Raw genomic sequence first — 121,896 nt, 5'->3', positions numbered from 1 at the left:
CAAGTGGTGAACCTGCAAGCGCTGCCCCAGGAGGAGGCAGACCCAGCCTTGGCGTTGCTGTGTCCGGTGCGTGCTCTTCGCATCTACTTGTACCGCACGCAAAGCTTAAGAAGCTCAGAGCAGCTCTTTGTTTGCTTCTGCGGACAGCGGAAGGAAAGCGCTGTCTCCAAACAGAGGATCGCCCACTGGGTCGTCGATGCCATCACAATGGCATACCATGCCCAGCACGTGCCGCCCCCTGCTGGCCTACGAGCCCATTCTACCAGGGGCGTTGCGGCTTCTTGGGCGTTGTCCCATGGCGTCTCTCTAGCAGACATATGTAGAGCCGCGGGTTGGGCAACACCTAACACCTTTGCGAGGTTCTATAACCTCAGGGTTGAGCCAGTTTCGTCCCTAGTGTTATCAGGTGACACAAACAGGTGAGTTCGGGTCAGCTGGCCGGGTGTATCACTTGTGCATAGCGCCTTTCCCCTCCCTTGAGGCGAAGACGTGTGCTCTTTCCCCAGTTGCGGTCGCAGGAAGTGTGAACCATGGACGTTCTTCTTCCCTAGCCTAGCGGCCGTCGAGTCTTCGGAGAGGCTCGCTGCCGCCCCGATACGGGTGTCACTAGGCCCCTGTACTGAGGTAAGTGCTCCACATGTGCTGGTTGTCCCCTTCGGCAACCTCGTGTGATGTATATCCCGCAAAATGTTTTTCCCACCGGTAAACCGCATCTTCCTTGGACAGAGGGCCCTCTGCCCTGGGTCGCCGTGTTTGTAGTAACTCCTCCCCTCTTGGGTAGGATCTACCACGACGCCGCCCCAGACGATGTGCTTCTGCTCCTAACCGGTAAGTCCATGTGTGTATTCCACTTAACCCACCCCCCCCTCTCGGGGCCGGGTGTGGTCTCCGCGGTGTCCTCCTCTTTGGAGGGATTCCCCCCAGCTAGATGTCTACCACGATTAAAATAATCACAAACAGTGTCCATTAATTTGTTCTCCGTGCACTTGTCGATGATACGAGATATTTGCCTTGGCACTCCTGGAAATGTCATGACGCAGATGTGTCTCCAGCATCGGATCTGTGCAGGCATGCCGTTAAGACCAATCTATAACAGTGCGAGTAATGCTTCACAAACAATAAATGGGCTTTTAAGGATGTATACCTTGTCCTCATGATTAACACAGGCTAACGATTAGGGTAAATTCTGTCACATGACACTACATTTTTGAATTAATGCCAATTTTCTCGACAAAAAGTGTTTCCAGACCAGTTTTTCGCGACATTTGAAGTATCAACATAGAGTTAATGCGCTAAACGGAAAAATATTATGTCGACAATTGTGAAATTTTAGCGATAATTTGCGTTTACATCAGCTATATCGGTAAACTTTTTGAAGCACTACACATTTTGTCACATAAAACCCTTGGATGGAAACATAGCAAGATTGTCTGTTTGGAATAATCAAATATAATTTTAACGAAATAAAGAAAAGAGAATGTGTCGTCTTCCCTTTTGACAATCCATGCAGATGGTCCATATAAGGAAATGTGCTTCTTTACAAGTCTCTGTTCTTTTTGATAAAAAAAAACACAACATTAACATATAATTCCTTCAGTGAAAAAAACAAAAGTAACAAGTTTTTAAACAATTATTTTGGCTCCTCCAAATTTAGAATGCAACCTTCACAGTCAAAGTGATTAATCACTTCTGGTCAAAGCTTAAATACAGAATTGCTGTGATTACAAATGTTTTAGCAGTTCTGCAGATACTGAAAAATATGATAAACTGTCATAGTCCATCAAATTCACAGTTACACTTTGATCTCGTTGATCCAATTTCCAGTATATATAACAGCTTAGTGTTATTATTTCTAATGTAGTCTGCAAGGTTGGCGGCTACTGGTAGACAGTCAAATGAAAGGTGCACTTCATTTATTTAAAATATGTCACCCGTTAGTCCATCTATGTCTATTAAACTGACTGTCATGTTATAAAATGGACTTTCAGCCACTGTCATAGTCATTCAATTGAAGAGTTTGTGAAATATTCCACAGAGCTTTCATTACAGAGTTATTTTATATTGATGTTCATGTGACTTTTGGCTTCTCCATGTGTTCTCCTGCATGTCCAGTGTAACGCTTCCTAAAGATGAGAATACAAATAGTATTTAGTCATCATAAATTATGCAGGAAATCTATTGTTTGCAGGGACTCACAAACAAAAATACTCATATGTCCATGCTAAGTTCCTCTTCTTATTAACCATCTTATGGCACCTCCCTTTGGTATTTGCGGTCATTTTTGACTGGAAGGTTTAGATCTGTAAACCTTTTTTGTGATGATACAATTTCTTAAACTATGCATTTCTTTTGGGATTTTATGCTATTTTGATATTATTTAAATGTATTTTTTTATTTTATTTTACCATGAATTTGCATAAAGAATAAAGCACATTTTTTAAAGAAAAAAAAAATCAGAACCTACACTTCAATAAGTTGAAACATGAAGAAAATATGAGAATGTGACATAAATTGGAGGCAGATTGCTGTCATCTGCTGGACAAAATATAAACATGAATTGAAAACCAAGTCATGCCAATAACAGCCAGTAGAAAGCTGCAGCAAACTACTGTGTAGTCTGATGGCTTGTTGTAACCTAAATAAGGTTAAAATGTAATATTTTAAATTCTAAGGTTAATAAGGTTAATTTTAAAATTGATCAGTTTTTGCAGTTAATGTCATTATGCTTGCAATCAAACCTGACCATGGTGTTACAATTAGAAGACAGAATAAGCATTTTTCTACCAGTAATTTATTTCAAACATATAAAATTCATAACTCAGTAAATGCAAAATAATGTCAAGCATATTAAGATCAAGAAACAGAAATGAACTGTAAAATTCTGAAATTCAATCATAGTATAAAACAGAAGAATCTGAGTAAACATTTAGCAATTTCAAGTACAAATTTATTTTGCAAACCTGTGTGTGTGTGTGTGTGTGTGTGTGTGTGTGTGTGTGTGTGTGTGTGTGTGTGTGTGTGTGTGTGTGTGTGGTGTGTGTGTGTGTGTGTGGGTGTGTATGTGTATGTGTGTGTGTGTGTCTGTGAGATATCAGCTGAAAATCAACAGATGACTTGTACATGTACAACATATGATGAAAAGATGTCTGTAGAGCTCCACTTACTGATGACCTGTTCTGTGTGTGTTCTGCATTGTGAGTGTGTTATCGTCTCACACCTTCTTTTCTGAATGTGTGTGTGATTAGCATTGTGATGGATTTATTTGTGATTGTTTATTTTTTTTTTTTACAAATGTCCAACAATTTTTGAATCAAGTCCAATTTATTTTGTATGTTCAGATGGCAAATGGAGGAAAAGTCACCAAGTCTTGTACTGCTCAGATAAAGGAAACCATTTGTATTAAATGAAGAAAATGTATTTAGTTTAAAAATGACCAAATACCACGTGAGCGATAAGTGAGGACAGCCACAAAGGAATAAGGGGGTCATTCTCAGCAAATGGTGCCATTTGAGTCAGATATTTTTTAATTTATCTTTCGTTTGAAAATGTTACTGCTGAACTTTCAAGAAATCGTATTTTCCCACCTCAGGTTAAAAAGTGCCAGTGCCGTAACTAATCATGTCATTTTGGAACCCTGCATTTAGATTTTCAATGACAGATTCTAAATTATTACATCCAACCATATATTTATGTGTGGTAACAGCCCTGTAAGGTAACAAAAGTTGATACTTGTTCTAGCCTTGAGCCTACCCTAATAGTTTCAACCCATTACAGGAAATTTGGAATTCATATACTTATTATTTGAATAGATATTGGAGTATATTTTGGCAGTATCAGTCAGTTCTGGTGTGCTTTGTAATATATATATATATATAATTAATGGTCATTCTATGAAATCTGTGCCTTTTGTGTCCCTCATTAACATGTGTGTAAACAATAACTTTTAAAATGAATAGCTAAGGCCAACTTTAAAGATGTGTTGTCATTATAGGCCATTTTCGGAATATCAGGAACAATAAAAAAGCAGAGGCTTTTCGCACCAAGTGTAAATAGCAACAAAAGGCATCTTCTTTGAACCATAGTGCAAATAGTGTTGGATGCTTTTCGCACTCCTAATTAAATACTAACATAAAGAATCACTGCAGTGTGTTTATTTAAAGTACCACAGACATGCTACATCAGCCTCTATCTCTAAACCTAACCCTAATCTTACTTAACAAAGATTTACCATGCTTTTACTACATTATGCCATAGTATCACCATGGTATTTTGTAGTAAAATCATAGTAACCACAAAATTAAACATGGTGATTACATTATCACCATATTACTGTAGTAACACCATGATTAACCGCATTAAAACTGTGGCTTCATTGTTACTCTAATATTACTATAGTAAAATCATGGTTCATTGTTCCCAGATCAAACCTTTCTCTCAACTCCCCAACCTTCACCGTGACCTAATCATTGCAGGAAATCAACCTTTATATCCATTTTTATGTATTATTATAAGTAGTATTAAAGAAAACATTATGAGTGGAGACAGGAAACAGGAGGAAAAGAAGTGGGACAAAAAGGGGGATTCGAACCCGGGTTCGATAAAAAAACACATCCACACTGTCTTTACACACTTCAACATTGCAACAGTTTGTCTTTAATTTCTGTTTCCACCAGACTATTTTTGGCAGGTGCAATTTAAACCTAATGCAAATAATACATTTTAATATAATTAAAATCCCGGCAACTATTTTATTTTAACTGGTTTTCTATCGTCTTTCTTCATGGGGATGCCTTCTGATGTGTCAACAACCTTGTGTTTCCAACTTTTCCTTGGGTATTACATGTATTATTATCAAATATGCATAATTTATATATATATACAAAACAAACAAAAAAATATTTTTATATTTATAGACTTATATTTGTGTCCTGAAGTTATTTGTTAAACCTTACTAAAATAATGAACAATTTCATAAATAATAATAATACAAATGTATTAATTTTTAAAGAAATTGTCTGATATAATGTTTAAAATCTTACAGAAAATAACTTTTAAAATCACATTTGAAAAGGAAAAAGCACCAAATTTGACCTTCATTAACCCTCATGTTGTGTTTCCATGTTTTATGGGGACTTTCCATAGACATAATGGTTTTTATAATGTACAAACTTTATATTCTATCCCCTAAACCTAACCCTACCCCTAAACCTAACCCTCACAGAAAACTTTCTGCATTTTTACATTTTCAAAAAACATAATTTATTATGATTTATAAGCTGTTTTTCTCATGGGGACCAACAAAATGTCCCTGCAAAGTCAAAAATGTCAGGTTTTACAATCCTTATGGGGACATTTGGTCCCCACAAAGTGATAAATACATGCTCACACACACACACACACACACACACACACACACACACACACACACACACACACACACACACACACACACACACACACACACAGACAGACAGCATCAACAAAAACAACAACAGCAAAGATCTGATCAAATATAAAAGTACTAATTCATGGGGACAAATGTAGCACAAATGGCACCATTTCCTGAGAAGGCCTCAAGAATCAGAAATATGGTTTGGTTGAGGTTTGATGGATTCAAGTCTGAGTGAAAACAATGCCTTTCAAATGTTTAATTAAATGAGATCCTTCAATTGGCTTTGCTCATTACATATGATGTTTGAGATCCAAAAGTAATCAGTGTTTGAGGTTGTTGGATGCACGGCGTCTCAGCCCAGAAATATAATGGAGACTTTGAGTTAGTGTGCACACACACAAATCACACACAGTGTGAGACAGCAGGGGTCTGTTTACTGATGCACCATCTGCACACACTGTACATGCACATTAACTGTGAGGAAACGGCAATTAAGAACAATAGCAAACAGTTCTTAACAGAAATGTAATTGTTCAAGAGGTTTTAATTAATGACTCCAGTGTTAAGGCCTATTCACACCCAGATGAATATTTAGTGGAAATGTGAATGACAATTTGAATAGAAGCAATGGATTCCTCAAGATCTATTCACACCGGATGATATATTTTTATTTTTATGGAGAGAAGTCTGATTTATATGTATTTGGACTGCAAAGGAAATGGACTGACCACTGATCAATGTGTGTTGGTAGCACTAATTAACCTGCAAAATAACTTCTATCTATTATTGATCTCACGCAGAAAAACACTGAATTCAATGCAAATATGCAGCAGATAAATAATATAGAAGCTGTGAACACATTCTTTCTTTTTAGAATATTTACATAATGCGCTAATACCTCATATTTGTAACAATTGAAGGAAGTCAAGAGAGCTGGATCTAGTTGCAGCTAAGGATTTTTAATGAAATAATAAACAAGTACAAATAACGGGTAGACACGGGAGCAAATCAAACATCCACGAAGGGCACGGGCAAAACACGGTAGGTCTAAACACATTCAACAACTGACAACGAATGATCAAACAACAGGGCTTAATACACAAAGGATAATGACTAAATGAAACACAGGTGAGGACAATGAAGGACAGCTGGCAGAGATGAGAGCAGGGAATTATGGGAAGTGTAGTTCGGGAACAGATGACAGGGGAGAAACACAGGCCAGACAACAGTGAATCGTGACAATATTATTTAACCTCCTGGGCCCTGCGTAGACATTTTGGCTTCACTATATGCAAAGCAAAATGTTTAATTAATTTAAACAAACTGATCTCTGTTAAGAAAACTCTGTGTTGTCAGTAATGGGTTAGACTTTCGACATACGGAGTCACGTGATAAAACAACATGGTGCCGATCACAGCAGAGTTTGCCTTTGGGAGTAACGCCAACAAAACTACATAAAGAAAGAAACCTCATTAAGTTTTTAAATTAAAACATGTTTGAGCCAAAAGAGTCTCTAGTTTCATTACATTTTTTGCGATTTATCACAATGTATACTATTGTGTACTTTAGCTGACTTTTCCATTGAAATCCTACATTTACTGTGAATTATCACACTAAGAATCAATGGGTTCATCCAAAAGCTGAAAAATGTTGCTTTAAGAGGCATTATATGGGGATAGGATAAAAATAATGTGCATTTCAAACAGTTCTGAGATCAGTGTAGACAGCACAAGTCATTCACTAAATAGGGATCGAATGAGCATTTTATAGCTCTCTATGCAGCAGGTGCAAGGCCACATAAGGGCCACAGAGGCATTGGTCCACCTAGATTGTCGCTCACAAAATAGCTCACATGCAAGATAATCATCATATTCCTGTTATAAATATAATAAGAATTTTTTTTCAAATAAAAAGTTTTATATGATTATGGTGAACCGAAATGGGTTGCGGCACGCTTCTCACCGAGTTGCTTGAGTTCACTTCAGCTCTCTATATTCATGCCTGTAAACAGATCCGCTTACTGTGCTTAGCACCAAGTTAATGTATCCACTGATTTTCTGTATGTTTAGAGGTTTGTTGGCGCGTTGCCGCACACGTGCGCAGCGCAAGAGTGTCTCGCGGAATACGTGCATATATGCACGCAGTTCTCACTATTTCTTCCCTGTTCGTAATCTGAGAGGAATGTGCAGGAATACTATGAGATAACTGAATATGATCTCAGACCATTTCAGGATGCAAGGAGATTGGGACGACAGGTAAATTGTCATACGTGACATAATTCAGTAGCTTTAACCTCAGAAATGGTTCTTAAACTAGAAGTTTCTCTTCTGCGCTTGTCTACTCTTTAGCCTCCATTTGAATGTAACATTCCACAACTCTGTAGGACAGCTGACTCGCATTTTTCACCAGACCTCTTATTTTACATAGACTACTTAAAAAAATAAATATTTTGGGAAATTGCAGCATCTCAACGAAGCCTAGAATGTAAGCCAAAGGAGAGTTGTCAGACGTTAAAGATTCCATCTTTGGGGAAATAGCCAACGCTGTGTTTCCCGATATGTTGCAACTTAAATTACTACGATCATCTTAACGATCTTTGTTTGTTATTTTACGATGGAGTAATGCCTGTTTCCCAAACCAGCATGTACACTCACCTAAAGGATTATTAGGAACACCTGTTCAATTTCTCATTAATGCAATTATCTAATCAACCAATCACATGGCAGTTGCTTCAATGCATTTAGGGGTGTGGTCCTGGTCAAGACAATCTCCTGAACTCCAAACTGAATGTCAGAATGGGAAAGAAAGGTGATTTAAGCAATTTTGAGGCCGGTCTGAGTATTTCACAATCTGCTCAGTTACTGGGATTTTCACGCACAACCATTTCTAGGGTTTACAAAGAATGGTGTGAAAAGTGAAAAACATCCAGTATGCAGCAGTCCTGTGGGCAAAAATGCCTTGTTGATGCTAGAGGTCAGAGGAGAATGGGCCGACTGATTCAAGCTGATAGAAGAGCAACTTTGCCTGAAATAACCACTCGTTACAACCGAGGTATGCAGCAAAGCATTTGTGAAGCCACAACACGCACAACCTTGAGGCGGATGGGCTACAACAGCAGAAGACCCCACCGGGTACCACTCATCTCCACTACAAATAGGAAAAAGAGGCTACAATTTGCAAGAGCTCACTAAAATTGGACAGTTGAAGACTGGAAAAATGTTGCCTGGTCTGATGAGTCTCGATTTCTGTTGAGACATTCAGATGGTAGAGTCAGAATTTGGCGTAAACAGAATGAGAACATGGATCCATCATGCCTTGTTACCACTGTGCAGGCTGGTGGTGGTGGTGTAATGGTGTGCGGATGTTTTCTTGGCACACTTTAGGCCCCTTAGTGCCAATTGGGCATCGTTTAAATGCCACGGCCTACCTGAGCATTGTTTCTGACCATGTCCATCCCTTTATGGCCACCATGTACCCATCCTCTGATGGCTACTTCCAGCAGGATAATGCACCATGTCACAAAGCTCGAATCATTTCAAATTGGTTTCTTGAACATGACAATGAGTTCACTGTACTAAAATGGCCCCCACAGTCACCAGATCTCAACCCAATAGAGCATCTTTGGGATGTGGTGGAACGGGAGCTTCGTGGCCTGGATGTGCATCCCACAAATCTCCATCAACTGCAAGATGCTATCCTATCAATATGGGCCAACATTTCTAAAGAATGCTTTCAGCACCTTGTTGAATCAATGCCACATAGAATTAAGACAGTTCTGAAGGCGAAAGGGGGTCAAACACAGTATTAGTATGGTGTTCCTAATAATCCTTTAGGTGAGTGTAGATAGCTCATTATAAAGTAGAACTTAAGAACTTAAGAACTGTTTGCTGTCTGCATATCGCGGTGCCATTTTGTGGTCCGTTCTGCATAACGCAAAGGCTCATTTATGCTTATCGCAGACATTCTGCCCCTTTGGCGGCCGACCCACAGGACCCCTCGGTTCTCCCAATGGCCAGTCTTCCCCTGATCAGCCCCAAAGTGTGTCGGCCCACCGGGAAAATGCCCGGTATGCCAGATTAATAGCCCAGCCCTGAATGTACCCGATGAGCATCACATCACAATAAGGGGATCTCAAAAACTGAACAGATGCACATCAGTACTGAACTACTTATAGACCCTTTCAAACTGAATGAAGGGAATCTCTCATTGCACACTCACTCTAACCTCCTTTTGATAAACTTATTTTATTTATTTATTTAGGCCTATTTATTTAAGTTTAAACTGCAGGGTCACTTTACTCATATATCTATGAATAAGAAATCTGTTTAATAAGATAATCTTTCTATTGCTATAATAGTTATGATTGTCAAATAAGGCCAATAAAATGTTATACCTCATTGTGTGTTATGTAAATTTTGATTTATTTGTAGACCTAATTTAGACCTATCACGTTGCATGTGCAGACCGCGTAGACAGCCAATTGATTTCAATATGGGTTTTTTTCATAATTATTTATCTTCTTAAACAGTGTACATTGGCTTCCAATGATCAAAATATATTAAGATATTTTATTCAATGTCCCTTTGTCTCTGATAAACTGAGAAAGATACGAGAAAGATATGTTTATGTTGCACTTAATGGACTTAAGATTGGTTCAAATAGTCTCTGGTTACTTAACTGTAACCCCTGTTCCCTGATAAAAGCCGAACGAGATGCTGCGCTGATTTAGAACTTTGGGAACAACTTTAGGAGTGACCAGCTGTGAATATGTGTGCATCATGTCAATGAAATTTACCAGAATTTATAGCCTCTGCTGGTGACATCATTGGCTGTACCTGTAGCTGGGCTATAAATAGATTCGTCACAGGTGCATCGTCAGGTATTTTGTCTGAAGAGCAGTCTTGGGGCATCCCAGTGCGGCAATGAAGCGCAGCATCTCGTTCCGCTTTTATCAGGGAACAGGGGTTACAGTTAAGTAACCCGAGACGTTCCCTGTCAAAAAGCTACACTTTGATGCTGCGCTGATTTAGCGCTTTGGGAACGAGAATACCCATGCCACGGCACTGTGGATGTCCGGACCCTTTACGGTTGTGTAGCTGTGCTCACAAGAGCGCGAGAGGTCTCAGACATGAGCTTGTGATGTTGACTCAAGGACATAAGAGCCCGGAGTGGCATGAACATCCAAACTATAAAATATTATGAATGTGTACAGAGAGGACTAGAGGTCGACTGATATTGGTTTTTTCAGGCCGATGCCGATGCCGATCTTTTGAAATCCGGGTCGGCCGATGGCCGATTAATGCTGCCGATTTATTTTGGCCGATATGTGCTTGTTTTTAACCTCTTATTTGAACCTTTTATTTGAAAGATAAAATGTAACACAAATAATTACTTAAGATAGACAACATTTCTCAACAAATACATTTATTGAACACTTGACCAATCTGCACTTGTACACTTAAAATTAAAAATGTATAATGTAAAAACATATTGTATAAATAATGTATAACAAATATATTAAATAAACAAAGCAGGTGTTACGAACTGCTCCGAGACACGAAGGTTGAGATCCAAATGCAGCTTTAATTAAGGGGCAATCCAGACACGTAATCCAATATTCAGAGCATCCAAAAGAAGCACAGGCATAACTAGGGATGGGTATCGTTAAGGTTTTAATGGTATTACAATCTTACTGATACCGTTTATCGATCCGGTACTTTAACCGTATTCTTAACGGTTCTTTTTGTTATATTTTTTTTTTTTTTTTTTTTTTTTTACACAAATATAAACGTTATATAGGCACAGTGATTTAATTTCAGGAAGGTCTACTAACATTACTGTTCAGGTGTGGTCTAAAAAGAAATCTAATAAAGTAATCAATTGTAAAATAACACTGCATAGTTTATCATAGATAGATTAATGCTTATTAATGCAGAAGTTATTCATTCAAGAGCTGTAAGTGATTTTCTCTTTGCCTTTTGTTGTTTGATTCGCAGTAATGGCTCAATCGTCAACATGTTTAATTAGACAGCTTCCCTTTAAGACCGAAGTTCAGATCTAATAGACTCCTGATGCAGCATATTTTCTCCCCAACTATTTCCATAACTACGTCCATTTAAGACATAAACTGTGTTTAAGTGAATCTCCAAGCCGGTCGTTTTGACATATTTTTGTGTATAGTTGATCGCTTAGACGCATGAAACCCAAAGTAGCCTATAGTTTGCTTGTCTCTTTGTGGTGTGTTTCGGAGCGCACGCCGCCTTGGGAACGGTATCTCTTGCGCTCTTTTTATTATTAAACGCGTCCTGCAATTTAGCAACAGTAGCATTTTACAACAATCACCGATCGTGCTGATTCTGACGCTAAGTTTGAGTTTTAGGGAGAAATGTCAGTGCACCCCAGTGAAGGGAAGGAAGTTGTGCTAGACAGAATGTGGCTTATGTATAAATATTCTTTTTATAATCTTTGGAAGGCGAAATCTAAAATAAAATCAGACTAATAATCACAGATCTAAACCAGGCTATGTCTGAATGTTTAGTTCTGTCACTCATTAAGCAGGGCTCGTTTTGTGCTCGCTGTGGCACCGCGTGAGCGAGTTCACTCTCTCTCTCTCTGACTGCGAATAGCTAAATTGCATCACAGACAAATGGTTTCATATTATTATACATAGAAATGGCTGGCGAGATAAAATAACTTTCTCTTTATAGCAATAAAGAATGTATTTTCTTAATTTCTCCAGTACCGACAGCAGAACCGATAACGTCCAAGCTTACCAAAGCCAGTCCTTCACTAGCCTATAGTGCGCTGGTATCTTTTTTATTACTTATTTCTCTGCATTGAGTGACAACCCTCTCAAATATAAGACACACAAACAGAACAAATAAAAGTCTCAGATTCACTGTCTGTAATTGAAAAATTCTTGCTTACTTATTGTGACATGATAGCAACCCTTCTGCTGTGATAATGCAACTTCAACTACGCCATCAATATCCAAAGTAGCCGAACGTCATGTCAACTATCGCGTTTGTCACGTTTTTTCTTGAAGTTGGCAGTAACATATCAAAAGTTTTTAATTAAATCTAAAGAAGTTATACAAATTTAACCCTTACTGTTTTCTCCAAGGAACTTAGCTCCTTCCTTAGGCACTGGATGAGGTCTGCTCACTCTGCTGGAAAATGACTCTAGGGGCAGTGTGCGTCGAACACGTGTTCCACAACAACACTAGGCTGCCCACAGATGCACCTGCCTAATAATCGGCTTGATATGCGTGGATATTGGCCGATGCCGATTATGTAAAAAATGCAAAAAAAATCGCCCGATTAATCGGCCGGCCGATTAATCGGTCTACCTCTAGAGAGGACCAGCCTGCCACATCACAAACATGCTGCAGAAGGACACCTCTAGCCAAGGCTTTAGAGGAGGCGACCTCTCTGGTAGAGTGAGCCCTGATACCTACTGGTGAAGCTTGACTGCGCACCTCGTAGGCCAGGGCAATAGCGTCCCTCGCCCAATGCGACATAGTCTACTTGGTGGCGGTCGCCCCCCTGTTCCGGCCCCCATGGCAAACAAATAGTTGCCCTGACTTACGCCACTGGCTAGTGCGGTGGACATAAATCTGAAGGGTAGGGACTGGACAAAGTCTGTGAAGTCTTTCCTGCTCCAGCGTTGAAAACGCCAGGGAGCAGAAGGCTTCGAGAGTGACCGGATGTACAGTTGAGAAAGGAACCTTAGGCAGGTAGTCAGGATGAGTGTGCAAAATTGCTTTAGCGATTCCTGGGGCAAAATCTAATCAGGCTGGCAAGACAGACAGAGCCTGTAGATCCCCAATTCTTTTTAGAGAAGAAATTGCCATAAGAAAAACCATCTTGAGAGTCAGAAGTTTATCAGTCGCTGACTCTAGAGGTTCGAAGGGGGTCTCAGCCAGACCCTCAAGTCCTATGAAGGGATCCTGGTCCTAGCAGGAGATTTCAGTCGCATGGCTCCACGAACAAAGCGAGTAAGCAGAGGATGTCTCCCCAACGGCACCCCGTCAATCAAGGTGTGGCAAGCCGATAGAGCGGCCACATAAACCCTGAGAGTGGTGGGGCATGTGCCTGCTGACAATCTTTCCTGCAGAAAGTCCAGAACTTAAACAATCTGGCAGTTAACTGGATCTGCATTATGTGCACTGCACCATCTTATTTATTGGCATAACTTCTTCTAGTAGTCTCAGATCCAGAGAAACCAGATGAGCTAAGATGATATCCCTGTGCTGAACTGCCACTTCTTGAGACTGTGCTAGTATCAGCCAGTCGTCTATATAATTCAGAATGCGGATGCCCCGGAGTCACAAAGGAGCCAGTGCTGCATCCATGCATTTTGTGAATGTGCGGGGTGATAGGGCTAGGCCAAATGGAAGAACCCTATATTGGAAGGCTTCGCCCCTGAAAGCGAACCTCAAGAACTTCCTGTGTTGTGGCAGAATTTCTATACCAACCAATGCAATATCTAAGATCTAAGCCTCGAAGATCTAAGATCAGACGCAACCCCCCACCATTCTTGGGAACCAGAAAGTATCTGCTGTAATAACCTGACTCTTTCTCTGGAAGGGGAACATGTTCTATGGCCCCTTTGACCAGATCAGCCTGGTACGCCTGTAACACTGCCATAGTGTGCAGGGTAGCACCAGCCTGACCTGCTGCCTGAGAAGCCTTCCCCACAAGCATGAAGGTGGTCCTGCACGGCTTTCTGGGGAGAGTGGGTCTTTTTAACGATGATGCTGAGCCAGGCGAGAGATAACCTGCAAGTGTCTCTTCAACCAGCAGCATCACCGAATACCCCCACACCTCAGCACCCACGACACGTACATTTCTAATAATAAACTTAACAATTGTTAAAAATATATTATTCTTATTGTACCTGTAATTATGCAACTAAGTATTAGTGTAAACTAGCGAATATTGACTCAAAAGGCTGAGGAAAGGGGCAATTACATTCAAGATTAAATTATGCACAGAATAGAGGTCCACCCTCTTTCACCAAGGTCCACTCATTTGGAGATTTCTGGCCTCGCCCCTGCTGTGCAGTCAAGTGTATTCACTCCTAAAATCCAGTTAAAATTTCAGATTCAGGCTGCAGATGATGTTTGGACCACTAAACATGTTTGTCAGACATGGGACAATGATCATTTATAATGTATAATTTTATTTTAACATGGTTGGCAGTGATTGGATAATGCTGGCCAATATTTTGAATCAGAATTCATTATGCTAATTTCAGCTGTAATGTCTGTAACATCTCAAAAACTTGAATATCCAACACTCCTGGAAACATAATAAACAACTTGATTTAAAAAAAAAAACAGACTTTCTATAGCTTGGTATTATTTAAATAATTAAAAATTATTTTGTAATTTTTAGGAAAACTATTTTGTCTAGAATTCTTTTTTTTTTTTTTTTTTGCATGTTTATTAGGTGTTATTAGATACAAATAAAAAAGGGAGATAGAAAATGCACACATCAGTCATGCTCGGGTCTCAGGAGGATAATATATTTTACCTAGTGTTTTGTCTTAATGTAGCCTACATTAAGGGGGCCTAGGAAGCATTGACGCTGACAACCACCCTTGGAGATACGAGTTCGAATACAGGGCTTGCTGAGTGACTCCAGCCAGGTCTCCCAAGGAATCAAATTGGTTGCTAGGGAGGGTAGAGTCACATGGGGTAACCTCCTTGTGGTTGCGATTAATGGTTCTCGCTCTCAACAGGGTGCGTGGTGAGTTGTTCATGGATCACGGAGAACAGCATGAGCTTCCACATGCTGGGAGTCTCCGCGGTGTCATGCACAGTGAGCCACATGATAAAATGCATGGATTGACTATCTCAGAAACTGAGGCAACTGAGACTTTTCCTCCCCCACCCGGATTGAGGTGAGTAACCATGCCACCAAATGGACCTACTAAGTAGTGGGAATTGGGCATTCCAAATTGGGAGAAAGGGGGATAAAAAACAATAAAAAAATAAAATGATCCTACATTATTTAATATGTATACCACTGCACTTGCTATATTATCCTTACCTGACTTTAAAAGCAGTCCTGACTTTTGGGAATTTGTTTGCTTTATACTAAAAACATGTCTGATTTGACTTGAAAACAAATGGAGACTTTTGCTCAAGTCTCCTGGGTCTCAGATTTGTCTCCAGCGAGATAAACAGTAAACAGTAACCACTGTCAATAGCAGATGTATCATCATTTGGGTTAATGTAGGAAGTGATGAATCAGCGATAACCCACCCAGAAGTAATCTCTCTTCAGACATCCAGCTGTGAAGAGTCTGCATCTACTGGCATCAAATCAGAGCTGAGAGTTTGAGAACAGACCTCCTGTAAGACAAACACACCACTATAAGAAACTCAAACAGACATTTGAAATATATTAGAATCACAGAAATAATAAACATGAAGTCATAAATATAAAAAATGTATAAGTATCACAAAACATTCATAACTTTTAAAGAAGATAGAATGGCAACATGCTTCTTAACAATATATATACACTCACCTAAAGGATTATTAGGAACACCTGTTCAATTTCTCATTAATGCAATTATCTAATCAACCAATCACATGGCAGTTGCTTCAATGCATTTAGGGGTGTGGTCCTGGTCAAGACAATCTCTTGAACTCCAAACTGAATGTCAGAATGGGAAAGAAAGGTGATTTAAGCTATTTTGAGCGTGGCATGGTTGTTGGTGCCAGACTGGCCGGTCTGAGTATTTCACAATCTGCTCAGTTACTGGGATTTTCACGCACAACCATTTCTAGGGTTTACAAAGAATGGTGTGAAAAGGGAAAAACATCCAGTATGCGGCAGTCCTGTGGGCTGAAAATGCCTTGTTGATGCTAGAGGTCAGAGGAGAATGGGCCGACTGATTCAAGCTGATAGAAGAGCAACTTTGCCTGAAATAACCACTCGCTACAACCGAGGTATGCAGCAAAGCATTTGTGAAGCCACAACACGCACAACCTTGAGGCGGATGGGCTACAACAGCAGAAGACCCCACCGGGTACCACTCATCTCCACTACAAATAGGAAAAAGAGGCTACAATTTGCAAGAGCTCACCAAAATTGGACAGTTGAAGACTGGAAAAATGTTGCCTGGTCTGATGAGTCTCGATTTCTGCTGAGACATTCAGATGGTAGAGTCAGAATTTGGCGTAAACAGAATGAGAACATGGATCCATCATGCCTTGTTACCACTGTGCAGGCTGGTGGTGGTGGTGTAATGGTGTGGGGGATGTTTTCTTGGCACACTTTAGGCCCCTTAGTGCCAATTGGGCATCGCTTAAATGCCACGGCCTACCTGAGCATTGTTTCTGACCATGTCCATCCCTTTATGGCCACCATGTACCCATCCTCTGATGGCTACTTCCAGCAGGATAATGCACCATGTCACAAAGCTTGAATCATTTCAAATTGGTTTCTTGAACATGACAATGAGTTCACTGTACTAAAATGGCCCCCACAGTCACCAGATCTCAACCCAATAGAGCATCTTTGGGATGTGGTGGAACGGGAGCTTCGTGCCTTGGATGTGCATCCCACAAATCTCCATCAACTGCAAGATGCTATCCTATCAATATGGGCCAACATTTCTAAAGAATGCTTTCAGCACCTTGTTGAATCAATGCCACGTAGAATTAAGGCAGTTCTGAAGGCGAAAGGGGGTCAAACACAGTATTAGTATGGTGTTCCTAATAATCCTTTAGGTGAGTGTATATGTGCTATAAAAATCCATGGTGCTAAAATTCAGTAAAACTGAAATAGGTAGAACTGAATTTTTTCTTTGTACAAGTTGATGTTTTATTTTCAAGGCATTTTGTACATTACATTTTTGTTTCAAAAAGGAAAAGTGTTGTCACGCCGTTTGGCAAATTCATGAAGGTGTTTCTGGAGAACTGTGTCAAACACCAAAACTCCATTCAGTGATTTTTGGGTAGTTGTGGGGTAAACTGATTAGAAATATATTCAATTAAAAACAAAGCAATCTCTCATAAAACAAACATACATTAACTATTACCAATCCTTCTGTCAAATGGCCTGAGTTGTCTCTTGCCTCAAGCAGTGATGGCTCTATTGAGGGGGTTGCTGCTTGGGATGTGGTTTCCTGTTCATTACCTGGAGTAGCACCTATATAAGGAAAATCAAATGAGTGGCTAAGGATACAAACGTATATAGCATTATACAACATTCCGTTCCGGTTCTAGAATCTGACTGGATGAGTAATGTTCCAAGAAATACAGTCCTACAGCACAGGGATGCTACTTGTATCTGTCCCCTTCTCCATGTTCATAACTTTCCAATTAGTGGTGGGGATGTTCATTTTTATTTCTTTCCCTCATTCGTTGAGTGAGTATTTCTGGATATTGCATATTTATGCCAGTCGGTGGTGACAAATAAACTACTTTCATATTATGAGTTATCCAATCATTGAATCAACTGATTTGCTAAAGTTTTTCAACATCAAAACAATGGAAGTGAATGAGAACGATTCGCTCGAAAGGCAAATTCACTAAGAATGAAATGCAGCAAATAAAAGCAAAGTTTTTTGCATGCACTGTCTGCGCTAGTTTGGAGCCAGATTCACAAATGGAAATCTGCAGATGCAACGGCGCAAACGCACTAAAAAAAAATCGCAGCTGAATGCAATTTGCAAGCACAAATTCTGATCTTACGTGCCTATATAGTGGAGGATGCCACAATGTCCAGTGAAAATATTAGCACGATGCATCAGCAACCCCTTTTATTGTTCCCACAAGTGTACAGTGTGATGCCATGCATTGATAACAGCGCTTCACTGCCACGGAGGTTTAAACTTTCCCAAAGCTTGCAAAGTCCTAATCCGAAGACTGTCCCGCACACTAACAGCAGCCTGTGTTATTCCCATCTTGCTTGCTCTCAGTGAAGATTCTCACTTCAGAATTGCATATAAACCTTGCGTTTCCATCTACTGGAGTGAAGGACACCAGGCTTATGTGAACCTCAAGATGTTGAGAATCACTGAACACATTTGACTTTGGCAGCAATGCACTTTTATGTCATAAAAATAAAGAGCCAAGGAAATAAGCCAAGAGAAATTATATTATATAATCAAATGATTTGTTATTTTAATATTTATTTATACACTGAAAGATATGTGGGAAATTGCTGTTTAGTTTAGTGTTGCCACATTGTTCAATCATTATTCCATGACGGACATTTTTCTTTCTTTTTCGAACGTTTATCGTTCAGTTGACTTGAATGTGCCATAAATTAGCATGTATCACAATATTATGCATAGTCCATCATGTTTACATTGCAAAATAAACACCGAAATGAGATGACTGGATTTTTTCCAATTTGCCTGGCAAACTTTTTCATTGCCTTGGTCAAATGTTGGTCGGCACCAAAAGTTCTTAGCAGAAACTCTGGACTGACTGTAAATAATGCATTTCTGCAATAGCATCAGTAACCTAGACCATTTGTGAGATGCGGCATCCATGATGCTAGGATTTAAAGGAACAAAAAATGAGTGTGCCTTTAATAAGAAATGTAATTTGTTTCTTATGTTCATTAGAAAATTAACGGAGTAAAAGTACAAGTATTCGGTTTCAATATTACTCAAGTAAAGTAGAAATTCCCCAAAATAACACTTTAGTACAGTAACTGTACTTCATTACTAAACATAAGAACTTTACACCCTTGCTATATGATCACTCTGGGTTCAAATAGGATCTCCAACAGTTACGCTCAACAATTATAAGTGTTTTGAGTGATTTGAACTCACAAGAGTCAGTCGTGAATGGTGATATCGATGACCCTGGAGTCAAACTCATCTGTGAAAGATCCAGTTCATCCACTTCCTGTTTCTCAGAAAGCTGTCCGGGGTCTGCTGCAGCTTCCAGTCGTCCAGTGTGCATGTGAACGGATATCGTCTCTTCTGGAGGATCCTCATTCAGGGTGTGTTTAGATCCACTACGCCGCAGGGTAGAGGCAACAAAGTGCTGAGGACTCGTAATGGTTGATGATGTTTCAGGGGGCTCACAGGAGTGGGGCCGCATGGTTGCTATGGGGACGAAACCATGAAGTACAGCTGTTGGAATTGGATGCGCTCCCATACCAACTGTCTGTGCTGGCACGAAAGCCCACTGCTGCTGGCCCGTGGCTGGAGAGTGGAAGAGGTTGGCCTGACCCCAAATCATAGGCTGGCCTCCAGGAAGCATCTGGGCCATCTGCAATGGTGCCTGAACCCCAAAGGCCATTGGAGCACCCTGGGTGGCAAAGGACTGTTGAGCCCAGTGAGCAGCCTGGATAGCACCCATGGTCATATACCCTGAGAAACAAGAATAATCATCATAACCTTCCTCCTGAGTACAAGTCATTGGCTACATACAGTAAACAATGGTTAATGTGATTCAGAGGTTGCATTTTTGCTCTAAAATTACATTAGGTTAAGGCAGTGGTTCTTGGGGAGTATGAAGGTATTATAAGGGGGAAGACTGCCCTGTTCTCAAGTCTTATTCACTTTCACACATTAAAAAAATGTGTGACAATACATGCAAGAACATGTAGGAAATGTCTTTTCCTCTGCCTTTTCTCATTAAAGCCTTGTTTTTACATTCGCCTGGCACTACAGCAAATCCTGTGTGCGAAGATCTGAAATGAGAACTGGGAAATGCCGGGTACACCAACCAATAACAGTGAACTGAAAGCAGTGATGTCTGTCATAAGTGCTTCACAGTCTGATGATAATGCTGAAGTTTCTGGTGGATTCAGAGCTTTAATCACATCATTGTTTTATTCTGACTTCAAACAGACTTCAAATCTGCATTCATTGAAGCAATAGCGTGGCTATGTAAGCAAAAAATAGATCAACCCTCTTTGTATATTTAGGCATTCAGAAATAAAGCTGACAAATTTCCAACTGTTATCAAACATATTTAAGATGAAATTATTGCTCATCAGGGTTGGAGAGTAATGGAATACATGTAATGGATTACATATTTAAAATACTAAATATAAGTAACTGTATTCCTCTACAGGTATAGTTTAAATCATTGGTATTTAGAATACAGTTACATTCAAAAAGTATTTGGTTTACTGAAGAGATTACTTTGCATTTTAGTCCTTTCAGATGAAAAACATTTACACATATAAATGATGTGATCCAAAGTGCATTTGAGAAGCAGTGAAACACTTTCTTGTTATGTGTTACATTCATATGAGCAGACAGAGAAGTACATTTGAAGTAAGTTTGGAGCAGAAGAAATCGAAATAAACCTTGTGTAAATTGTTAGCTTTACGCTAAGCTAAAATGCTATTTCTAGCCATTTTACATGCACGTGTTACCAGACACGATCATATTTTTTATCAAGAAAATTCACATTAGATCATAATTTATTTTCTTCTAGAAAGAGCTTTGATATTAGGGTAAAAATCATATTCTTCATAATCATTTTTGTATTGTTTTCCTGTAAAAATATCTAAAAATCCTTAAAACAAGATCAATTAGAATTATCTTGTTTTAGAAACAACACTGTATAAGATATTTCGGTTTTTCAGAGAATGTATTTTTAACATGTGTATTTTGAGTTTTTATAGTCAAAACAAGTGAAAAAATCTACCAGTAGAAGAAGTAATCCAAAGTATTTAGAATACATTACTGACCTTGAGTAATCTAACGGAATACATTACAAATTACATTTCACAGCATGTATTCTGTAATCTGTAGTGAATACATTTCAAAAGTAACCCTCTCAACAATGTTGCTCATGAACAGAAAAGAATAATAGACAATACACATTCACTTTACATATTACAAACAAGCCCCTAGAAAAGCAGCTTTTTAAGTATTGTGGGCGGGCAAAGCAGATTTCTTCCGCTCCAGTGGGATTCGATTGGGTAAATAGGTGAATTAACAATAAAATTTCAGTCTGTTCCTCACACCTTGGGGCGGCTGTGGCTCAGGTGGTAGAGTGGGTCGGGTGCCAATTGCAGGGTTGGTGGTTCAATTCCTGGCCCACGTGACTCCACATGCTGACGTGTCCTTGGGCAAGACACTGAATCCCAAGTTGCTCCCAATGGCAGGCTAGCGCCTTGCATGGCAGCTCTGCCGCCATTGTATGAGTATGAGTGTGTGTGATTGGGACACAGTGTAAAGTGCTTTGGTAACCTCTAAGGTTAAAAAAGTGCTATATAAGTGAAGACCATTTACAGCACTATAGCATGGTTTCAGAAGAATTTGAATATAGTTAACTATTAATATGGATTACTTTTACGGTGCTTTTACTGTATGTGTTTTGGAGCTTGACAGTCAAAATCAAGATCCCTCATTCTTGTGTTTCAGGGATAAAAAAAAAAAAAAGGAATTCTTAAAGCCACAAATGTTTTTCCTGTTTCAAAGGGGGGCGTGATATATTCCCCCAAAGGGGGACCAAAATAATGAATAAAAAAATAAAATCGGAACCACTGGGTTCAGGGTTGAGGCATTCCTTTTTACTGTATTGCAAATCATATACAAATAAAAATACAACTAGCTTTTGGCGTCACTCTGTGGACATTTCACCCATAAATGAAATCTCACACATGCCCATACGTTCAACAACACTGGGGGCAGTGGTTTGAATTTCAGTGAGCACAGACCGATTTCAGTAGCAACACTTTCAACCTCATGATGCTAAATTCACAGTGTGATCAGTCTGACATTGTTGTCACATGAGCTCACTACAATCAGTACCGCCACTCCCTATATACATATTACGCAGTCTGTGTAGGGCACAAACTCCCAAGGTGGGTACCTGAAACTCCCCCGGCTGCCCACTCTCACACTTTCACACCACGCATCGTGCACTCTGTTTTAGTGTCTTTGGGTTACTAATGATAAGAAATGGCACATGAAGGTTACCTGAGGGCACTGCTGGTGGACTGAAATGGGTGAAATGTTCTGGGGGTTGCTGACGTCGTCTCCTCCCAAGATCCAGTGTGTTAGCAGGTGACGATGGCATCTGTGATGACAATGCAGTAATTTTTGTTGTGTAATTTGTGTCCTCAAATTATTGTCAATATCGTACCATAATAAAATATGTATGGTTGACATATAAAAAAATACACTGAGATGACACTTTCACAATACACTGAATGAAAATATTCTGGGGATTTACAGAGTAACTGTTTGAACCCACATCCGAATAGCACTGGCCACACATTGCTGCTATTTTTAGAAAACTGTTGCATTGACAGTGGAATTTGAGGAGGTCACAATCATGTTAAAGTGCAAGTAAAATATGGACTCATAATTATATAAATAGCAGCAGTGTGCAAATAGAACAGAATACTGAACATACCTGAATGTAAACAGCACTGCATTATGTATATTCAGACTTATAATTATATATAGCTATATTTATATATGGGTGTTTATAGGAAAAGAGAAACACATGGAGAAAACAGAACATAGAGTGTCAGGATCCTGCAACAAAAGTAAAAAACAAGACTAGACTGATGACAGGAACCTGACAGCAACAAAGTTGCAGAAATGGCATATATTAGTTTAATATAAATTATAAAAGTTACTTTAACCTCCTGAGACCCTACGTCCACATGTGTGGATATTACGTTTTGTCTTCGCTATAAACTATGCATCATTTAATTTAAGCTGACTGATCTCAGTTCAGGAGACTCTAGGCTGTTATTAAAGGTTGAGGCACAGAGTCACATGACAAAACAACATGCCTCTGACCCCAGCTGAGTTGTCTTTGGGATAACAGGCAACAAAACTACATCTGGTACGAAACCCCATTATGTTTTTACATTAAAATCTGTTTGAGTAAAAAGAGTAGAGTATAGTTTCATCCGATATGCCATTTTAAAAACATCAAAATGACACACTGTTAAACACAATGACTGCATTTGTGGACTATAGGCCCATTTTCCTTAAAATATGCTTTATTTACTGTGCATTATCACATTGAGTATCAATGGATGCATTCAAAAGCTGGAAAATGTTGCTTTCAGAGGCGTTATATGGAGTTAGGATGAAAATAAGCTGCATTTCAAACTGTTCTGAGACCAGTCCAGACAGACAGCACACTGGAGGTTAAGTCATTCCCTAATTAGGGAGCTAAATCTGACTTTGGTATTATTTAAAATTTCCCAACTTAGTTCCACTGTCCACATATGTGGACATACATTGTTTGGTCTAAAAAAAGTTACTTTTTTGCATGTTTCTTAGGGGCTACTAGTTCAGGTGTATTAATATATTTTCAGTATTTGTAACTATACATTAAAATGTACAAATACATATTCTGATTTTATAAATATATTTTTTGCCCCCACATGCTAAATAATAATACAAAATATATATATATTTTAAAAAATCGTACACAACGTTCTTCATAAAAATGTTCTTTAGATTTAGATTTTTCTCATCTTGGTCTTTCCTGAAACAAAACACATGATTTGTTAATATTCTCCTCAGGTTGACTTACTGACAGGATGTCTGGAGGGGTGGCCATGTCACCAAAGAGATCAAACTGGTTTATATTCTGCAAGACAGCAGATAAAATAAGATTTAATACCATGCTGCAGGAGTATCTGCACAAAATCAATGAGCACTTCACAACAGGTCTTTGATTTAGTGTTTTAATAAATCATTGATTGCTATCAATTCAGTGGTGGATTAACAGGAAGTAATACTGTAAAATTGAAAATGCATATATAAAGACTGATAGAGTTGACAATGAATGACTGCATAACATCAACAACTGAAGGAAATCAGGCAACACATTTAAGCACAACACAAAGAGTATGAATTTGAGGTGGATGAGTACTTAAAAGTATGTGCGAACAGTCAGAACCCAATGTATGAGCAAGAGGAGAAAACGAAAAGCAACACATTGTTAATTTTATAAAGAAAACTAGATTAGCCCTCAAATCAAACTTAAGGCTTGAGTGTTCATAGATTGAGGCAGGATCAGTGTTTGGCAAACATTGTGGAAGGTAAACTGAGATTTATGTGAGGGCGGCTCCAAGCACTCGAAAGACTCCGACTGAATGAACAGACAAGCAATAACACTGCGAAATGGATTGATGGTAAAAGATTAATTCAGGTGAAAGCAAGCCTCTCTTGCGACTGATATAGATCCCTTTGGGATTTTGCAATGTATGCCTGGTTCTCCAATGTTCTTTTAGTAAATCTAATGATTATACATTTAACAAACTCTATACTATTTGTGAAAACTATGAAATTCTTATAAAAAAATTTTTTATCGTAAGTAGCTTTCATTTACTGTGGAATGCAAAAAATCCTTAACATTTTCCATATGATGAAGGGGAGGAACATTGAGAGGTTTGTTTGTGGAAGGAAGGGTTGGAAAGGTTGGAAGCACCTACAGTCATACAATGGCGTTTTGGAACATCATAGATTCCTTCTTTCTGCTGACTTGATGGGACCTACAAAATTATAATAAGTTATCAAAACAAGGCTTCTGCTGTGCTACAAAAATATTTCAATTTGGTTATTTGCTGATCCCTGCTGAAAAAAAAACCCCATCTTAAACCAACCTAAACTGGTCTGCTGGTCTTAGCTGGTCTTCCAGCCCGGTCAGGCTGGTCTGTTGGCTAGTTGTAGGGGTTTGGGGCACTTGTCAGCTGATCATCCCTGGTGACTGGGAGACTAGCTAATCCAGCTTAAATCAGCAACAACAGAAAAAACCCATCAAACTAGTTTACGCTGGTTTAAGCTGTGTTTTTAAGCAGGGGTTTTAAAGTGATAGTTCACCGAAAATGGAAAATAATTTCATAATATGCTCTTCCACATATTCCCGTATGACTTTCTTTCTTATGCAGAACACAAAAGGAAAGATATTTATCTTTTCAATACAATGGCAGTTATAGTGATTGACTTTTGATGATTTTAACATTAGATGTTAAATTTCTATTTTAAATTCACTATTGTTTTATATAGAATTGTTCTATAGTCATACAGTATTTAACACAATTACATCAGAAGTAACTGTAATTTAATTACTGAAAAATTTTGAGTAATCCCTAACTTTACTTTTTTTCAATGAAAAAGTAATTTAATTAGAGTAATGAATTACTTAGTAATGCAGTATTCCAAACACTGCTTAGCGCATGCATGCTTGCATGAAAATAACAAAACTTCATGGACATGCCCATTGACTTTGCGTGTATGACTTATGACATTGTGCTCTTAAAATAGTGCCCTTATAGTCATTATCAATTCTCATTGTATTGAAAAGATGGACTGGGAAATTCATTAAAAAATCTCCTTTAGTGCTCCACAAACGAAAATAATACTGGTTTAGAACCAATATAATGGTGAGTAAATCACAACAGAAGCAGAAGCGGAAGCGTTTTGGGTGAGCTATTACTTTAACTTAGTCTATACTGTAGACTTCTAAGGAAAAGCATGAGCAAATCATTTTTCAACTGACAAATTATTGCAAAAGTTATATTGTAAATATTTTATAGAAAATTACAATAAGACCACTTGTGACATTCAAATGGAAGGCAACCCTGCCCATTTCTTTGTGATAACTGTACAGGTGTGGGCAGAAAGGAGAGGGGCTTAACAAAGTACCTGGTAAACGCTCTCTTCTGATTGGTGGCCACGGAGAGGCTCACGTCCAGCTTCAAACACAATGTACTATGAGGAGTTGGGAGAGAAACGAGAGACACCCCATAGGGAACTAGTCAGATGGGACAACACTACCAACATTCAAATCTCACTGTCTATTCATTATATATATATACTGTATATATATATGTACACATATATACACACACAGATATTTACCGATCAGCCAAAACATCAAAACCACCTGCCTAATATTGTGTAGGTCCCCCTTGTGCAACCAAAACAGTACCAACCTGCATCTCAGAATAACATTCAGAATAACATTCTGAGATGATATTCTTCTCACCACAATTGTACAGAGTGGTTATCTGAGTTACTGTAGACTTTGTTAGTTCGAACCAGTCTGGTCATTTTCTGTTGACCTCACTCATCAACAAGGCATTTATGTCCACAGAACTGCCACTCACTGGATGTTTATAAAATCATGCAGATAAGAGTCAGGAGCTTCAGTTAATGTTCACATCAACCATCAGAATGGGGAAAAATGTGATCTCAGTGATTTCGACCGTGGCATGATTGTTGGTGCCAGATGGGCTGGTTTGAGTATTTCTGTAACTGCTGTTTTCCTGGGATTTTTTACGCACAACAGTCACTAGTTTTACTCAGAATGGTACCAAAATTAAAAAAAAAAACATCCAGTGAGCGGCAGTTCTGTGGACCTGTTTTATTGTGGTCCCAAAGTGTATAACTATATTACAAACTTCTGATTAATTTTGCTTGTAGAACATTAACAGTGTTTGGCCCACTTTGCATGCCCATTGTAACAAATCAATTCCTTCACACTAATGTCAAACAATTTGTTACAGTGCTACAGGGGTTTAGGAAGGTGTTCTTTCTGCCATCTAATGTTTTAGGAGAAATAACGTCTAGGTTATGTAGATGATGTAACCTCCGTTCCCTGATGGAGGGAACGAGACGTTGTGTCGGAGAAGCGACACTAGGGGTCTCTCTTGAGCGCTGAATATGCCTCTGATCCATTGAAAAAATGGCCAATGAGAAGTTGGCAGTCAGTATTTGCATACCCTGCCCCCGGACATACGGGTATAAAGGTGAGGCAAATACTAGAGTTCATTCAGGATTTTTCTGAGGAGCCGGAAATGGTTCTGGCCACTACAGCGGTTCGGCTCAGCGACGTGGCCGGGAAGACACATCGTCCCGTTCCCTCCATCAGGGAACGGAGGTTACATCCGTAACCTAGACGTTCCCCGTCTATCGCTCTCTCCACGTTGTGTCGGAGAAGCGACACTAGGGGTCCAATTTAAATCCGCCATGCGCTGAGCCGTGTACGTGTTCTGCTGACACAGGAGCGGGCAGGTATTTGTTACGTGCAATATGACCAGCTGTGTCAGACTGCAAGTACCCTTCCCCAATGCCCCAGAAAAGATGTCGGAATCCTTATGGTTACCCTAGGCAGGGGAACAAGGCGACGCTTTCCAACCTGGGAATGGGCCAAGCCTGGCTGGGCCTCTTTTCTCTCTATGTTTCTCGCATAGAGCAATACACAGCCGGGGCCCTTACACGCACTGAGGGAAGGGGGTCTTACCCAATTCCCATTTTTCCAGGGGGGAAAAGACCCTGCGGAGACCACCCCTGCCCAACTGGGGAGGTACGGTGTTGAATACATCACATGTGTTTTTAGGCGACACGTGGAAGTGGCGCAGTGGCAGATCCAGCCTCAGCGAGGGTGGAGTTGCTACACACAGCGACCGGGGGGCAGCCGAAACTTACCCAAGGAAAACGCGGGTCTGCTCGTAAGGGGACCGTATTGCGGAAAATACACACAGGGGGAGTCTGCGTAGGAGTCCCTACTCTGTGGAGCACCTATTCCAGTACAGGGTAGATCTGAGTACCCGCAGTGGATTGGGTCGGCAAGTTCCTCCGCCGAACTGCGAACCCATGAGGGCTAGGGAGGAATCGACCAGGGATTCGTGTTGAGTGGAGTCTCCTGGGAAAAAAGACGCACTGTTTTACCTCAAGCGAGGGAAAGGGCGTATATGCAAGCAATTCACCCAGCCAGCCCATCAGCGTGTTACCGAGTTCTACTGGCTCGGACCTGAGAAAGGGATGAAACTGACTCAACCCTGAGATTGTAGCATCTCGCAAAGGTGTTGGGTGTCACCCGACCCGCTGCTGTACAAATGTCTGCCAGGGAGATACCCTTGGCAAGTGCCCAAGAGGACGCAACACTCCTTGTCGAGTGAGCTCGGACCCGCAAGGGGGGGGCACGGCCTGGGTGTGATAAGTCAATGAAATGGCATCTACAACCCAGTGGGAAAGCCTCTGTTTGGAGACAGCGTTTCCTTTCCACTGTCCCCCAAAGCATACAAAGAGCTGCTCAGAGCGTCTAAAGCTCTGCGTGCGGTCCAGGTAGGTACGCAAAGCATGTACCGGACAAAGCAACGAAGGGGCTGGGTCTGCCTCCTCCCGGGGCAGCGCTTGCAGGTTCACTACCTAGTCTCTGAAGGGCATGGTAGGAACCTTGGGCACATAGCCCGGTCGCGGTCTTAGGATCACATGAGTGTCTGCCGGACCGAACTCCAGGCAAGTGTCGCTGACAGAGAACGCTTGCAGGTCCCCGACCCTCTTGATGGAGGCGAGCGCGATCAGCAGGGCAGTCTTAAGTGAGAGGGCCCTGAGTCCAACTGATTCTAGCGGCTCGAAGGGAGGTCTCTGGAGGCCGTGAGGACTACCGAGAGGTCCCAGGAGGGGAACAGGCTTGGCCGGGAGGGATTTAACCTCCGGGCGCCTCTTAGGAACCTGATGATTAAGTCGTGCTTACCAAGGGACTTGCAGTCTACTGCATTGTGGTGAGCCGCGATAGCAGCGACATACACCTTTAGGGTGGAAGGGGACAGCCTCCCCTCCAGCCTCTCTTGCAGGAATAAGAGCACTGACCTAACTGCGCACCTCTGTGGGTCTTCCGCCCTGGAAGAACACCAATCTGCGAACAAGCGCCACTTCTGGGCGTAAAGCTGCCTGGTAGAAGGGGCTCTGGCTTGGTTGATCGTGTCTACGACGGTAGGTGGTAGACCAGCTAGATCTTCCGCATCCCGTCCAGGGACCAGACCTGGAGTTTCCAAAGGTCTGGATGCGGATGCCAGAGCGTGCCCTGCCCCTGAGAAAGAAGGTCCTTCCTCAGGGGGATTCGCCAGGGAGGGGCTGTCGCGAGGAGCATGAGGTCCGAGAACCAGGCCCGGTTGGGCCAGTAGGGAGCCACTAATGTGACTTGTTCCTCGTCCTCCCTGACCTTGCACAGCACCTGTGCAAGAAGGCTCACTGGGGGAAATGCATACTTGCGTAGCCCCGCGGGCCAGCTGTGCGCCAGTGCATCTGTCCCAAGGGGAGCCTCTGTTCGGCCATACCAGAGCGGGCAGTGGGAGGTCTCTCGGGAGACAAGCAGGTCTACCTGGGCTCTGCCGAACCGTTCCCAAATCAGCTGGACCAACTGGGGGTGGAGCCTCCACTCTCCGCTGGGTAAGCTTTGTCGTGACAGTGCGTCCGCTACCACATTGAGCTTGCCAGGAATGTGAGTGGCACGCAGCGACCTGAGTTGCTGCTGGCTCCAAAGGAGGAGACGACGGGCGAGTCTTGACATGTGGCGGGAGCGTACGCCGCCTTGGCGATTTATGTACGCTACCGCGGTGGTGCTGTCTGACCTGATTAGGATGTGTTTGTCTCGAATTAACGGGAGAAACTGCCACAGGGCAAAGAAGACAGTCAACAACTCTAGGCAATTGATATGCCAGCGCAGCGGGGCCCCTCTCCAACGGCCCACGGCTGCGTGCCTTTGCACATGGTGCCCCAACCCAATCTGGAGGTGTTGGTAGTGACCAGGACGCGTCGGGACACCTGCTGCAGGGGCACTCCTGCCCGTAGAAAGCAGAGGTCTGTCCAGGGTTTTAGTATTTTTCGGCAGGCAGGGGTGATTGTCACACGGTGCGTGCCGTGGCGCCATGCTTGTCTCGGGACTCGAGTCTGAAGCAAGTGCTGAATCGGTCTCATATGCATCAACCCCAGCGGCGCGGTCGCGGCGGAGGATGCTATATGCCTCAGGAGCCTCTGGAAGAGTTTTAGAGGGACCGTCGTGCCTGGCCTGAATTTGGCAAGGCATTTCAGCACCGACTGCGCACGCTCGTTGGTGAGACGTGCGGACATTGAGACTGAGTCTAACTCCATGCCGAGAAAGGAGATGCTCTGGACCGGGGTGAGCTTGCTCTTTTCTCGGTTGACCTGAAGCCCCAAGCGGCTGAGGTGCCTGAGCATCTGGTCTCTGTGAGCGCAATAGTAACTCTCGGGAGTGGGCTAGTATGAGCCAGTCGTCGAGGTAATTGAGTATGCGGATGCCGGCTTCTCGGAGCGGGGCAAGAGCTGCCTCTGCGACTTTCGTGAAGACGCGAGGGGACAGAGACATGCCGGAGGGGAGGACTTTGTACTGAAATGCCTGGCCGTCGAACGCTAAGCATAGAAAGGGTCGGTGTCGCGGCAAAATTGAGACCGCTGCGAACCAATCTAGGTGCTGGACGCTTGTCAAGATACACTTGTGCGTGAGCATTTTGAACGGGAGTTTGAGCAGCGCTCGATTGAAAACTCGCAGGTCCAAGATTGGTCGTAAGCCGCCGTCTTTCTTGGGTACAATGAAGTAAGGGCTGTAGAAACCCTTCTTCATTTTGGTTGGAAGGACAGGCTCTATCGCGTCTTTGAGTAAAAGAATAGCGATCTCCGCACGCAGGAATTTGGCATGTTGGCCGTGCACTGCGGTAAAGCGGACACCCGTGAAAGGGGGCGGGGGCCTGGCAAACTGAATTGCGTAACCGAGTCGGATGGTCCGGGCCAGCCAGCGAGACGGGTTGGGAAGTGAAAGCCATGCATCCAATCTCCATGCTAGGGGCACCAAAGGGACGGTTATTTTTGATGTACCTGGCGGGGCTTCGCAACGGGGTGGAGCAGGTAGTACGCCGTCGGGAGGCGCGGACGCGTCCCGAGGCCTGGTGCTGAGAAAAGACTCAAAGCACTTACCTTGCTCCGAACATCCGGCAGGGGGCGGGTTGGTGACTGGCTGGCCGGGGAACAGTCGTGGGGCTGAAGGCTGTTCTGGGGCCGCGTCCAGCGTGCCGGGACTGTTGAGATCTGGGGCAGAGTGCCGTGAGAACGGCATTTGCGGGCCAGATGACCCAGAGACAAAGGAAATAGCTCTTTTATTCAGAATTTGGGTACCGCTGCCCCGGTTAAGGGGAGCGGCAAAAGAAAAGTTTTTAAAGGAAAATTCTCCTCCCGGCCCTCCACCGGGGGACGGAGTGGTCTTACCATCTCCGGAGCTAACGTCTTGGGCTCTGAGTCATCTGTCTCAGGAGCTCCTAGGAGCCTTCCGGGGGGCGTCTGCTTCCTGCGGAGCGCTCGATGCATGGGCTGAGAGCTGGGCCCAGGTTGAGGCGGAGCAGCTTGTCGTTTCCTCGCAGGGGGACGCCCTCGGTGAGCAGACGGGGCAGGGCCCGGGGCGGCAGGTTTGCGGCGGTGCAGGATATGTGATATCGCCTCCGTCTGTTTCTTCACCGCGGAGAACTGCTGGGTGAAGTCCTCGACGGTGTCGCCGAAGAGACCGAACTGGGAGACTGGGGCGTCGAGAAAGTGAAGCTTGTCGGTCTCACGCATCTCGACCAGGTTCAGCCATAGGTGTCGTTCCTGGACCACAAGGCTGGCCATCGCCTGCCCAAGTGACTGCGCCGTGACCTTCGTGGCTCTGAGGGCGAGGTCGGTCGCTGAGCGCAGTTCCTGCAGCACTTCGGGATCAGGGCTACCCACGTGCAGTTCTTTGAGCGCCTTGGCCTGGTGGACTTGCAGGAGGGCCATGGCGTGCAGGGCGGAAGTGGCAGTTCCGGCAAGGATGTTGTCATAGGTGGTAGGGTTTCCGGGGCATAGATGGAGCGCAACAGCCCTATCCACCGGGGGGATCGTCGCGTACCCGTGGGCCGCTCCGCCGTCGAGGGTAGCGAGATCAGATGAGCGTGTGGCTTTGTGATGTCGTGGGGTGAACGGTGCCGTCCACGGTGACGTCAGCTCATTGTGCACTTCCGGGAAAAACGGGACCGGGGGGGGGGCGGCTGTGAGTGGCGTTGGGACCCCAGGAACCAGTCATCCAACCGCGATGGCTGTGGGGAGGACGGGGGATTCCAGTCCAAGCCCACGCTGGCGGCGGCCCGGGAAAGCATGTCGGACATCTGAGCTTCAGCCTCGGCTTGGGCGTGCTGGCTCCGATGCAGCGGCGAGCTCATCCACCTCTAGCTCTAGAGGATAGGCAAGCTGGCTGTGAGGCGAGCTGCTGTTGCCTCGAGCACGGACGGGACTCAACGAGCGTGCCAGGGGACGGGTGGTCCGAGGGGGGTACCCGACGGTGCCGCACCCGCTGCCATCCCCGAATCGCTTCCAGCGCCACTCGCACCGTCCTCAATCCCGTGGGAAGAAGGAGCAATGCGAGAGGCGGCTGGAGTGGCTTGCTTATGGTTGTAAGCGAGCCGCGACCGCAACGTTGTCATGGTCATGTTCTCGCAGTGAGAACCACTCACAAACGCAGCCTCGGTGTGATCGCTGCCCAGACACACGAGACAACGCCTGTGGCCATCTGAAGCAGAGAGTACTCTACCGCATCCAGGAACTACACAGGGGTGGAAAGGCATCTTTACAAAGACGCGTCCTGAAAAGGACGTTCAACGCCGCTGTGTATTTGCTCTTTTAGAGAAAATTACTCTTTTAAAGAAAATCACTCTTTTAAAACTCGTCTGAGTTTTTTATACTGCGCTGTCGAAGCGTCCAGGGGCAATATGCACTGCCGTGCAAAACTGCATAACATCCAGAGTCAGAAGGTGAAATGCCACAACTGGTTCTTCCCATACAGGTCAAAACTGAACCGTTCAGGCAATGGAAGGAAAAATGTGTTTACTGAGATTAAGCGAGTACAATTCAACTGTTTATGCGATTTTAACTTGGCAGCCCCCATGTAGAATAAAACAGCTTTTATCAGGTTTCTGATATGATTAGAGCATTCATTTTAATATGAGTACTCGTGATTTCCTACATATATTGCAAAATTACAATTTATGACTTTAGGAGTTTTTTTTTATGAGAAAAAAATGTATGTTCTTATGGTCTTGACAAAGACACAAAAACGTTTGGTTTTAGTAACTAAATGCAGTATGTGTAACATATTCTTTACCTGTCCTGGGACAAAAATTACCCTAAGATAATATAGAGGGGCTAGAGTTTCAGAAGAGATCTCAATATGAACTCAAACATGTGTCTATTTTAATTTCTTCTAAGGAATCTTAGCATCTGAAACAAAGCATAAAATATCATACTAAGTAACTTTGTGCATTTAATTATCAATGGTGAAACAAACAAAACATTTTTGTAGTGAAATAATATTGAAAAACTAAGCTAAAGTGTACTTTTGAGGGCTTCCGTCTTAGCGTAAGAAAAAATGTGGATGTCAAAAAGATGGTTAAGGTTGTCTGTATTCAGTGTGAGCGAGACAGCACTGGATTCAAAAGATCACAGTACATCCAGTGGAGATGTATATGACCCTCCATATAAAACACATAAAACAACAAAATATGACAGCATATCCATACACTGGCAATGACAGGGGTTAAATAATTAACAGAAATTCATGTTTTGTGAGCCTGTACTAATAATAAATGAAATTGTAATGATTAAATTGAGCAGAATGTGTCCGTTATTCTTTACAAAATCAGGTTACATGCACATGTGAACATACATAAAATAATTATTGATAGAAATGTGAATTTTGCCCACCTGATACACTGGATCATCCATCTCATCCTCAAGAATGCTCTGTGTCAGCCATCGAGACAAACAGGCATAATTGGGAGCATATTGGTAGAGAAGACATTAGAGGTAAACCAACAGAAACAAGTAAAACATGAGAGATATTATGAATAAATGCTTACTTTATATTATTAATCTTTAAAGGTTTTGGTGCAATGTTATTGTCAACATCGCCTAATATTTTCTCTTCATACATATTCTTATAATAAAATACAAAAAATAATCAGAAAAGCTGTTAACTACTGGCATGAAGCATTCTGACACTGTGACCAGAAAGAGTTCAATTCAGGCTCATGTTGTTGTCATCTACCTGATAGACAGCTGGATCACAGTGTTTGTCCTTCTGAGTCTTTTTCTGTGACTCCTCCCTCTGTTTGATGTCATAGACCAGGGTAAACAGGTCACGCAGTTCCAGTATGACTGGCTCTGCCTACAGTAGGAAGACAACTGACGTTATGATGAACAAAGGCAGTTTTAACCATCAAGAGAACAAACTGAATGTTTTTGAATTTATGAAAGTTTAGACCAAAACCACAAACCGAATGGCTTGTTTTGATTGCCACAAATTTGTGGTTTCCTTTCTTTCCACACACGAAGCCGAAGGCGCGATGGTCCCTCGTATCTTTGGCAATATAGGAGACTTCATGCACAGAGTGTTGTTGTTGTAATACCTGTGGATTTATAATGTTATCACTTCATCATACTGATTGGTAATAGTTATTAAAACAAGTCCATATTTGTTACTTATATTTTCATTCATTAAGTGATCTGCATTTTTAAGCCATATTTTCAGATTTTTGCCTTGTATGTGTATATATATATATATATATATATATATATATATATATATATATATATTCCTTAAGTTTTCTTTAGTTGGTCTTATAAAGGTCTTAAAAAGTGAATTTAGCTTCATAAAACATGCATATATATATATATATGCATGTTTTATGAATCTAAATTCACTTTTTAAGACCTTTTATAAGACCAACTAAAGAAAATTTAAGGAATCAGTTGAAGGGAACAAAATACATCAATATATTCTCTAAATGTCTAGGGAGCATAATTTGTTTTTCTTTAGTACTGCCCTTTAGAAGCTATTTGACGTAACAGATCCTCACATATATTCCACAAGACAAAATAGTATCTGAATTTACACACATGATCCTGTTCAGAAGTTTATATTCTCTTGTTTTTTAATGGTGTGTTTCTATCTCGATAATCAATTACTATTGATTATTACAAAAGCCACAAACAATTACTGATGCTCAAGAAGGCAGCACAAGAAGATCAAAGGGGTGCAAACTTTTGAAAAGGATGATTTGTGTAAATCAGAGTACATTTTGTGTTATGGGGAGACATATATACAATGGGAACAGGCTGAAGCCTTTTCTCTCTTTTTTCCCACATAAAGTGAAAATCTTTATAAAAATCTACCAGCCGCACATGGAAGAAGCGCCGTGGTAGGTCCTACCCGGAGGGGAGGAACACTATTGCACGGCAACCGATGGCAGGGGAGGACCCTGCCAAAGGGAGACACGTATTTGCCCTCAGGGAAACCGTACCGTAGAAAATATGACACAAGGTGTTACCACAGGTAACCAGCACAATCTCACCTCGTGAGAGTACTCCGGCCGAATTCCAGGCAGGTGTTGCTGACAGGGAACGCCTGCAGGTCACGAACCATCTTTATGGATGTAAGCACAGTCAGGAGGGCAGTCTTCAATGAGACAGCCTTTAGTTTAACTTACTCCAGGGGCTCAAACAGGGCACTCCGCAGGCCCAGCAGGACCACGGAGAGATCCCATGAGGGAATGAGGAGGGAACTCACCAGGGTGGGCTGTCGCGAGGAGCGCGAGTTCCGAGAATGAAGTCAGGGTGGGCCAGTACAGCACCACGAGGTTGACCTCTTCCTCATTCTCCCTGACCTTGCACAAGGTCTGTGCAAGCAGGCTCACTAGGGTTAACGTATATTTGCTCAGCCACCGGGGCCAGTTGTGTGCCAGCGCATCTGTGCCGAGGGGAGCCTCGGTCAGAGAATACCAGAGAGGGAAGTGGGAGGATTCCCACGAAGCAAACAGGTCTACATTTGCTTTACAGAATTGACTACAAATCAGCTGGACCATCTGGGGGTGGAGTCTCCACTCTCCCCTGAGTGTCACCTACCATGAAAGCGCGTCTGCTGTAAAGTTGATGTCGCCCGGGATGTGAGTGTTCTGCAATGTCTTCAGTCGCTGCTGACTCCAGAGGAGGAGACAGTGGGCGAGATGCGACATGCAACGTGAGCTTAAGCCAACTTGGGAGTTTATATGCGCTACCATCACCATGTTGTCTGTCCGGACCAACATGTGCTTGCCCTGGATCAACAGCCGAAGCCTCCGCAGAGCCAGCAATACCTCCAGCAACTGAGACAGTTGATATACCAACGCAGTCGCGACCCTGTCCAGAAGCCTGCGGCTGTGTGCCTGTTGCACATGGCGCCCAGCCTAACTTGGAGGCAACTGTCATAACAACGACATGCTGGACACTTGCTGTAAGAGAACCCCTGCCCGCAAAAATGCAAGGTCTGTTCAAGGGCTGAACATGTGGCGGCATATCGGCATGATGGCCACACGATGTGAGCTGCAGCACCATGCCCATCTCGGGACTCGAGTCAGAAGCCAGTGCTGGAGCGGTCTCATATTCATCAACCCGAGAGGCGTGACCACCGCTGAGGACACCATATGCCCCAGGAGCCTCTGAAACTGTTTCAGTGGGGCCGCAGTTCTCCACCTGAATGACTTAAGGCAGCTCAGCACCAACTGCGTGTGCTCATCCGAGAGGCGCGCTATCATAGAGACCGAGTCTAACTCCATCCCGAAAAAAGAGATTCTCTGTACCGGGAAGAGCTTGCCCTTTTCGCAGTTGACTCGAAGCCCCAACTGGCTGAGGTGCCAGGTAAACTGAATCGCATAGCCAAGTTGGATCGTCCTGGCCAACCAGTGCGACGGACCAAAACAAAACAAAAGAGAACAAAGATTCTCCTCCCGGCCTCTTCCTCCCTAGGTCATCCGTCTCAGGAACGCTTGAGGCATTCCTGGGTCTCTTAGAGCCAGACCATGAGATGGGGGGCATCAGCCTCCAGCGGGGGGCTCCACGTCAGGGCCAAGTGGTTGTCTTGGGCTGTGGCAGAGCCACCTGGGTTGCAGCCACTGGGGGATGCCCTCGGTGGTGAGCAGACTGGGTGCGGGACCTTGAACCGCACCAGGGGAGGATGTGTTGGATGGCCTCCTTCTGCTTCTTCACTGCTGAAACTGCTGGGCAAAGTCCTCAAAGGTGTCGCCGAATAGGCCGATCTGGGAGATGGGAAGTGGACCTTGTTGGCATCCTTCATCTCAACCAGATTAAGCCATAGATGGTGCTCCTGGACCACCAAGGTGGACATCGCCTTCTCGGGTTCCCGCACCATGACCTCCGTTGCCCGGAGTGTGAGATCGGTTGCCTAGTGCAGCTCCTGCATCTCTTCGGAGTCAGAACTGCCTACGTGCAGCTCTTTCAGTGCCTTGGCCTGGTGTACTTGCAGGAGGGCTATGGCATACAGGGCAGAGGCAGCCTGTCCAGCTCCACTGTAAGCTTTGGCCGGCAGAGTCGACGTAGACTTAGAGGCCCTGGGCTATTCCACCAGGTGGCTGCGTTTTGCCAGCACAAGTGCACCGCAACCACCTTATCCACCTGAGGAATCTCTGTATACCCCCTGGCCACCCCACCATTGAGGGTAGTGAGAGCAGAAGAACCCAGAAGTCAGGTCTGGGCAGTAACAGGTGCCAGCCATGACTTTGTGAGTGCCTCGCGCACCTCCGGGAAGAATGGAACTGGGGCAGGGCATGACCGTGTCACCATCAAGCCACGAGGGCTCAGGGCAGAGTGGAGGGTTCCACTCTAGCCTGACATTCTTGGCAGCCCATGCAAGTGTGACGGTCAGTTCCAGTCGGCCTCAGACTGGGCGACCACACCTGAAGGTGGGAGCCTAGTCGAGTCCTCAGTATCTGACTGTGCCAACCCGATGCTGCGATCGAGAGCTCATACTTCTCTGAAAGAGACATTAAACTTGCTGCCTGTCTTATCCCAGAACTCAACCAGGGCAAACGAGCATACTGGGGAATGGGAGGTCCGTGGGGGATTACCCAGTTGAGCCACTCCCATTGAGGTCTCCAAATCGCCCCCAGCGCTAACCGACCCAGCCTTGTACCATAGGTAGAAGGACCAGGGTAGGGAGCGGCTGGGGTGGCTTTCCCCCGGAAGAAGGAAAGCTGTGATGGCAACATTGCCATGGTCATGTTCTTGCAGTGAGAACATGAACCATCCATGAACGCTGTCTCAACGTGACTATGATAATTAGAAAATAGTGATATGGATCTTAACCCCACTGAGCATTTGTGGGATCATTGCAAATTAGCAATTTAGCATGATTACTCAAGGATAAGGTGTTGGAGTGATGGCTGCTGATTTGTCTAGATTTGATCAAAAATGACTTTTTTCAAATAGCGATTGTGCTGTTTATTTACATCAGTAATGTCCTGACTATATTTTGTGATCAATAGAATGCTACTTTGGAGAATTAAAGTACCGATTTCCTTACAAAACAACAAAATAGGTACCTTATTCCAAACGTTTGGCCACCAGTGTATACATAACTGATTTTCTTGAAAATAGGCAATATCTTGGAATGGCGAGAAGTTGAAAGTAGATAGTTGAAGAAAATAACCATAATTGCTTGCTGGGCTGATTGTGTGTGTGTGTGTGTGTGTGTGTGTGTGTGTGTGTGTGTGTGTGTGTGTGTGTGTGTGTGTGTGTGTGTCTAATGAGTATAAAGCATGAAATAACAGCAGAGAGAGCACTAATGGTAACAGAGGATAATAATGATCATTATCTCTACAGTGCCATTGCCAAAAAAGCATTTGATATCAAATGTTTACAAGTCGCTTATTTACAAGTACTCCAGAAAGCTTTTTACAATGTGAAAGCTGCTGAAGACACGAAAGCTGCATCCACTACATTATGCAACATATTATTGCGCTTCAATAGTGGGGTTTCCCTTTACTTCAGACTTTGAGGTTCCCCTGACACACCTAGCAGATATGCATTCTTCAAAAACATATAAGAATGGCACTTATGCGTTAACATGGACACATAAACCATGCTCTCCCACAGAAGCTGTGTGTGTCAAAGCACTTTCCCTTAACAGCATTTAATCCCTATTAACAGTTGCATTCACATATACATTACATTTCAGAATGCTGCTTTCTGTAAAACCCCAGAATAAGCAGTTTACTAAAGTGCATGTAAACATGGTCAAAGTGTAGACAGAATTAAGGATATACTGTATATGGTATAAAAGATATAGAAGCTTCAGCAAGGTCAAATTATGTCCACAATGAACAGCAAACTAACAAGAAACCATGATTCTAACCACAGGTAAAGAGATTTAAGATGCAGTTTGGGAATGTTTATTGGAACTATGTTTTCAGGAAACACCAATCCGTTGAACTATGTTGGTAACAATGGAACTTGGGACCATAGTTGGTTAACAATGCTTTTGAGAAATGCACCCCTTGATGAGACAGCAAACCCCAAGTCCATGTGTGAGCACCCTCAAAAGCTGATTTACAGGTATCTGTGGTTGGCAAATGCAGTTGTAAAAGGGATTGCCATGCCATTTGAATTTTGATGAGATTGGAACGTGATGCTGAGGAGACTAAATCGCAAATGAAGACATTGCTATTACTATATTAATACAGTCTAACAGCGTCGTCACTTGTAAGATACTGGAAAAGTGAATTTTTGGTTTCCATTTGAAATTTGGCAGGCATTGCACATTCACGATAAATAAACACAAATACACGATTTGCGACTGCATTTAAAATGTCACAATATATGCATAAACATTTTTTTTTAAATGTTTTTTTTAATATAATTTGAAATTAATTTAGAAACTAGTCCTCGGTAAAACTTCCATAAGGAGTGTGGCTGAGCTGCTCCTCTCATTTCATATGTGAAGAGGTTAGACAATTAAAACAGAGGTCATTTGCATATAATGTCTGTTAATTCTTATAAAACATTTACATCAAGAAATCTTAAAGGTATAGTATCAGCCTTTACTGTAAATTGTTGGAAAATGGTTATGTGAATCTGCAGTGCAAGAAAACTTTGTGGACTCCAAATAAATAAAAAAATAAATGCCACATACAGGTGAAACTCGAAAAATTAGAATATCGTGCAAAAGTTCATTAATTTCAGTAATTCAACTTAAAAGGTGAAACTAATATATTATATAGACTCATTACAAGCAAAGTAAGATATTTCAAGCCTTTATTTGATATAATTTTTATGATTATGGCTTACAGCTTATGAAAACCCCAAATTCAGAATCTCAGAAAATTAGAATATTGTGAAAAGGTTCAGTATTGTAGGCTCAAAGTGTCACACTCTAATCAGCTAAACACCTGCAAAGGGTTCCTGAGCCTTTAAATGGTCTCTCAGTCTGGTTCAGTTGAATTCACAATCATGGGGAAGACTGCTGACCTGACAGTTGTGCAGAAAACCATCATTGACACCCTCCACAAGGAGGGAAAGCCTCAAAAGGTAATTGCAAAAGAAGTTGGATGTTCTCAAAGTGCTGTATCAAAGCACATTAATAGAAAGTTAAGTGGAAGGGAAAAGTGTGGAAGAAAAAGGTGCACAAGCAGCAGGGATGACCGTAGCCTAGAGAGGATTGTCAGGAAAAGGCCATTCAAATGTGTGGGGGAGCTTCACAAGGAGTGGACTGAGGCTGGAGTTACTGCATCAAGAGCCACTTGCACACAGACCGGTCCTGGACAATGGACTTCAAATGTCAGAAGCGTCTTACCTGAGCTAAAGAAAAAAAGAACTGGTCTGTTGCTCAGTGGTCCAAAGTCCTCTTTTCTGATGAGAGCAAATTTTGCATCTCATTTGGAAACCAAGGTCCCAGAGTCTGGAGGAAGAATGGAGAGGCACACAATCCAAGATGCTTGAAGTCCAGTGTGAAGTTTCCACAGTCTGTGTTGGTTTGGGGAGCCATGTCATCGGCTGGTGTTGGTCCACTGTGCTTTATTAAGTCCAGAGTCAACGCAGCCGTCTACCGGGACATTTTAGAGCACTTCATGCTTCCTTCAGCAGACAAGCTTTATGGAGATGCTGACTTCATTTTCCAGCAGGACTTGGCACCTGCCCACACTGCCAAAATTACCAAAACCTGGTTCAATGACCATGGTATTACTGTGCTTGATTGGCCAGCAAATTCGCTTGACCTGAACCCCATAGAGAATCTATGGGGCATTGCCAAGAGAAAGATGAGAGACATGAGACCAAACAATGCAGAAGAGCTGAAGGCCGCTATTGAAGCATCTTGGTCTTCCATAACACCTCAGCAGTGCCACAGGCTGATAGCATCCATGCCACGCAGCATTGAGGCAGTAATTAATGCAAAAGGGGCCCAAACCAAGTACTGAGTACATATGCATGATTACACTTTTCAGAGGGCCGACATTTCTGTATTTAAAATCCTTTTTGTTTATTGATTTCATGTAATATTCTAATTTTCTGAGATTCTGAATTTGGGGTTTTCATAAGCTGTAAGCCATAATCATCAAAATTATATCAAATAAAGACTTGAAATATCTTACTTTGCTTGTAATGAGTCTATATAATATATTAGTTTCACCTTTTAAGTTGAATTACTGAAATTAATGAACTTTTGCATGATATTCTAATTTTTCGAGTTTCACCTGTAGTATAACCTATTTAAAAGTGCACGTATATACCACTCAAATGAATTGCATCTTCCACTCACCCCTGATCTTTCATCATAAATCTTGATTCCTCCGAAGGACACAGTCAAGAAAATTCTCTGTTTGTGTTTCCCTTTTGACCGTGCAGAGGTAGCAATTCCCTGTAGCAGTAAAAAGAGAAAATAGGATGAGGAGAAATTCACCTTTTCTATATTTGTTTTGGGAAATCAGAAAAAAATGGTGGAATGGTGGATGAATGGATGGACTCATATTTTATAGGATATGTTAAAATTATTTCTTGTATCCCAGCTTAATTTGGAAAGACAAATAGAAAGCCATTTGTAGGTTGATTTCCCCAAAAAGTGTAATACTGTTGCACTTTTTAAACATTACTGTTTATTTGAGTGATCCATCACTGCAACATTGGCTTGACCAATGGTATGATTTTGTAGGACTATCTATATGTACAACCAAAGAGTTTTCTAGAATCTGTTTGAAAACAGTGATTATTTGTGCAGTTCCATTTGGTGACACCAGTAGCTCAGAAATTACACTTTTCAGATTCAATCAGAATCAGAATCAGAATCAGCTTTATTGCCAAGTATGCTTACACATACAAGGAATTTGTCTTGGTGACAGAAGCTTCCAGTGTACAACAATACAAACAATAGCAAAAACAGCAGAAAGACATAGGTAATTAAAAACAATGAAAGCATCTGCAGAAAAGGTAGTGAATTATGAAGAGGTTGATGTAGTTTGAATGGGGGAATGGTTGCAAATGTTACATAACTGACACCTTTTCTGTTCAACATCACTTTTTAGGGTCGCTTTTGTTCCTTTACATTTAGCACTACAAAAGACTCTGCAGAGCTGTGTCTAGATTGCTGACTGCTAATGTTCTTAGACTTTGATTGCAGAATAGAAATAGATCTTGCTGACAGAATCCTTTGAAGAAGAATTTTCATTGTCTTGGCTTTTTGTCAAATAATGAGAAGCAATTCTTAGCACGTTGCTTGGTCACTTGAAGTATGTTTGATCTCCTGACATCTTTCTTAAGTAAATGCTTAACAGCTTAACTATAATGCACACACACACACACACACACACACACACACACACACACACACACACACACACACACACACACACACACACACAGCTAGCAATGTCAGCAGCCTGTGTTCAACCTCAATGAGCTGTCAAATCCATTTGAGCACTGACTCGAGAATAAAGGGAGAAGCGATGCTGAGATGGACATTTCCTGAAGGCTGTGGATAAGTAGATTAATATTCCATGGCTTTGTGGGAATGCTATTGGAAATCCATTCTTCTTCATTCTAACCTGGTCGAGACCTGGTATTGTATTGAAGAACCTGAGATCTGAAACAAATTGCTCTGTCTAGAAAATTATAGGATTTGAAACTACTTTCTTGATACTATCAGAGGACACTGTATTAAATGACAAAGTCCTCTTTCTGGTAACAGATTCTTGCAAAAGGTTTTTACACAGATTAAAATATTACATTAATTCCTTATTTTACAAAATACCACTATTCACAACAAAACACATAAAGCCTAGTGTAGACTACAGAACTCCAGCTCGTCTTCTTTGATGTTTTGAGTCAGCAACTGGTCCATAACAAGAAGTCTCAGATCTCACGACCAATGGTCTTGTAGTGTGCGCACTCCAGAGACATGCCCCGACAAGTCACAGAAGCTTTCACAGATTTCAAACCAGCCTGATATCTAGAATTCTTGTCATTGTCACAAACTGCCCTTTGTTTTCCCTTTACTCATGGACTTCATTTCCCAGGATGCACCTTTGTTGATTACCCTCACCTACCCTCCATCTTCCACAGCTGTTTCCTGTTCCATCATCATCCTTCTGTGTATTTATACCCTCTGGTTTCCTTCCCTCATGGTCGGTTCTAGTTAGTTTGTCTGTTTGTTTGTTAACATGTTAATTTAAATGTTACATTCATATTTACCAGCAAACTGTTGTGATGTTTGATTTGACCTTTTCTCAAGTGTTTTATTTTCATCTTTATGTCTTCGTCATCTTCTGAGTTACATTAATAAATTAGTCTGCATTTAGATCCACACTCTCCCGTCTTGTCTCTCCCATCAACTTTACAGTTGTCAGAAATGCAAATTGCAAAAATGGGCCAGAACCATGCTTTAATGTTTGTTGACATGTGTAACAGTATAAAGATGGGCAAGAATGCGGCAGGAACTGGCTGAACAGTAAACGTAAAGTTTAAATTAGAAACTCAACATAAAACAAACATAAACATAAGGACACACATGCAACGTGGCTGCGTGCGTCTCTCTCCCGAACTGGCATCTGTCCTGGACTGGAGTACTACAACACTGGCTTCCGGTCAGCAGCCGTATGCGCATTCACGAGAGGCCATTGTTCACGCGGTCTCATGTGATGTAATCCAGTGGCGGCCCGTGCATTTTAAGTCTAGGCCTTCAGTGCGATTCATGCCATTAAGAAAACACAGTTTCACAATTACAGCTTTTCTCAATCGCTTTGTCCAATTTTTTGAAACGGGCTTAACATTCTCTAAACTGTAAGTGCAATTGTCACAACTGTTTTTTGGAACATCACCACTGTATTGCATGTCTGCAAAATGTAGTTCCCCTTTTGTCACTCACTTAACATTGTGTAGACCTTGTAGTGACAGTAGGGGTCGATCTTGACAGCCCGATCACCTCGGATCAATGTATAAAAGGGAGCTGGAATTCGGATTCATTCAAATTGTTTCTTCGGAGCTGAGCAGCGAGCTGAATACTACTGCTGTTCCATTCACCTCTCCAAAAGTTTATGACAATTGTACTTACACTTTTGCACATACTTACTCTTGGGCATAGGTGGAGCGCAACAGCCCTATCCACCTGGGGAATCGCAACAGCCCTATCTACCTGGGGGATCGCGTGTATCGTGGCGTGCTCTGCCGTCGAGGGTAGCGAGAGCGGATGAGCGAGTGGCGCTATGACGAATGGAGAAGGGTGCTCTCCACGATGATGCCAGCTCATCGTGCACTTCCAGGAAAAACGGAACCGGGGGGCTGTGAGCGGCGCCCGGACCCCAGGAACCAGTCATCCAGCCGTGATGGCTGTGGGGAGGATGCAGGGTTCCAATCCAGCCCCACGCTAGCAGCGGCCCGGGAAAGCATGTTGGTCATCTGCACGTCGGCCTCAGCCGGGGCGTGCTGGCCCGAAAGAGGCAGCCCAGGGGAGTCCTCAGCGTCAGATGCTGCACTCTCCGATGCAGCGGCGAGCTTATACGAGCTCATCTGCTTCGAGCTCGAGAGGATAGGCAGACTAGCTGTGAGGCGAGCCGCTGTTTCCTCGAGCACGGACGGGAGTCAACGACCGTGCCGGGGGGCCGGGTGGTCCGAGGGGGCGTACCTGGCGGAGCTGCACCCGCTGCCATCCCCGGATCGCTTCCAGCGCCAGCCGCATCGTCGTCAATCCCGTGGGAAGAAGGAGCAATTCGGGGGGGGTGGCTGGAAGCAAGTGTTGAAAGCAAGCCGCGACCACAACGTTGTCATGGTCATGCTCTCGCAGTGAGAGCATGAACCATCCACAAACGCAGCCTCGGTGTGAGCGCTGCCCAGACACACGAGACAACGCCTGTGGCTGTCTGAAGCGGAGAGCACTCTCGCTGCTCGGCTACCGCATCCAGGAACAACACAGGGGCGGAAAGACATCTTTATAAAGACGTGTCCTGAAAAGGACGTTAAACGCCGCTGTGTTTTGCTCTTTTAGAGGAATTTACTCTTTTAAATAAAATCACTCTTTTATATAGAACTCTTTCGAGTTGTCTGCACTGTCGAAGTGCCCAGGGGCAACAATGCACAGCCGTGCAAGAAAGGAGAAAGCCGATGTTATGCACCGTCAATCCAACAGCATGCAGAGCGTTAGAGGAATAAGCAGGAACTGGTGTGTGTGACTCGCAGCAGACTGCATGCACTACCATCGGCTCCGAAATTTTTTTCTGAATGAACTCCCTTATTTGCCCGCTTAAATACCCGTATGTCCGGGGGAGGGGTATGCAAATACTGTCTGCCAACTTCTCACTGGCCTTTTTTCATAATTCAGAGGCATATTTCGGCACTCAAGAGAGACCCCTAGTGTCGCTTCTCCGACACAACGTCGAGAGAGCGACAGAAGGGGAACAAAACAGATAAAATCAATTAAGCTTATGTACAGCATTCCTCCTACTTGGTTGTAAACAGTGCTGCTCTTCCTGGTGCATCTCCAGCTGACCGGAAGCGATGATTTATAGTTAAAAAGTACTTAATAAATGTATCTTTTCACAGCAAAAGTGACAGTTTTGCTTAAGAAGACATTCATTTAACCAGTGGAGTCATATGGATGATGTTTATGCTGTCTGTCTGTGAATTTTGGAGCTTTAAAGGTTGGATCACCATCCACTTGCATATTAAGGACCTACTAATCCAAGATATTTTTCTTAAAATGTGTTCTGATGAAGAAAGTCATTCACACCTGCGATGAAAGATGAGAGAATTTAAATTTTGGGGTTTAATATCCCTTTAAGTTCACACATGGTAATTATGTTTTGCACAATTGCTCAGTTGACCTGTTGAATTTATTTCATACAAATTAAAGCATTTCTTAGGCTTTATATCCTAACACAGCTTCTTTCCAGCAATCAAACCTCAAGCTCCTTTCTCCTCTATCAGAGATCTTTACCTTCAGTTTAATCATGGAGTCCTGGCACAGCTTGTCTCCACGCGCCGCTGTCACATCATCAATCCCGATCAGCTTGGCCTTGTAACTGACGCCATCCCCTCTGAAGCGCTGAATCAGGGCCTGCTCACTGCGATTCTGGCCTACACAGAGAGATAGAGAGTGTCTATAATCTATTCAAACTGATAAATCATGCACTCATTTAAACCCTTTTAGAGTGAGTGCTGGTGTCCTTGTGAGTATACAAGGAGATTATGAGTATGCCCACATCATTCTACAGTAGGTGTTGGAAACCATGCCTGAGCAATTCCACAGCGAAGAGAGCCATTAAATGGTCTTTTGGAAGAAATTGTCCTTAGTTCTGAACCCTTAATTCTTAGTATTAAACAATGATGCATAATTTATCTTGCACCCTTTGTGCTACAGATATAAATGCTATAGCTCAAATCATTTCTGCTTGTTGAGGAGAGGTGTGATATTACCTTTCTAACCGACCAGTCTTTTTCCCTCGTTAATCAGCCTAACTAGAGCATTACATGATTGAATCATTTTATTGTGATTCATTTAGAGCAATATAAAAGATTTCCCATTTCAAATAGTGAATATAAAGACGACAAATACAGTAAATGGAGCTTTCTAAGAAGAGCACAAAAACCATGCTACAACAGAAGTGGCACTTTTGAGTCCATACCGCAGACAGAACTGCTCAAACACCCTCAAGGAATGAATAGGTCACCTGGTCTGCACTGCTCAAGGGGTCTTTTGATGTACCACTGTGTGAAAGATGCTTTTGAGGAGCATTATATGGGTCTAACAGACTCTTTTCCCTTTATTTGCAGTGCTCTTGGCCATCTTTCTTTATAAATCTCATCTTCAGGGGATTATAGACTCGAGACCAAGATTTTGTATTGCTCTTGCTTCGCCTCTTTAAAGATAATTACCAAAACCGCTCATGGACTGCTGGATGTATAGAGGCTGAACTGAAACGCTCGAAAAAAATATGGCATCTAAACATAAATAATTATTTAATTTAAACAAAATGCAAGGAAAATATAAAAACCATTAAAACTTCTAAAAAAACATTACATTTGATATTTTCTAATGATCTTCTGCCTGCAACAACCAAAAAAACTCCCAGTTATTCATCCAACAAGCATGTTAAAGCCATAAGAGAACTCATGCATTACAGAGACGTTACCACAGGTAATGGGTGTTTAACTGTGGTAAAATCACAACATGTGTACATGAGCAGGTACAGTCATGTGAAAAAATTAGGACACCCCATGAAATATTTAGTTATTTTGTAAGAAATATGGACATATCAATATTTGATCTTCTTTCAAACAATATATATCAATAAATATAGGGCGGCTGTGGCTCAGCAGTTAGAGCAGGTCAGCCACTAATCGCAGGGTTGGTGGTTCGATTCCCAGCCCACGTGACTCCACATGCTGAAGTGTCCTTGGACAAGACACTGAACCTCAAGTTGCTCCCAATGGCAGGCTATGAATGTGTGTGAATTGGTGAATGAGACGCAGTAAAGTGCTTTGAATTTTGACAAGTTTGTCAAATTCGCTTCCCAAATGTTGGCTATAGATGCGGTATGCTTGAAACACATAACTGATCAAAATAGTAGTTAGGGATCTATCTGAATCATCATGAGTTTGTGGTTCTCCAATTGATATCCATATGTTTTGATATGAAGCACCTGTAACTGTCATGCCATTAGCATTATTAAGGGCATTTAAAGTAAAGAAGGGAGACCATTTGTTCATCAAACTTCACAAGGTGTATACTGTACATGCAGGACAAAGTAGAGCTATAATCACATTATGTACTGTAGGACTATTCATCTGAACTGGCAAAAAAACATGAAAAAAGTGTTTACGTGACAATACGTTTTAAAAAGAAGAATTATTGCTTTAGTCTGAATTATATCTAACTTTAAAATTGTATACTGTACTGTACTTATTGCTTCTATAAAATGGTGGCAACAGCAATATGACAAATTACACTAATAGATACATTTATTAAAGCTGCACCATTAGCGTCTATGGAATTGAGACAATGTTGGTCTGGTCAGGATGCACAAGTAAACAAGCAAGCAATCACTAGCATTAACATTTCTTAGGTAAATAGCATATTAAACTGGTATTGGAGAACATTTAATAATAGCTTTAATAAGAAGAATTGGAATAAACAATATAGTGTTAGGCTTATATAGTTCATTAACCTAACACCCCGTCTACACTCAACATGATCACATGGGACATCAACATGCTGCATCCGAATGTCAATGTTCCCTGAAATTGACTCTACAATGGACGTGAGAGGCGCATCGCGACACATGAAAAGTAAAAGCGACACTTTTGTTATAATCAATGAACCTGCCTACACTAGAATCATCTATTGCAGTGTGTTACAACTTAAAAATAAAACAATATTTTACAGTTTTTGTTGACAGTAATAAATAGTCTCAAACTTATGAAGTGCTTTCTAAGGGTGACATGTATTTGATTGACAATTTTCAAAAATAGCAAACAAAATAAACATAAAGGTAACAAATAACCATCCGGTACATGGAGTAGTCCACAACAACCTAAGATAACCAAACAAACAAACACACACACACACACACACACACACAACAAAGAGACAACAAGCAACAGATTCATCAGCAACATCAATCACACATAAGGGATTTAACGGACACGAACAGATGGGTCATTAGGGAAGACCACCTGACCAATAAAATAACAGCTATCCATAAACATCAGCATCTTAATAAGAACAAAAACATCTGGCACCTAAACCTTTTCAGCCAAAATATTATAACATTAAAACTGAGTAAATATCAGTGTGAAAATACTGTACATGACTAGCACAACTCTCTTTGGATTTATACACTGCTGGGGGGTTGTTAGCTGAGCTGTTTACAGTAAAACGGCTACAGGAGTCAGGGCCAGATCAGAGATATTAAAGAGGATATAGTTTAAAAACAGGCAAACACCACATGCCAATGCCACAATACAGCAGAAAAAAACATTCCCAGAGAAACATTAACATTGTTGTTAACATTCACACTTCCTTCAGTTACTCTATCCATGTTGACCCCCGCCCCTCAAAAAAAAGCTCTGTTAAAGCAATGCTAAAACCATGTCCTTGATCAACTGTATGCAGTATATTGGATCCAGTGCAATCATTAATCATATTATTGACTGTATACAGTAGCATTACACATTCTTTTAGGAGATAAGCAAAAGATAATTTGACTGGAACTGCTCCAGGGAAACTACATCATTAATATATGAATTATACCACAATGACCTAATTCCAAGAGTGAAGAACAAATACAGTAGCCTCAAAAAAGATTCTTGTAACATTCTGTGGTTGATATTCAAAGCACTCAAGCAGACTGAAGTTTTTTTTTTGTTTTCATTATTATTCAGGAGATTTCACATTAATGGATTCACTTTAACCATATATTAATGTAGCTGTGAAAATGTCAAGCTCGTTGCTTTCAGGATAATTTACTGCTTTTACTTCATTAATATTCATCATTCCACTTTATTCACATTCATACAATGTCAAGGGTTGCATTATACATCTGGAAGGCAGTTCTGGGGTATAATGTTATACATAATCTCCAACAAAAGTGCTCACAGTGGAGAAATTCAGCACAGTGGAGAGGTCAGATAAAGGTGAGCACTAAAGGTGTTGTGCGACCAAAATGCTGAAAGAAAAATTCATACCTTATTTTCCCCTGTGATTTCTTTGCAATCGCTTACATGCCATTAAATAAATTATTTATTTCCCCATGTCTGCCTTTTATTATGGTATGATATATCTCTGATAACCCTGCTTCAAAATGGCATGTGTTGATAAAACCAACTGTGTTGATCGATTTTCGTGTTAGTTAGAGGGCTTTTCTTGTCGAACTGGTAACTTTTCCGTTTTGCTGAAAGGTCTGGCTACGCGAGACTACTTGCAAATTGTCAGTGCGCTCTGAACATGATCACGAATAGGATGCCAGAACTTCAGCAGAGGGAAATAATGAATAACATTATTACAAGCAATACAATTTTCTTTCTGTTTCTTGACCAAAGCTATCGTTTTACTTCAGAAGTCTTGGAATATAGCGCAAAAGTTAAAACTCTTTTGTGTTCCACACAAATGTTAAGTTTTTATTAAAGGGTTAATGATATGAAGAATCAGACTGACCTTGATATTTAGACATATAAGAGGTAACTGTACTATAAAAACATACTGTAAATTTCAGAACTCAAAACTTCCTCCCCAGTCTAAAATTAGCATTTATATTTTCCACCCTGCTGAAAGTCTCATTTTGAAATCTGTCTGTTCGTCACATCACAAAACATTGCTCATTTGTATTTACACATCCCACAACATGCGTCATCACACCCTTGGTCCCGCACACTGGCGCAGAGTTCAAGTCAAGATGACAGGTCTTTTGTGGCTAACTATTCCTAACATAATTTACAACATAATGGACGATTTTTGATTATTTTGTATATAGCTACACAGACTCTTTGACCGCTGCCATGTATCTCGACACTTTTAAAAGATGCGGTGTCAAGTTATAACTCTGAAAGGGAGAAGAGCTGCTGCCACGTTTATTTTTTGCCAATCTGTGCTATTTTTAATTGTTAGTCTATGTAATTATAGGACGTATTTGACGATGGATGTCTTTGACTGTTTCAGTGTGTTTTCTTTGGACTATGATGTGTTCTTTTTTCGTCAAAATACCATTCAAGCTTTGCAAAGGAACTGTTATTGAAGGATGGGCAGACAAAAACATTTCAAATACATAAGTAAACCGTTTTATTCATGAATGTTTCAAATGCCATGACTGTTTGACTGTTTATGGTGCTTAGTGTTAACAGTTGTGCTCAGATGAGTAGTTTCATATATTCTGATGCAATGTGTTGGATGTGTATTATGAGCAAACCCTGCAGTGTTGTTTTATAATGTCGAGTTTCATTCGCTTCTGATTGAGTTTGCTGAATTTGAGGGGCTGCATTGATGTTAGCCAATCATAACAGTGGGCGTTTACATTAACGTTTTAAAGAGGCGCTTAGGCCAAAACTGAGCGTTTCAGACAGAATCCCAAAACAGGATGGGAACTGATTACTAAATTGTGACTGTTAAGGTAATTTCATGTCCCTTTAAATAAAAATTAAATGATTAGATAATAATTAAATAATTACATAATTTTTATTCATGTTAAAGTGATATAATCCTTCAAAACAAATTAAATATGTGAACTCCTGTTCAAATAAATAAGGCTGGTTATAGAAATGCATCTATTCTTTGACTTAAAACACTTCAGATGTGTTTTGTAAGTTCTGTTCTCTGGTATGTGTGCAACTATGTTGTGTTCTATTGTTACTATCACTGTTGCAGACCTTTTTTAGATAAACAAAATGAGTTTTCGCTTTAACACACCAATCTCGCGAGTGGGGCTGTGTGAGCTGTTGCTCTTGTATAGCCTCATGAACTCCCAAAGGAGATCAACAGTCAGTCAGAGTTTCACTAAATAATCAATTCGATTTTGGTTTGTTTCTCACCAAACCGTATCGTATTTATTAAGAGGTGGTCACCATAATTGTGAAAAATATTTGTGCTGAGTGATGTCATACAATGGCAGTATTGTATGACATCACTGAGCACAACATTTTTTCACAATTTCTCCCTTGTGATTAGAAAAAGAAAGAAAGTCATATGGGCTTATAACAACACAGGTGAGTAAAAAATGACTACATTTTCATTTTTGGTAAACTATCCCGTTAACATAATATGCAATGTCACATCTAAAGTAAATTGATGTTTTAAATTTTTTTATATACTTTTATTGGAGCACAAAATTTCCATTTCAAGTTGGTCACTTCAACACTGTGTCAGAGCCTGGGTGTTAATTGGTTCAGGCTAAATTACAAAATGATCTAGAAGGAAATTAAGAAGAATAAAAAGAAGCAGAATATTAATACAGCGATTTTCATACTTTTCAAACTAGAGGTCTACTAACTGACAAATTCTGCCATAGATTATACCTATCATTGTCTTGGGAACCCAGTTGTCTGGTTCATACTTTAATCTGATAAATATTTCTGCATTGAGTCATAATATAATTTATGGTAAGTCATCTCTTGGGGATTGAAAGGTCATAGAGTTCCTGTGCCAAACCTCCAAAAACTAAAGAGCCTCTTGACTGATTGGGGCGTCTGGGGAAGAGATATCTTCCTACTCCCATCTGCTGCCATCTGTGCTGCTCTGCTGAACATTTGAGGCTGTCTGACACATTTCATGTAAAAGGACAACAAGTTGTTCTAGATTCACTGATCTACTTTCATGAAAACATTGAGTTTTCTTGTGAGAATGGAACAAAATATTGTGCAGAGAGATGGCTTTGAAAAAAGTACAGTAGTTTGCCTTTTCTTTTTTCAGACCATAACTAGGACATTCCAAAAGCTTTACATAAGTGAATCTCATGAAGACTACAAAAATAAGGTCACAGTGCAAAAACTCTTAATGCGTCTTAAATAATGAATCCTAAAAAAAACAAACATCTCGGTTATGACTGTAAACTTGCTTCCCTTAAAGGAGGGAACAAGATACTGCATCAGTAGCTGACACTATGGGAACTCCTCCCATGAGTGATGATCTCTGAAGCCGAAGCATAAACCGAAGCACAGCGCTATTTCATCAGTTTTTCTCTTCAAGGTCGCAGTATCATCTCTAATAATCTGGACTCGCGAATCTTTGATTTGTCGTAGAAACTGGACAATCTGTGCAGCAAACAGCGAGTGGGTTATTTCCATCTCCTTGCTTGTGCTCCAACAGACAGCATAACCTTTATAACTTCTGCATAGGCTGAGCCCAAGCATATAACACAGAGCTCACAAGGTGGAAGAAATTTGTGAAATGCTTTACACTCAAAAAAAAGTCTCAGTCTCAGTGAAACTCAAGGCAATTTGCTCACGCCTTGCCTTCTTTCTGTAGAACGATGCCGGTACACCTCCCTCCCTCCCATCATACTCCATACGTGAGGCACGCAAGGCCGGGATATTGAGCGCAGAGAGTTTGAGGAGAAATTGTTGCCGGTGCATGCCTGTGCCTACCTGCCTACAATACAGGCATATTTGCCATTGAATTCAGTAGTGACAATCTGCACCCCACAATCGGTGTGTATTGTGCAATCATGTTAATTGGTTGTGATGATGCTAAATTGCTCACAGACTCTGGAAGGTAAGGCCTGGTCTCACTCAGCTGATGAGTTTGTTGGTATTTCCCCCTCAGGGAGAAAATCTGCACTAAAATCTCTGGGACACAGCTTGCGCAGGTTCTCTCTCGAGCGGTCGAGAAGCTTCAGGTAGAGTGACTCAATCCAAGTAGCCATGAGTGTTCTCAGTTGACGAATGGTTCCTACCAAGTCGGTGTGACTCTGTGCCTTTTTGTCCCGAGCTGCACGATCAGCTGGTCAAAATGTGTCTTCGCCCTATTTGCACAAATGCACATTTCTGGTACTGTGGCCTTCATGATGCTTGACTGTGCAAAGGGGTTATATTGAGACTCCCCCAGTTGAGGATATAGTTGCGGCCCATTTATACCCCTCCTTTGCACTGGTATGGACAGTCTGGCTGATGCACCTTACAAAGCTATGGCATATCCTCCCTCTGGCAAGGTCTACACTGCAGCAGGTCAGGCTGGTTTCAGCTGTAGCTCTACCAGGCTGGGGGTCTACCACGCTGACCTGCTTAAAGGCATGGACGAGAATGGGCCAGGCCCCGAGTTTTTCAAGGAGCTCTGTCATTCCACTGACCTGGTACTTCATGCTGCTAAGACATGAGCGCCTTCACCAAGTGGTTCCAAACCACTAAAAAGAAGTCACAGGTGTACAAGAACCTCCTGCCAAGGCGAGGTACCTCTCAAGTATCAAGTATTAGCATGATTTTCATGTTCTTTCCTATTTTCCAATAGCTCTTTTCCAGCTCCAAATGTGAACTCATTTGTACTACTCGATGTAGGTGAGCCACTTTGTTCTCAGGTCCACCATAATGTGGCCTTCCAGCTACATGCTTCACTTTGTGAAGTGGCTGCTTTGCTTAATCAGTGTTGAACAATGCACTCAGAAAGGCAAATTCTCCTCACCATGGATATGATAGAAACAATACCTTAAGATGCTTACCATGACACAAGTGAAGTCTTAGTTCAAGATGGTTATTCGGAGACAAAACTTGTTTCATATCCATCCGCTGGACAGGTTTGTGTTGATCAACCTGAAAGATGAATGCTTTCGCATACAAATTCCCCCACGTCCCATCCTTTCTTGAGAACCACCTTTGAGAGAACTACATATTAGTTCAAAGTCCTGTCCATCGGCTTGTCCCTAGCTCCCTGCACATTCACGATGTGTTGATGCGGTGCTCCGTATATTGAATTACCATGATAACTGGTTGCTTTTAGCAAAGTTTGGTGCTAAAAAGATGCAAGCACAGGGTCCTGTTGCTCATGCATTTGGAGTTTCTGGGCAATTGGGCAAAGAGTTTGTTGGTGCTCAGTCATCAAGTTTCCTTCTTGGGGATGGAACTTGACTTGGTGACCATGTTGGCCCATCTGACCGACAAACACACTCAGTCTTATTATCCAATGCTTGACGATCTGCAAGCTAGGGAGACCTTTGCCGCTGAAATTGTTTCAGTGGGCTCTGGGATTAATGGCTGCAGTGGCCACAGACATCCCGTTGGGCTTGTTGCACTGAGGCCTCTTCAGAGCTGGGTCAACTCGAAAGTGCCTCGTCATTCATGGTCACGGTCTCTTACAACATACATTGATGCACCGTTGCCCACTGTCTAGCCATGCTGAGTATTTGGAAAAATCCTATGTTCTATCAGAGGATTGTTGCACTCGATCATTTGGCCAGATGCAGAGTTATTATGATGGATGTGTGCAGCAAGAGCTGGGGAGCCCTGTGTGACAGTCGTCTAGCCTTGCAAGACAATCTTCATATCTGGGAGTCCTTGCATGAAAAAGTTTAAAAACCCCTGATTTATACATATGATAAGTTACTTTTAAGAGAAGTTTTCATGAGTGTGAATTGCAGAATGCAATATGCAAGGAAAGTCCCTCATGAGTAACTGGGAAGAATGTCCCCATAATAAAGTTTGAGGTGTGAGATGGAAGAGCGAGATAACAGAAAGCCACTATGATGCTTTAAAATCTGATCTGGTGTCATGCATTTAAGGAAAGGTTGAAAGTGTCTTAGTGTTATTTTTGTTGCCATTACATCAGAAGGTTTTTCATTTAATGAGAGTTTCTGACAGGCCTCAGAATTGCCACAGGTTATACTTATGTGTGTATGTGTTGCTTTTCTTCATGTCTGTGGGTGACAGCTGTGTGTTTGAATTATTTTTCACATGTATTATTATTGTCGGTAAGCAGCAGTTGCTATGGAGATGAAAGAAATTCAAGGATGATCTTCAACAAATCATTCACTAATACAATAATAAAAACAACAAAAAATAAGCATAAAAAAACAAGTTTCCAATGTTTTTAACAGTTCAGACTCTTATGAGACATAATATTTTATTTTTTCCCCCAGACTATTTATTGAGAAAGATTTCAATTTTGTAGAAATCCTGAAAACATTTTATAGTTAAACTTGCAAGTGCTGAGACTTGCTACTGCTAGAACACAGACATAATGAGTTAAGAACGAGTATGCTGCTGCACAATTAGACATAAATACAATCCAGATGTAGCAGATCTAGACACGTTGATTTTTGGAGGTGTAGGGTTTCAGAGAAAAGTCTTGCAGCATGCTGCAGTGAAACTGGGGAGTGAAATGTTAGGCAAAGAAAGAGTACACAGATTGATTGGTTACGCGATTATATGTCAAAGGGCCTATCAGCTAACACCATGTGAGCCGATTGGCTTGACATATCACATGTGAGCACTGATTTGCTAACAGTTAGATCAAGTTCAAAGAACCTATCCGCTTGCGCCATTCAGAGCTGCATGCCTGAAATTAATCATTTGTTTTGTTATATGTAATTATGTACCCAAAATGAGTTATAGATTTTAGATAGACATACCACCCTATTGACGGCTCTGGAATCTTAAGTTCCTATTTTTTTTTAGAGTGTTCTAACAGAATATATGTGCTAGTTCTGTTTTTCACCCATATATTAAATGTGATTCCCATTTGATAAATGTACAAACCAAGAAGTTTCTACCTACGCTGCCTATGACATGATGTTATAACAAGATTTTCCATACAAATATTTTCTTACAAATACTCAAAAGTTCACTCAGCATATCACATATTTGTAAACTGCTACTCAAGTCCAACATACAATGAAGACTTCTTAACACGCATGCAGGACAGAGATGCAATTTCATTATCACATTTTTATGTTCAGATTTCTCAAGTATCTTTACTGTGTATGAGAGAGAGAGACAGAAATACAGATACTGACCTCTTCTCCTGGACTCCTTGTTTATGCTGAGTTTGACATCTGTTTGAAGTTCTGCCTCTGTTGACATCCTTCTGTGTCTGTATTCCTCTCAATAGCATGGAGATGGTTAGCATTGAGACAGCCCTTTAGTCCTCTGAGGATAATTCAACACAAAGGTGTACTGGTCCAGTCATCTGTGCTTTATATCCAGTACACAAACAGAAGAAATTGGCGCAATCGGTGGGATTGTCTGTATTTGTGCTGTGTTTTTCAGAGTAAGAGTTTAATAATATTCCTCCTATGTCTTTACAGCTGATCCAGTTGCATTCACATTATCACACGATTCTTAAAATGAACCCTAATTGCTCAGCAGAGGCCCTATGGAGAGAGAGAGAGAGAGAGAGAGAGAGAGAGAGAGAGAGAGAGAGATGGGTATTTACAGCATTTATCACAGATTGTACAAATGCTGCTGTTATACATGTATGCACAGAAAATATACTCTTTATTTTTTTTCAGTTCACACACTCATTAGGGCTTAACTGTTTTGCATTAAGTGACCTATCCAACCAGACATTTCAGGATTTAAAATGTGTTATGTCCTTGCATTCCCCAAATAAACAAGTTTATTAACCGTTCAATGTTATCTCATTATTCATAGGTATTTGTACATTTTTGTAGGTTTGGATAGACACTGAAACATACAAATTTAATTATAAGCAGTGTTGGGTAAATTACTCAAAATAATTACTACAAATTACTAATTACTCCTCTGAAATAATGAATCGTAAGTGACTCTTCAGCTGTCACAGAAATGCACACAGATGTACATATGAACATAATTACATTTTAAATGTATTCTATATAAATAATACTATTTAAGACATTTGTAACATACTTAAAAGTAATTAATTTAACAGAAAGTCATTAATCTGATTATCTGTAATCTGATTACACAAATTTAAAATAATATAAATTACACTTCTTTTTGAAATATTTAAATGAATTCAAAATATTTATTAGATTACAGTAACTAATTATTTTGTAATCAGATTACTCCTAACACTGATTGTAACAGCTTCTAAAATCTAAAACCTTTTAAATATAACTTCATAGACGAAATGACAGTTCACAACTTGAATTGCCAGAACATTTGTGACCGAGTTCAGTTCTTAACCATATCAATCAGGATTCTGATGGATTTAATTTGTCTGAGAAATACCTTTTTAATATTTTTTTTATAAATGAAATCCAGACAGGACTAATGAAAGTAATTAGCACTCTTTCGATGGTGGATATAAATTGTCATCAAAGCACAGCAATAAAGAAATATCACTTTCAAATGAAGCATACTGCTGATGTTGTTTCACTCATTAAAAGTTTCAATCATTTACTAACTTTGACCAAAGATTAAATACATTTCTACCCTTCAAAGCCTTGAGCCCTTCTAATGGTGCAGTTATGCATTATATAATAACTGAAATATAACATTTCATTCACCAAGAATTGAGGGTACTAACTCCTGAAGACAAGTTTCACATTAAAAGATTCAATCTGAGCAAATCCTTGACCATCATTAAAAAGGCCTGTAATATCACTCTAAGCAAATAATGTGATTTTTATTATCACTGTGCCTCATTGTGTTAAATGAGGAATGATTTAATGTGATGAATGACTGCTCTTCAAACCGGTGGTAACTAGGTCACCACACCGCTCAATCTGCTGTGTGTTAAGAGCTCAAGCATCACCTCTCATCTAGGTCAGAGCTAAGAAGCATCGCTTGTCTCCATTGTATTGCCTTCTAAACTGTCAGAGAAGTGTCTCTGAATTACGCTCACTTGCTTTGACACACATGGATTCCTCTGCCTTTCAAGGGTGTGAAATATGAATTAGCTGACAAATTAGCATTGTGAAGATGAAATATGACAACCAATTTACTTTCCATAAAGTTGTGATTTAAAAGGAAGGTGACACATTTGAGAGCTACCAGTGCCCTGTTTCAAATCACAAAAGATCAGCCGCATGGGAAGTGTGTTTTATGATCTGCCAAGAAATTCTGCTGTATGTCATGAAACACTATTCCACAAAAATAATAATAATAAATGACTTCATTTGGACATATGTTAAAAGATTGTACTTTCCAGACAATCTTTAAATGCAATTGCATTGGTACAATGGTTAGAGGGGGTGCTCATAACATACTAGATCTGTGGTGCTCATGGGGATGGAGGTTTGAGTCCGGTCTGCGTCATGTCCCAATCCATCCAATTTCCCCTTTCTCTCCCATCACTTAGCTGACTTTTAGTACTGTCTAATAAAAGCAAAAATGCCCATAAAGCAAAAAAAATAAATGTAAACAAGTGTCATAAAAACATTCAATGTCACAATCAATACATAATCATTTTTATTAATACATGATAATAATAATAATAATAATAATAATAATAATAATAATTAATGTGTCTATTGTTGAACATAAAATCAAAAACTTTTCTATGAAGAGTATTTTAGAAAGTATAGGCAAAATAATCTCATTACAATTTTAGAGAAGTAATTAGTCATTTGTTGTGGATGGCTTATTTTGAGCAACCCAACACGGCCCAGGGCATCTCAGAATGTGTGGTAAAATTCAAGAGTCAGATAGACTTGTTCACATGGGTTCTCGTGAAGAATATGATGTTTTCTTTCCTCACATAGCTCTGCACAAAGAGGTCATGCTTTCATTTCTGAATCACAGTTGAAGGGTTATTCCACACTTCATCATTATGTTAACATATGTTTAAGCCCCTGGCACTGATGAGGAAAAGCTGATTTTAAGATATTTCAAAAGGCTAACTCTGACAACATGAGATGCACATGATTGCACCTTTAAACATGTGTGCCAAAGTACAACCATTGAAATATGCACTTCTCAACCTACCCTGCTGAAAAAGCCATCTATGCTGTGTTTTTAATGTTGGCCCCATCATGAGATGCTGGCATGCTGGTGTCTCCACCAGGCTTCTTAATGGAATTAACAAGTAAGACTTCCTTGATCAACCAGCTTCAAAACAATGAATAAATACATATTTTTGGGGTGACCTAACTACATTATTTTACCCCAATGAAAGACATTTTAAGTATCATGTAGAAATAGCTCCTTAAGGTAACAATTGCATGTGACCAAGTCCAAGTCCAGCGCAAATGTTCTTTTCAAATGAGCTTTTGAATTGGAACGATGGACTCCTAAGGCACTATTCAAACTGGGTCCAACAAATCATCCGTCGACAATCTGAAGGCTTTTTTTTTTACGGGGAGTGGTCTGATTGTTTTTCCGGACTGCGATGAAAACTGACTGGCCAATGAGACAATAGCTTTTTGTAACTTTTCCCGAGTCGCTGCAGCTGCTCAATCCAGCGTGTTGGTGCCGCTAATCAACTGGCAAAAACAGCATTGGACATGCCGCTGATACATTTAGTGTGCAATACAACATATCTACTTACGCAAACTCTGATTATAGTCTCAATAAGGAAAGAATTATAATGCAGCCAAGGACAAATGATAATTTGTTCTCAACGAAATTGTTCGTTCTTTTGTCATGTGACAGCCATATACGCTATGCAAAGACAAAGATCCCCCATTTAGCCTTAACAGACTGTAGGGGCAAGTGCTGTTAGCAAGCACCTATGAAGGCCGGAACAGTACACAAGGGGGCGGGTGGCCAGCACCACACCCAACTGCCTTTGTCTCCCCAGTGGCGATGTTTTTTTACACACTGCACCAGGTACTCATTTTAGGCTGAGTCAACCTAGGGGATGCCCAGGACTGGTTCAGATAATCGTCACTGGTGTTGGCGATGAGCGGGAATCGAACTCAGGTCGCCAGGTTCGTAGCGCGACGCGCTAACCGCTAACTGCTACACTACTGCTCCTATATACGCTATGCACACACACAGTAAACAGAAATTGATAGTTCACCTCCTGAGTCATCTAGTCAGTGTTGTTTGATCTTTTGTCACATGACAGTCACATACGCTATAGCGACTTGGACAAGAAGACTCAAGAGGTGAACTAATAATTTCTGTTTCCTGTGTGTGTGTGCATAGCGTATATGGCTGTCACGTGACAAAAGCACGAACAAAAGAGTTAAAACGTGAACTAATCATTTCTGTTTTGATAATAGATAAGATAATAATTTCTATGTGGTTTTCACATAACAAATGAATGGAGGTTGCGCAATGCGCATGCGCTGCCAACACAAAATTAACAAATCACTCTCTAAAACTACTCGTTCTTCTGAGTCACATAAAAGATTTGTTCAAAATGAACGAATTGTTCATGAACGACCCATCACTATTCAGCACTGTACGTTCATTTATATCGAATCACGGTCACTACTACAAATGGCCATGGGAAACCTTCAGTCACACTATCTGATAGGCTAGATAAAATGTTTGTGTCAACGCGTTCAAGTTCTCGTAACTAATGCGTTATTAAGCACTAAAATGGATATCTGCAGTGTAAGCATCGATGACCTACGTGGATTTGGTTAATTACAATTAAAAATCGAGAAAGAGAGGCTATCGAAACTTCAACAAGCGGGCAATTTTTACAACAAAGTGAAGGACAGATGCATGGATTATGTGTTCAAGTAAAAGTAAGTTAATATATTTATTAAAAATCTTTGTTGTTGATACTAGGTCATAGATACTAGGTCATTGTTTCTGGTTAGTTTGAGGCTTTGAAGTGGTGATCTGGCAATAGTTTTATAGTTCTAACGTTAGGGAACAGTGTCTGTTTAAAAAAATATATTAAGGGATGTAGACTGCCGTGTGAACTGTGGGAAGAGTGACGTGTGAGGCCTATGATAAAACCAGTAACTGGCAATATTTTATTTTTGTTGTATGTCAAAACAAGCTCTTCTGGCACTATGGTTCATTGTATGATTTAATGAACATAAACATGCTCAGCTCAATACATGTCAATCTTTAATTTGTGTGATTTGAGCGACATTACTGTCCTGAATTTAAAACTATTTGGTCATAAATTTCTCCATTGTGACATAATTGTTTCCATTGACTGGTGGGTTCTAAGGCAACAGTTTACGTATATAACATTTCTGAGACATTACACTCACCCGTATAATGTGTTTTGGGCACAGCGTTTAATAATGTGTATTAAAAATCTTTAATGCTTGCCCAGTCGCAAAGCCCACAGCACATGCCTGACATTCATATAATCTCTAACATTGACAGCTGGAGCTGAAGGGTCCAGGCAGGAAACTTGTATAAATATGTCTGTAGAACAGCAACAGCTGTTTTTTTGGTTTCATTCATTATGGTCTCAGTGTGAATAGACCGTTCGTGGGAAGTTCGCCTTGCAAATTTTTCAATTGACAGCCCTAATTAAAACATTTGACGTGTACATGCAAAGCTCTTGACTCTATATTGAATGTCAGTATCGGTCAGGCAGAGAGAGTCTGGACCGAGGTCAACAGTGTTGTGCGCTTCAGTACTAATGAGATCAAGCCTCACTGTTTCTACAGCATCATGCTGTTCCCCTGCGGGAGCTTCTGTTCACTACACATTATATCTGTCTGTTTCTATTTTAGTTTCCCTTCTGTGCCTAAAACCTGTGAGAACAGTAGCATGCATTAGAGCACAGGGGAAATTCAAGCTGTTGTTTCCACACACAAAAAAACCATGAAAGCAAAGCAATACTTAACTAAACTTGATGCCACTAATAGTTTTGCAACTTCTCTTTGATTTTTACCTCTCAACCAACCAATGCAATGTGGATACTGTATGTATTCTAAGTGCTTGAAGAAAATGAATGTGTGTATAACAATATACAAATTCAGCTGGGACCAACACACTGAACTAGAAAACATTACAATCAATATTTAGTTGATATAACTAACTGATATTACTATATATTGAAAGTGATCAACAGTATCATCTAACCCATTAAACTTGGTGGCGCCAGTAGTGTGTAATATGTTTGCGCTTAAAATGTAAAAGTCCCTGGATACACAAATAGTCATAAGTGGTACAATTTGAAAGCTTAAAATCTTTTTATGATTTATTTATTATTATTATTATTATTTGAAATCTTTGGTTTACTTACTTGTCTGTGAGCTTGCTTGGGTGAATAATACAATTGTATGTATAAAAAAAGCATGCTAAGCAAATATTTGGCCAAATATATTTTCAATCTGAAGAACTATATGTTTTTGATAATGAAATAGTAGATATCTTGGGATCTGAGTTATCCAATACCACCTAGTTTATGCTTCTATTCCACTCAGAGGCCGAGATATTGGACAAAACCATGGAAAGGTGTTTGGGATCAAAAATAGAATGGCTGAGTTCGGAATTGCATACTGCCCATACTACTCTTACTATTTCTGCCATAGGCACATTTGGAAAGAGTGTTGGATAGTATGCCATTCCAAACTCAGCCAAAGAATGCCTATGGATGAACACATGGCAAGTAATTCGCTTTGTTAGAGCGCTACCAGCATTTCAGATCTGTAAATTGTGATGCCACTTTTTGCATGGATATAGAGCAAACAGAGCCTGAATAACAGGCTTGTATGTTCATCATAAGATTGTAAACGTTTTCAATATTATTTATGAATTACTGAAATATTTTGTTTTATTATTCTGTCTGGTTCTGTAAAATATGAACAATATTTTGCAAATAGTCCACTAGTGTGTGTGTGTGTGTGTGTGTGTGTGTGTAAGTTGAGCTTTTTAAATTTGGGAAATTTGAAAAATTGCAGATGGCAGCAAAAAAATGCAGCAGAATTTAAGGGGTCAACGGGGTCCTGAAAGGAAGCAACCTTTTTAAAAACATCTAAGCTGCAGTGTGGTTTTTACAAAGAACACATGGGATGCAGCACTAAATTGGCATCAGAAGATGCCATTATTTGCCCGGCATTGAAGGACAATCTAATCCAGAAATGTAAAGCTTGAATAGTTACATTTACATGTCAGTTGACAAAGCCAGTGCTCATGGCTTCTGTTCTGGTCTATTTAACACATGCTCTAATGTTGTCATTTGACAGATACACTAAGCCAAGTCAAAATTCCATCATATCTTTCATTGTATGAATATTGGTCATTTGTATTCTTTGTAGCAATGAGTGGATACAAAACTGTATGCTTGTATTGCAAAAGCCTCAGCCTCAGAGGTTGTATTGTGGTATCATTGATTTCAGATAAACCCACCTAAAACAGCACATAAAAACTGAATAAACAGCGGTTGCTCAATTTGCATGTCATTCAGGTGCTCTTTTAGTGTTTTAGTGGGCACTTCTTGGCTGGAATAAACTGCAATCTGGACCAGATTTTATACTGATAGTCAAAAGTCTAGCTACACCAGCCTAGCATTGTCTCTACTCTTGAATTTGCCAATACTGTTCCAATGTAAACTAACAGATACAGTCAAGACCTAGTACAAAACTTTAGCAGTGACTGAACAGGGGTTAGTGTCCGTACCGGTTGAAACCTGGGTCACGGCACCAATAAATAAATGTAACTATTTTTTATCTTACTATTCATGTAAATGACATACATTAAAATATTGTTTTGTGTGTAATTAGTCTTTGTATGGTGCAGTTTCGGCTTACACACAAATAATTAGGCTATAATGTGATTAAATCCTGGAATCACGGGAGGTGTGAAATATATCAATATGTTCCTTCTTCACAGACAGCTGATAATGAATATTACAGCTCACTGGCAGCTTGTCACATTGCTAGCCATAACTACTAATCTATCAGTCACTTGTGCCAGCAAAACCCATTTGCACCGTATTTAGTACAGAGACATCATTGTGAGAAAGGACACGTAAAGCTTAATTTAGTGTACTGGCTTAGAACTCCTTTTTTATCTTAAAATGATTTGTTTATCCTTGTTTTTTCCATTTTAAAACATCCTAATAGGCTTATTTTAAATTAATCTTTAAGAAAAAGTGAGGTTATGTATAGTGGTCGACCGATATATCGCCGAGGCAGATAAATCAGAAGATTTTTTTTTAATACATTTTACAATTTGGACGATTTTCTTCTTGAGGGCGCCAAAAATCGCCTGCTTGCATGTGAAGCGTCTGAGATATGTAAATGACCAGTCACAGTTTGTTTTGTTGTAAAGTGCCATCGTGTTACTGCAATAATAGACCGCATAATAGGTGCAAAACAGTCTCATTTAAATAGTCCGCATATTAGAGCCCCGGCAGATGCGTTTGAGCTCATAATGTTAAAGTGCTCATATATTTAATTGTCCCTCTCTCTCCTCATTAGTTCCCTGTAACTTTAAACTGTCTTGTCTAATGATAAAAAGGCAAATATCAATAAAACTAATATCATATACCGTCTGCAGATATGCACATATCTAATTTAAACAGATGTAATAAACAAACCTCACACAACTTCAGCAGATCCAGCATCCTGTGCAATGCTCAAAAATCTTCCTCAGATGCACGCTCCCTGTAACTTTTCTAATGATAAAAGGCAAATATCAATAAAACTTCTATATACAGTCTGCACATATGCAGATATCTCATTTAAAAATAAGTAATTCACGTAAATCCAGTGTTTTCTTCTTGACGAACACTCATCTAATATCTTCCTCTTGCATTCCATCAGCCAGAATAAAAAAACTTCAGGATCAGGATCAGAAGTTCCTCTCACTCACAAATCATGAAGGATCCACATGAGCATGTGAGTGCAACTTCAAGGCTGCTTCCAAAACCAGGAAAGCTGGGCTATATACAGAGGTAGGATGAAAACAAGGCGCTGTTTGGAGAACAGTTTCCTTAAGAGTTCCTTTCATTCAACACAGATGTCGGTTAAGCCATTATCTGAATAGGCAGCAAGGTAGCAAGTCAGCTGCCTACATTTTCAGATGCAGACCAAGGTAAAAGCGATTCACTTGTGCTATAAGTAAATGTCTTATTCACTATACAATGTATGTACAATTGGTTTGATTCTGTATTTTTTGAGTAAATGCAATCGCTAATGTAGGTAAAACATGAATTAAAATCCCTAACGGTCATCCTTACACAGATAGCTCACCCAAAAATGACGAAAGTGAATAGTGACTGAGTCTGTCAGTTCCTAAAATCTGCTTAACATCTAATTTTGTGTTCCAAGGAAGAAGGAAATTCATACAGGTTTCCAGGTTTAACAAGTACAAGATTTTCAATGTGATCAGGACCTTGGAAAGACAGGGGGCCCAGCAGAACTCCTGACAGCGCACTCATTCATAAACCAGCGTTAACTGCCGTCATATACAAGATTTGACTCAATAGTATGGAGCGGATAGCAGCGTAGACCACAAAACCTATGAGACTACTTGAAGCATTATGGAGAATGTCAGACATCTCATTGTATTACAACAATGGCAGTTAGTTGGCAGTTAATAGTTTCTAAATGTGTAGGCCCCAGCACACTTCATATGAAATCCAAAAACGCACACATGTGACGTCATTTAGAACTAAATCTGTCAAAAAAAAACGTTTTTGCATTAGTTTTGGTTGTTCATAACAGCTCGCCGGGGCGAACATTAAGGAAAGCTTCTTACCGGCTGCTAAACACCTTCTTACTGCCATTGTTCCACATCTTCAGTAGGTGTGACATGGAGACATGGAGATCTACTTGGAGGAAGACAGCTAATTCCCGTTCAGTCAGTTAAGATCAGTCAACATGAACACACTGCAGTTATTAGAGAGCTGGTGCAAACTTACCTACATCTGTATGATCGTTCGCGTAGAGATATTTTCCAAGACCCTGTCATGAGATATTTTTTTCGTTTAATTAATTTACAAAAGGAATTAAATCTACTCAAATACGCTAAGTGCCTATTCACTCTAATGTTTGATATGCTGCTTCACTCATGTGCCGTCTGCAGTGGAAAGTCATTAACACCATTATCGTCATTCTTTTGTCTGTATTCTGCCCATTAACACACTTTTATACATGTATCTTTGCAGCAGTATCAAAGTCATCATAAATTTGAATAACAGTGTGTGGTCGGTGAATATTATGGCAATATATAGTGTGTTAGCGCTTTAGTGCCAAGAATTCCGAATGTAAACTAGACAAATTAAACATTATCTATCAATCATCAAATATAGGCAAATTTGTGACCATTAGCAGAAAAGGTCAGGTTTCCTTGTTTCCATTGAAGCACACAAGATGCCAGCTCAAGCACTTGCTGTCATTAAAATACCAAATGTTGAGAAATTCAGAAATTCATGTTTTTAATATAACTTTTACAAAATAGAAACATTTTCGCTACAGGTCTCAGAATGTGGACCCCACTGAAAGTATTTAAAAGTAACCCTATAGGGATAGTTCACCCAAAAATGAAAATTCCCTTATTATTTACTCAAATAACGATTCTCACGTATATCTATCAAATCGCTTCTGAAGATAAGGATTTAACAAGTGGAGCTGCATGGTTTACTTTAATGCTGCCTTTATGTGCTTTTTGAGCTTCAACATTTTGGTACCCATTCATAGTATGATGCATTGTTGTAGGAATTACTAGCTAGTCATGGCTGTTTCCCGAAACCGTAGTAACTATGTCACACAATCATCATTCGAAACACATTGGTTGAGCTGTTATTAATGACGCTATTAGGGGTGGAGTAATAACTTTGCATATATTTAATTATATTAGCTCATCTAAACGTACACCAGAAAGCCGTTTATTCCAAGAGAGCTGCTAAAGATGCAAAAGTGACACGCACTTTGTAATGCAAATTAATATGCATTAATATTAACACATAAAATCCATGTTCTTTGACAGACACCACATGTGGTAAAGCGCTTAACAGCCTGCACACGTGTTTGCGTGATATTTCAGAACGCAGCTTTCTGCAAAACCCTGGAATACATTTTTTCTTAAATCATTTAAACATGGTCAAAGTGTTGAAGGAATGAAAGACATATACAGAATAAAAGATAACGAAGCCTCAGCGAAGTTCAATAATGTCCACACATCAAACTAACAAGGAACTATGTTTCTAACAACAGGTACAAATTCGGGAAACACAAAAAGCTTGAACTATGTTGGTAATGATGGAACTTGCGACCATAGCTGTCTAACGTTGTTTTTAGGAAACGCACCCCTGGTCGGGATTTTCAAATTAACAGTAATGCTTTGCTAGGTAGTTTGCACTTTTTGGGGAATCAATCTACGAATGGCTTAATTGTAGATTCTTTGTGTATTAAACGAAAGTTTGTGACTCCAGCAGCACCTAAATTGCAATGTTTTTAAGGGACTTTGGCCTTCACCCTGCAGTCTCATCATGCCCCTTTTGCCAGACAGAGGAAAAGAGTCTGATAACATTGCCAGATTGAACTGCATCTTGATGTGCTACATCCCTGTAACTAAGTGTAAAGATACATATTGTGTAGTAATGATTGAGCTTGAAAGAACCCAACTGAACAATTATTCAAACATACAGCAGTATCCCCGCTCAACAACTCATTACAGGTAGTCACGCACCAAACTCACAACATTGAGACATTAATATTGTTTCTACCACTTGTGTCTAAAATAATATTTTTTGTTTGAACTTAAAGTTGAAAAAAAAAATCCTCCAATTTCCTTTGAGTAACTAGAAAGATTTTACATCCTGCAACTTAAAACATTGGATTTTAGAACATTGTTCTGCTTATCTCAACATCTGCCCCAACGGTGACATATATCCACAGATTATTGAGCTAGCAACAAACAACTGGTTTGTCACAGGGGTTTATATTTTACATTAAAGTGGACACACTTAAGAATGTCACTCAGTCAATGCTGCATTAACGCCTCCCATTCAACTTAACGATTCATTAGTTCAGTGCGCTCGGCCTCCCTTGAGATCTTATATCACAGATGAGGAATGACTGGCAGAAAGGGAATAGGCAGAGATGTGTGTCTCTGTGAGAGACTAGACGGCACGGCCTCTGCCACCCACCCTCAAATTCCCCATTACATGGCAGATGTTGCAGGCCAAGTTTTCATAATTCACCCACAGGAAAAAAAAGCATTAACATGCAAAGGCTAAGAATAAAACATCAGTATTTATGTCACCATATGCTTGACAATTCATTTCAACTGATATAAGCTGTCTGTGATTTGTGTGCTTAGTAAAATGAATTACTCAGGGCAAGGTGGCAGTGACACCCCCAAGTTTTGTTACAATACATCAAATCATTGCCAAGATATAGCCATACTTCCTGTTTTGCATCCTTGCCATCATAGTCTTGTGGCCATTTCTGGGAAATGGTTTAAAAAATCCATTTGATAACTTTGCTGGGGCTTTATCTGAAGATTACATGAGCCAAATTTGGTGAATCTGCGGACAGAGGCGAAAAAACAAAGGGGGTGGAAAATCTCAGATCTGCAAGAGGAAAAAAAGTGTTAAACTCAGCATGACTCAAGGAATCTGAACCTGTTTCATTCTAGCATTCTAGATTGTCCCTGTGTTAAAGGTACTGTAATTCACTTTGGATAAAAGTGTCCGCTAACTGACTACTTGTAGTCTGTAGGAGATTGTCGTACTTATAATATGTGGTAGATGGTATACTATGTACCACATCACTGAAGAAACATCCTCAACACTTACTGATACTTGTATCTTGATCGACTGAATGTATTTCTCAACTATATAATATTTATTTAAGGCTGTCAATCAATTCTTTTTTTAATTGAATTAATTACATGATATGCTGATTAATTAATCAAAATAATTGCAATTAATTGATAAATCAATATTTGCAGAAAAAATCAATATAGGATTAAATACAGTAATTATAAGTAATTAATATATTTCAATAATTATAAATATAATATAAATACATTACTTAATATATTGTTTTTATTTCTGTATCACTGAACAAGACTATCATTGGTCTACAGTCAACAGCAAACCATTTTGAAACTGAATTGGTAAATCTGTCCAAGGTAGACTTATTATAAGAGGCTTTTCTAAAGGCTTGCTTTGAATACATGCATCAGATGGAGCGTCTCACTTTGGTTGTGTCGTGTCATAAACACAGTGTTAGTAAGAAGCTGTGTAGTGCCAGTTACAGTGGTAAATAGCTGGCGCTAGTACTCACGTTGATAACGCAATCAGACCGCAGTTTGGACCCAAATAAAATAATGTGAACAGAGCAGCCTGATCTCATGAACATTACGTGACCTTGGCAACATTTTTGGAAAGCAAAAAATGAAATGCTTCGTTTCACATTTCGCAGCAGTTTTCTAGTGAAATGTCAAGTGGGGGGCCCCAAAAGTAAAACTTAACTCCCTAACCTAAAACTTTAACCTAAGCTTAACCAACAGTGTTCTAAATGTAAATAAGAGGTAAACAGACATCCTTACCAAAATCAACACCTAAACCTAACCAATATCGTTCTTGTTGCAAATGCGACACGAAAAGAAAATTCTCTGCGGTCCTCCAAGTACAAAGTCCAACACTTTCAACACACTCTTCCAGCAAAATCGTCAGGATTCCTATGACTTTTCTAAATTTGGCTAATTCGTATGATATCTTCAATATGCACTTGTTTGAATTTCTATGATTTTCACTACAGTCAATGATGTTGCTGGACATCGTTTCCATCTAATACGTGAATTACTTGCTTCTGTCACACACAGCAGCTTCCTATGATGTTTACATGTTACAATTTGGTTAAGTTTAGATAAGGGGTTTGGGTAAGGGCATAATATTCATAAGTATGTCCTTAACGCCTTGTGCAAGGAACTCACTCATCCGCATTAAACATCCAGGAATTTGCACATCATACCAGTTTATACGAACAACATCGCACGAGACCATACGAACTAGCCAACTCGTAAATTACGTACAACTTTTTATGACATCGGGTTGACAGTCTATGAGGTGAGCTACCAAGTAAGCTAATCACATTGGTTAAATGTGTAAATGTAGGTGCGTCAGTAGGGGGTAGGAAACATACTCTGGTTTGGACCACTAATAAAAACAAGTGCAAAAGCACCCTAAAACTGCACGCTGCCTGACTAACAGGAGTTGCGCTTACTGTCCCCTGCTGTCTGGGACTCGCAAAAACATACAGGTATTTCAAGCTTAAATTGCATTTATGGGAATATTCCTTATTACAGTCCGGGGACATAATTGCATTCATTAAACATTTAAATGTGTATTAATTAATTGCACTGAAATAATGCGTTAAATCACCAGCTCTAATTTATTCTGTAAATAAATTGGTAGAGCATGGAGCTAACAATGCTGAAAACTTTTAGATTCCCATGGAACACAAAAACTGATATCACATGTATACCTTATATGTACAGAAAGTCACTTTAGATAAAATCATCTGCCAAATGCAAAGTGTAAATGCAAATGCATTCAGACAGAAATCTGTGTTGACATCCAGAAAAGATACTGATTGTTCACTTTTCTTGATTAATATTCTTCTGAACATTCTAGGAAGAAAGTTTAAGAAAAGGATATTTAAGTCTATACAACAGTTTTTATTCAATATTGCTTTATGAAACAAAAGAAAGTTTGACATTGGTATGTGCTGCTTTGGGACCAAATGATCTGAGCAGTAAAAAGAAAATTATTTGAACTAGACTGGAAAACCTAAATCACTTGACAAAGATAAAACACACAATATATCATGATTCCTTTAGCGTGGTGCTACACCAGATGGGACCATCTTAGAAGTTATTACTGTTCTCTCTCCAGTAAAAAATTAATGGGGCCAAGAATCCAGTAAAGATTATTCCAAATGTGGTAAATTAGTGGCATCAAGAATTCACTTCATAGGCTAAATGTAATTTTTGTTGACACTGCTCACCCAATATCTTAATAAGTACATCTAATTGTAAACTGCACTTGCATGGCTTAATTTCTTAAAGACCCCCTCCAGTGACAATCAAGATTTTAACCTTGTTTACATGTCCATATGGTGTTTTTATATGCTAGGAGACATACCATGAGTGAAATCAGCAGTCAACGCCATGGCTGAGCATTTTTGCCATAGAACTGCAGTTTACCACAGACAGATTTTAAAACACGGATTCAGACAGCCAGGGTTTCATATGCCACAAACCTAAGAAACCAATCCCATCAATTTTCCATATCATTAGCATATGCTACAGCAAAGCAAGGGTTATCAGGAGTAGCCAGGTGTAGCTACGTACCAGTATTTTGCAAGACATGTTCTGTTTTCGGATGCAAAGTTGCAAAAGGACAAATGGTGATCTCATATTTTACCAAAGGATCTGAAAATCCGAGATAATTTGGTGCAGTTTGTATGTAAAAATCTTCCAGAGAAAATTCAGGATTGCTGTAGTAATTTTCCAGAGAACTACTTTGACAATTTTACCCAAAAACAGGTTTTGCCACTAAACTTATATTGAAGCCCAACGCGGTTCCATTACTTTATCCTGGAAACACAGCGAGCCCGAGCTGCAGGCGAGCAGGTCAGGGGTGAGTGGAGATGGAGGCGGAAATTAATTTGCATATTCATAGGTCCAGGCATACTAAATAAGGCAAACATGTAGAGTTATATCTAAGCCATTTTAAGGCATTTAAAAAAACCTTTTAAATATTTAATTTTGATTAACAAAGAATAGTTTTTAGGGATTAAACCAGTGACTGGAGGGGGACTTTAAAAGTCCAGTTCTTCTCTATGCACTTACACTCGTTTCATATGTAGCGTCACACATATTTGGCGGTTAATAATTGGGCCCCGCAGAGTAGCGTCACATGTGTTTCTGCAACTGCCAGTTATGTTACAAGCTTTGTTTTCTGAAACAGACAGCCAAACTATCACAAAAGCAACACGATAACAGTTCTCTCGTATACTCACAGTGAAAAGATGCTGATCGAGCACGATTATCCACACATGTTGGAATTTGTGGTTTACGAGGACTCTCCATAGCATAATGAATTTTAAACTGAACAAATTATATATTCTATGCCGTAACTTACCCCTAAACCTAACCCTCACAGAAAACTTTCTGCAATTTTACATATTCAAAAAACATAGTTCCCCTTCTGTCGCTCTCTCCACGTTGTGTCGGAGAAGCGACACTAGGGGTCTCTCTTGAGCGCCGATATTCACCTCTGATCTTATTGAAAAGGGCCAATGGGAGTTGGCAGTCAGTATTTGCATACCCCGCCCCCGGACATACGGGTATTTAAGCGGGGCAAATACGGGAGTTCATTCAGGAAATTTCTTCAGAGCCGATGGTCTGTCTGCAGTTTGCTGCGAGTTACATGCCACTTAAACGTTCCTGTTTTCCTCTGACGATCTGCATGCTGTTGGATCTTGACGGCGCACAACAGCGGCTTTCTCCTTCTCATTGCACAGCGTGCATTGTTGCCCCTGAGCGCTTCGACAGCGCAGACACGTACACACACACACTGTGTTTGAGTTTTTACTAAAAGAGTAATTTTATTAAAAGAGTAATTTTCTCTAAAAGAGCAAACACAGCGGCGTTGAACGTCCTTTTAAGGACGCGTCTTTTTCAAGATGCCTTTCCGCCCCTGTGTCGTTCCTGGATGCGGTAGAATGCTCTCTGCTTCAGACGGCCACAGGCGCTGTCTCGTGTGTTTGGGCCGCGATCACACTGAGGCGGCGTTTGTGGATGGTTCATGTTCTCACTGCGAGAACATGACCATGACCACGTTGCGGTCGCGGCTCGCTTTCAACAGAAAGCAAGCCACCCCAGCTGCACCCCGCATTGCTCCTTCTTCCCACGGTATTAAGGACGGTGCGGTTGGCGCTGGGGGCGATTTGGGGGCGGCAGCGGGTGCAGTTTCGCTGGGTAGCCCCCCGCGAACCTCCCGTTCCCCGACACGCTCGCTGGTCTCCGTCCACGCTCGCGCCGATAGCGGCTCGCCTCACGGCCCGGCTGTCTATCCTCCCGAGTCCGAAGCAGATGAGCTCGCCGCTGCATCGGAGAGTGCGGTGTCTGATGCCGAGGACTCCCCTGGACTGCCGCCTTCGGGCCAGCAGGCCCAGGCTGAGGCCGACGCTCAGATGTCCGACATGCTTGCCCGGGCCGCCTTGAGTGTGGGGTTGGATTGGAACCCTCCATCCTCCCCACAGCCTTCTCGGTTAGATGATTGGTTCCTGGGGGCAGCACGCCGTTCGCGGCCTCGCATCCCCCGGTCCCTTTCTTCCCAGAGGTGTATGATGAGCTGACGTCTACGTGGAGAGCCCCGCTCTCCGCTCGTCTAGGTGCCACCCGCTCCACTCTCTCCACCCTCGACGGTGGAGAGCGCCACGGGTACGACGCGATTCCCCAGGTTGATAGGGCAGTTGCGCACCATCTATGCCCCGGTAGCCCTACCTCCTGGCGGGGTCGCCCCGTACTCCCATCCAAGCCCTGTAGGACAACATCCTCGCTTAACGCGAAGGCCTACACTACGGCTGGACGCGCTGCCTCCGCCCTGCATGCGATGGCCCTCCTGCAAGTCCACCAGGCCAAAGCTCTCAGAAACATGCACGGGGGTGGACCTGATCCTGATGTGCTGCAGGAACTGCGCTCAGCGACCGACCTCGCCCTGAGAGCGACGAAGGCCACAGCGCAGGCACTCGGACAGACGATGGCCACCCTAGTGGTCCAGGAACGCCATCTTTGGCTCAACCTGGTCGAGATGCGTGAGGCTGACAAAAACCGCTTCCTGGACGCACCTGTCTCCCAGATTGGCCTTTTCGGTGACACCGTCGAGGACTTCGCCCAACAGTTCTCCGCGGTGAAGAAGCAGACGGAGGCCATTTCGCACATCATGCCCCGCCGCAGACCTGCCGCTACGGGCCCTGCCCCGTCTGCCCGCCGAGGGCGTCCCCCTGCGAGGAAACCAGCTCCTGCTCCGCCTCAACCCGGGCCCAGCTCTCAGCCCCAGCGTCGAGCGCTCCGCAGGCGGCGCACGCCCCCTGTCTCACGAACCCCCTCCAGGACCCGGAAGACTCCCAAGCGATCCTGAGACAGCCGACCCAGAGCCGAAGACGTTAGCTCCGGAGGTGGTAAGACCGCTCCGTCCCCCGGTGGAGGGCCGGGAGGAGAATCCTTTGTTTTTTCATTTGCCACACCCCTGACGGGGGCTGTGGTACCCACATTCTCAATAAAAGAGCTATTTCCTTTGCCTCTGGGTCACCTGGCCCGCAAATGCCGTTTTCACGGCAATGTGCTTTCAGATCACAACAGTCCCGGTACACCGGACGCGGCAATCCCGCCTTCCGCCTGCCCACGACTGTCCCCCGGCCGGCCGGTTCAGACGAGTCCAGAGGACGCCAACATCAGACCTCCTCCTCAGTCAAGAACCCGCTCCCTGCTGGGCGCGCGGAGCAAGGTAAGTGCTTTGAGTCTATTCTCAGCACCTCAGCCTCAGGCCGCAACGAAGCCACCCGACGCTGCATTACCTGTTCCGCCCGCTGCGAGGCCCCGCCGGGTACGTCCAAAATACTCGTCCCTTTGGTGCCCCTAGCGCAGAGCTGGGAAGCATGGCTTTCGCTTCCCAACGCATCACGCTGGCTGCACCGGACCATTCGACTCGGTTACGCAATTCAGTTTGCCCGGCTCCCGCCCCCTTCAGGGGCGTCCGCTTTTCCGCAGTAAACGGCGAGCATGCCAGTTCCCTGCGCACGGAAATCGCGACCCTCTTAGCCAAGGGCGCGGTAGAGCCCGTACCTCCAACCGAAATGAGGAAGGGTTTCTACAGCCCTTACTTCATTGTACCCAAGAAAGGCGGCGGCTTACGACCAATCCTGGACTTGCGAGTTTTCAATCGGGCCTTGTTAAAACTCCCGTTCAAAATGCTTACGCAGAGAAATATTCTGGCTGGCGTTCAGCATCTAGATTGGTTCGCAGCGGTGGACCTGAAGGACGCGTACTTCCACGTCTCAATTCTGCCACGACACCGACCCTTCCTACGGTTCGCGTTCGACGGCCAGGCGTTTCAGTACAAAGTCCTCCCCTTCGGCCTGTCTCTGTTCCCTCGCGTCTTCACGAAAGTCGCAGAGGCGGCCCTTGCCCCGCTACGAGTAGCCGGCATCCGCATTCTCAACTACCTCGACGACTGGCTCATCCTAGCACACTCTCGAGAGTTACTATGCACACACAGAGACCAGGTGCTCCGGCACCTCAGCCGCTTGGGGCTTCAGGTCAACTGGGAAAAGAGCAAGCTCGCTCCGGTTCAGAGCATCTCTTTTCTCGGGTTGGAGTTAGACTCAGTCTCAATGACAGCACGTCTCACGAGCAAGCGTGCTCAGTCGGTGCTGGACTGCCTCGCTTCCTTCAAGCCAGGCACAGTGGTCCCTCTAAAACTTTTCCAGAGGCTCCTGGGGCATATAGCGTCCTCCGCGGCGGTCGCGCCGCTGGGGTTGATGCATATGAGACCACTCCAGCACTGGCTCCAGACTTGAGTCCCGAGACAAGCATAGCTCCGCAGCATGCATCGGGTAAGGATCACCCCCGCCTGCCTCAAAACACTCCGACCCTGGACAGACCTCTGCTTTTTACGGGCAGGAGTGCCCCTGCAGCAGGTGTCCCGATGCGTCCTGGTCACAACCGACGCCTGCCGGTCCGGGTGGGGTGCCGTGTGCAGCGGGCACGCAGCAGCGGGCCGTTGTAAAGGGGCCCCGCTGCGTTGGCACATCAATTGCCTGGAGTTGCTGACCGTCCTTCTTGCTCTCAGGAAGTTCCTCCTGTTAGTTCGGGACAAACATATCCTCGTGAGATCGGACAGCAAACGATTTTTTTTCGGACAGCAACGCTCCCGCCACATGTCACAACTCGCCCGCCGTCTCCTCCTATGGAGCCAGCAGCGACTCAAGTCGCTGCGTGCCACTCACATCCCCGGCAAGCTCAACGTCGTAGCGGACGCGCTATCACGACAATGCCTGCCCGGCGGGGAGTGGAGGCTTCACCCCCAGTCAGTCCAGCTGATTTAGTAATGGTTTGGCAAGGCCCAGGTAGACCTGTTCGCCGCCCAGGAAACCTCCCACTGCCCGCTCTGGTACGCCCTAACAGAGGCTCCCCTCGGGACAGACGCGCTGGCACACAGCTGGCCATCGGGGCTGCGCAAGTACGCATTTCCCCCAGTGAGCCTTCTTGCACCGGTGCTGTGCAAGGTCAGGGAGGACGAGGAGCAAGTCACGTTGGTGGCCCCCTACTGGCCCACTCGGACTTGGTTCTCGGAACTCAGGCTCCTCGCGACAGCTCCTCCCTGGCGAATTCCCCTGAGAAAGGACCTCCTCTCTCAGGGACGGGGCACGCTCTGGCACCCGCGCCCAGACCTCTGGAACCTCCACGTCTGGTCCCTGGACGGGACGCGGAAGAGCTAGCCGGCTTACCGGCGACCGTTGTGAATACCATCAACCAAGCCAGACCTTCCTCTACCAGGCACCTTTACGCCCTAAAGTGGCGCTTGTTCGCAGATTGCTGTTCTTCCCGAGCCGAAGACCCGCAGAGATGCGCGATTAGGTCAGTGCTTCTGTTCCTACAGGAGAGGCTGGACAGGAGGCTGTCCCCGTCCACCCTCAAGGTGTATGTTGCCGCTATCGCCGCCCACCACGATCCTGTAGACGGCAAGTCTTTGGGTAAGCACGACCTGATCCTCAGGTTCCTGAGAGGCGCCCGGAGGTTGAATCCCTCCCGGCCAGGCCTAGTTCCCTCCTGGGATCTCTCGGTAGTCTTGGCAGGACTCCAGAGACCTCCCTTCGAGCCGCTCGAATCAGTTGGACTCAGGGCCCTCTCTCTTAAGACGGCCCTGCTGATCGCGCTCGCCTCCATTAAGAGGGTCGGGGACCTGCAAGCGTTCTCTGTCAGCGACACTTGCCTGGAGTTCGGTCCGGCAGATACGTCTGTGATCCTAAGACCGCGACCGGGCTATGTGCCCAACATTTAAGGTGTCCTCATAAACTACATTTATAGCATAATTACATGTGTATAATCTAGAATAGTGCTAGTGAATAGTCCTCGTAAACCTTATACCTGAACACACACAAATGTTGGTGCGGCTATCATTATGAGGACTCTCCATAGACATAATGATTTTTATACTGTACAAAATATAGATTATATCCCATAACCCTACCCCTAAACCTAACCCTCACAAAAAACGATCTGCATTTTTACATTTTCAATAAAACATTGTTTAGTATGTTTTTTTTAAACTATCTATATAATTTGGACATTAGAAATGTCCTCATAAACCACATTTATAGCATAATACCCTTGTAATAACTGTTAAAAACAACCTAAAAAATGGTCCTGGTAAACCAACCAAACACACCCACCCACACACACACACACAAACACATAAAGTCAAACAGTGCATATAGGCAAACTGGACTGCTGCTATTATTTGTTTTTTACAGCTATAAAAGTCTAGCCCCCCTCTAGCGGCTGTGCAGTGTCATGTGCAAAAATAACTCACTCTATGGGGCACTGAAGGGGAATTTAGACCCTACTCATGAAAAGGTTAACGAGGATCAACACATCCCGAATAAATCAATGAGTCAGTTGCAGTAAAGTGGGGACAACTCTCTCCATTCAGACAAGGCAGTTACCACATCAACTGTAATGGAGTATGAACCACCATGTATACACTCTTCACGCTTGCGTCAACAAACAAATTTGCTTTAAATATATTACAGATCATTATTCAAATGTTTATGTTCATAAACTACTGATTATAAAGCCTAATTTTAGTAAATGGCTTATTAACTAAAGTTATTCTATTGTGACCAACATCACGTATCTATTTTGTAGAGTTGGGGTACTCGAGTCCGAGTCATGACTTTTTTAATGGACTTGGACTTGTCACGAACTTGGATGCATTTTTACCTTGACTTGACTCGGACTCGAGCCTTTAGTACTCAGGACTTTATGAGACCAGCCAAGTCTATGGCATTTGTAATGCAATGACAAATAAACAAGCAAACAAATAACGTAACATAGGGTCACCATACGTCCTCTTTTTCCCTGACATGTCCTCTTTTTCTGACCAGAAAAAGCGTTCAGCCGGGATTTCAAAATTGCCTCTAAATGTCCAGGATTTTGGCTTTGTCTTCATAATGATGTGCCCTCTAAAGTTAGTACTAACATATATTCTGTGTATTTGATACTGCACTTCAATATTCATGCGTATATGTCCTTATGTGTGGTTATTCTGGCTGAGAGCAGCAGCTCGCACCCTTTCAAAGTACTTTCTCTCGCCCGCACACGTGCTGTATGTGTGTGCGGGAAAGAGATCGCCATTCACCAGATGTGCTCTGCCACTCTCATCCAGAAATATCATTAACATACTGTAAGTACACTTTTAAAAGTACGTTCCCCAACTCTGCAAATTGTTAAATAGAACAAATGTTTTATCAGACTTATGTTTCTACACAAAGCCATTTCGAACTGAAAATGTGGACTATATCGAGACAAAATCAAATATGCTACATATTAGGTATATTTAAACTAATATGACGGATGAAATAGAACATGATGGAAATTGTACAACTCAGTCCATTACATATTTCTAGCTCAACCTCTGTGTATTCCCGTAAAGTTGGCACTTGCGTTTCAATGGCAAAAAAGTCGGAAAATGCAATGAAGAACACAAGTGAGGGGAGAAGTCTCTATTTGCCTATTATCTATTCTAAATAAAATGTAACATCAGCCCAAGGTGATCATGACTTTAGGGAAGTAGGCTACACCTGGACACAGCATGGAGGACTGAAAAGTGTGAAGTGTTGTAGAATACAAATATATTTCTAATGGTATATGATCTTTTCTGTTTTTATTTTCTGCTTAATTTTATGGACATTATTAAATGTTTTATTATGACCAACATATATTAAATGTATTAAACACATTAAATATATTAAATCAATTACATTACATGCATTTCACCCATAATTTTAGATAAAACTGAACTAAATTGAAGTGCAATTATGCACCAGTGCATATTTGATGTTTCATCTGAACTGTACCACGACTGGGTGGAGTATTGGAGAGAAACTGCAAATTCTCTTGGACAGTCAAGTAAGCAAATAGGTAGATTTTAGAGTAGGAGGTACTATTTCATATTGTAACCAATAAAAATACATAACATGCATAACATATGATCATGCATTTGTTTTCGTATCTTGTATCACTTCTCGCGTGAACTCTTTGAATTTGGAGTCATCAGGGATTCAGTTCCTCGTGTAATTTGAAAATGCTACGAATTCCATGACAAGACAGACAGTTGTGCAATGTGAACGGTTCCACGATCCGACGTCTTTAAAAGTTGTGTAGTGTGTCGGAGGCATAAGGTGGACTCAAACCCAACACTACTATTTTGTACAGAAGTCCTCTATGTTAACCATCAGCTGAATCAAATTAAAAGGCAAGTTGAAATGTTTATTTTCATGAGGTGAATCTGATAGTCAAGATAACCGCATCCCAACCCCCACCACCAAAAACCTACAGCATACTGAATGTTGAATACTGACATGGCAATTTGAGCAAGGACCACACAATCAGAAAGTTCCAGGTTCATCTTCCTCGAGTAACCCAATTGAAAACCTTTTTAAATAGTGAACGGGCATTAGGATGAATGGAATAATATTTTCCGAGGTCTGTTTGCTGGTAAACACAGAACATTTCCCTGACATTAGATTCACATTTGCTTATTTTGAGGGGGGAACAATATCATAACGTTCCGGGAATGTTCTAATTATGTTAGGAAAACCTCTCGTTCTGAGAGTTTTGTGTGATAACCTAATAACAACTTACACTTGCCATTCTCTAATGGCAGTTTTTGGGGTTTATTTGGAATAACTGTAAAATAACGTTCACAGAACGTTCCAGGAACCAAATTATTGGCTGAGTGCCAACATGCTGTAATAATGACACATTAATGAACATTACTGACAGTTAAAAGTGGGACTTTAATCTTGAAACATATTAGTCAAGCAATTTCCAATGAAACACACAATGGAACGAAAAACATCAGAGCATATTTACTATTCACTACTTTAACAGTGTTTCAAACACCGTCCAAATGGACCGTTTTCACCAAAACAGACTTCATTAACTCGTTGCTTAAACTTCGTTGTCGGTAGTATGAAGTAGTTGGTTGGAATGAAAAATACGTGCACTTTACTGTAATAATTGAGTAAAATGTACAAGTTTACAGTCTTACAAACGAAATATTTCATTTTTAACTCATGCGCACATGTAACAAGAAACATCGCGTCGCATTATTACTCACCCAATGAACGGCCAAACGTCGAGATTTCTTCCAATGTAACGGATTTATTCCAAACCGTATCGATGTCCCAGCAGCTCTCATGGTCAAATGTGAGAGTTAAATCCATTTTATTACTGCCTCAGCACATCTGAATGTGACATGCAGACCGAACAAGTGCATCTTAAGTTGCTCAGTTTCAGACTCTCATATTGAACATCACCCCGCATTGACGCTAGAGATATAAAATGCTTCTTCTCAGCCCGAATAATCTGCTATGAAGAGAAATGGGAAGGGAGGAGAGCGAGACCCCAGTGACAACATGATTCAAATGCACAGAGGATAATGCGGGGATGAATGAAGGGGGATGGGAGCCGAATTAAGTGGAAAAGGGGAATCAGATGCCCACTTTTTATTGGAGCTATGACACACAGCATATGGGATGATAGAAATATTTACTATTACAGAATAATTTAATATTTCTCAGAGATTTGAGGGTAAAAGTTTGAAGTATTTAAGTCATACGCAATTTAATGTTATTGAACAAAGTACAGTAGAAGTGAAGGAGGCTGTCCACGTATGGTGGCAAGGATGTTAAAATAGTGGCAAGGACAAATTTCATAAGATCCCCCCAAGCAATAGTTTATCCTTAAAGGTGAACTCAGTAATTTTTTCCACTTTAAAAAGTTTAACTCCTAAAGAAATGAATTGTAATGTTGTAATATATGTAGGAAATCATGACCTCTCGTATTAAATGAAGACTCCAATCATATCAGAAACCTTATAAAAGCTGTTTTATTCTACATGGAGAGGGTCCGCACATGGGGGCAGCCATGTTAGAATCGCATAAACAGCCGAAAACTACTTGCTTAATCTCAGTAACTGTCTTGTTATTTGACACTTTCACTCATTGATTAAAGTCATCATGGCTGACTGTGAATACTACATTTCTACAATGACATCTGAAACTGAAAACTATTTATTTTAAATGATGCTTCATCCAAGCCAGGTGTCAGTGAAAGTCCAAGATAACACAAAGACCTTTAAAATTTGTCCTGCAAATCAGTTGTCACTCTCTGCATTTTGGTTTGGCTTTAATGTTGTTTAATGGTGTAACTGTTTTCAGTATCCTGAAATTACAAATATAATTTTATAATATAATAAACATAATGTACTATAATATATTTCAATGAAATGACGCTACATTTTTTATCCATATAAATTTGTTCAAAAGACATTTTAAAAATGCAATTAACACAAAGCAAATACTTAAACACACTTTTTCTATAATGAACATGTTTTATCTTTTTGAGATCAAAGATAAAAATTATATTTTAAGAATAGCTCCAGAAAAAGGAAAAAATATATAGAAATGACTAAGCTGTGTAACCGTCCAGACAATAATAAAAAAAAATACAAATAAATAAATACATAATAAATAAATTAGTCTAATTAAAGCTGAAATTATTGGAGGAAAAATGCTGGTGTGTATATATATATATACCCACCAACTCAAAGTCAGATGGTTTAGGTTTCCATTTAGTTAAAGAAAAAATCCCTCCAGACTGTGTGATTTCTTTTTTAATCAACAGATATTTTGACATTTTATTTATATGTCCATTTTTCTTTGTGTCCAGACTCTGGCCACGGGCCCAAGAGACAGCAGCCGGTCCCAGCTATGATGACAGACATGTGGCTTCTAACATATTGAGCAATAATCCAAGAGCTTTCAGAGATGGTTGTGATCCTTGTTGTCTGTTGTCTCTGACAGTAATGTTTAAGTCTTATGCAGGCTCTTTGTTTTTATTGAATGTTTTAATCCTGCTGGACCTTCCTCCATCCACTGTAAGCTGTATTACTGTCCACTATTGGACCGTCCGTCTCGGTTACTGTTGTAACCTCCGTTCCCTGATGGAGGGAACGAGGCATTGTGTCGATGTAGTGACTCTCTTGAGAGCCTCGGTTACCTCTTATCTTTGAGAATTTGCATGTCCCTCCCCCGGACATACAGGTATAAAAGGAGGGAAGTGTGCATCTGTTCAGACAGGTTTTTAGCTGAGGAGCCAAGAGTAAGGTCCCGGCCCTTTCAGTGGCTAGTACAGTGTTGTGGCAAGAGGGAAACAATGTCACGTTCCATCCATCAGGGAACAGAGGATATGACAGTGACCGAGATGTTCCCCTTCTGTCACTCACTCGACATTGTGTCGATATAGTGACACTAGGGGTCCCTATCTAAAAACGCCACAATACCGAACCGTATTACGTGGACTGCTGATGCAAGTGCAAGCAAGCTGCTGCGTGCAAAAAAAGCAGGTGCATCAGACAGCACGTAAACTTCCCCCCCAAAAAATCACATAGTCTTCCAAAACTTCAAAACTTCCCCAAGTAAACTTCCCCAAAAAAACATCATATAGTTCCCCACATCCCTGAGGGGGGGAAGCGACGTAACTAGCATGGGAGCAGGCCGCGCCAGAAAAGACCCCACGGAGACCACATCCTGCTCAGCAAGGGAGGTTAACATGTGGCATAGTACGTCACATGGGCTTGCCAGACACATATGGAAGTGGCGCGGTGGTAGGTCCTGTCTTGATGGGGAGGAGCTCTACAAACACAGCGACAGGGGGGCAGAGGGGACTCTGCCCAAGAGAGACGCGGGTCTGCCAACAGGGAGTTATTGGACTAATCAGAACCTGTGGAGCACCTGTTACATTACAGGCAAGTCGGTGCCTGCAATGGGTCTGACTGTGAACTTCCGCCACTGAATTCGGAGCCAGAGGGCTAGGGAGGAAGGACACCCAGGCTTCGTGACTTGTGGACTTGACTGGGGGAGTAGAGCACAAGTCTTCACCTCAGGGGAGGGGAAAGGCGCTATGCACAAACGATACATCCGACCAGCTGTTCCGTATTAACGACGTGAGAGTCTGCCAGACTGAACTCCAGGCAAGTGTCGCTGACAGAGAATGCTTGCCGGTCCTCAAACCTCTTGATGGAAGTAAGCGCACTCAGGAGGACCGTCTTCAAAGAGAGGGCCTTTAGTTCGACTGACTCTAGCTGCTCAAATGGGGCTCTCCCATGAGATCCCATGAGGGGAACAGGCATGGCCTATGAGGGTTCAGCCTCCGGGCGCCTCTAAGGAACCTGATTATCAGATCGTGCTTCCCTAACGACTTACCGTCCAATGCGTCGTGGTGAGCCACTTTAGCGGCTACATAAACCTTCAAGATGGACCACCAGCCTCTCCTGCAGGAATGAGAGCACTGACCTGACCGCGCACATCTGTGGGTCTTCAGATCGGGAAGAACACCAATTTGCAAATAAGCACCACTTTAGGGCATAAAGTTGCCTGGTAGAGGGAGCTCTGGCTTGAGTGATCGTGTCTACAACGGCTGGTGGTAGACCGTTTAGATCTTCCGCATCCCTTCCTAGGGCCAGACGTGGAGGTTCCAGAGGTCTTGGACACGAATGCCAGAGGGTGCCCCGTCCCTGAGAAAGAAGGTCCCCAACGGCTGAGGTGCCTGAGCACCAGGTCCCTGTGTGCACAGAACAACTGTCGAGAGTAAGCTAGGATTAGCCATTCGTTGAGGTATTGGAGTATGCAAATGCCCACTTCCCTTAATGCGAGGGGACAGGGACAGACCGAAGGGGAGGCATCAGCATCTTGAACAGGATTCTGTGTAAGGCCCGGTTCAGAACTCACCAGTCCAAGTTTGGCCACAACCCACCACCTTTCTTGGATAAGATGAAGTAAGGGCTGTAGAATCCCTTCTCCATCTCGGCTGCAGGGACAGGCTCTTTTGCATACTTGCGCAGAAGTTCATTCTCTGCACGCAGGGTGGAGGCATTTTCGCGCTCCACCGAGGTGAAGAGGACGCCGCTGAAGCGGGGCGGGTGCCTGGCGAACTGAATGGGCCACCGTGATGGGTTGGAATGCATAAGCCATGCGTCCAAGCTCTGGGCGAGGGGCGCAAAGGGGATGATCATGTGTGACGTACCTGGAGGTGAAGCCTCGTGGTGGGGGGGAGCAGGCACACTGGGTTTCAGGAGCACTTGGGAGCCTTCTGGGTGCAGGAGGTGGTTCGTGGGGGGGGGGCATACATCTCCTGGGGGGAGCTCTATACTGGGGCTTAAAGCTGGGCCTGGGGCAGAGCTGCCTGGGGTTTCACCCCCACAGGGGGATGCCCTCTGCGAGCAGATGGGATGCAGAATCTTGAGCCGTGGAGGGGCAAGATGTGTCGAATGGACTCCGTCTGTTTCTTCACCGCCGAGAACTGCTGGGCGAAGTCCTCAATGGTGTTGCCGAATAGGCCTATCTGAGAGATGGGGGTGTTGAGGAAGGGAGCCTTGTCGTAGTCCCGCATCTTGACCAGATTCAGCCACAGGTGGTGTTCCTGGACCATGAGGGCAGCCACTGTCCGAGTGTGTGCGCTGTGACCTTTGTGTCCTGGAGGGCGAGGTCGGTCACCGAGTGCAGTTCCTGCAGCACATCAGGATCAGGACTACCCAGGTGCAGAGCTTTTAACGCCTTGGCCTGGTGGACTTGCAGGAGGGCCATGGCATCGTCAGAGACAACATCAACAACCAACAGGCCTTGGAGGGGAGTGCCGGTCGATCCAGCAGGTGGTGGCATTTTGCGGGCAGAGGTGCTCCGCATCCACCTTATCCACCTGGGAGAGCTCTGTGTACCTGTGGACTGCCCCACCGTCAAGGGTAGTGATAGCAAACGAACGAGGAAGTCGGTTTCGGGCAGTGAAAGGTGCCCTCCAGAACTTCGTCAGCTCATCATGCACCTCTGGGAAGAAAGGAACTGGGGGGAGGACAGAGGGTTCCAATCCAGCCCCACACTCATGATGGCCGAAGGAGCTAGCCCATTCAAGTCCTCAGCACCGGAGTCCGCCAAGACGCTCTCCGATGCAGGGGCGAAACTCTCATCCAGCTTGGGGGCTCCGGAAGAGACATCAGACTGCCGTGCTGGGGAACGGGTGATTTACCCGCCGAAACCGAGCCCATTAAATCCCCAAAATTGAAAAAGATGTGTCTTTAAAAAGACATCTGACGTCAATCTGTCTTACTCTTTCAGAGAAATATATACTCTTTTTTTAGAGGGCTGTCAAAGCGCTCAGAGGCATAGTCTGCACTGGCTTGCAGAAGAAGAGAAAAGCAGCTAAAATGCACCGTATCACCATCAGTGTATGCTCTTTTAGAGGTGAGTGGAACAGCAGTGTTACTCAGCTTGCTGAAACACAACCGCTCGGCTCAAAAGAAAAAACAACAGATGCTCGTTTCCCTACTTTTATACCAGTATGTCTGGGGGAGGGGCACTTACATTAAAGGAGGGACTAGAGCCATATCTAGGAACAAGAATATCTTGGTGATTTGGGGTCGGGCCCTTTTAGCTGAGGCCAGTAAGCAACTGTAAAGTAATGCGATATAAACACCCTATAGAAAAAGCATAACAATGTCTTGGCAACCACCCATATCCCCCTAGTAACCAGGATTAAGCTTGTCCTGGGCCCCAGGGTTTATCGTTTCGCTGGGCCCCTGTCAGTCATCAGAGATATGTATCATCATGCTTTACACAAATGGGTTTAGCTGTTTCACACCCTCTCTATGTTTACATCAGCATCTCCCGCAGAACATGTTTACATACGACCAATCAATCAATTTAATAAATTATTTGTCTACAAACTCGTCAGATATGTTCAGTAAGTTCTGTTCTCTGTTTTATGTGCAGCTGTGTTGTGTTCTGTTGTTACCATCGCTGTGGCAGACCTGTTTTTAGATAAACAAAAAGAGTTGTCGTTTGAATGCTCCAATGTTGCGAGGGAGCTACGTGAACTGTTGATCTTGTGCCCTCTCATGAACGTGCTCAGGAGATCAACTGTCTATGAACATATTTACTAAATAATACATTCGATTTGTTTGTTTCTCACCAAACCTTATCGTATGCTTTCATAACAATCAGTTTCATGAAATCATTTATTAGACACTTTTGTTGTTACGATCCCTGGTTGTCTGCCCCGTGTTTCTCGTGTCACCCGTCATCGACTACAATTCCCATGATTCCCGGCCCTCATCACTGCCAGCACTGTGTTATTGTTCACACCTGATTGTCATTTTGTCATTATCGTGTCTCTGTATTTAAACCCTGGTTCTTTGTTCAGTCTCTGTTGATCGTTGTCTGTTCACTCTGTTCATGTACCCTTTGAATATTTTCGTGTTTTTGTTTCAGTTCTCCCATCGTGGATGTTTCCTTTGTTCCTGTCTGTCTAGTTTTCACCTTGTTAAATAAAACACGCATTTAGATCCACACTCCTCGTCTGCCTCCTCCTACTAACATTACATTTGTGTTCTTTTGAAGCTTGAAGAGGTCGTTACCATAAACTGGCATTGTATTTCTCCCTTTGTGTTAAGAAAAAAAAATAAAGACATATATGGTTGTAACAAAGCAGGGGAGGGTAAACAATGTCCGAATTTTCATTTTTGGGTGAACTAATCCTTTAAGTTGATTCCTAAAATGTTTCTAATTTTTGTCCTTGAACAACCTTCTCACAACAAAAAACAGGCCACCCATATTTGCCCAAAGCAACTGGCAAAATATCAAGCCATGCTAGGAATAGATTATTTGATTGCAGACACAGCCTGTCAAAACACAGAGAAAACACTAAGGAGCTGCCATATTCGAATGATTAATGAGAATTAAAAACAAATCTAGAATGTTTTCCAAAGAGATGCAAGATAATTTTGGCACATGGAGAACTGTTTCAGTCAACTTGTGCAATAATTGCATCTAAATGACAAGGGGAAAAAAGCCATTTCCTCTCTTTGTCTCTTGTGGCACCTACTTTGAATAATCAGAGCCCATTCAAGCTCAGCTACACTGTGAAATTGCCATCGATGGAAAGGAACTGACCCTTGACTTGGCCACCTTGCAACCGTTTCTCCTCTTTGATGCCATTCAGAAACACTTAAAGTCTCATTTCACATCAGGCATTGCAATCACAGACTTATGATGTTATTATGTTTATGATGGAAAATATACAGAAATGTATTAGTAGTAAACTACACCGTATAAAAACATTGTTCAGGACTTCTGCATGCAAAGCTCTGTAGATGCATTATTTTAACAAAAGATATATGAAGTAGAAACAATGTAGACACAGCTAAAGTGCATGATGCACAGTCGAGTGAATACAATATTGTATGGCCTCAAGTGCCTTATTGCTTTTAGAAATCAAATTCTATTAAGATATTAAGGACACAAAATCCAAAATAATAAATAAAAGACATTCTTTCTAGAGGCTTTTGGAAATAACTTACACACCTGGTTGTAACACAACTCTCACACACAGCATACATATTCAGTGTCCACTTTAACACTACAGGTAACACAATACACACATTAAAAACAACGAGCGCTGGGACCAGAAGATGACAGTTTCTCACAGAGGAATAATCTCAGTCTCTCTTAGTCTGGAGATCACTGGGTTCTTTTATACTCCTCCATTCACCCCTTATCAACCTGGAATATGGATCAGGTGACACTCATTATCCTGTCAAGTGGATAGTAGGTGGAGCAACAGAGAAACACAAACACAGAACACAGGCTGAAACAAGCACCATATTTCACACAACAGCACCTAAAAAATTAAATTAAAGAAACACATACGTCCACATGGACATAACAGGTTCTAATTGTTAACATAACTTCATCCATTAGGGATGATATACTAACAATGAATATATTTTCAACGCATTTAATAGCTTGGCTAATATTAATTACCAATAATAACAACTATTGTTCATTGTTTTTTGTATATTAGTTCATAATGCATTAACAAATATTAACCTATACAATTTTTAATGTTAAAAATGCATTATTATGTTGAAATGAACATAAAACAATATTAGTTAGTACTGTAAAAGTATTGCTCATTGTTAATGTTAACTAATGTATTTGAGTAATATTAACAAATATACAACAGTTAGTTCCGGTCCTCAAATCTGATTGGATGAGAGATGTTCCATGAGCACTGATGGTCTCACACCATTAGCCCTCCGACGCATCACTGTGTGTGTATCACTCCGCTTGTGTTCGTGCCGTTCTAAACTAAAGTGTAAGAGCAGTACAGTATGTAATATGAGCCAGTTAGGTGGTGTGAAGTAAATTTCATGTCAGCCATTGTTTACATACAGCACTCCGTGCTCGTATAACTAATAAAGCTAGGAAATAGCTATAAACGTCTTTAAACGAACAACTTCAGCATTACGGCTCATCACAGCTGAGAGACACAACAGACTGATTAATTACACAATGGGTGCTGTTTAAAATGGCAGAGGACATTACAGTTTCTATAGTGATCGACTCTTGAGCACCAGCTACCGCGAAAAAGGGAGAAATACCCCCTGATTGGATGCTATTTTTCCACTGAGAAAGCTGATCTTCAGAAAGCTGACAGCATCTCTGCTTGGGAGTGGCAACAGGTAATCGCACATGCTCCATCTCTCTCTCTCTCTCTCTCTCTCTCTCTCCACACACACACACACACACACACACACATCCATCCATCCTTGTTTATCCAATAACTTGTTCGAAACAGAACAAGACATAATACTATTTCTGAAGTGACATTTTTTAATTACTAACGAATACGTGGACGCATCATTTGTTTTGAATCAGCAACTGGAGATTCTGATCCGACATGTAATAAAGTAGATCCATGCTCAAATGTGTATTTATGACCGTAAACAGTTTTTCCTATTTTTTTTAAATGCTCTTGTTCATTGAACTGTTGTATATAAGCAATATCACACTCGCAATCGTGCTATATGACCCTAAATCAGCACTGACAGTGCTGATGTGGGGCTATATTGCACTCTTGCTTGTGTGATATTGCTTAAATACAACCTTAATGTATAGTCATTTTATAGCACACAGTTATAACAACATGAATAAAAATGACTTTCATGCTAAACTTGCCAAACAGTAAGCCATTTTACCTCACATGTTATAAATGCTTAATACAACTTATCCAACATTAATAACATGTGAAAATGTACCTTACGGTAAAGTGGACACATTTTAAGAATTTCAATGTGCTATTAACATCATAATAGCAGTTATTAACTTTAGAAACCAGTAGAAACGTTCTGTATTGTTTAATGGTCAACAGGCTTTTATGTGATATTGAAAGAGCATGAAAACCTAAAAAGTGTTTTTGCAGAGGATTTTCAGTAACTAGGACAAGGTAAAAACACTCTTTTGACACCAACTTAAAAAAGGAAATGGGTAACACAAGTGAGTCAAGACATTACAGTAATTATTATAAAGTCAAAGCTGACTTTTTAATCTCAATTTAATCATTTATTTTCTTAAATTGTGGCTTAAATCATGAATTAATTTTTTTTGATTAATGTAAGTATGAGTGAAGTATATTTATTAAGTATCAATAAAATGCTCACTATTTCACTCACTATAGTCATAACTGCATATCAGTGATTTATAATGCATTTTTAAACGATTTATTAGTCATTAATTAACCCCTTCATGAACCATTATAAACCCTTAACAAAGGGAACATTAATGAAAAGTGTTAGTACTTTTACTATATAGCGTATTATAGCACAAATCAGCATCCAGTATCGGAACTATCCATTTAAAATTATATTTTAATTTATACTGTATATTGCAGTTAGCCAAAACAAATTCTGTGAGTGATTTTAGGGTAAATATCCATTTCAATTATGTATCACATGATTGTGTCTATTCCATATCACTCTTATACATCTAGTAGCAAGTCTAAGGCTGGAGAAGGGACACTGTCGATGTACATTTCTGACAATCACAGAGTTCTTGCCCTCGATTCTCAGTTTATGTCTGTGTTTCAAAGGATAGCACATGGAGAGCAGGCTATGATGAGCCCAGAGTGAATACAGACATATGTCCCACGCCATTCATCCAGTCACAGTAATCGCAGCAATACACAGACCTGATAGAGAAGCCACATGTGGAATGTCAGACTGTTCTGGCAGTGTGTGATATTACAGTTTGAAGTTTTTCCTCTGGGCTGCTACAACCTAGGGGATGCGTGTCAGAAAAATTATGCCATGAAAGAACAATGTGGCAAATATGCACGAAAATGCCCCTCTACCTACAATGAGTCAGTGGGCAGAGGAAAGTTTAAAGGACAAGCACATTTTAGCAAAGAATACTGAAACTATATAATAAAAAATAAGGAACTAGAGGTCAACAAATTATTATTAAAAAATTCTTAGTGGCTTCAAAAGCGAGTTGTTAAGTGAATTAAATAATATAATACAGTGAAGAGGAATGCATATTTTATTAACTCTACTCTATTAACTCTGTAATCCCCAACTCTAAACCTAATCGTCAGTGGAGTAAAACTGTAATCTTCAGCCTGAACTCATGAAAATTATGTGAACATTGCCACATTTTTGCAAACCAAAATTATGTGCTTCATTACACGTTTGACTGCAGTTTCCCAGTAAAATGTTCAGTGCGGGGCGCCAAAAGCGAGTAAAATTGTGTCATAATCAGACCAGGTTTTTAAGGTGAATTTTAGATGGAGGTTTTAATTAGTAAAATGTACCTTCCTAACCTAAAACCTAAACCTAATCTAACCAGTTGTGGCCTTAAAGCAAATTAAAGATAAACAAAACAGACAGTCTTACCCTAATTCAACACCTAAAACAAACCGATAGTGTCCTAAAAGCAAATGAGAGGTAAACAAAACAGACATCCTTACCCTTAACCAGCACCTAAACCAAACCGATAGTGTCCTAAAACAAATGAGAGGTTAACAAAACAGACATCTTACCCTAAAACAACACCTAAACCAAACTGATTGTGTCTTAAAACAAACGAGAGATAAACAAAACAGACATCTTACCCTAAAACAACACCTAAACCAAACCGATAGTGTCCTAAAAACAAATGAGAGATAAACAAAACAGACATCTCACCCTAAAACAACACCTAAACCAAACTGATAGTGTCCTAACAACAAATGAGAGATAAACAAAACAGACATCCATACCCTAAAACAACACCTAAACTAAACCGATAGTGTCCTAAAAACAAATGAGAGATAAACAAAACAGACATCTTACCCTAAAACAACACCTAAACCAAACCGATAGTGTCCTAAAACAAATGAGAGATAAACAAAACAGACAGCCATACCCTAAAACAACACCTAAACCAAACCGATAGTGTCCTAACAACAAATGAGAGATAAACAAAACAGACATCCATACCCTAAAACAACACCTAAACTAAACCGATAGTGTCCTAAAAACAAATGAGAGATAAACAAAACAGACATCTTACCCTAAAACAACACCTAAACCAAACCGATAGTGTCCTAAAAACAAATGAGAGACAAACAAAACAGACATCTTACCCTAAAACAACACCTAAACTAAACTGATAGTGTCCTAAAAGCAAATGAGAGGTAAACAAAACAGACATCCTTACCCTTAACCAGCACCTAAACCAAACCTATAGTGTCTTAAAGCAAATGAGAGGTTAACAAAACAGACATCTTACCCTAAAACAACACCTAAACCAAACCGATAGTGTCCTAAAAACAAATGAGAGATAAACAAAACAGACAGCCATACCCTAAAACAACACCTAAACCAAACCGATAGTGTCCTAAAAACAAATGAGAGATAAACAAAACAGACATCTTACCCTAAAACAACACCTAAACCAAACTGATAGTGTCCTAAAAACAAATGAGAGATAAACAAAACAGACATCCATACCCTAAAACAACACCTAAACCAAACCGATAGTGTTTTAAAAACAAATGAGAGATAAACAAAACAGACAGCCATACCCTAAAACAACACCTAAACCAAACCGATAGTGTCCTAAAAACAAATGAGAGATAAACAAAACAGACATCTTACCCTAAAACAACACCTAAACCAAACCGATAGTGTCCTAAAAACAAATGAGAGATAAACAAAACAGACATCCATACCCTAAAACAACACCTAAACCAAACCGATAGTGTCCTAAAAGCAAATGAGAGATAAACAAAACAGACATCCTTACCCTAAAACAACACCTAAACCAAACCGATAGTGTCCTAAAAGCAAATGAGAGTTAAACAAAACAGACATCTTACCCTAAAACAACACCTAAACCAAACCGATAGTGTCCTAAAAGCAAATGAGAGATAAACAAAACAGACATCCTTACCCTAAACCAACACCTAAACCAAACCGATAGTGTCCTAAAAACAAATGGGAGTTAAACAAAACAGACATCTTACCCTAACACAACACCTAAACCTAACCGATATTGTTTTTAATGCAAATGTGGCAAGAAAAACACATTTTCAGAAGCAACCACATCATAACGTGTTGGTTCTATGACACTTTCGTCACATGCATCAGCTTGACTGGGCTCAAAAATTGGTCTTCCGAGTTCAAAGTTAAACAGTCAGGTGAGCTACTGCAGAAGCTAATCACATTGGAGAAAGTGTATAAATGTAGGTGGGTCTATAATATAAGCATACAAATGTATTGTTTTTCAAATGATGCATTAGAATAAAAGTGATCTGATATCATAACATAGCAGTGTGTGAGTAATAGTGTGAAAAATAAGTGTTTATAAAGCCATAATCAGACATTGTTCTCGTATTTTGTGTGAAAGTGAATAAAACCCTCAGTTGTTGTACTGCCTGTAGTGTTAATTTAATCAGGAAACTGTGGCAAAATGTAGAACGAGGCACATAAAATGTAGTTATATTAACGTTTATTCTACGAGACTAAGTTGCTAATCTTAGAGGAAAAATGAAACCTCTGAATATCTTTCATCATCGACTATGTTAACGCAATTACTTCTTCGTTTGGAACAAGAACCCATGTCTGAGAGGCTGCTGAAACAACGCATTGTCAGTCGTGCCACATGTTGGGAACATAGTAAAAACAAAAAATGTATAATTTCCTAGTAGGACAGAGTTATAAAGTACATGAGATGTATTGAACGTACATTGATTCTAAAGCCACCCTGAGCTTTTAAATAAAATTAATTATAATTATTATTTTAAGGTGGTAGGCTGAAGAATAAATGAAAGGGACTTAACATGGACTGTATATTGCCACTATCACAGGAATTGTGTGCTTGCCATTTGCTTTGCGAAATTACAACTCAACTGAGTGACTTCAGTCTGATGGGATTCATCAGCATTAAAGATAATTCACACAACATCAAGATCATGAGATCTGTGATTGCTGTGGGCATTGCCTGCCTAAATGTGTGAAATTGGATAAACTCCAAAGACAGTGATGTAAGAATGTCAGTTATAAGTAGCTGACAAACAGTTTGTTTGTGTCCACTGATGCGCATTAAACCAAAACCCACTAACCCATATGGGAACACAGCAGGTTGTATGTCATGTGACAATATTTGTGAACCTCAGTGTAAAAGATTCATTGTTGTGTAGAATGCACTTCATGGTTTTAAAAATTAGCATGCAGTATTGAGTGATGTTGTAGGCAGTATATAGTAAAAAAAAGCTATTATTCTCTTGTAAGTGCCATCCCTGAATTTTCTATTTGTAAAGATATTTTTTGGTTTCTCTTATAAATAGTGTAACAATATAATAACAATAGCAATAGTGTAAAGAAAAAAAAAAGGCAAAAATTGCATACAAAAAAAAAATAAAATATTTGATTACCAAAAGTGCATTAGTGAGATATTTAGTGTGGCAATATATTTGAGCTTCATATTTTTAAAATACATTTATATCTATATAAGTGAATTATCACAGGATTTCTATTTCTTTGTTTATTACCAGACAAATGAGTACTATTTTCATACAAATTACTATATTGTGTCGATTTTCTGTGCAACGATTGAGAATTTTCAGTATACCATATGTACACATACATGTTATACATGCTATTTGTTACTTTAGGTGGCGCTGATGTTTAAGTGAAGAACTCTTTATGTTGTCACACATACATTTGCACATATACAGTGAAATTATTTTTTTCGCATATCCCAGCTAAACTGGGGTCAGATTGACTTAATTTACATATGACATTTCTATTTGACTAGGAAGTAACATAGAAGTAAACAGTATGATATGTCCTTTGTGTGCCAACATTGGCACGTGATGGGTTAATCACTGGCATGTTATCAACAGCGAGAGAAAGGAGTATGTGTTTTATTTATGAAATAATTTGTACCTGAATGTGGCATGCTAATCTACAGTTCAGGCATGTTTATTTATATATAAGCTAAATTGGAAGCTAAACACTATTAATGTATAATGAAACTCTGCTAGTCAACAACAGATGTGCCCAGCACATGCAAACTGTTTGCGCTTTACTTTCGATAAGTCCTGCAAGTAAAAGTTTGGGTAGTTAATCGCAATTAATCGCAAATTTTGAAAGTGCCGAAACTTGACACTAGACTGTAAATACTTCTTTTCCTGTCAAATGCATTTATTTCCATTTTAAGAAAGAAAAACAAAACAAAATGTAACAATATAATGCTTTATTAACATTTTCCAAACAAAGCCTTCCACAATATAAAGATAGAAATGCACTAAAATAGCACCAATTCAAGTTTAACTTTCCCCAAAGTCTAAATGGTTGACTAATTGAAAGAAGTAGTCCCCACACAGGTTGCATGTTTATTGCAATGGGTATTAAATCTCTTAAACTCTCATCCTTCACAATATTAATCTGCTGGTAGACAATGACTATCTGCTTTGTTACCGCAATCGTGAAGCTGTGTTCATGATACACATCAGAGCTTCAATGCCAGCACTGCTTTGAAATTCTTAAGAGCACTTAACGTCAAAACTTCTGCGTTTTGTTGATAGTTAAGGTAGTTAAGAATGCTTCTGCGGTAATTAAAATGTGCCTTACATAGACTGAAAAATACTTAATTACTACTATATGTCCCGTCTGTTTTGTAAATCAAATAGTATTAAGATGTCCTTTCTCTATCATTTTATCATGGAAGCACTGTTGTGTGTATGTGCAAAGATTCTTTTATTCACCAAGATAACAACCTCTGTGGCTCTATCATTGGTAACAGTGTAACAGTCATCTAGTGTGCTACGACAGTAAGACATGCTGTGGGACTGCCGCGTTATGCTGTTTTATGCTAAGCTTGTAGGCTCCCCTTGGTAAGAGGGCTCTGGCGCTGTTGTGTATCTGTTTGAAATAATACAAAGGTTCAGATGGTTAATGGTAACAATATGTTGTATTAACTGTATATGAATGTAACAGCTAAAGGATGGGCAAGGAGAAGGAGGGAACCGGCTGAAGAGTCAACTTAAAGTTTCATGTAAAACTCAACTTAAAACAACACAAAACATAAGACGAACCCACACACAGATGCAGCGCGGCCACGTGCGACTCTCTCTCAAACTGGGGTCTCTGGCTCCACTTTATCTTGCTCTCCTGCTGATCATTTGATTCAGCACCAGCCGTGCACCCTAATGGCCAGGCCACAACAGTCCGTCTTGTCACACTCCTCCCCCACCCGATTCAGGCCGGGTCACCACCGGACTGACCTACCCCCCCATCTCTGGAAGGGAGACCCTGCCCTTCCGGCCATTCCATCAGCTGGTGGTCCACCCCGCCTCCTGAGAACCTGGAAGAGAGACTAGGGGAGACATGGCGAGAGGGAATGGGTGAGCTGGGAAACACACAGAGATAGAGAGAGGAGAGTGAGAGAAAAACCTGCTCGCTGGTCGACGGACATGCTGTCGCCCGGTCATCAACCTCCCCCTTTGGCGGATGGCAGCGAGCCCTCTGACCCTTGGTGAATGGAACCACTCCTCCACTTTTTGGTGGACGGCAGTGGTTCCTCCAGCTCTCGGTGGCCAGCAGCGGTGAGGACTCCATGACAGTGCATCCCTCCTCCCTCCCAGATTTCAGCACCATTGTAACAGTTAAAGGATGGGCTAGGAGGAGCTGATGCTCAGCTGATTATGACATCTACCAATACAATTTAGACGCTTATCCACATCTTGAATAGCAGCTTTGCCTTTAGTTTTTGATATATTTGTCTTTTGTTCTGTGCTCTTAGACTACACTTTATTACCAGTTTGGAATTCCCATTTTCAATGTATTATTGCACCTTGTTCTTGATTTACCAACTTGATAGTATCTACATTTCTATGAAGTGTCCATTCAGTCTATTATGCAAATGAACAATTGTACTATGTTGCAGTGTCAGAAATGACAATGTTGCAATGATTCTTCTGGTTCTCTTCTGTTCAGTCCCTGCTCAGGCCATGCATGGTGGGAAGTTGCCCCAGAACAGAACCATACCACCACCGCCAACAAATTGCTTCAACCGTCTATAGGTGGATATAAGTATTTATTCAAAAGTTTCATGTGCAACTCATCAAATCAGATTTTAGAGTCCAAGCTATCTGTTTATTAAGATGATGGTGTACTAATGATGATCATTTGATTTTCCTAAATGTCACTGTCTGTCCTTCCTCCTCTCTGTATTATACATTGTCGTGAACATGTGTGACCTAGGCCATAATGATCTCTATGTATATGTCTCTATGTTTCATCTGAATCTCATTACAGAGCTGATAAAATAACAACAAGGACAAGAAAAATCCTATATCCAATCTTCTGTTCTGGACAAAGTAAAACTTACTGATATGTGGTAACCATAGAAACCATTAGGTTATCAAGTGTTGACAGCACATAAGTCACAGGCAGTACCACATTTAAAGCCCAAAGCACGTCTGTGCTGTATTACTACTTTCAACAAACATTGCCTGTTTTCAATTATTCCCAGCTTACTACAGTAACCATAGCAACAGTTTGACAATTCATGTAGCCTGGACACTGGCTATTTGGTGACCGTGAACACTGAGATCCAAAAATACACACTAAGAACTGCTCAGATGTGGAATACCGCATATGACATCTCACAACACATGAAACAACCTTAAGCTTTGTTGAAACCTGCTCAAAACCTGCTCAAATGTCGGCACCTGTAGTTTGTGGTAGAGCACTAGCTCAGATGGAACATCACTATGCGTGAGCTGCAACTGAAATAGTCCTCCAGACACTTCCAAAGATGGTCTGCAAATGAGCCAATGCATCTAGGACAAGTGTATTTGGGAGTGACAACCACATTTAAATGTGAGGGTGAATCCCTTAAATTACCCTGCCACATGTGTATGGAATAAAGTAGTCACTCCTGACCTTGTGATGGATGACATACAGTTGCGAATGATGTCTCAGTGACAGATGACTGAGTGTTAATTTTCTTTTTCATTTGGCTAATTAGTTGTTTTGACAGGGCGGAGGGCAGGGCTGGGTCGTGATTTTACACACCCAGTCCCTTATCAGGCTAATCATGCCTCCGAGAGGGATAAAGGCCGTCTGCGGACGGTGGTGCGATGGAGAGAAAACGTTTACGGGCAGCTGTCCGTCCTATGTGTATGTTTGTTTCTTTTGGTTTATGTTTTTCATTAAACAATTGTTTTTTTGTCAAGCCGGTTCTCGCCTCCTCCTTTCCATGAATCCCTTTACATTTGTCTATTCATCAGTATTGTGACCACTGTACAGTATATTTGATATTAGCCACACTTAATATTTGTCACATACACCTTGTTTAAATTGTAAATGCAACAACACTACTTTCAATAGGCCTGCAGTTCCAGTGTGTTTAAGAAGTCCAACATATGCGTATATTATTTTAATAGGCCTATCAATTTAAGTGCATCTGGCCAATGGCATCTCAATTCATTAAACAGGATTACATTACATGACTTTTATGCAGATCAGTCGGGCTGCGTTGGTGCTAGACGCACTATTTGGCTCCAGTCTGCAGATTTAAAAAGGTTGAATCTGAGAAAGTTGCGCATGAGTGATTTATGGGTACCCATCTAGTCAGAGGATATCAAACATGTTTGATATATTTGAGCTGACTATTCACAACTACAGAGGAAATCAATGCAGATCTTATGTTATGCAGCCAATGGAAACAGAGGCCACGAAGCTCAAGAAATGTTAATGGTGAACAAGCAATTGTCTTGCCATCACAGATCTAAAATATAGAAAAAAGTGCATATTTCTCATAGTGAATTGCCTGAGTGTGTGTGTGTGTTCTTGCTTGCTCTCTCACACTCTCTCTCTCTCTTTCTATTACACACACAAAGCAGGTACTCACATGGGGAGAGGGACCCAGAGAGCTTTTAAAAGACAAACATAGAATGTATGTGTGATTATTAAGAGCATGTCACTAAGAAAACAGGCAAATCCTGGACATTTAAGTCTATTTCGAAATCCCATTCTGACTTTTTTATGGTCTTACGTCCGTACGTATTTCTGTCAAGGGATGAAGCAACCTTATTACATAAATTTGACTTTATGAGTGCTAAATATTCTTTTCATGATGTGCACAGGGTCTTTGAAGCCAAACTGTGCTCTGCTATCCGTGTGGCGTGCACAAGCATCAACCGGGCTTCACGCGAAACGCAAGCTCCATTGACGGAATCCGTGCAAGCGCATCAAACAAGCACTCCTTAAAATGTGAGCTCTCATGACAAATGCAGAGCAGCTCACATGCACGATTATGTGTAATGCCTGGGCGGGCCGGCCGGTTGGAATCGCGCAAAACCCGGGCATTTCCGGGACCAATTGAGGCTGCGGTTAGTTCCCGCCTCACCCATCCACTAATTCTGGGGACTAATTGACTAAAATGTGAGACTCTATTAAAAGGAATATTGTGGATGGATCCTGCGAGAAAGTTGTTAGATGAGAGATGTGCGATGCGCTGGCTGGGGAGGCAGAGCCAAGGCCATCTACATCATCTCCACATCAGGATGACGCAAGGGAGGTTCCAATTCCCAATTTACCCAGCCCTTAGAGGATACCCTGCAGGGGATTTCCCACTGGAGCAGATGTGAGATGAAACCCTTAGACACCTTCGACAAAGTGAATGTAATTGATGGTCAACGCCTTCAGCCAGACACTCTCATACCCACATTATTCTATTATAAATGATCAATTGTATCGAGTGATGCAGGACACTTAAACAAATGAAGATACAAGCCAGTTGTTGCTACTGAAGATCTGTCGGGAAATGTTATTCCAGAAGGCTCATCATAGTCCGATGGTGGGTCACTTATTGTGAGAAAACAACGAAACCATCTAATGGCCGTTTCTATTGGCCAGGCATTCACAGGGATGTTCGCAGGTGGTGTGCGGCATGCCGCGAAAGTCAGCTGGTGAATCCGCCGGCCACACCAAAAGCACCTTTACACCCGCTTCCTTTGATCGAGGTCCTCTGTGAAAGAATTGGTATGGACCTCGTCGAGCCATTAGAGCAGATGGCATGCAGACATCCCTTTGATTTTGTTCTGGTGGACTTTGTCTTATGTCACGGACACTACAAGGACTGTATGAATTATTGGGTATTAAATCAGTTCGCACAAGTGTTTACCACCCGCAAACAGATGGTTGGTGGAACAGTTTAATAAAACCCTGAAGAATATGATTAGTATTTTCGTACACGAGGATGCTGGAAACTGGGATAAGTGGCTTGAACCCCTGTTATTTGCAGTTCCAGAGGTCACACAAGCCTCCACAGGTTTTCCCCATTTGAGCTGCTGTATGGACGGCGACCGCGCGGTGTGCACGACGTCATGTGGGAAGCTTGGGAGGAGGGACCTTCAAACAGCGAAAATTTAATTCAGTACATTCTTGAGCTTAGAGCAAAACTCCACACTTTGGTCAACTAACACAGGAGAATTTGCTCCAAGCACAAGAATGACATAGCGACTGTATGATATGGGAATTCGCACTGGGAGATAAATTGCTTGTATTACTCCCCACATCGAGCTCCAAATTAATTGCCAAATGGCAAGGGCCCTTTGAGGTCACACGACGAGTGGGGGTAAAACAAAAAAACAGACAGACTCAACAATTAAGAATGAGATATACATAAAAACTGAAGAAATCAGGATGGGGCAAATACAGTTTCACAGCACTGTATCAGCATGTAGAATTTAATGACTGAAATCATTTGTCACTAATGTTAACTGAGTGAATTTGTTTGTAGAATGTGTTTCTCACCCCAGTTAATAACTGAACTCTGTGTGTACAGAATGGGATTAAGCTGTGTGGGATAGTGACCACATTTAACTGCAGAGTGAACGTATCCACTGTCATCTGGCTCCTGTATCCATACAAGAGATTTGGATACATTCTTGACCAGAATGACTTATCAGAAGGTCACTTATCTTCCTGGTTGGAGTAAAGGCAGCACAAACATAAGAGCACATGTTTGCATATGAAAGGGGAAATTATATCCTTGAAAATTACACCTTACACTTATTTCTGGATTTTACACCTCCTCATCCCCAAAGCTCTTAAGATTCCCCGTCTCTTCCACCTCCAGCCAGAGGGTGATAGAAGTGTTAATCCTGTGGGATGTCAGATAACAGCACTGCTGTGGTTTTTACCAGTGGATTTGAGAGAGAAACACTAGTAAGCCTCTCTCCTCCTGGTTTTAATGGCAGATTAAAGTACCACTTAATGTTAAAATGTCATACTGAAAGGTTAGGGCAAAATGTTGTATGTTATTGTGGTGCCCTGTGAAAGCAGGAACACGATAGATAATGGTATTGCTTGAAAATTCATAGCACTTTGAAATGTTGCAGTCTTTCTTGTAGATTCAGACACATCTCTCAACCTGACCTAATACATTTAATCTATGCTATTTGTTTTCACCTACATTTACAAAGAAAGTAAAAGGACATATTCAGCAGCTCTGAAAAGTATTAGGACACTAATGCCACACTCAGATTGTCTGAATGTCATTGCATTAGATAATCACTTTGTGTTTGACAGGCTATCAACCATTAGTGGAACATTTCTATAGTTTTTGTGCTGATCTTTAGGCTACATCCACATTAATCTGGATATATTTGAAAACAGTGTTTTTGATTTTGAAACGCTCTCCATTCACACTGACATTTTCGAGCGTTTTCCAAAAGTTTCACATCTACTCTGAAACCCTTACAGTGCATGCCAAAAATTGCCACTCCATTTATGGTCTAAAATGCAGTTGTCCTTGTGTTCTGCTGCTGGATAGCGATTCCGAGTGAACTTCCCATTGCCTTTGTAGGAACGCAATGTGAAGTTTGTACAAATAAACATTTATATTTAACAACACTATCAAAGTGTATATCAGGCACAATAATGCCGCTACAACATGGGCTACCATCTTGATTTGTTTGGGATAAGTAGATCACATGACTGTGTCACATGACAACAAATACATCATTGCTTTCAGATATCTCAATTTTCCCATTTACAACATGAAGACGGCTTTTCAAATGTATCCACCTGGGAAAGCATTTTTGAAAAGCTCAGTTTTTGCTGTCAAAACACTGTCCCAGTGTGGACGGAAGGCCAAAACGTTGAGAAAAAGATGCATTTTCAAATGAAAACGTATTAGTGTGGATGTGGCCTTAGTTACCCTGTGGCTTGGACACCTGTGTGACCCTGAAGGGAACTGACATTATATATCCATTATAAAACACTTTGTGACCATTAAAAGTTATTGTAAATATGGCTCTCAAAAGTCAAGTTAGTTCTGTGAAAATCTCTAGAATAATTTTTTGTACATGTCACTTGGATTGATATTTTACTATCATTACATTTTCTTAAGTGTCGGAATACCTTCAGAAGTATCTCTAAGGTGTACAGTAGGATGAAGCGCATGTGTTATTGCAATCCTATTTTGTATGTTGTTTCAACAGACCTATTCAGTATAGAAGTCTTATCCAGAATGTGACTGTAATAATAGCAGATGCTGCACAGAATGTAAAGTATACAGTACACATAGAGTTCGAATTTGGATGTGGCATTTTAACTCTAAAAGTATATTTTTACTTCATTGACTGTTAGGTTTAGGGTTGGGATTAGGGAGTAGAGTTAATAAAACATGCAGGCTCTATCCTGTTTTCTGTATTACTTCATTTACAACTAAAAATTCAACTCATTTTTGGCACACTGTGGATATTTCACCCCAAAACTGGAGCTCATACATGCCAATATGTTCAACAACGCTTCCAGCTTTGGCCACAGGGGGCAGTGAATCGAATTTCGGCAAGCAGAGACCGATTTCAGTAGCACAACTTTCAACCTACTGTTGCCGAATTCACAGTGTGATATAGTGTGCAGTGTTATTCTTCTTATACAATACTTAGTTGTAGTTCTCTAATCTGATTGGATGTTCTGAATTGGCTTTCCAAGAGTGCTGATTTAGTATAACAGCTACTAATAATTTTTTTATTTAGGGCATATAAAATGCTGGCTAAAAAGTAGCCTTAAAGAGTGGACCATTTTATTTAAAAAATGTTGTAAATGTTATTTCCACCACAGAACGATATTAAACACAATACATTTGAAATGTGGTGGAAATGACACTGTTGTGAAAATGTTAGTCAAAACAAAAAGACAGTAATGCATCCTCTTTTAGACAATTTTAGACAAATGAAACATTTTACATTAGACACGTGGAATTAATACATTACTGCAATGTCTCATGTCATCTATTTTCATTGTTGAAAGTAAGAAAGAGACAAGGACAAAGAGAAACATGTTAAAACAGCACAATGCTGTGTGTGATTCTTCAACCAGCATTGTGAGAATCTGAGATAAAGCTGCCTCTGCAATGTGTGATCTGCATTTATAATGTGCCGCTGCATAGTTATGAGCTCACTGCATGCAACTCTGACCTAAATTCCACGGCTGTAATATTCAGGGCAACTCACAGCGACGTACATGTCACATGGCAGTGTCACTACACCGCTGAACTACTCTCATTCTATGCACAGGTGATGCAGTACACTCACAAGCTGTGTGCAGACACCAGTTGCCATGTGTGGAGAGAGACAGTAAAGATAGATACAATAGTACTAGAATTAACAGATTAATCCTTTAATGGGCAAAAACATAAAAATACCTCCGAAAATCTATTTATTACTATTTTCCAACACATTGGAACTCAAATGTTGTCATTTCATGTCCCTCTTCAAACTATTGCTTTGTCTTCAGATTGACTGTTTGAATCTCCCATGAAAATAACGTGTAAAAGATAAGAATATTTACCTGGATGTTAGATGACTTCTCGTAAAATAATGTCATACTTTCAGATAAAGATTCTGAACTCCTGCAAGAGTATTCACTCACACACTATCTCTCTCCCCCCATCCTCTAGGGCCACATTCACACTAATACATTCACTTGTATAGCATTGTTTAAGATAAATTTTACTTTGTACAACCATTACATCGCATTCAGGAAGTTTACAGGCCCATTACAGTCAACGGGAAGTTTACTTGGAATTCCATAATCCGGATATATTTGAAAACGATGTTTTCATTTTCCAAACATTCTCCAATCACACTGCTTTTTTCAAGTGTTTTTCAAAAGTGGTTTGTCCATACTAAGTCGACGCCAATCCATTTAACAATTGAATCTGCCAAGCTGTCCAAGGTATACTTAAGAGACATCCTCACAGGACATGTTTTTGCATTCCATACACTTTATTGTCATTAGTGTCCTTTGGAGAGTAAAACTGCTCCTACAAAAACTCTAAATTTGCTGCGAACTTGCCACAAATTTGTCATTCATTATATTCACACGCAAATTAGCTCTTGATTCACAGCAAATGTTTGCCAGTAGTTTGCAGCTCTTCACCGGTTATGATAAACTTTTGGCAACAATTTGCCGCAAATTTGCCATGAACTCTCGATTTTCGTAATGGTGTGGTTACGTCACATTTCACTGGTTTTCACCGTCATAAACGCTGTGCTTTCAGGATGCTGTGTCAAGTTACATATTAAGATTAAGATTCAACTTTATTGTCATTGTGCAGAGTACAGAGCCAATGAAATGCAGTTGTTTTTGCATATCCCAACTAAGCTGGGGTCAGAGCGCAGGGTCAGCTATGAAACAGCGCCCCTGGAGCAGATAGGCTCAAGAGTGTTGCTCAAGGGCCCAACAGTGGTATCTTGGCGGTGCTGGGGCTTGAACCCCTTGAAACCTTTCGTTCAGTAACCCAGAGCCTTAACCGCTGAGACACCACTGGCCCCCAATATAGTTTCAAACTAACAAAAAGCATTTTTAACAAAAAGCTTGAGATCCCCGCACCCAGTTCAATCCAGCTGTAATTGAACAGCTCTGGGTTTGATGCCTGTACAGCTGGAGTTGCGCTGACTGCCCATTGCCAATTGCGAGACGCAAAAACTGTGTGTGGTACTATAACATTATATATATTGTTGGGGAGTAACGGAATACATGTAACGGGATATGAGATCAAAATTTATTTTTTTCTAGTAAGACCTTTGACATTAGGGCAAAATTGAGAGTTTTTATAGTCAAAAGAAGTAATCCAATGTTTTTAGAATACATTACTGACCTTGAGTAATCTAACAGAATATGTTACAGCATGTATTCTGTAATCTGTAGTGGAATACTTTGTATTGGAAGAGCTAATAGTACATCTAATGTAAGTATTCTATTTGTAATGAGAGGGGGGTGGGTGGCAATACAGAGATATATATTCATATAGAACACAAATCTTAAAACCACAAACATCATTGTTTTAGTCTGCCGTCATTTTATCTGCCTGATTGACTCCTGGCAGTATTATAATCATGCTCTTATTCAAATGCAATTGCTTTAGATGCCCATATTCTGAACTAGACACTCCAAGCAGAGTCTCCAAGAGACAGATGTGCACACACATATGTGATTTTTTCAGAAAGTGGGAATTCTCCTCCTGAAATTGGAGCACAGTGAAAAGAGGGATTTGTGAGCGTGTGTGTGAGAGAGAGAGAGAGAGAGAGAGAGAGAGAAGTGGGCAGAGCAAATGCTTTGATCTGCTGTAACTGCAGCTGAATCACCAAGAGTTAAACTGTTCAAACCGCCTGCTTTAAGGCTCTCCATTCAGTTTGGGAATGCTGATTAGCAATGCTAATAATAATAATGGTATTTTTTTCCAATTCCACGCCAACCCACCCCCTCCCCAGGATCCCAGCTCCCAATTGTCTTTGTAAATGTGATAAACTAATGTGTAAGGACACGATCAAAGCTGTAGTCTTGAAGTGTTTGAAGTGGATGGAGCAGCGAGTGTACACTGCGCTTTGCATTTGAAATCAGTCCTGATCTGTAAAAATATAATTGCATGATGACAATAAAAATTTTTAAATCATGTGCTCAAATGCTTGGGTAATTTTAGTGTATTAGTGTATTTTAGTTTTCTGAAGACAATGTGAGTGGTGCTTGGCCTCGAGGCAATGATATACACTGAAGAGCCAAAACATTATGACCACTCACAGGTGAAGATTTACATTGATCATCTCCAAACAAGGCCACATGTCAAGGTCTGGGTAGATTAGTTGGTAAGTGAACAATCAGTTCTCATAGTCAACGTGTTGGAGTGGACAGGAGTAAAGACTTGAGCGAATTTGACAAGGGCCAAATTGTTATGGCCAGATGACTGGGTCAGAGCACCTCTGAAACGGCAAAGCTTGTGGGGTGCTCTCGGTCAGCAGTGATGAGTACTTACAGACAGTGGTCCAAGGAGGGACACATATCGGAAATGCTGTGAGTAAATTATGACAAACTCATCAGTTTTGGGTGAACTATTCCTTAATGTACAGTGAACCATGGAATATTTAGGTTTGCATTAGACTGGGACAGATCTAAGCACAGTGGGATCACTTTAAGAAGTTTATTTGATTGTAATATCCCTCTCCATTCATTCCCCCAGTGTCTGAAAATATAAAGCAGCATTTCAAGGAGCTGTGAGCAAAGTCTGCTGCCTAATTAAGAGCTCTTTTATTTACAGTAGCTTTTATGTTATGTTCAGCCATTCACAGTTTTTGCATATATTCACCATGAAAGCAGGCATCAAGCATTCATTTGATCTTGGTAGTATTGGTAGTATTTGACTTACTACAGTTTGCATGTGTAAGTACACACTAGGCCAATAAGTGAAGAATGACTGCATTGGAAGCAAGTGACCACTTTTCTACAACATTAAAAATGTATAGAAGTAGTATCGGCTAACTTTTATCTGACATCTAACTATAATCCTAACATAACCCAAAGCATAACTTTAACCTTAAAAACTTACCCAGTAACTTCACCATAGTGCTGGCGATGAAGAGTTGTAACAGTCTTTAATATGTCAGTCTTTGTGATTTGAAGGTTGAGGCTTTGAGTTGCTAGGATTTTTTCCATCATAAGGAACTTGAAGTTGTGGGGGATAGTGATCCAAAGTAAATAATTCATTACATAATATCCTTTTTTATTAATCTAAATTCCCATATGCATGTAAATACTTCCATATTCATTTTGAAATAAGCATTTAATTATTTATTACATTCAATGACATGTAAAAAGCTCAATTGGAGTTTCAAACTGCAATAGGAAGCGAGGTTTGTTATTGATGCACAAGAATATAGAAATGGTACAAAATTAAATATTAATTAGGACTATGTAATCAAAGAATTTGAGATGCTGCCTCAAAAATGCTCACAACATGAATACAATTATTATGTTTTTTATGAGGTTTGAAACACAACAGGATTAAATGTTAATGTCAATGAGTGCGTTTACATTACACCGATTATGCTTCACAATCTGACAACTTGTAAGATTATGTTAACCATCTACAGTGGACATGAACCCCTTTAAAGCTTAAAAAAGAACCCAAAAGTATCATAAATATAGCTCATGTGACTCGCACGTTGATGTCCATTTCAGGGGATCTTTAACAGTGGCTTTAACACATAATTAAAAAAAGACATTAACACAGAGTTAATTGTAGTGTTTTAGTGATATTACATTTGCAGTGCGCACTCGATATATTAAATTAAATGCAAACCTCTGTGCCATCATTACACCTATATTTACCAAGGAGTAGAAGACTAATGATCCAAAAATGACATGGCAATTAAAAATAATAGCTAAACAACAGTTTGTAATAACGGATAAAAGATCTACGTACATGACCGAATTAAAAAGGCAATTCAGTGTGACCGATACAAGCATTCACTTAAAACAGAGGAATTTTCATTGCGCCACAGAGACACAGTGTTTACAGTAAATTAACTTGTGAATGGCTCACTTATGGATGTCTGCATATTAAGCTGGGATAGAAGAAAAATTATTTAAAAATTTGAAACAGTTGCAATACATACTTCACCTTTAACACTCTTGACTCGTAGAAACAGATAAAGCAATTCCCCTGATACAATTTTTCCATCTGACCAGATAAAATCTGGGAAAAATTTTGACATTCATTGACCGAGGATGATCAGAAAATGACAAAACCATAGAGCTGGGAAGTCGCCAAATAAATTCAGTATTTAATTGCGCTCGCTATCTCTAGCCTTCTGATGGCCACGATCGTCTTTCGTGCCTATTCGCTGCCCACACGGAGACATCCTTTGAGGATGCGTCATGTTCTTACTGTGAGTGCATGACCATGGCAACTTTGTGGTCCCGGCTTGCCTTTGTAAAAAAGCAAGCCATCCCAGCAGCTCCCCGACCTTGTCCTTCTACCTACGGGTTTGAGGACAGCGCGGCTAGCACTGGGGGCGATTTGGGGACCTCAATGGGACCACCACCGCCAGGTAAATCCCCACCGAGCTCCTATTCCACAGCACGCTTGTTTGCCCTGATCAGACTTCTGGATGAGTGCGCCAGCTCATCTCAGGGCGAGTTTGACCTCTAGTCCGGGGCTCGCAAATGTGACAAGCTCTCGAACGCTGCATCGGAGAGTGGGATCGTCCAGTCAAACGAGAAAGCCTCAGCTGGGATTCCGCCTTCGGGTGAGGTCACACGCTGACAGACGTGCTTTCCCGGCAGTCGCGAGCGTCGGGCTAGAGTGGAACCCTCCGCTCTCCCCTGAACCCTCGCGGCTCTATGATTGGTTCCTGGGCCCGTGGCGCCACTCACAGCCACGCCCCGCCCCAGTTCCTTTCTTCCCAGAAGTGCATGAGGAGCTGACAAGATCGTGGATGCCTTTTACTGCCCAGTCCCGATTTTTCTGCTCCCCCGTCCTCAATACCCTCGATGGTGGGGGGCCAAGGGCTACTCGGTGATGCCCCCAATGGATAAGGTGCTCGTGGTGCACCTATGCCTGCAGAGCACCACCACCTGGCGCCTGAAGCTCCCATCTAGCACCTGTAGGTTTACGTCATTCCCTGGTGGCCAAAGCCTACGGTGCCGCTGGACAAGCCGCCTCTGCCCTGCATGCCATGGCTCTCTTGCATGTCCACTGCAAAGAGCTGCACATGGGTAGTTCTGCCCCGGGACTGATGCAGGAACTGCGCTCGGCAACCGACCTCGCCCTTCGGAAGACGAAGTTCACGCTGCGGTCTCTCGGGCGGGCAATGTCCACCTTGTTGGTCCAGGAGAGCCCCCTTTGTCTCAACCTGGTCGAGATGAGAGAGGCCGAAAAGGCACGGTTCCTTAATGCCCCCATTTCCCAGGCTGGTCTGTTCGGCGACACCATCGAGGACTTTGCCTAGCAGTTCTTGGCAGTGAAGCAGCAGACGAGACTGTCCAACACATCCTGCCCTGAAAAGTGCAGCTCAAGATCCCACACCCCCTCTGCTTGTCACCAAGGGCATCCTCCTGCGGCGATTGCACTGGCTCCGCCGTGGCCCGCCCCCGCGGCCCCGTCCCGGTGTCGAGCCCCCAGCAGGAATCAGACGCCACCCGTCTCACGGCCGGCTGCCAAGAAGAAGGCTTCGAAGTGCCTGGAGACGGGTGACCCAGGGACCAGGAGACCCACTGTTCCGGAGCTGGTGAACAGACCACTCCATCCCCTGGTGGAGGGCCAGTAGGAGAATCTTTTGTTCCCTTTTCATTTAATTTCGCCGCACGTTTAAAGTTTAACAAAAGAGCAAGTGTGCACGAACGTCACTATGACCACTGTCCACCATTCCATTTTGGCAGGTCCAGCGCTCCAGTGACTAATTTTTATAACAGCATTGGGGGAGGTTACGTGTCGGCCTGGGGCGCTGGCTACGAGTTACACAGTTGTTTGCCTGTCTCGCACCGTCAGTTCACGTAAAATAGTTCAGCTAGTTGTGGGATTTTTGTAGGGGACCCCCAGTGTCTCTTCATCGTGTCCCTCCTGGACTACTAGCTGAAATGGCCGGGACCTTCTCTCTCGGCTCCTCAGCACAATACCTGAATGAGCGGTTCGCTCACCAGCTCCTTTATACCGTATGTGCGGGGGGGTGGCATGCAAATACCACTAGCCAATTCCCATTGGCCTTTTATCAAAGATCAGAGGTGTCTCGGACTCCCAAGAGTGACCCCTAATGTCACTTCATCGACACAATGTCTCGTTCCCTCCATCAGGGAATGGAGGTTACGTAAGTAACCAGGACGTTTATTGTATGTTGTTGTATATTTTCATAGCAGTGTTGTAGAATTTTGTTAGAAAAAGTGGATCTTTTTATATGGGTTTCAACAACATGAATACTATAATAACAGCAGCATTGTAACAACACCTACATAGCATTACAGGGAGCAGTTTTCTTATTTCTAGATGGATAAGGTGGGATCCAAACACTCGGTTTACAGAGAACCAAAAATTAGCAATTTGTTCCTTCATGCTTCTTGGCAGTTGTGTTGTTGAGCTCTTAAGCAAAAACAAATATATATATATATGATACTTGGATTGTGGTTATTTGGTGATGAATTGTGATTGGCCAATCATGGCATTTATTTTTGGCAAATACTTTTGTATAAAGACCACTAGCCAGTATAAGTGACTGTTGTCAGGCATCCAATTTTTTTACAGATGTTCTAGTTTCATGTCACATAAAAAATATATATTAATTTGAATCAATATTTCATGTTCATTTATTAATGCATTTAGTAAGTAGCCATGTAATAATAAACTGGTTAACCTAAGCTTTGTGTTGGGGTCCTGATCACCCTTACTGGGTGCTAATTTGTCAATATTGAGTGCCAGCAATCTTAAAGTGATACAGTAACAGCTATGATGTAAAACACTCATACTATGTTTTTAACTGCACAACCACATTATCCTCATTATATCACAACAATCATAAATTATTGCTTAAATATTTATTGTTCTAATTTTATTACTATGCAGATTCCTTGATCGAATGCAGACTATAAAAGAATAGGCCTAGAATGTATCCAACGCAATAAATTTAACAGACACAAGTGTCAGCAACGATTTACAAAGGTGTTTTAGATCATCTAATGCCATGCCTTTCCATGGTTTTTCCTTTTTTATATGTGTATGGCTCCCTCATCTGAACAAGTGGTGAACAACTGCAGTTATGGCCAGAACCCCTCTACACAATAGAGACTACAAGCTTGGCATATTTTAATGGATGTCTATGGAGGAGATGTTTCATTATCGTGAATAAACTGCTTTTATAAGGTAACAGTCCATCCGTCCATCCGTCCTGACTGTAAAATATTTTTCTATCCATCTGGCTTTCTACCAATTCATTCATTTGTTTGTCTTGCTTACTTATCTAAGCTTTCTGACTGAATAAATGCTTGTTTCAGCAGCCATTTAATTTTAAAGGGAATACTTTAACCCTTTATATGCAAGTTTGTTTATATAATGCCACTGTTGTTTTCTACACACACAACTTTCCCAAAACACACTCTGACATCCATACCAACACACCCACACAATTTTAGCTGCATAATTTATTCCATTGGCCTGCAGTGCTCTATAATACAGCAAACAGAAAACAGGAAAACTACCACAAATAAAAAAGCATGAATTTGCTCCATAGGCTAAATATTAGAAAAATGGCGCCATCTGGTGGAAAATATTACAAATACACATTTTGAAGCCAGGGCTCTGGAAGGATAGCATAATATCATAGAATTCATTATTTTATGCTTTTATGTTTTAATTTCACTGGGATAAAATATTGCTGTTTTAATGGGTTTCAATGGGGATTTTTTTGTCCTGAAGGTCCTGAGAGCAACTATTTTGTGTACACAATGTATTATAGATGTATTATAGCAAATGAGGTTGAAATATCAAAATTCCCCCCAAAATACACACCTTTGGTAAAAATGTATGCCATTTGCATTAACATACAAGGGTTAAAAGACCTTTGGAAGGAAATTACAGCAATTTATTCAAGGAAATAACATGTTGGCCTGGTAAAACGTATCGGTTACCTAACGTAACCTCGGTTCTCTCTAGATGAGGGAACGAGTATTGCGTAAGCTAGCTTACGCTACGGGAAAGATTCATCTTTTCTGAGATATTGAAGCCAAAAAATTATCCTTAATTTTTGTATCCATTGTCAACGCAGTGCGGCAGCTGCAGACCTTGAGCGAGCTAGCTAGCGAGCTCATAGGTTGCTCTGCGGCAACTGCTGCAGCCTATAGACGAGCTTGGGCGAACTCGCATCCAATGAGAGGCGTCCGCACGCTCACTGCATCAAAGCCCGCCAAAATGGGCATGACTAGAGTGCATATAAGCGTAGTTCGTAGGCTGGAACCCTGGTTTTCATTGACTGAAGCGAAAAGTCGCCGTGGCGCGAAGCACGGCCGGCTACGCAATACTCGTTCCCTCATCTAGAGAGAACCGAGGTTACGTTAGGTAACCGATACGTTCTCTTCACGAGAGGTTCTCTCGTATTGCGTAAGCTAGCTTACGCTTACGGGAACCCATTGTCAACGCCGTGCGTGCCAAGCATCCACTGTATGAGCCCCAGGGAATTAAGGGGGACCGGGGAGCCCTTATGAGTGGGGAAATAATATTTGGCCGGCAAGAATGCGGGTCATTGATTGTGTAATACATAAGCACATAGTAGGACCGGGAATGACAGAGCGGCGGTGCCGGTCTGTGTGGAATGTGTCCCATCAGTGCAGCTCACCAGGGAGCTGTAGCGTATTAAACCGCTAGTAGTTTTGCCTGCAGAGCGGGCACTTCCATATTGTAAAATCTGACAAAGGTGGAGCGGGAAGTCCATCCCGCTGCCACACATATGTCGTGAATGGAAATTCCGCTGGACCATGCCCACGAGGATGCCATGCCTCTAGTGGAGTGAGCCCTAATGCCCAACGGGCATGGCAGGTCTTTTGACGCGTATGCAGCAGCAATAGCGTCCACTATCCATCTAGATAGTGTCTGTTTCGAGGCGGCGAGACCTTTGGTGCGCCCTCCGAACGAAACAAAATGCTGCTCAGAGCGTCTGAAAGCAGCGGAGCGCGCAGTATACAATCTCAGTGCTCTGACCGGGCAAAGGAGATTGGCGTCGCGTTCGCTATCCGGTGCTGGCAGCGCCGATAGGGAAATGACCTGTGCTCTGAAAGGAGTACCGATCACCTTGGGAACATAGCCGTGTCTAGGCTTTAAAATGACCTTGGAGTCACTTGGTCCAAACTCAAGACACGCATGGCTGACAGACAGCGCGTGAAGGTCTCCCACACGTTTGACTGATGACAGGGCAGTCAGAAAAGCGGTTTTGAGTGAAAGGTATTTCAAATCCACGGATTGAAGTGGTTCGAAAGGGGGCTTTCATAGTTTCGAGAACTATAGAAAGATCCCAGATAGGAACCGATGGAGGCGCGGGGGTTCATCCTTCTAGCTCCCTGAGGAAGCCGGATGACCAGCTCGTTTTTACCCCATGACTGGCCGTGCAGGGGTTCAGCGAACGCCGCAACGGCCGCCACATACACTTTGGCGTGGATGGGGATCTGCCCTTATCCAGCAGCTCTTGTAGAAATCACGAGCAGCGACGACACCCCACATGTCCGTGGGTCCAGGTCTCTGTCGGTGCACCATTTTGAGAACACAGACCATTTTGACGCATAGAGTCTTCTCGTGGAAGGGGCTCTAGCGTGTATGATGGTGTTTATTACTCCTTCTGGCAGAGCGACGGGTAGTCGTTGATCACCCACGCATGCAGCGCCCAGCCTCTGGGTGGGGATGCCAGATTGTGCCGCGAGCTTGAGAGAGGAGATCTGCTCTCACTGGGATGGGCCACGCGCTGTCAGTGACAGCTGCGTAAGCTCCGGGAACCATGTCTGATTCTCCCAACGCGGGGCTATGAGGAGCACCGAGTGACGCGTTTCCCTGATCCTCTGCATTACCTGTGGCAATAGCGAGGCGGGAGGGAAGGCGTAAAGCGGGCGTCTGGGCCAGTCCTGGGCCAGCGCGTCCTCGCTTTCGAGAAAAATATTGGGCAGTGAGAGTTCTCTTTGGACGCAAAGAGGTCTATCTCTGCTCTGCCGAATAGGTGCCATAACGTCTGGACTGTTTGAGCGTGCAGGGACCATTCCCCTGGGGAATATTGTCTCTGGACAGTCTGTCCGGGCCGTCGTTCAGGTGGCCTGGCACGTGCGTCGCCCTCAGCGGCGCAGGTGGCACTGGGACCAACTCAGTATGCGTTTTGTCAGATGGAAGAGGTTCCTGGATCTGACACCACCCTGACGGTTTAGGTAGGATACCACAGATCTGTTGTCCGAACGGACCAGGACGTGGTGACCCTGAATGACCGGGAGAAAGCGCGCAGCGCGTACTCGACCGCTATCATTTCCAGACAATTTATGTGAAGGAGCTTTTCCTGAACTGACCATAGGCCGAAGCGGAGAGCCCTCGCGAGACCGCGCCCCAACCCGTGTTGGACGTGTCTGTCGAGATGACTTTTCGGCGAGATACAGCTCCCATTGTCACTCCCCGCTGATACCATTCGGCCACTGTCCAGGGCTGCAGAGCTGATATGCAGGTCTGAGTCACCTTGATGGGCTGGCGGCCTGTGGCCCAAGCCCGGCGAGACGCTGCGGTGTTTAGCCAATGCTGAAGCGGGCGCATGTGCAGTAAACCCAGCTGAAGTACTGCTGCGGCTGAGGCCATGTAACCTAGCACTCTCTGGAATTTCTTCAGAAGCGTGAGGCTGTTCATCTGAAAAGATGCGGCTAGTCGCTGAACACGGCGTGCGCGCTGTGTAGATAAGCGAGCCGTCATTGCCACGGAGTCTAGTTCTATTCCCAGGAAGGAAATGGTCTGACTGGGCTGTAGTGAGCTCTTGGTCCAATTGACTGCAAGACCCAAACTGTTCAGATGGCTGAGGAGAACTGCTCTGTGAGACAGAAGCTCCATATGTGACTGAGCCATAATCAGCCAGTCGTCCAAATAGTTCAGAATTCGCAAACCCTGACTCCGCAGGGGTGCGAGCGCCGCATCCATGCACTTCGTGAAAGTACGGGGTGTACGTTAGGTAACCGATACGTTCTCTTACGAGAGGTTCTCTCGTATTGCGTAAGCTAGCTTACGCTACGGGAACCCATTGTCAACGCCGTGCGCGCCAAGCATCCACTGTATGAGCCCCAGGGAATTAAGGGGGGACCCGGGGGAGCCCTTATGAGTGGGGAAATAATATTTGGCCGGCAAGAATGCGGGTCATTGATTGTGTAATACATAAGCACATAGTAGGATGGGAACGACAGAGCGGCGGTGCCGGTCTGTGTGGAATGTGTCCCATCAGTGCAGCTCACCAGGGGAGCTGTAGCGTATTAAACCGCTAGTAGTTTTGCCTGCAGAGCGGGCACTTCCATATTGTAAAATCTGACAAAGGTGGAGCGGGAAGTCCATCCCGCTGCCACACATATGTCGTGAATGGAAATTCCGCTGGACCATGCCCACGAGGATGCCATGCCTCTAGTGGAGTGAGCCCTAATGCCCAACGGGCATGGCAGGTCTTTTGACGCGTATGCAGCAGCAATAGCGTCCACTATCCATCTAGATAGTGTCTGTTTCGAGGCGGCGAGACCTTTGGTGCGCCCTCCGAACGAAACGAGGAGAACTGCTCTGTGAGACAGAAGCTCCATATGTGACTGAGCCATAATCAGCCAGTCGTCCAAATAGTTCAGAATTCGCAAACCCTGACTCCGCAGGGGTGCGAGCGCCGCATCCATGCACTTCGTGAAAGTACGGGGTGCTAAGGACAGGCCGAACGGAAGGACGGTGTATTGATAAACCTGGCCGTCGAGGCGAATCTCAAGAATGGCCTGTGACGGGATTTATCTGAATCTGAATGTATGCATCTTTCAGATCGAGAGAAATAAACCAGTCCCCTGGCGCACATGCGCGAGGAGTTTCCTGATTGTAAGCATTTTGAACGGTCTTTTGCAAGCACCTTGTTCAAAACCCTGAGATCTAATATGGGTCTGAGGCCGCCGTCTTTCTTGGGAACAAGAAAATAACGGCTGTAAAGCCCCGACTCGCTCAGAGAGGGTGGCACTTTTTCTATGGCCCTTTTGCGATCGAACTGTAGCAAATAGCCCTGTTGTATTGTGCTTAACACCCACTTGGATATCCCTGGAATAGCTTCCCACGCTTTGAAGCGTAACGCTAGAGGGTGAATGGCCAATTCGCTCTGATTGCCGCACACAGAGCGCTGAACAAAATGTGTGAGCGCGTTTAGTGTGTTCATGCATGATTGCTCGCAGACAGCATGAACAGGCTGTTTTGTGAGTGACTTCCCGATTGGAATGAATGGGGAAAGAGTCACATCTGTTACGTGATCGCTAAGCACGGGATTTACACACAGAGGAATGGTTGCTGGCCGTGTAACAGAGCGGGCAGAGAATGGGCGCGCAGACGCATTTGTGGGCGCATTTATTGACTCTAGCGCTCGAGCGGTTCAGTAACCGCTTTATGTGAGCGTGCTCTGGTGGGGACACGAGACATGCAGTGCTTGTGTGCAGAAGTGGACACTGGATTGTGGGCACATTTTCTACACATAGGGCTGGTCGTGTGACAGAGCGGGCAGAGAATGGGCGCACGCGACGCATTTGTGGGCGCCTTCATTGACTCTGACGCTCGAGCGGTTCAGTAACCGCTTTATGAGAGCGTGCTCTGATAGGGGCACGGGATGTGTTATGCTTGTGTGTAGGGGCGAACACTGGGTTGTGGGCACTTTTTCTACACATAAGACATGTTTGCTCTTTACAAGATTTATTTGGGTCGCCGTGAAAACGGCGTTTGAGTGCAGGCAAGCGGGCAGTGTCACCGGCTTGTTGGCTGCTAAATTCACCACTGTAGTAGCCTGAGAGAAGGGGACTGACAGGGGCAAAGCTTTGACGGTGGTCCGGCCGCGGCGGACTGAGCCGTCGTTTGTTCAACACAGTTAGGAAGACTTCGGCTGCTCGGGTTTCAGCGTTACCTTAGATCGAGGCCCGCGGGGCGGCGGTCTGCGGCGGCTGTCTGAGCGCGATCGAGGGCGGCCGCCCTGTCGACGCTGAGAAGTCTGAGATTGTTGAACTGGGCGCTGTGAAGAGGCTCGTGCAGGAGGCTGATCACGTGAGCGGCCTGCAGAGGAGCTAGCGCGACGCGGCAGGAAGAGGTTCATGGCTTGGGTGGCTTTCTGGACTTCTGAGAAGCGGTCAACAATGCCACTCACCGCGGAGCCGAAGAGACCGGTTGGAGAGAGCGGTGCGTTGAGGAACGTGGAGCGCTCTGCTTCTCCCATGTCGGCTAGTGTTAGCCATAAGTGTCTCTCGGTCACAGTAAGCGAGGCCATGCACTTCCCTAGAGCTTGGGCTGCAGCTTTGGTAGCCGAAGGGCGAGGTCTGTCGCGCCGTAGATCAGTAACAGCCTCTGGGTGCCTGCCTTTCTCATCCCACTCCCGAAGAAGGTCTGCTTGTAGGATCTGTAAAACGGCCATTGAGTGCAGAGCAGATGCGGCTTGGCCGGGCGGCGGAATAGGCGCGGCCAACATAGGCGGAAGTCGCTCTGCAGGCCTTAGACGGAGCACAGGCTTGGAACGCCATCTCGCGGAGGGCGGACAAAGGTGTGCTGCTACCGAGTCCTCGACCGGGGGATAGAGGAGTAGCCTCTCTCAGTGGCGCCGTCCACCGACGCGAGAGAGGTGGAGACGTGTGAACGGGTCCTGGCTGAAAAGGAGCGTTCCACGACTTTGCAAGCTCCGTATGTAATTCCGGCAGGAAGGGAGCGGCCCGGGCCGCGGGTGTAGAGCGGCGATGGCTTTGAAGAAAGCAGCCGCCGAGTCTGTTGGGTGCCTGCTCAGGGGCGGTGACCACTCGAGCCCGAGGCGGTCGACGGCCTGTGTGAGGAGGCGTGTAACTCCCCTTCGACTCGGCGCGGGTCCTGCTGGATTCCTGGGCTGAGGAGGAGGCTTGGGAGCCTGTCCACTCCTCGCTGTCCGAAGCCATGATGGAACAGCGGCCCTTATCCTCCGCCGTCATCCGAGATGGCAGCAGTGCGGCCGCCGGCGGCAACTGCGCGGCCCCGGGGCGGGAGGGTGAAAGCGATGCTCGAGGGAGAGGCTCCGGCGAGGCAGTCGCTTCAACCACAGTTTCCGGCAGCCTTTGTGAGCGGCGCTTCTTCCTGCGCTGCTGAGGGTAAGGCGCGGGCGGTTTCTGCTTTGACCGCTTCGAGTCGAGCCCGCAGGGTCGACATCGGTAGCTCCTCGCAGAAATCGCATCCGCCCTCAGTGAGGGCGAGCTCTGCGTGCCCCAGTCCCAGGCAGAGAGCGCAGATGATGTGGCGGTCTCCTGTGCTGAGAAGGGCGCGACATGAGGCGCAAGTGGAGCGAGGCATCTTGAAAAAGACGCTCGTACTCTTTTGTGAATAGTTCGTGAGAACTAGCTTGCTGAATAAAAGGATACGTCGTCGGATGGCGTAGCTCGCAGGATGGCTGAAGGTGGCTGAGATGGCCGGCTTCTTCTAGCGCTGTCCACGCTTGCTAGATGCCCCTCGAACGGCGACGCGGCTTCCAGGTCAGCGATGCGGAGAGCTTCGCTGAAGAGATGAAAATCAGGGTTCCAGCCTACGAACTACGCTTATATGCACTCTAGTCACGCCCATTTTGGCGGGCTTTGATGCAGTGAGCGCACGGACACCTCTCATTGGATGCGAGTTCGCCCAAGCTCGTCTATAGGCTGCAGCAGTTGCCGCAGAGCAACCTATGAGCTCGCTAGCTAGCTCGCTCAAGGTCTGCCGCTGCCGCACTGCGTTGACAATGGATACAAAAATTAAGGATAATTTTTTGGCTTCAATATCTCAGAAAAGATGAATCTTTCCCGTAGCGTAAGCTAGCTTACGCAATACGAGAGAACCTCTCGTAAGAGAACATGCAGTTTTTACATCCAACCGGCACAAACTCATGAATTTGGCATTATGTTGAGCATGTTCCACAATAACTAACTTAGATGGAACACATTAATGTTAATGTTATATAAGTAATTATTTATTTTTATTCAGCCTTTATTTAACCAGAAAGGTCCTATTGAGATACAAGATCTCTTCTTCAAGGGAGTCCAGGTTAAGATAGAGGTTTGCATATAGTTACAATAAAAGCAATACAAGTACAATAATAAAAGTCATTCCACACCACCACAACAACAACAAAGTAAGAATCTACATCAAACAAGTATATGTTTCTTTACAATTAAAATATAAAAGTTTTATTTTAATTAGTTATGGTAGAGATATAAAGCTAAGGAAATCCTGCATTTTATTCCAGATCCATGGGGCAAAATAATCAAACGAGGATTTTCCAATGTACTCTTGGCACTAATACATTTCATTTTTCCACTGATCTTGTGTTATGGCTATGATGATTGTAAGTTAACAAGTTACAAAAATACTTTGGCAGTTTACTTAATAATGCCTTGACAACAAAGAGCATATTTGTTTTCCTTCTACTGTAGAGTGATGACCATCCTAATGAAGTCTTAACAATTAAGACCTTTGTAATAAAAAACAGTAATAGTTGATTGATTTACTAGTAACTTATTTAATGGTACAGTTAATCATGATTTCATAACAGTGCAGATCGTTTAGGGGAAACACGGGAGCTCAGGGAAACCACAGTGGGGAAATGAGAGGGGAATTTCTAGATACTTTCACTTTAATTTTGATTCTCATTGTCTGATCACATGACTGAACTTTTTGTCTTTGACCGCGGTAAAGTTTGACGTTTTAAATTCAGTTTCGCAGATGTAAGGGACCGTCTGAAAACTCCACTCACTACGCTAAAACATTGGAGTTGTCCACTCATTCATTCAGTTGACGTGCAAGTTATACATGGAAGAAAGAAAAAAACAAAACGTAAAATACATTTTCACATTCAGAATGTTATAATAACTTCCCAGGTTAAAGCATCCTCTCCACAACAGTGATATTGGAGATCTCTCTTTGAACAAAAACACATTAAAACACGATCTGGATCTTCTTTTAAGAGTGTGACAGGAATATTTTAACAAATATTATAATTATTTATTATTGTACTCAGATTAATTTACTACAGGTGAGATTATTACAGTATGTATTACAATATATCATCTGGGAAGTTACTACAACATTTAAAATGAGAAAATATAATTGTAGTGAATTTTAGTGAATATTTTTCTAAAATAATTGATTACTGTATATATAATTGATCATACTGTAATAATATCACCTGTAGTATGTCTGTCTGTCCTCTGGGAAGTTCTAAGAACATTCTGAATGTGAAAATGTATTTTACGTTTTTTGTTTTTTTTCATGTATAATTTACACGTCAATTGAATGAATGAGTGGACATCAATGTTTTAGCGTAGTGAGTGGAGTTTTCAGACGGTCCCTTACATCTGCGAAACCGAATGTCGAACCTCAAACTACATTACCGCGGTCTTTTTTTTTATGCCAAAAGTCCCAAATATCTCAGGCGTGACAACCGCGAAACGGAAACTTGAGGTCGGACACAGTTGTCTCCAGACAAACATCAGCAAACACGAAACGTTCTTTAAGCCGAAACAAGGATTTTTTTTGTCCTCAAGGTAATTATTAATCATATAAAATCTGTGTTATTCTGACCGAATGTAACACATTCATGTAAGTATGCAATCTTGAGAATGTATAGAATAGAAACTGAAAACATACTGTGCATCTTGGTTTTGCCTTATTGATTGGTGTTGGAAGTTCCTTGTGAGTGCTTGTTGTGTCAATGATGTAATGATAATTGTGTTTTTTATGATTTTGATGTACTCAAATCAGTTTTTTTGTCTGTTGTAGAGATTATAGATATGGCATGTATGTCAGCCCCAGTGTGTTTTATTGAAACTGATGGGAATGGGCAGTTAATTGTGAGAAAAGAGGCCAAAGATATTCTGGACAGTATCAGAGAGCCGGTGGTCGTGGTGTCTGTGGTGGGACTTTATCGTACGGGAAAATCTTACCTCATGAACCGCCTGGCAGGACAACAGTCAGGTGAGAGAAACACGGTGCAAAGTAGTTCTCATGCCAGAAGAATAATATACACATAACAGTAATACTTATCACGTTTGTGGTCTCAGGCTTTGCTCTTGGCAGCACTATTGAGTCCAAGACCAAAGGCATTTGGATGTGGTGTGTCCCTCACCCCTCTAAAGCAGGACACACTCTGGTGCTGCTGGACACTGAGGGACTTGGTGACGTAGACAAGGTGAGGGCACCTTCACCTTCAGCATCAACAGAGATAGAATAGCAACACAATCTAAAATTATTTCCACAGAATTATTTAATAATAATAGTAATAATAATAACAACAACAATACTAATAAAAGTAATAGTAGATGATGATATTTTTCATTTTGGGGGAACTTTTCCTTTGGCAGAATAAAAAATTAATTCAATAAAAAATATAGCTTCAAGGAGCAATTATGTGGCCAAGCCTTAGCCATTCCCTAAGCACAATGCAAAGAGCTCTGGTACAACAGTCACAATGTTTATA

The 121,896-nt window shown here is 42.0% G+C and overlaps 2 protein-coding genes across 2 annotated transcripts in view; one reads left to right on the top strand and one right to left on the bottom strand.

Annotated features, from left to right (window-relative positions):
• Window positions 1-2,046: 2,046 nt before the first annotated feature.
• LOC127649012 (disabled homolog 1-like) lies at window positions 2,047-53,831 on the bottom strand. The gene is made up of 15 exons (XM_052133896.1): window positions 53,698-53,831; window positions 53,415-53,557; window positions 46,418-46,557; window positions 41,756-41,854; window positions 34,446-34,577; window positions 34,217-34,336; window positions 33,874-33,912; window positions 26,011-26,076; window positions 24,798-24,857; window positions 23,894-23,950; window positions 22,312-22,411; window positions 19,195-19,740; window positions 17,437-17,558; window positions 15,663-15,751; window positions 2,047-2,123 (listed from the first exon to the last, which is right to left on the bottom strand). The coding sequence occupies exons 1-14, from the start codon at window positions 53,829-53,831 to the stop codon at window positions 15,680-15,682; spliced, it is 1,830 nt and encodes a 609-aa protein (XP_051989856.1). The 3' UTR covers window positions 2,047-2,123; window positions 15,663-15,679.
• A 66,998-nt stretch (window positions 53,832-120,829) lies between these two features.
• The window catches only part of LOC127649457 (guanylate-binding protein 1-like), a 12,927-nt gene continuing 11,860 nt past the window's right edge, over window positions 120,830-121,896 (top strand). The window contains exons 1-3 of the mRNA XM_052134550.1: window positions 120,830-120,964; window positions 121,200-121,394; window positions 121,481-121,608. Coding sequence (XP_051990510.1) covers window positions 121,211-121,394; window positions 121,481-121,608 — 312 coding nt within the window. The 5' untranslated portion in view covers window positions 120,830-120,964; window positions 121,200-121,210. The remainder of the gene's footprint in view (window positions 120,965-121,199; window positions 121,395-121,480; window positions 121,609-121,896) is intronic.

Source organism: Xyrauchen texanus, chromosome 9 (assembly GCF_025860055.1).
Source record: "Xyrauchen texanus isolate HMW12.3.18 chromosome 9, RBS_HiC_50CHRs, whole genome shotgun sequence".
Lineage (NCBI taxonomy): Eukaryota > Metazoa > Chordata > Actinopteri > Cypriniformes > Catostomidae > Xyrauchen > Xyrauchen texanus.
The sequence above is the reverse complement of the archived record's forward strand: the minus strand, read 5'-3'. Positions and strand labels throughout refer to the sequence as shown.

What these genes read in the sequence shown, in the direction of transcription:
- LOC127649012 (XM_052133896.1), bottom strand. Translation starts at nt 53,831, where the DNA reads ATGGCTACTTGGATTGAGTCACTCTACCTGAAGCTTCTCGACCGCTCG. An exon ending in ACTCCATGATTAAACTGAAG is followed by an intron (nt 41,855 to 46,417) that starts GTAAAGATCTCT and finishes TTACTGCTACAG; the next exon opens with GGAATTGCTACCTCTGCACG. An exon ending in CAGAAGAGAGCGTTTACCAG is followed by an intron (nt 24,858 to 26,010) that starts GTACTTTGTTAA and finishes ATAATTTTGTAG; the next exon opens with GTCCCATCAAGTCAGCAGAA.